General features: G+C 43.8%; 4 protein-coding genes across 4 annotated transcripts; 2 read left to right on the top strand and 2 right to left on the bottom strand.

The window, feature by feature from the left end:
* Positions 1-21,859: 21,859 nt before the first annotated feature.
* DLX3 (distal-less homeobox 3) lies at positions 21,860-29,172 on the bottom strand. Its single transcript, XM_069952196.1, has 3 exons — positions 28,762-29,172; positions 25,154-25,344; positions 21,860-22,804 (listed from the first exon to the last, which is right to left on the bottom strand). The coding sequence occupies exons 1-3, from the start codon at positions 29,087-29,089 to the stop codon at positions 22,505-22,507; spliced, it is 819 nt and encodes a 272-aa protein (XP_069808297.1). The 5' UTR covers positions 29,090-29,172; the 3' UTR covers positions 21,860-22,504.
* A 25,344-nt stretch (positions 29,173-54,516) lies between these two features.
* On the top strand, positions 54,517-97,018 carry ITGA3 (integrin subunit alpha 3). The gene is made up of 26 exons (XM_069951694.1): positions 54,517-55,007; positions 70,939-71,066; positions 73,450-73,529; positions 78,384-78,627; positions 78,714-78,797; positions 81,882-82,086; positions 82,196-82,389; positions 82,470-82,558; positions 83,196-83,326; positions 83,875-83,958; positions 86,450-86,517; positions 86,814-86,950; positions 88,808-88,954; positions 89,755-89,852; positions 90,095-90,260; positions 90,340-90,408; positions 90,486-90,565; positions 93,018-93,095; positions 93,483-93,585; positions 93,671-93,847; positions 94,335-94,430; positions 94,656-94,769; positions 95,247-95,345; positions 95,454-95,579; positions 96,353-96,503; positions 96,910-97,018. The coding sequence occupies exons 1-25, from the start codon at positions 54,838-54,840 to the stop codon at positions 96,461-96,463; spliced, it is 3,078 nt and encodes a 1,025-aa protein (XP_069807795.1). The 5' UTR covers positions 54,517-54,837; the 3' UTR covers positions 96,464-96,503; positions 96,910-97,018.
* Positions 97,019-108,971: 11,953 nt separating this feature from the next.
* On the top strand, positions 108,972-111,858 carry TMEM101 (transmembrane protein 101). The gene is made up of 4 exons (XM_069952724.1): positions 108,972-109,206; positions 109,477-109,657; positions 110,537-110,683; positions 111,195-111,858. Exons 1-4 carry the CDS (start codon positions 109,076-109,078, stop codon positions 111,501-111,503), a joined length of 768 nt encoding a protein of 255 aa, XP_069808825.1. The 5' UTR covers positions 108,972-109,075; the 3' UTR covers positions 111,504-111,858.
* A 1,417-nt stretch (positions 111,859-113,275) lies between these two features.
* On the bottom strand, positions 113,276-125,355 carry LOC138771648 (N-acetylglutamate synthase, mitochondrial-like). Its single transcript, XM_069951507.1, has 8 exons — positions 125,163-125,355; positions 120,531-121,286; positions 116,751-117,013; positions 115,996-116,209; positions 115,534-115,714; positions 114,485-114,656; positions 114,031-114,213; positions 113,276-113,634 (listed from the first exon to the last, which is right to left on the bottom strand). Exons 2-8 carry the CDS (start codon positions 120,837-120,839, stop codon positions 113,490-113,492), a joined length of 1,467 nt encoding a protein of 488 aa, XP_069807608.1. The 5' UTR covers positions 120,840-121,286; positions 125,163-125,355; the 3' UTR covers positions 113,276-113,489.
* Between the last annotated feature and the right edge of the window lie 18,824 nt (positions 125,356-144,179).

The following is a 144,179-nucleotide window of genomic DNA, read 5'->3' as shown; positions in this document are numbered from 1 at the left end:
GTTACTGATGCGCTGGCCTTGTAAGATGATATGAGCAGAAAGGAAATAAAGATAAGCAGCAAAGCAAATAAGGGGGAACACTAAGCATTGCTGCTGCTGAATTGAGAGGGAAGACTTAATTTACCTTGCATGGACAGTCTAGAGTGCCTGGACACTCACAGATGTAAGTTAACAGTCGTTTTCATTTTTTCCTCTCCCCAGCACTATTCAGTAAAAATATTAATACTGAGGAGATAACAGTCCGTGAATTGACATTGCATTCTTTACTATAGCGCCATAGCCTTATTTCTAAGGTCCTATTGTGTATATTAAGAGAAGGAAAAACTGATACACAATGTTATGTATTATGAAAGGCTCCAAGGGGCGGAACATAACACAGGGTAAACCATGAGTTTCTTTCAGTCCACCATCTTAGGGTCCTATTTCACGGGCCGAGCAGGGCCCGATCAACGATGTTTATTGGGCTTATTCCACAGCCTGACAATCGTTAGCGAGGGCTGCAGGGACATTGTTACCAATGTACTTGCAGCCCTTGCAGCATACATTACCTAGCAGGGCTTCTCCTCCGCTCCGTCTTCCTCCCCGGGTCCCTCGGCGCAGCATCAACTCCGGAGCGGCTTGACTGAGCTGTCAGACCGCTCAGCCAATCCCGGTCCCGGCCAGTGATTGGCTGAGCGGTCTGACAGCTCAGTCAGGCCGCTCCGGAGTTGATGCTGCACCCGGGACCCAGGGAGGAAGACGGAGCAGAGGAGAAGCCCCGCTAGGTAATGTATGCTGCTTCTCAAATCATTGGTCGCCCGCCGCACAACGCTATTCCACAAAGCGATGCCAGTGGGTGACCGACGATTTTAGGTTTGGGCCTAAATAAATGATCAGCAGGTGACACGATCATCGGCTGATCGTTTTCTCTATTCCACCAAGCGATAATCGGCCGGGTCGGGCCAATTCGACTGATTTTTGCTCCGTGGAATAGGTCCCTTAGGCTTGAACTTTGCAAAAAGTGATTTGTGTGTCCTGGGTGTCTCTAAATACATACAGGTGTATAAGAAAATCCACATACATGATGATGAGATCCTCATCACCCAGAATTATAATTCTCAGCAGAGTCTTTCTCTAATAAAGTAAAATAAAAAACTATAACAATTTAATTCTATAATAAACTTTTTCCTTGTTTAAGTACGCCTGATTCCATCTTCAGTTCTTCCATATAACCTTTTGTACTCCAAGGCCTAGATTTATCAAAGGGTGTAAAATATAGACTGGTGTAAACTGCCCACAGCAACCAATCACAGCTCAGCTTTCATGTTACCAGAGCTGGTAACACGGGTTAGATAACTAGGTATGTCGTTGTGTGGGTTAGAGGGGTTGGAAAAAAAATTCCCATACATATACAGCAGAGATGACAACATACTAATCCAGCATTGTCATGATATATCATAACGTTACCTGGTGGAGGAAATGTGTTCTTTCAACTTAATGACTATGAAAATCTACTTTGTGGAAGAGAAGGACAGACGGGGAACTGCTGGGGTGATAAATGTCGTCTACATACACAGAGTTAACAGGACACAAGATCTGAGAATAGCAAAGTGAGTGTTCCTCTTAGATGTCAACACTTCAAACGCTTCACATCAGCAGGAAGAGAGGAGAGATGAGTGGCGTCTTGTCTCACATCTGGAGGAGGAATGTCTGACCATGAACATCTCTTATCTGTCATAAAACAAAGTGCACACAACCAGGTGTGGGAGTTCTTAGGCTTCTTTACTTCTCTTTAGGGTACGTGTGTCCTTAGAGGACCATTAACCCACAGGGTGAGCACCTATATGATGGAGGATCACTGACTGACACAATGTATATAAAGAAGATGTCTTATTATTCATTAAGGTTCACTCATAACATAACTGGTACATTGTATGATCACTAAGGTATCCTCACATCTCCTCCTATTACTCCATATACCCCCCCCTATATTTACTCCTATTACTCCATATATCCCTCTATATCTCCTCCAATTACTCCATATAACCTCTCCTATATCTCCTCCAATTACTCCATATAACCTCCCTATATTTCCTCCAATTTCTCCATATAACCCCCCTATATCTCCTCCTATTACTCCATATACCCTCCCCTATATCTCCTCCTATTACTCCATATACCCTCCCCTATATCTTCTCCTATTACTCCATATAACTTCTCTATATCTCCTCCTATTACTCCATATACCTCCCTATATCTCCTCCTATTACTCCATATAACCTCCCTATATCTTCTCCCATTACTCCATATATTCTCCCCTATATCTCCTCCTATTACTCCATATAACCTCCCTATATCTCCTCCTATTACTCCATATAACCTCCCCTATATCTCCTCCTATTACTCCATATATTCTCCCCTATATCTCCTCCTATTACTCCATATAACCTCCCTATATCTCCTCCTATTACTCCATATAACCTCCCCTATATCTCCTCCTATTACTCCATATACCCTCCCCTATATCTCCTGCTATTACTCCATATAACCTCCCCTATATCTCCTCCTATTACTCCATATAACCTCCCTATATCTCCTCCTATTACTCCATATAACCTCCCTATATCTCCTCCTATTACTCCATATAACCCCCTATATCTCCTTCTATTACTCCATATACCTCCTATATCTCCTCCTATTACTCCATATACCCTCCTATATCTCCTCCTATTACTCCATATAACCCCCCCTATATCTCCTCCTATTACACCATATAACCTCCCTATATCTCCTCCTATTACTCCATATAACCCCCCTATATCTCCTCCTATTACTCCATATAACCTCCCTATATCTCGTCCTATTACTCCATATACCCTCCTATATCTCCTCCTATTACTCCATATACCCTCCTATATCTCCTCCTATTACTCCATATACCCTCCTATATCTCCTCCTATTACTCCATATAACCCCCCTATATCTCCTCCTATTACACCATATAACCTCCCTATATCTCCTCCTATTACTCCATATACCCTCCCCTATATCTCTTCCTATTACTCCATATAACCCCCCTATATCTCCTCATATTACTCTATATAACCTCCCCTATATCTCCTCCTATTACTCCATATAACCTCCCCTATATCTCCTGCTATTACTCCATATATCCTCCCTATATCTCCTCCTATTACTCCATATAACCTCCCCTATATCTCCTCCTATTACTCCATATAACCTCCCCTATATCTCATCCTATTACTCCATATAACCTCCCTATATCTCCTCCTATTAATCCATATACCCTCCTATATCTCCTCCTATTACTCCATATAAACCCCCCTATATCTCCTCCTATTACTCCATATACCCTCCCCTATATCTTCTCCTATTACTCCATATATCCTCCCTATATCTCCTCCTATTACTCCATATAACCTCCCTATACCTCCTCATATTTCCCTATATACCTCTTCGCCTAGCTCTCTTCCCCATACCTTATTCCCTGTACATTTGGATGTGGTATACTGTATCTTCCAGCCTCCCATCACATTGTATTGTACATAAGCCAATAACTCTATTGGAGGACTTATAGGGGATTTTTATGGGGGAGTATTTCTGGGTTGTTTCCCAGTCAGGCAAACAAAGAGAGGTGTGTGCGTTCTCGTCACCAACAGCCTAAAAGATGTCAGAAAAGCTCAGGTACCCAGCTAAATACGGTTTTACTAGTGAATGTACTGTCAGCATTGTTAGCCTTTTAGTATAGGGTAGTTAATGGGCATTTTGCCTACATACGTATTGCTCTGCATGTGTACGGTATGTTACATTATAATATTAGAGAGGTTTCCTGGACTAACAGACACAGAATGGACACCAAGTTAATTGGGTCTTACACTTGTATACCCAATGGGAATTTGTGGGGCCCATTATAGTGAAGCTGGGCCCACTGGGAGATCCTATGGGATTGAGCATTTAGCTGAGATGTTAGACTTGGAACATGAGTCCATTATCTTGTTTAGTTCGTCAATATAAAAAAAAATCTGAGACACCCGCTGGGACCCTTAACCACCAGGGTAATGCTGGGAATCTCTCAGAACAATGGCCTACATAGCAGTTGGGAATGCAGTCAGAGTAACCCAGGTGACCACTTTTCAACAGTGTGTGCGTTCCCCCGAGGGCCGGAATGACAGAGGTCGCTCGCAGCAGGTGATCTATAGTTGTCTGTCAATGACAAAAATCTGTCACTAGCTTCAGGTGTAAATGTAGTGTACACAGATACACCCTACGGACCCAGCAAAGAAGGATTCCACTTCTTTCCACTGGCCATAAAATACAAGATTATGGGGCAACCAAGGGTCTAGCTATAGCGGGAGCAGAGGGAGCGATGGACCCATGGTGGTTCCTAAATCCTTTTGACACGTTAGAAGAGACCATGAATGGCACATGATAGGTGGGCTCCTTTAACAGAGCATGTATTAATAAATATGTGAACACTTCCAAATCATCGTTAGATAGAAATGTTAAAGGCTTGCTTCCCTCTAAAAAATATGCAACATTTTCCCATAGATTCCCTTTAACATGGGCTTTTTAATGGCACTATCCTTTATTTTAGGTCTCCAGGTGATCAGCTGTGATCGATGGTTAAACTGGCAGCAAGTGGATAATTACACTACAGCACCACCGCAGGTGAAATGAGGCATTACATGGTGCTTTGTAAACTCAATGGGATAGCTATGTGATAAACAGAAAAACTGAGTCCTCCAGATGGCACTTGTAGTTTCTTTCTAATGTGGCTAATAGACCAGGATGTTCTCTCAAATTAGCCCAATGTTTTTTTTTTTTAACATAGTATATGAAAGTGGGGTCATATTTTCTCCTCATGTTTGTATGGTTTTCTATAAGTACTTAGACAATTATATTGGGTATATTGTACAGCATCTTTTTCATCTTTTTCTTTATTCACTTAAGTGCTGCCCCTCTAACACTGCCGCCCTAGGTACATGCCCTCTGGTGACTGGTGGCAAATACCACCATAGGTGCAGATTTTCACCAAACTTTGCCATTTACTGGATTCAATATTAATAAATCTAAAAGTTTTAGATGCCACCACCTGACCAGCCACTCCAATTTTCCTACTTTTGCCAGGTCCGGCATAAAAAAGTGCAATGTTAATGAAATTTTGGTACACGTGATGATATGCACCTATTTTTGCCATCATTTACACTAAATTAATACGTTTCCTCCCATGAGTCTATTGTAAGGCACCTACTAAGCGGAGCGATAATCTGCAGAATCAGGCCAATTCGGCAGATCATCGCCGATGACAACGATCCTGACCTAAAATCATCAGCCATCGGGTGCTGTAATAGCAATGCACGTCCGAAAGCTGATAAATCTGTAAAGTAGATAATAAACTATAGGGGGGGATATATCAAACTGGTGTAAAGTAGAATTGGCTCAGTTGCCCCTAGCAACCAATCAGATTCCACCTTTCATTCCTCACAGATTCCTTGGAAAATAAAAGGTGGGATCTGATTGGTTGCTAGGGGCAACAGGGCCAATTCTACTTTACACCAGTTTGATAAACCTCCCCCTATATTTCTCTGTGTCTTCCTTTGCTCTCCATGCTCCCCGCAGTCGCTAATACAACTTCAGAGCCGGTCTCTGAAGTAACAGGCTGCTCAGCCAATCACTGGCCGGTACGGGATTGCCATTACTTCAGAGACCTGCTCTGAAGTTGTACCGGCGGCTGCAGGGAGCACGGAGAAGCCCGGAAGACACCGGGGATCGTGGAGAGGCAACGTATATATAGTTTATTATTTACTATACACAGCATGGGCTGCATGGACATCACTAATGATGTCCGTGCACCCATTGCTGCACCATAGTCGAGCCATGTAATAGGCCCAGTTAAGGAGCGCCGATCTAGAAGAGTGATCTGCCTTATGGGAACATTGTGGGTTCAATGGGAGACCCTGTGGGACATTATATAGCCTCCTGAGCACTGTTTTCAGCTATTACAAGTACAACCCAGTAGACTATCTTTCTGTTGTGTATATTATGGGGGAGATTTATCAAACATAGTTTAAAGTGAAACTGGCTCAGTTGCCCCTTGCAACCAATCAGATTCCACCTTTCATTTTCCAGGGACTCTGTGAGGAATGAAAGGTGGACTCTGATTGGTTGCTAGGGGCAACTGAGCCAGTTTCACTTTACACCATGTTTGATAAATCTCCCCCACTATACATAGCTTTCATAAATGCACAAACATGAGAATAAGCAAGAATTTTTAGTATTCCCCAGGAAAAGTGCTATTTGGAGAGAATGTGCTGTGCGGGTGATAGGGTTAATGTGTGGCGTGTCTTGGTGAAGGGTGTTTCCTCCACACACCTATAGCACATTCTATTTATATGCTGGAGCAGGAAAGATTCCAAAAACTTATCCCAAACTCCTCCGTTCAGTTTACATCACACTGTAGAACCAGATCACAGATTAAAAGGATGAGAACAGCTATATCTGGAGGCTGTTTTGGATGAAGCATTTATTTTATATAGGACTGGTGCGACTTGGCGCCATACAAGATTTTTGCAATGTCTCATATTTTATATAGCAATAGTAAGCATCGTCCTGAGAGTTCAGCTTCCTGATGCTATACATCCCTCATACAAGTGCCTTGTATATACGTGTGATCTAACATCCCCTGATGGAACTCGATACTCAACCAAATTACCATGAAAATGCAAAGCTAATAAAAAATGTCGCTATACTGTACTGAACAAGAAGGTGTATAGATGAGTGGTGCTACATCAAAGACGTCTAAGGCCGCACTACTAACCTGCACCCACCATAGAACTATAACATCAGACCAGTCCTGACATCTAGTGTTATGATATATAGCGCTACCTCAATATAGTGTCACTGCAGGGAACTATAATAGGGGTTTTGCTTTACTTTTTATGGAGGTTTTTTTTTTCTTTTTATTAAGCTTTTGTGCCTTTTTTATGGCTTTTTCGGGGATAAATTCACCATAACTTAATTTCATAAATTGTTACCTATTTGATACTGCCCTAAAAGAGAAAGCTGTATGCGCACTATATGGTGGTAATATTTAAGTACTCTATGGTAATATTATACGGCAAGTGTATGATGGTATTATTTATGTACTTTATGGTGATAAAATAAATATTTGTACTTATTATTACTAAGCTTTTTGCACTATTGTTTTGTATTATTTTTGTTATGATGTTGACTATTTAGATACATTCGCTTAACATTTGAACCATTTTTTTGCAACATTTTGCTATGCTCATCTGGGCAAATTCATTACAGTTCAATTTCATAAGCTGTTGCCCATTTAAAACTGTCATAAAAGAGAAAGCACACTATGGTGGTAATATTTTTGTATTTTATGGTAATATTATTTGGGCATTAAAGGGCAGTATTATTTATGTATTTTATAGTAATGGGCCCTTTATGGCGGTATTATGTATTTTATGGTAAAATCATATGGGCACTATATTATTTATGTAATATTATATGGCCCCAATATAGCAGTATTGTTTATGTAGTATATAGAAATGTTATATGGGCCTCTATATGGCGGTATTATTCATGTATTTTATGGTAATATATAAGCATTTTATGCAGTACAAATTTTATGGTAATATTATATGGGCACGATATAGCAGCATTATTTATGTATTTTATAATAATATTATATGGACCCTTTATGGTAGTATTATTTATGTATTTTATGGTAATATTATATGGGCATTATATGGTGGTATTATTTATGTATTTTGTAGTAATATTATATGGGCCGTTTATGGCGGTATTATTTATGTATTTTATGGTAATATTTTATGGGCACTATGCTGCGGTACTATTTATGTATCTTTAGTAATATTATATGGCTCCTATATAGCGGTATTATTTATGTAGTTCATAGAAATATTATATGGGCCCCTGTATGGTGGTATTATTTATGATTTTTTTTTTTACATATTTTATGGTAATAGTATATGGCCACTATATAGTGGTATTATTTATGTAAAGTATGGTTATATTATATGGGCATTATATAGCGGTAATATTTATGTATTTTATGGAAATATTAGCATGATCATTAATCAATCAATAATGAGCATTATATGTTGGTATTATTTATATATTTTATAGTAATATTATATGGGCACTATATGACAGTATTATTTATGTATTTTATAGTAATAATATATGAGCATTATATTGTATTATTTGTGTATTTTAAGATAGCATTATATGAGCACTATATTGCAGTATTATTTATATATATATTTGTGGTATTCTGATATGGGCACTGTATGGCGGGATTATTTATGTATTTTTATGGTGATATTATATAGGCAGGATATGGCAGTATTATTTATGTATTTTATGTTGATATATGGGAACTATGGCAGTATTATTGACTATTGGGCCAGTATAGACATGTTTCCAAAGAAGTTGCATAAATAAATTGCCTACAGATAGTATGTGCAATGCCACAAAGAATGCCGTAAATAGTTTATCTAGAGTAGAACACTCAAAAAGGAGACTTAAAGGAACCAATTTGTCTTGGACAAGAGTAATTATAAGAGCAGAGAAAGCAATGCAGTTGTGAACAGATGTTGTGTCATAAATTGCAGGGTTCTGCATAGAACAGATTGTTCTGAGAATGACCCCGGTATTATCCCCATCAGACATGGATAATAGAGGGTTAGAATCCCAGTGGCGTCAGGTCCAACCTGTAGATAAGTAGGTTATGTACCGCCTGCGCCTGTGACATCACATGGCCGGCAACCACCTGATCGTATAACATGTTTGTCCTGTCCTGCGAGCTTGCGGCATGATCATCACTAGGAAACAACCTGCATTGCTGAACAAGGACATCATTTGTTTAGGAGTCTGTTGATCCCTTTGAGGTATACTGGCTTTCCCACATGAATACCAACGTATAAGCGCTGCTCAGGGTAGACTGGCTACAATGCCAACACAGTTAGCTCCAATGATGCTATCTGCTGGGGGGTTGTTGTTCTAGGTTGGTCCTATTTCAGCACATTACGCAGGATGCCCATAAAAAGAAGGCTTAAAGGGCAACTCCACCCAAAACTGTTGGGAAGTTCAGAACAGTTGTTTTTGTAAATAAGGATCAGGACGAGACGGAGAAGCGAAGGAGAAGAAACCATTATTGGACGCAACCAGTCCGTGGGTGGAGGCCTATCCTCCATCCATGCAGAACATGTGATGTGATGATGGCGTACCATCAATAACATCTATTAGGGTATAACCCCCCACCCCCCAGAGGTTACCTGGGTGCACTTGCACATCTACTTCTTCTTTGACTCTTTTAGTCACACCTCTTTTTTAGCCCATAAAGAATTTTTATAGTCACCAGCCAGTAGGCTGGGCCGGAACATTATGGAACTTTATATATTTTTTATGTTCACTCGTCTGTACACTCTGCATGTTGTTTGTCGTAGGAGTTTTCAGGGTGCGGTGACTTTATGGGTGTTCCTCCTGAGGTCCTAGGGTGGTTGCATGACTTTTAGTTTTATCACCCCTTTGTGCTTTGGCTCCCCCTTGTGTAGGAGCAGGACCTGGATTATAGAGCTTCTGGCCCATGTGTGGATGGCAACCTACAGAAATGCTAGAGAACAGGTGGGCTTTCCCCAAGCTTCGGTAAAGGAAGGGCTCTGGTCCTCAAGCCTTGCAGAAGGGGATCCTTCTCCTTCTAGACAGAACTTGCAGGAAACTATGAGACCCTTGTGAGGAGGAGAGATCATAGTAGGAGGGGATGGGCTCCAAAGTCATCTCTAAATGGGGTTGTCTTCTACCAGATCTTTGTTCACCAAAGAATTTTTTTTTTTTATTTTAAAATCAACTGGTGCCAGAAAGTGCCAGAAATTTGTAATTTACTTTTAATAAAAAGTCTCAAGTCTTCTAGTACTTATCAGCTGCTGTATGTCATCCTGGAAGTGGTGTATTCTCTCCACTCTGGAGAGCAGTAGAGGTTTTCTCTGGGGATTTGCTACTTTTTGGACAGTTCCTGACATGGACAGAGGTGGCAGCAGAGAGTAATGTGCCAGACTGGAGAGAATACACGGCTTCCTGCGGGGCATACAGCAGCTGATAAGTACTGGAAGACTGGAGATTTTTAATAAAAGTAAATTACAAATGTAGGCACTTTCTGGCACCAATTGATTTGAAAGAAAATATTTGTTTGGGCAAACAACCCCTTTAAGGCCTATTATTACATATGAGCCCTCAGGAGGATCCTTTGAGCATATGAAATAAGTCAAGGACTGGATGGAGGGGCAAAAGCAATACTAAATGGGGCATTTGCCATAGACCTTCACCAGTATAGAACCTCCACTATCTGGTCTTATTCATGCACTTTATACAGTACCAATGTTATTTGGGTGCTGTGTGATATTGTAATGCATTTACTGTATGCCTGCACTGTACAGCGGGTGTACACCGACACTGTCACCCTGGCTTTTGGTCACTCCTAAGAGCATTGTCTCAGTGGTCCTATGGTTTTCACCCTTTAACTGTGGACTTCACTGCAGGATTTCACCAGGTCGCCACCTCTAAGGCCCTTAATACAGCGTTAATTGGCCAAATCAGGCTGATTCAGCCAATTATCGCTCCGTGTAATAGAAACAACGATCAGCTGATGAAACAATTATCAGCTGATCATTGGTTTAGGTTTGGACCTAAAATCCGCGGTCACCAACTGCACAACGTTACGTGTAATATCGATGCACGGCCGACACCTAATACTTTACCTCTCCTCGCTCCCTGTCTTCTCTCCTGTGCTCGGCAGCTTCCCGATCCCAGCAGCTGCAGCGTCTGAGCGGCCTATCAGCTGACAGGCCGCTCAGCCAATCACAGGCCAAGTCGGTCCTGTCTTGTGATTGGCTGAGTACCGCTCAGACGCTGCTGCCACCGGGACTGGGAAGCTGCGGAGCACAGGTGAGAAGACCAGGAGCAGGGAGAGGTAAGGTGTCAGGTGTTTGGACAAGGACTGCATGGACATCAGTAACGATGTCCATACAGCCCTAAATGCCCGATTTTAGGGTTGTCTAATAGGTCCAGTAATCGAGCGCCAATCTTGTTTACTAAAATGATCGGGCCATAGTCGGCCCGTGTAATAGGACCCTAATAGTGGTCACAGTATAGGTGGACATCAGTGTAAGATACTAAGGTGTCAGGCAGTAAGGTAGACTGTTTACTAACCAAAGTCTAGATGGCCATAGTTTGTTCTTAGTCAATGGACAGGCAAATGGGGTGTAGGTCAGATACAGGCGATTCAGAGGTATACATGCCCAAGGTCATACACTATAAGGCTATGTTCACACACCGTATATTTTCGTAAAACCATATACGGAAATATACGTGCCATTGCTGCCTTGGAATCTTGGCGCCGCAAACAACTGACATGTCAGTTTTCTGCGGCCACTATTCATTGAATAGCGGCCGCAGAAAACCCTGTCAGTGCACACTGTGGAGCATTGTGTGCAGTGGGGAGAACTCTGCGGCTACAAAGATCATCCGTCCGGTACTGCAGTGGGATGGGATGATCTTTTCAGAGACCGACCAGAATGGCCGGTCTCTTACTGTGAGTGCACATAGCCTAACACAATCACATACAGACAACTAGGAACCATATTGGTAATGTTAGAGCTGACGGATATAGAAAGTGCTTAGTGGTGATTGGTGGGGGATACATTTACATGTGTGCATTGGCACTTAATGAGATGGAGCCAGTGCACTCCTGCACCCTATGGGCTGAGCCAGGAACAGCAAGAGCAGAATGTGCCAGAACATAGCAGAGGCATAGACCGGACCACATGGGCAAAAGACAACCCAACAGATGTGCAGGTTACATTGGCACTAGGCATCATTTAGCATTTTTACATGGGCACAATACATTTAGAAAGTATCTTGCAATTATTTTGTCCCATTAATCAAGATGGCTGCCAAGTGGTTGGAGAAACTTACGAATATAGCGTGTTTATGTCCACCATTATCCCAGCAATTCAAGACAAGTAAATCATCCCTCGTAGCCGCCTTCCAGCTCGATCAGTGTGGCATGCAAGCTGTTTTTACGAGGCACAAGAACATGGCAAAACATGTATGACTCACTGCATTAAAACTCATGGCAGAGATTCCCTTGTAAGATGACCACAACCGATTTACCAAGTGGGGGCCATATAGCATGGGATAAGGTACATTTGCCATTGACATAAATAGTGGCTAAATCCCCAATTATAGTGGCAGGTTTCACCACCTAGGAAGGGTGGGTCTGGTCTTTGTTTGACCCTTTCCATAATCCTTGGTGGTCCAATTTCCCGAATATGTCAGGGCCCTATTACATGGGGCGATAATCTGTCGAATCAGGCCCATTCAGGCAGATATCAGTGTGTATTAAAAACAACGTTCAGCCAATGAGCCAATCATCGGATCATTGTCTTTTAATATGTTTAAAAATGTCTGTCTGCCGTCCATGTATTGCCACCTCGCCTAAGGGATGTGTAAAGTAAAATAATAAACTTTATACTTACCTCTCCACACTCCCCATTGTCCTAGCTTCTCCCTGATCAGCACAGCCACAGTGACAGGAAGCTCAGCCAATCACTGCTGGCCACGCCGCTTGAACAGTGATTGGCTGACTACCATGACTAAGGGTTATACCCGAAACGCGCCGGCGTGATATTTATCACTTTGTTATTTTTTATTTATGTTTCAATAAATTTTCGACATTTTATCGGAGCTGCGGGATCCATTTTCATTTTTTCTACATTACTTTGCCGGGATATGGCCCGAGTATTCTCCACGTGCTCCTTCCTGGGACGCTGATGGTGCAAGAGAGACCAGCATTATGGGGGTGAGCTGACAAACTTGCTCTGTTGTGAATTCTATTTATGAACCAGTATTCGACAGGCGAATATTTTTTAGATGCAACTTTTTTTTTAATCTGCCTGTTTTAAGTATTCACCCAAAAGTTTGTATAATCCAGGATTAACGTCCAATTTATCATTTGCGACTTCTTAAAAAGTCGCACAAACAGGTGCAGGCCCATGTCTGGTCAGTACCAGGTGAATATGCCTGCGCAATTTTTGCATTTTTGCGACATTTTACTTAGATACATTCACTATAGCAGTGCTACATGTTAATAAATCAGTCACAAGATATTGGAACAAAATACACATCAATCCTCATTAGAATAGTTGCACACAGTAGACTCCTTAGTAAATGTCCCTCACTGTGGTTACTTTTAATGTATGCAAAAACGTGGTCAACCACTTTTTTGTGTATGCTAATAAAAAATAAAAAAAAAAACGTTTTGATCCTTGTTTTTATATTGGAAGTCAATGGAAAAACAGATCCAAATGGATACACACAATTCCATCAGTTTTCCCCCCCATTGAACGGATACTTTAAACAGACTACAAAAATCAATAGTGAACCCAGCCTGACTTTCTGGCACCTGTTGTTTTATAAAAAATTTTATTTTTCTCTAGAGTACTCCTTTAACCTTTTTACTCTCCTACACCATCAGGGACAAATAAAATATCCTTTAGGCTATGTTCACACTACGTAAAACTACGTCCGTAGTTCTCGCCGCAGAACTACGGCCGTAGTTTTGCGGGGTGGAACATAACCTTACTTTCAATGGGATCCCGGCCGGAGCGTCCACACATCGTATGCCCTCCGGCTGGGATCCCATGCAGCGCCGCAAATAACTGACAGGTCAGTTTTCTGCGGCCGGAATTCAGTGAATTCCGGACGCAGAAAGACCTGTCAGTTCATACAGTGAAGCGAGCGGCTCCGGCCGCTTGCTTTACTGTGTGCTATGGCAAGCTCTTATGCGGGCGCGCGCTGATGCGCCCGGATCAGAGCTCCGCGCCCGGAAAGATCGCCCGGCCGATACGGGGTCACAGAACGGCCGGATGTTCACGTAATGTAAACATATCCACACTGTGGTAGACCTGGATTCTGTTTAAATAGGGACTCCAGCAAACTTTCATATTAACTGGTGTCAGAAAGTTTTATAGGTTTGTAAATAACTTCTATTTAAAAATCTCCAGTCTTCTCATACTTATCAGCTGCTGTATGTCCTGCAGTATGCAGAATTTGCTATTGCTTTGGACAGTCCCTGTCACAGACAGAGGTGGCAGCAGAAAGCATGAATTGGTGAATTCTCTGTGTCACGCTGGAAAAAATCTACCCCTTCATGCAGGGCATACAGCAGCTGGTAAGTACTGGAAGACTAAATAGAAGTAAATAACAAATCTATATAACTTTATGAAAGCATTAGATTAGAATTTTTTTTTTTTTGCTGGAACACTCCTTTAATACTATTTCTCTGGATAATATACAGACCTGTATGTGAAAGTGTTATAGCTCATTGTTAAGTCACAGTATGGTAATATTTGCTTGATGCAGTTCTGTATTGGAACATTGTTAGCGATATATTTAAACGTTATGGAGGTTATGGCTGGCTATATTGTCTAGACAAGTTGTTTGAGGCGGCCGCGCTAAACTTTTGTGCCCGGGCCTTTAGTTATACCTCTGCACACAGCTACTTAATAACCAATGTCAAAAGGGCTTTGACCATTCAGCGTTGGGCCCTCCATCTTTCCATTGATCCCGTAGTTGTTGGCTTGGCTTAAAGGTACATAGGCCCTTGTTGTTGGCCCTTATTTTACATTTTCATATGATTTATATATTGATTTTTCCTCACATAGTAAAGTAAAAAAAAAAATAACCCTTCAGATGCTGCTTAAAAGTAATGCATGATCAGAAAATGACATATTGTTTGGATGTTTATATTGTGCAGTTTCTATTCTAACCACTAGGCCTAATAATAAGCTGAGACTTCCTGCTCTGTACAGATCTCTTTATAGCAGTGTCTTCCTCATGATAGGCAGGAGCACAGTGAGAAGTGACACCAGTAGGGAAAGAAAACCCACAAACATATATATATATATCAGGGTCAGCTCAGGTAAAAAGACTGCCACTATAATAATGTACAAACAAAATAACATAAAAAATTACAAAGGAAAAAATGTTTCCGTATGTGGTTTTAATCAGTAAGAAAAAAAATCTGAGTGATGTGTTCACCTTAAAGTACATTGACTCCAGTCCCTCATCAACTATCGAGGCTACCCTCCCCGAAGCAGGCCTTCAAGAGCAATTTAAGACTGGGTTCACACTATGTAAAAAACACGGCCGTATTTCATAGCAACGGCATATTTGCACAAATAACAGCCGTTGTTTGTGCAAATACACCCTTGTTATGAAATAGGGCCGTGTTTTTTACGTAGTGTTCAGATAAACTCTTTATTACCGATCCTGTAAATGAAAACGATCCCCATCCCTCTGTGTGAGCCTGGGATGCCAGCTTCTATACAGTTCTTTATGTTTAATTCATACATAGGATTTCTTTTTTTTTTACATATTTGCATTTGCATGAAGTTTGATAAAAATCAATGATTAGGAAAATGCCTGACTCAACCAGAGACAGCGGTGAAGCAATCTCACTCTCTGGGATGCATCCTGACTCATAGGAAGTTTTCCTTATAGTGCAGGCACCAGTAATTTTCCCTTTCTCCATGATATGGTGACCTACATACATCTGTTTTACAATATACCTACAGTAAAGGGGCATTTCAGGAAAAATTAACTTTTCCCCTATCCAAAGGATGGGAAAAAGTAGGAGATTGAGGGGGTCCAACCTCGGTACCCTACACCAATAACCGAGCCGGGTACACTGGACGAGCGCTGTACTTGGTTCTTTCCGTTGGCTTGATAGTCACGCGCTGTACCTGATGCTCTATTCATAACAGAGCCAGCGGGGGCCGATACAGAGATTGGTGGGGCGTACCGAGGTCGGATAATCTCTTACCTTTTGTTCGTTTTTCTTGGAATACCTCTTTAGCTTCATTCATTTTTTGTTGCCATGGTCTTCTAATGAGCTAATTGTCAAGACATTTGCCTAAGGTTTTGGTACCAGTCTTGGCCGGGGTACTAAGATAGAGACCTAGAGTAGGGATGGTCTGAACCGGCCGAGGTTCGAGTTCATATGATTCCCGCTGTCTGCCCGCTCCATGGAGAGGGTGGATACAGCGGGAGGACCGCCTGGAAAACTGGGATACAGCCATAGCCATAGGCTGTATCTCAGTTTTCCAGGCGGTCCTCCCGCTGTATCCACCCGCTGCACGGAGCGGGCAGACAGCAGGAATCTGATGCTAAGCGTTCGGGTTCACACGAACCCGAACCTCGGCAGGTTCAGACCATCCTTAACGCAGAGCATAAAACTAAATTTTAAGGCCGGGTAAAGGAAAGTCTAGCCAGCCAGTTCTTCTCCAAGGTTGGGACCAAAGCTTACTAGCGAACAATCCCTATGGATAATTTAGCAAAAGGCCGTGGTTATGCAAATTTGTGTATAGAGGGGCGTGGTTATGCAAATTTGTGTATAAAAGGATAAATGAGATGAGCTGACAGTGATGTAGGGTATGGAAAAAATTCAAGTACTTTCAATGACCCGGTCATGCTAAGTATCGGAAAAGATGATTGGTCAACACGATGTTCCTTATCAAAAATAGGAAAGATGGTGTATTCTACTCTTTACTTCATTAAAATATAAACCATTTAAAGGACAGAACCTCTCCATGGGCATTGGACTACTGTACACCTAGATACACCCAGATACACAGGTAGCATAGAACGTACCTGGATCAGGATAAAAACAACAGAACAGCAATGTATAGAGTAGAATAGTAGTGACAGGCTCCTGTGGATTGCAAAGTTCATACTTTCCTATAGCCTGGCCTCCGTGACTAAGCACCACACGTATAAGTGTTACGTATAGTGTGGAAATATGTAACTGGAAAAATATCGCAAGTTAAAAACCACATGTCCTAGTATGAGTGCTTAGCCCTGAACTACATGGCAGCAATAACCTTGTGCACCAGTTGTCCTGGTGTTAGTCCCAGCAGGACTGGTAGAAGTCTATTAAGGGGTGGCACAGTCTATGGTTAGCGTGTGCCGAAGCAGCTCTAGTGTTTGAGTATGTTCCAGGTTTATGCAGGCAACATAGTGGAAACCTATGTATACCTAACACCTTTTGACCCTCCACTTCTGCTGAAGCTATATTAGCTACAGTGCTTCCCAACAGTGCCAGTGTGCTGCCAGCTGTGCCCCTTATAATGCCAATGCCAGTGTCCCCAATAGCATCATCCACATTCCCCAACAATGACTCCCTGACCATACTACCTATAGTGCAAACCACAAACCATCCTATAGTGCAGGGGTGGGGAACCTTTTCCATGTCGAGGGCCGGTCGGGCATTTATAAAATCATTTGAGGGCCGCATACCGTGCGCAGCAGGGTAGCGTGGGTTTGCAGCACCCGGGGCAAGGCAAAGTATTGTTCCCCTAATGCCCCTGCTATTGTAGTTAACCCTCTGTGATGCCCCTTGTACCTGATGTGAATCCTTAGTGATACCCTGTAGCCTGAGTTAACCCCCCAGTCATGTCCCTGGTAGCCTAATTACCCCCCCCCCCACACCCAATGATGCCTCTGGTAGGCCTAGTTAATCCCCCCAGTCATGTCCCTGCTAGCCTAGTTAATCCCCCCAGTTATGTCCCTGCTAGCCTAGTTAATACCCCAGTCATGTCCCTGGTAGCCTAGTTAAGCCCCTCTGTGATGTTCGTGGTAGCCTAGTTTAGCCCCTCAGTCATGTCCCTGGTAGCCTAGATAACCCCCCAGTCATGTCCCTGGTAGCCTAGTCAGCCCCCCGTCATGTCCCTGGTAGCCTAGTTAACCCCCCAGTCATGTCCCTGGTGGCCTAGTTAACCCCCCAGTCATGTCCCTGGTAGCCTAGTTAACCCCCCAGTCATGTCCCTGGTAGCCTAGTTAAGCCCCTCAGTCATGTCCCTGGTGGCCTAGTTAACCCCTCAGTCATGTCCCTGGTGGCCTAGTTAACCCCCCAGTCATGTCCCTGGTGGCCTTCTTAACCCCCTCAGTCATGTCACTGGTGGCCTTCTTAACCCCCTCAGTCATGTCCCTGGTGGCCTAGTTAACCCCCCAGTCATGTCCCTGGTGGCCTTCTTAACCCCCTCAGTCATGTCCCTGGTGGCCTAGTTAACCCCCCAGTCAGGTCCCTGGTGGCCTTCTTAACCTCCCAGTCAGGTCCCTGGTGGCCTTCTTAACCTCCCAGTCAGGTCCCTGGTGGCCTTCTTAACCCCCCAGTCAGGTCCCCGGTGGCCTTCTTAACCCCCCAGTCAGGTCCCTGGTGGCCTTCTTAACCCTCCAGTCAGGTCCCTGGTGGCCTTCTTAACCCCCCATCCCCCCCAGTCATGTCCCTGGTGGCCTAGTTAATCCCCAGTGCCTGCCCCAAATAAAAAAAAATAAACATCCCACTCACCTTTCCTCCGCTCCCACGCTATCCAGGTCCTCTTCTCCCTCCTCTCTTCTGTGCCGGTCTTCTCCTGCAGGCGGCGCGCGGTGAAATGACGTCATCGCGCGCGGCCCGCAGGAGTCACAGGACGTGCGCCCCTCTGCTGGGGAAGGAGCCGGCACAGACACAGGAAGATGCTGTGTATGCCGGCTCCTGCCTCACCACCGCGGCGCACATGACAGGAGAGCCGCAAACCACAGAAGACGTGTCCCGCTCTGGAGGAGAAGGAGCCGGCATACACAGCGTCCTCCTGTGTCTGGTAACTGTCACAGACACAGGAGGAAGCTGTGAATGCCGGCTCCTTCTCCTCCAGAGCAGCGCATGTCACAGGGGTGCCGCGGGCCGCATCCGGAGGTGTCAGGGGCCGGATGCGGCCCGCGGGCCGGAGGTTCCCCACCCCTGCTATAGTGTAAGCCTCTTTGCCCTATTGTCCAGTTCTAATATTAATGCCAGCAATATTTTTGTCCCACTATCCAACCTCCTACATAGACCCGAAACAGTGTTCAGGTGCCCCCCACCCCCATAGACTACTGCATGCCAGTGCTTATAGCTACAGACGTTTGTTTCATTGCTGTCTCTGAGATCTGCCCCCACCTGCTGCTTGTCCATTGTCTCACAGCAGTCCCGAGGCCATCCACACCCTACCCAAAACCCAATCCTTTAGAAATAACCTTGGGGCAAAAGCCATTGACTTGTTTTCTGCCCATCCAAGTTAGTGTATCTAACCTGAAAAGGGTGTATCTACATCTAAATGTGTAAATAATAGTATTTGTGACTGTATGAATATCAGTTTAGTTGAGTTTCTCATTGCCAACCGAACTGAAACGGCTGGCAACTCTTCAACTCCGGACTATGGACGATGTAATGTTTTATAGAAAAATAGAGATTTCGATAGCTAGATACCTCTACTTACATTTCTGCTTTGCGTATGATGTGTACTGCTTATCCTGTTCACTTAGAAAGCTTGATGGTATCTAAGTGCAGATTGCAACATGGCGTCGGGGAACCATTATCCTTCTGCACCATGCTGTTAGGTCGGAGACTGGGGGGGCTAGCATAAGAAGCCCTGTAAGAAACTGTAGGCACGGAGTGTTATATTTGCATTTTAGGGGAAGGGGTTGTTACAGTCTACAAGAAATTCAGGGGTTTCCCGACACTGTATTATTGAGCTAATAAGTCGAGGGGCTGAGAAGTTGCTGTGCTAAGATGCCCAACATATAGTCTGTAGGACCCCCTGCTGGGTCATGGACACATGAAGGGCATTGCCTATACCCCAAAACAGGGGTCATGGATGATTAAGAACCAAGAGCTGTGGTGGATGGGCAGTGGAGTGACCTCTTCCTGTGACATATGACCTCCAAAGAAGGCAGCAAAAGTAGATGGGGCTGAAGTACCTCAACCACCAGCCTGTTCAACTACTATTAAAAAAAAATAAAAAAATAGAAATGTAGGCTGAGTCTATCAAATTTAGCTAGACTGGACAACTGTCTGATATGTAGTTGGCCACCCAATTCTCCACTAACAGGTGAAGTCAGAGGAGAGAAGAGATCTCACCCCAATCTTTTTGTTCTCAGAGAGAACCCCTGACCTACTATGTGGCCCACCTTACAGGTCTAGCCCTGAAGTTCTCTGACCTCTAAAATTCCAAACTGGATCTGGTAAGTTGACGTGTTGAGGTTGTGGACACATTCCCTCCTGGATGACTTGTGTCGCCGTTCTTATTTTACACATGTAAATAGGTCTTGTGCTGTGAGTAAGGGCTTGAAGCTGGTGAGTAGGAGGAGGGCTGGTCTGACTATAGTATATCTTGTTATATGGGTGTGGGGAAAGTATAGGGCACAAGCACACGCCTATTTTTATTACCATGTGTGTGTCAGCCCCTGACTGGCAGCAGGACACAGGAATGTGCCTAATACTATATATACTTACATCCACATAAAATATAGATACCAGCCTGGGCTTTATGCCAGTAGACCAATTTAATTGATGACATCATCACATAGGTCAGCCCCATGGTTTGCTGAGTGGCCAAAAACTCAAGGAACATTAGCTGCCCCTTCTATAGTGGATTATAAGAAGAACTTGTTAACTCAATTGTCAACCATTTAGACCACCCAGAACCTACAGATATGTAAAAACACAATCATACACAACGGCATCTGTCACCGATAGGCATAAGGCCACAGAATATTCTATTACCGTGTGAAAATATTCTGATCAATAATGAACAGTCTGAGTGAAAAATTGTGTCAATTCCAAGAGGGTAAATCTTTTCCACTGGTGTGTTTAAAGGGTTTGTTTTGTCCTTTTTAAGTCTGTGTCTCCATGGTTACAGACTACAAACAAGCCCTGTGTAGTCAGATAATTCTGATATTACTTTCTTCCCTCTGCTCCTCTTAAACTTTTTTTTCAGGTTAAAGGGATATACGGGGGACTATTTTATATGTAATTCAGCTGCGATAAGATACGTAACAAAAAAAATTATACTCACCTTCCCCAATCCCCCACTACCACCCCTCTGTCAGTACTTACTCCTTGTATCAGTGTTGGCACAGGGAAGTGCCTGCTCAGCCAATTACTGGCAGAGTAAACATACTGATGTACCAAGTGATTAATGGAGCAGCCCCTTCTCTGGACTGACACAAGGTAGTACTGACCATCATATTGGCCCTTGCAGGGGAGTCATTAGACCTTGCAGGGGAATCATTAGACCTGTAGTAAAGTTTTGTTTGTTGCCATGTAAACACACCACTTAGGGTGTGGGGAATTTTTCTTTTTTAGTTGAGATACATAGAAGCAGACTACTGTTGCAAACACCAATGGAAATTCACAATGTGACATACAATACAAGTGGTGGGAAGGCCTCTCTAATGTTCACTCATATTTCGCAATGTAAAGTACAAAAATAATATTTCACCCAAAAATTTTAAGTAGCCTTGTTGCCTTTCCCAATTACACAATGTTCAGCTTAAGGGCCTGTTCACACTACAGAATCGGCGGAACTCCCCCCCCTGCCTTCTATCTGTTTGAATGGTAGGGCTCGGGCGCCTCTCCGCTCAAAGAGTTGACATGTTTCTCTAGTGTGAAAGGGGCATAAATATTTTAAACTACTACACTCCAAAAAAGTAACAAGGGCTCTGATTGGTTGCTGTGAATGACAAGGTTACCACCCCTGAGGTACATGAGACCTATCGAGTTCTATGGTGTGAAAAAATAACCATTCATCACCACTCAGTTGCATCTTGACCCATAGAAGACATCAGGATTATATCCTATAGGTATCCTATAACAGATTTTACATTGGGGGAACCGGATCATCTACACCTCTGCAGTTGGCCCTACCTACAGAACAACTTAAGATGTAAGCAATAAAGACCTTAACCACGCTTGAAAATCTGCTGCTTATTCAGCAAAATGCAATAGTTTAATTTGCATTCACGCATTAACATCCTCATGCCACCCTCCTTGTAATTCTGACATTTAATCCCCTCCTATTCCATACATTTCCCCCAAAAATATTACAAAAATAAGTTAAAATTGCCTCCTGAATTCTCATTAAATATGACAACGTCGCTTTGTGTGGTGGGACCAGGACCCATCTTGACATACAGGTCCCATCTTGACATACAGTGTCCCATGTGTCTCAAGAGTCTTGAAGATCCTGGAGAAGTTCTCTATCACACTATGGCGACAAAAGTATGATTCGTTCTTGTGTTGGGTTGGCTAGAAAATTATGGATCTCCTGATGATAGACCTTTCTATGTCCGGCTGAGGAATGAGGTCACATAGGAAGTGGTGGACCTGCGTCCATAACAAGTCTTTCCATTTTATGGCAATCCATAGGCCTTTGCTTGGGGGCTTTAGGTGGATATTGGTCCTTCAAAAATATCTTACAAAATTGTTCTTTTTTTACCAATGCCACATAAATAGAGTCTGTAGCCCAAATACAAGACATAATACACTCTCTTAGTCAAAGCTGAAGAGGATGCTATATGTTTACTCCATCTGAACTAACTTCAATGTCTCTGTCACTTAATACACTGTATTAGGTGGAGGTTGGTGTAGAGCGTCGGGGGGCTGTAGATGAGGTCCTGGTTGGTTTTGTTGGTTATACCATTGGTTATAGTTCTCAAGATAGCTTGGGGATGAACAGTGAGGAAGACTTTGTTGCTGAGGGGTTCTGCTTCTACTATGTTCCCACATAGGTGGAGAAGAAGGAGAATTGCAAGCCATCGAATCACTGTTGTTGGGACTGTGCTCCAATCCGGGACCCTCACCGTTCTTGTAAAGTTTCTTGAATTTTGACCTGCGGTTCTGGAACCAAATCTTGACCTGGAGGGCAAAAGTAAAAACAGAATTATTATAAGATCATCCCAGATTGTACAAATTGTGAAAAATGTTTGGATGGAGGCAATTTATTTTGAAATTCTCAAAAATTTTCATGGGGTTTATACATTCTTATGTTTTTGTAGTTTTTTTCCTCCAATTTTCGAGAAAACAATGATATCTGAAATGACTTTCTATGAACTGTACAAGATAGAGTGAAATGCTAGACACGAGGTAGCACAGGAAAAAAAAAAGCAAGATCACTAGAGTGTCCTCGATGTCCTTGGACCTAGCAGGACTCTCTTCTTGTCGGTGATAGATCCTTCAGATGTAATCACTTGATGTTCATGTTTTTCTGGGAAGTGTTTTGCTTTCGCTCTAGATCCTTCCTACCCCCACACTCGCTCTACACCTCTGTCCCGATTTTCCCCCGCCCTGTGACTCATCCCAAGCTCTTCTCCAAAAGGACCAAACCCAGTTTCACAGCAACATTGTGTTTTGTAAATTGGTATGAGGAAGCCTCAGGATACCACCTCCCTGACCATAAACACCCCACCCTGACATCTCCCACCCTTCACTATACCTCAGTTGACTCTTTACAAAAAGGACAAGGACAAAATTCATCATGCATGTTAGTGACGCGTTGACAACATGCACAGATTTCCAGCCATGGAAATGTGTATGTGACCAATAGGCTTTCACTGGCTTTCATAGGTTTAACTGGACAACCTTTAGCAGACTGGGGTCTTCTGACTCCAGCTATTACATTCCAGTATAACGCATCTTTTTAGCTGGACACATCCAGTGCAGTCTACCACTTAATTTTCAAGGTCCTTTGGCATTCAGTAGTGTCTCCTGATAAGGGTCATGGTGCACATGCCTCCTTCTAGCTTCTATATACCTTTTGTTGGCTTTAGACATGAGATTTTTGTTGGCAGATATTACTTATAGGATCCCGTTACTCTAATACTTACCGTACCTGGGCCAAACCCTTTTCCCTATACAAGCCTTTGTTTTCCCCAACACTTTAAAGAACTTTAAAGAACATCCACCTTGAGCAAACCAAATATGCACGTGAATAGGGGAAACTGGCCTAATATTTGTTATAGTGTGGTTTAACTCACTATCGCTCTCTCCTATTAACTCTGTATAGTCAGACCACTTAATGTCTGCTTAATGGTACAGACATCAGTACATGTCATGTTATGTATAGGGGATGGACGTTATACCAAACTTTTTGAGGTGTTGGGTTTGTTACAAAAAAAATAGCATTGAGATTTAAAGGAATTCACCGGGCAAAATTCATACACTGTGCTATGGGAAGTGTAGGGCTTAAGGGGGCAGAGCATGACAAAGGAATTCTAAGAATACAAAAAAGAGAAACTTTGTCATGCTCCACCCCTTCAGGTCTTGTCTTAAGGTACCTATACACCTTCAATAACTGTCGACCAAACAATTGCCGTCTGACAGTTACCTCTCCTGTCCTCCCCACACATGTGGATGTTTGGCCGTGCACCCTATGGGGCTGGGAGGGGTAAGCTGCCAGGCACTGGCTTATCTTTCCAAGTACGGCGGAGCAGTGAAAATTCTCTATACTCGACCCCTATCACCTCTGACATGATCTGTCGGTGGAGACTCAGGAGGCCTCAATAAACTATATAAAGTGTATTGGGCCTTTGGGAATCATACAGTAGATCAGTTTCATCAGATAGTTGCACATGTCTTCTATGTTGTCACCTGTGCGCATATATTATGCAGGAACATTAATCTTCCTTTAGCTTTGCCAGGATTTGGTTTTCTGTTTTTGTTATGCAATGCCCATAAAATACCCGGCGCTGTTTATTCTTGTGCCAAAGCCTATTACTTTGATGTGCAGGATTATTACACAACCAGCCGTGTTATTACATATTTGACCAAAACCAAGGCTCCTCGGAGGTATCTGCATGTCACAGCGCACAGATCCCTATCTCTCTCATTCAGGGGCGTAACTAGAAATGGCTGGGCCCCATAGCAAACTTTTGATTGGGCCCCCCCCCCCCGACTGACCACTAAACGGTCAAGTGAAGTCATAACTACATAACTGCTAGCTGTGGTCAGGAGTTAAAGGGACATTTGCAAAACCCAGGAGCCCAGCAGGACCACCCGATGCTGCAAATGATGACGGCTCAGGGGCCCAGTGTATTGCAGGAGCAGGCCATGGGGCCCCCTGATGCGGCGGGCCCCATAGCAGCCGCTATGGCTGCTATAGTGGTAGTTACGCCCCTGCTCTCATTGTCATGACATTGTTTGCCGGGGCACATCTCTGTTATTGCCATGTAGCACAGTGTGTTATTATATACTGTTGTTTGTTATTACCTGTGTCTGTGTTAGTCCCAGCTGAGCCGCCAGTTCTGCTCTCTCAGGTAGCGCCAAGTACTGGGCCTTCTGAAAGCGTCTCTGCAGTGCTGCAAGCTGATAACTAGAGTAGATAGTCCTCGGTTTTCGGACCTTCTTTGGCTTTCCATTGACCATTCGTACCTCCGTTTCTGGTTCCTCCTTTATGGAAACTGCAAGGAAGATATAGGATGTTTGAGAATTGATTTTTTTGGACTTCAATCCATATGGTTGACCCTGTCGTGACTTAATGATTGTGTATTGGATATTGGTCCTTCAATAATATCTACTTTCCTGCAACAATGTACCTTCATCACTATTCCCCTCCACCCCAAAAAAGTAAAGCATAACTTAAATTTATCCTACAACTGTCTCCTCCTAACATCTACCTCTTACACGTTATTGGGCCTGTCTACAAATGCCGGACATGTCCAGTTTATATTGAGCTTACAAGTTTGGCCTTCTCCTTGATGTTACCTATTCTAATATTTCAATCTCCGATCATCCATTTTTAAAGAATGACCTCCTCCAACCATGACCACCAATGTCTCCATGAAGGCAACAAGAAACCTAAGTTTACAAAGTGATGCACTTTCTTTAAAGTATGTGCACCTCCTATCTATTTATGTCTCTTTAGCCCCTTTGTCTCCTAATTGGCCCTGCCTGTCTTGAATACCTCTCAAGTACTGTGGGTCATTGTCTCAGTATATCTTAGGGGCACATCTGTCTACCATCTTTTTATCTCAGTCCTGAGCTTCAACAGTTTTGCCGAAGGCATGTGCCTCACGAGCCTCAATGGTGAATACAGTGTTGACATCAGTCCAAGAGCCCTGAACCCGGAGTCTCCATAAGGCTTGACCACTGTTCGTTTCTACAAAGTCTATTGTTCATCATCTTTTCCAGGGTCTACTGATCAAAAGACCCTTGAAATGAGGGGGTATGGGCATACCTGAGAATGCAACCCTGAAGGACTTGCCTATAGAATGAGATAGGTAATTACTTTGGTCCATCTTCGACTTTGTGGACTTGGTAGTCTTCTAGAATTCGGCATATCAAAACTATGACCTAGTCTACAATTAACCTTTATAAAGAATAAATATCGTGAAATTCTTAATATTAGTCCCTCATCCAATACAATTTGAAATGACCACCATGGTTTAACCTCATACTAGAACACTGGATCATTTTAAAGCAAAAAAAAAATCTTAATATGAAGATAGTATAACATTGGAGAGACATGATGGCAATGTCCTTGAGAAGATTTCAGCTCACCATCAGTCACGGCCAAATTATAATTTGACATTATATATTAAGTCTATGTGTGTAGGTGGTAGACAATGCCCCTATAGATGCATAGTGGCCCCTTACATTTAGGCATAAAATTTCTTAAAGTTGCCAATGTGAACCCATATTCTTGGTTTAAAGGTATATATACATGGACCCTATTAGCTGATGAAAACACTGAGGACCCAGACATACTAAACCGAGAGACACCTCAGTTTTTAATACTGGTAGAGACAGACGGCTTAGTCATAGACAGCCTGGATATAAGTAGCGACACTCAACCTGCCTAGCTTTAGCCAGAGACAGACAGTCAGGATATAAGAAGATCAAGTCAAACAGCTTGGTTGTCTTCGACGTTTTACACACCTTAGATGTACAGTAGATAGACAGACAGCCTGTATATTGGCAGACAGGTAAACAGGAGCTTGGGATTAGAGAAGAGACAGGAAGGGAGGGACGTGGTACATCAGAGAATATCTGCAGTAAAGGTAGAAATTCACCCTGATTAAAGTGGCAGACAGAAAGGCAGCCAGACCCCCATAAGCCCCTCTCCTTATAAGCGGCTGTCAGTCACGCACAGGTACGGAGCCTTAAAAATGATGAAAGACGTCGTCTATGTAACAAATCCCCTGTCCTTTACAGAACCAACCCAGCGTCTATAATGAACCCCCCCCCCCCCCCCCCCCCCCATACAGCTATAGTTTTATTATGTAAAGACAGTACATAGGGACACATTTTAGGGTCCAGAATTCATATATATATATATATATATATATATATATATATATATATATATATATATATATAAATAAATAAGTGGCTATGAATTGTCCCTTCTTGTGAAGCCACCTTAAAAAAATTACCTCGTATAGAAGATGTTTGCTATCCCTGTCAGTGTGTGTATGAAAGAGTGGTGTAATATCCACTTTATATATCTACATATATTTTAATTATTAATTATATATATTTATATGGTTTTTGTGACTTTAATCATAAAAAATGGCAGTAGAGCTATGTTAGTTTTGTATGGTGGTGACCAATGGTCCCTGCGGCCTGCAGTTGTCAAAGCAGGCTGGGAGTTGTAGTTCCACCACCACTGGAGTTAGGTGATAAAGGCCGGACCGAAGCCGAAATCCCAGTGCTATTGACAGATGTGAACGAGTCCTAATTTTACCTGGGCCAATATGTGGGTTGATGCTATTACACTTATTATTTTCTTGCAGTCCCATATTCATTCCTTATAAAACTATGTATAATAAGAGGTAATAATCCCACATCTCCAGATGTGAACATGGAATTATTAGGGTAAAGGAAGCCTATAGAAAGTAAAGAGTAAAAACTGAGCCGCATCAGGATGTTTTCATCTTGTGTCATCTATTTTGGCTGCCTGTAACTCTCTTTCCTAGAATCCTTTCCTCTATGCTCTCTTTTACTTGCCCCCATCTCCTGCCCCTGCCCCCTCTTAGCATCAGGGACTTTCTTCTAAGTGACTTTTTAGCCCACTTGTTCCTCCCCTAATATTTGCAGATGCCCCTCTTTCCTTTGCCCCTCTTACCCTTATGTTCCCTGTCTAGCCCCTTTGGCTTCTTGCTTGCCCTCCTCTTGTATGATGCTCACATACAGTGTGTCCTCTCTTTTGGTGCCCACACCACCGTCCATCGGCCGCTTTTCCTCTTCTGTTTTCCCATCACCTTCTATCTCCCGGACACTTCCATTCCTTATTCAAACAGCAGAGAGGACTGCAGGTATAGTTTCTTCATTGCTATATGTCACTTTGTGTATTACATAGGACTGCAGGTATACCTTTTGCATAACTATATATCACTTTTTTGTATTACATAGGACTGCAGATATGGTTTCTTCACAATTATGAATTACTTTTGATATTACATAGGACTGCAGGTATACTTTCTTCATAACTATGTGCCACTTTTTATATTACATAGGACTGCAGGCATACTTTCTTCATAATTATGTGCCACTTTTTATATTACATAGGACTGCAAGTATACTTTTTTTTATACATATGTGTTACTTCTGGTATTACATAGGACTGCAGGTATACCTTCTGCGTAACTATGCGTTAACTCTTGTATTAAATAGGACTGCAGGTATACCTTCTGCCTAAGTATGTGTTACTTCTGGTATTACATAGGACTGCAGGTATACCTTCTACATACGTTTGTGTTACTTCTGGAATTACATAGGACTGCAGGTATACAGGTAAGAAAGTAAAACTCTGACTCTGCTTCATTGTAATATTCTCAAGACGAGAGGTATACATGTCAGTTCTCATCTCTACATACCTGACTCTGGAGCTGGGGCTTCCCGGTAATGTCCATAGGAACGGTATCCACCTCCATACTGATAGTCGTCCTTGGGCATAAAGCCCTCCGGTCCCACCAGTCCACTCAGGTTGAACTGAGGATGATGGTGGTAGTTGTACGGATTGAGCGACTGGGAATACGCCTGGCTCTGGTAGTAGTCGTGTTGGCTAGTAGCCATTGGACCACTGTAGTAGCCCATGTCTGTGGCAGTGGACTCGGGTAGGGTGGGCGAGTCCTTGGAGTGGCAACTCAAGGAGGTGCTCAGGTCAGTCAATACGGCCATCTTCTTCTCATAGGTCCCACTCATGTTATGTAAAGAAGACGAGAGATCCCAACAGACCTTCACACACACATCCCTGCTGAGCCCTTATGCACTTCTCCCAGTACAATAAAACCAAACCAAAGCTCCACAGACCAGTTCTACTCCATAATTATAGGGTAGAGAAGGGAGGGTCCCGCATTCCTATTGGCTCCAGGAGGAAAGCCTTCCAGGCAAAACAGATTTCTAAACCAGCTCTATATTTATGGCTCGGCTACTTGTCAGTACAAAAAGAAGAAAAAACACACAAATACACATATAGACACACACACACACACACTATATATACATATATATGTGTATACCGGAGCAAATGTTTATAGAAAGTGCCAACGGGTTAGTGTGTGGGAGCAAGGCAACCAACTATCTAAACATATCACATATCCACAAGACAAATGTAGCAGAACTAAAGTTGTTGTTTAACTGTTCCCTTAACCTGCATGGGGGATAGCAACGTGATTTTACAGAGTTGGCTCTGTTACATCTGTGGCACACACTATCCTATATATAAACGAATGGTATGGATCCTGTGCCCATGTATAAACGTACATACATAAAAACAAGCATACATATAGAAGTGCTATATAAATGAATAAAATAAAGCTATGTTCTTATGTGTTAATTAGGATCGATACATATAGTAATAATAATAATAATAATAATTATTATTATTATTATAATAATATTAATAGTTTTATATATATATATATATATATATATATATATATATATATTACAGCGCTGTACACAGATTCTCATCTAAATTCAGTATATTTGTGGATGGACATCCATGACAGTAGGAAGAACGTACAGAGTTAGAATCAAACCCAGGACCCCAGCGCTGCACTACCGCTAACCCAGGGGTAAGGGACCTTGGTTCTCCAGCTGTTGCAAAACTACAACTCCCATCATGCCTGGACAGCCAAAGCTAAAGCTTTGGCTGTCCAGGCATGATGGGAGTTGTAGTTTTGCAACAGCTGGAGAGCCAAGGTCCCTTACCCCTGCGCTAACCCCTCAGCCAGCATTGCTGCTGCATTCACAATAAGGAAAGTTTCCTCAAAGTGACATCTGATTATCCAGACAGTCTGGTAATCTGGCAATCTGCTGCATTTAGATTACTATATATCCCTATCTACATTTAATTGAAACACCGTGGGGTCCAAGTGTTAACTCAGACCCCAATATGTAGCTGTGACGTTTAGAAGAAATTCTCTTAATATTCCAATAATCCAGCATCTATAATAAATGCTGTTGATGCCGGATTAAAGGGATTTTCACTTTCACACTGTCTCATGTGACTAGATGTAAATGGGGGGGCACATATTTTTGCGGAAGTGACATGCTCACCCACTAGGTCAGGCCAGGCATTGTGTACAGGCATGAAGCTATGTTCGCTTTTGTTGTGTATGTGCGGTATGTACCTGGGCGTATGACATATTGTGCCAGACCTGCAGACTGTAAAAATGGCTGTAGGGCTGTAGACGTTTCCATGGACTCCTCTGACAACATTGTGCGAGTGTTGTGAAATGTAGATTTACCCACATCAATATTCACTATACCACAAGATCTATCCGCACTTAATAAATGTAGCATTGTATGCATAGAAAACCCATCCCATTTAACCCTGAGTCTAATTACCATATTACCATATTACCAAATTACCATATCTTAAAGGGGTTATCCAGGATTAGAAAAAGCACAGCTACTTTCTGAAATAGCGCCACCTCTGTCCTCGGGTTGAGTGTGGTATTACAAGTCACCTCAATCAAACTAACCCTGATCTTGAAATTAGTCTTTTTCTTGTGTAATCTCTTCTATAATCTGTAAGTAACAAGAAGGAGGCAGTCAGATGGCAGGGAGTGACACATGACTACAAGATCCGACTGCACATGGCTATGTTTGTAGTCTGTCACCATGGAGATAGAAATGTCTGTAGACAAAAAAACTATAGATTTGCTAAATATTATATTATATATAATTATAAATATTTTATATTTTTTCACAATAGCAGTCAGTGGCAAACATTAACTTGACAAAGTGAAAAGTCAAAAGTGTTTATTGGTCGGGGTCTAGGAGCTGAGACCCTGACATATCAATAGGACCAGAGGGGAGAAGTAAGTGGCTGAGGGCTGTTTATCCCCCACAGACAGCAAGGGGAAAGGGCACCTAGCACCCATTGCAAGTCCTTTTAAATCTAACGGCCAGTGAGCGGGGGGTTGGAATGGGGGTCTCAGCACCCAGACCACCAACCACAAAAACATTTGATATGTCAAAAATCTTCTGAAATGGCAGGGACACTATAACATGTCTTTGAAAATGTTAAGCTAATCTATCCTACATGTGTAGCCTCTAGGCAAAAGGAGAATGGGAGCCTTCATTTGTTGCTGCTGATTCAAAGCCAGTATGCTACCTTAAAGAAGAACCCTATCAGGACATGGACATGATACCTGAAATGTTCTGCTGCCACTGTACATCTTTACATTATAAAAGGTACTGAAGTCTATACTGTAGTGTCTTCCATCTGAGGATCTGCTGCCCTCTAGTGGTAGATGTCCAGGATAACACATAATATTTTTATATTCTTATTGTAGTAAATGTTTAATTAAAGGGGTAGTTTACCAACTGGTGCCAGAAAGTGCCAAAGATTTGTAATTTACTTCTATTCAAAAAATCTCAAGCCTTCCAGTTCTTATCATCTGCTGTAGGAAGAGGAAGGGGTATTCTTTCCAGTCTGGAGAGCAGGAGAGGTTTTCTACAGGGATTTGCTACTGCTCTGGACAGTTCCTGACATGGGCAGAGGTGGCAGCAGAGAGCACTTTGTCAGATTGAAAAGAATATACAACCTTCTGCAGGACATGCAGCATCTGATAAGTACTGGAAGACTTGAGATTTTGTAATAGAAGTAAATTTCAAATCTCTGGCAAGTATAGTATACATATAGTGTATATATATATATATATATATATATATATATATATATATATATACACACATACATATATATATATACTGTATATCTTTATATGATAAATGGGAAAAGGTGGAAGTTTAGGGTTTTTAATATATGTTTTAAAACTTCAATTTTAAGCTCAGTTTTTTTTTTCTCTTTTAGCCCTCCTATAACTCGAATTACTGCCACTGCATATAGAGAGGGGTCAGCTCCTGCAGACCTACATGTCAAATGCCAAAAAGATTGTATATGTCAAATAATCTGTAAACAGCCCCATCTATTGTTTATCTGAGAGCAATTTATACATGAGCGCCACCTGCTGGAGTATGTAATATTACCTGTAGGCTGGAAACAATTTGATTTGTGTTTGCTGTATAGTTGTAAATCTGTGACATATATTGGTATCATACTCATCTATAGGTATTTTTTACTTTGGCCATGGTCTGTGCTTTTAAGAACTCGTAGATATAAGGATCAGCTTGTCTCGGACTACGTCAGACACTGGCTGCAGGGCCAGGCTCTGGAGAGAACAACCCCAGGATACTATGCTCTGAGTCACTCTATTCTGGAACCAAACTAATCTGGACCTCTCTACCTGGCCTCTCCACCAGACTTATATGCTAAGGCCCGGACTTGTTTCCTGTTGGTGGAGCAGGCACCTTATAGGTTAGAAAAGGAGGGAAACTTTTGCAGGGCTGTGATAGGCCCAGAGGTAGGAAGGCGGCTGGCAAGCTTCCTCTCAAGCACTTACAGTCTGTCACATGTGCAATTAACTCTTTCAGCATCCTTTATCATGGCTCACTATAGAACAGCGCTTCTCAAACTTTTTCTATTGGAGCCTCACCCAACAGACCAAGACAATGCCTGGGCCTAACCAGACTGAACAAGAGGGTGCCTGGGCCTCACTATCTGTAGTGAAAGTCCATTTAAAAGCTAAAATAATGCTAGGGCTATGCGCAGCCCGATGAGCGGAATACAGATAGGGATGAAGCGCTTCGCTTTGTCCTTACTGTATATTCGCTCATCTCTAATTATGATGTTCTGCAGTAGATGAGGTGTGCAGTATGAGGTTCTGCAGCAGCTGAAGTTTAATATAATGTTCTGCAGCCGCTGAGGTGAGTATTATGAGGTTCTGCAGCAGCTGAAGTGTAATATAATGTTCTGCAGCAGCTGAGGTGTGTATTATGAGGTTCTGCAGCAGCTGAAGTGTAATATAATGTTCTGCAGCAGCTGAGGTGTGTATTATGAAGCGCTTCGTCCCTATCTGTATTCCGCTCATCGGGCTGCGGTGCTTTAAAGTGTGCGCTGCTCTGTGCCGCTCCTTCCCAGGTGCTGGAAAAAGATGCATCCCATCCTGGGAATCTTCTCCCAGTTTCTCAGGACGGGATCCATCTTTTTTCCATCACCTGGGAAGGAGCGGCACGGAGCGGAGCACACTTCAAAGCACCGCAGCACGATGAGCAGAATACAGATAGGAATGAAGCGCTTCACTTCTTCCTTACTGTATATTCGCTCATCTCTAATCATAATACACACCTTAGCTGCTGCAGGACATTATATTACACTTCAGCTGCTGCAGAACCTCATAATACACACCTCAGCTGCTGCAGAACCTCATACTACACCTCAGCTGCTGCACAACATCATAATACGCACCTCAGCTGCTGAAGAACCTCATATTACACCTCATCTGCTGCACAACATTATATTACACTTCAGCTGCTGCAGAACATCATAATTTACACCTTAGCTGCTGCAGAACCTCATAATACACACCTCAGCTGCGGCAGAACCTCATACTACACCTCAGCTGCTACAAAATCTCACAATACGCACCTCAGCTGCTGTAGATCATAACACACCTCGGCTGCTGAAGAACCTCATAATACACCACAGCTGCTGCACAACATTATACTACACTTCAGCTGCTGCGGAACATCATAATATACACCTCAGCTGCTGAAGAACCTCATAATACAAACTTCAGCTTCTGCAGAACCTCATCATACACCTCAGCTGCTGCAGAACATCATAATACACACCTCAGCTGCTGCAGACACTCATAATACACACATCAGCTGCTGCAGATCCTCATAATACAAACTTCAGCTGCTGCAGAACCTCATCATACACCTCAGCTGCTGCAGATCATCATAATACACACCTCAGCTGCTGCAGAACATCATAATACACACCTCAGCTGCTGCAGATCATAATACATCTCAGCTGCTGCAGAACCACATAATACACCTTAGCTGCTGCAGAACCTCATCATACACCTCAGCTGCTGCAGATCATCATAATACACCTTAGCTGCTGCAGAACATCATAATACACACCTCAGCTGCTGAAGATCCTCATAATACATCTCAGCTGCTGCAGAACCACATAATACACCTTAGCTGCTGCAGAATCTCATAATACACACCTCAGCCGCTGCAGAACCTTATACACCTCAGCTGCTGCAGAACATCATAATACACCCCAGCTGCTGCAGAACCTCATCATACACCTCAGCTGCTGCAGAACCTCATAATGATGTAAAGTGCTTCATTGGATAATCCCTTGCTCCCGCCAAAAGACAGTTCTGTGAGCTAGCATGCACGGCTGCCATGTTTAGAGACTTTGTGAAATCAAATCTGGCAAATTTGCGAATCGTTACAAAGTGAATTTAATGCCTGATTCTCTGCAAATGGGAATGTCATCTCTAATCCTGATAGCAGATTGTGAGCCCTGATCGGGACTAATGTGCTGATCTCTTCTCAGTGCTATAAAAAATAAACTTGAGTATGTAGAACATTTTTACTAATCACCAGCAGGTGGCAGCACAAAGCCGGCAAACATTGCAGAGCAGTGATCGCCAACTTGTTGCAAAACTACAACTTTTGCAGCAGCTGAAGAGCCACAGGTAATAGGAGGAGAAACAGGAGTAGGAGGTGATGAAGTGCAGAGGAGGCTACAAGTGTTATCAAACAGACATGTGCACCGCCCTCCTCATCACCTCCAGTAGATTTCTATCATATATTTATTCTATATACTGTGGATGTACATAAATATTTGAAGTGATAAAACTCCTTGAACCCTATAAAGACCAGTCAAGTTTTAAAGGGGTTCTCTGGTGATTTTTTTTAACCAACTGGTGTCAGAACATTATACAGGTTTGTAAATGATTTCTATTTAAAGAAAAGTTCAAGTCTTAAAGTACTTATCATCTACTGTATGCTCTGCAGGAAGTGGTGTTTTTTCCCCAGTATGACACAGTGCTCTCTGCTGCCACCTCTGTCCAGGTGGTTTTCTGTGGGGACGTACTACTGCTCTGGACAGTTCCTGACATGGACAGAGGTGGCAGCAGAGGGCACTGTGTCAGAGTGCTACTTTAACCCCTAGGCGACCTAGGACGTACCGGTACGTCCTGTAAGTCTGTCCCCAGAGGCCCCTGGACGTACCGGTACGTCCTGAGCTATGAAGCGCGCTCCGGAGCGGAGCGCGCTTCATAGCAGGTGGGGGCCAGCTGCAATCAGCAGCCGGGACCTCACCGGTAATGACACGCTGCAGCCACGTGTCATTAACCCCTTAAACGCCGCCGCGGCCATCTATGGCATAGCAGTGATCAGTGTGTACAATCACACTATTGTATGTAAAAGTTCCCCAAAGGGACTTCTAATGTGTAAAAAAAAAAAGTTAAAAACACCAACACACAACCCCAAAACCCCTCCCCCAATAAAAGTTTAAATCACCCCCCATTTCCCATTATATAAATAAAACATATAAAAATAAATAAATAAATAAACATATAATATGCCATAGCATGCGTAATTGTCCGATCTATTAAACTATAACAAGCGTCATTGCAAATGGCGTACACGAAAAGAGGGAAAAAAGTGCGCGGATTACTGATTTTATGTTACATTGTATATAAAAAAAAAATAATAAAAGTGATCAAAACGTCCGATCTTCACAAATATGGTATTAATAAGACTAGAGATCATGGCGGAAAAAATGACACCCCATACAGCCTCGTAGGTGAAAAACTAAAACCGTTATAAGCGTCACAATAGGCCCATTTTATTAATATTTAATTGCCAAAAAAAAGGATTTCATTAAAAAAAAATATATAACATTAGAGAATCTGTGTAACCTGCATATGGTTGTGTTCGGACTGACCTATAGAGTAATAGTATCATGTCGCTGTTACCATATAGTGCATTACGTAGACACAGGAATCCCCCAAACGTTACCATATTGCATTCTTTTTTACGATTTCACCAATTTATATCTTCATAAATAATAATTTTGGGGTTCCATCCTACATGATATTGTAAAATGAAAGACGCCATTACACAGTACAACTATTCCTGTAACAAATAAGCACTTACATGGCCTTGTAGATAGAAAACTGAGAGTGCTAGAGCTCTTAGAAGGGGAGGAGGGAAAAACGAAAGCGCAAAGATCAAAATTTGCGCGGTCCACTGGGTCATTTTGGGCCTGGTCCTCAAAGGGTTAAAGGAATTAATTAGCTTTTCTTGTTTATCGTTTATAGTCCTTGTTTATTTTACTACTTTTGCACAATAAAAGTTTTATGAAAAGTATGTTGTCTCATTGCATTCCATTTCCCCATTGATTTTGCTATATGAGGAATTTTGATACCACTTTGGGTTCTACATAAATATTTTTTTCTAACCCACGTGCAGAATGGCGGGTTTATAGGAGTGGTGCAGAGGTAACACACACATACACATCAAGCGTGGATGGTGGGTTGTACCTGGTGAGTTTAGCAGTGGTGAGGTTTCACATACTGTACAGTACTGTATAAGACTGCTGGAGTGCATATACAGTGCAGTAGTAGTACAGGCAGTGCACCACCATCTCACATCCTGTATTGTATAGGACTGCTGGAGTGCGTATACAGTACAGTAGTAGTACAGTCAGTGCACCACCATCTCCCATACATTACAGTGCTGGGAAGGGGGGGGGGGCACTCTATACAGTAAAGGATGAGTGAGGAGTTGGTGACTACTGTCCTATAATTTCTGGTTTTGTTGAATGTTTCTTGTGTATAATGTACTGTACAGTATATAGTCCTGCTCTGTAATGTACTGTAGAGATTAAACTGGGCACTTATCAATGTTATATATGGATACTGTAGGTAATTATTGGTGGCTGCTGGAACCAATTTAACACATTTACATTATTTCCTATGGGAAGACACTGCTCGGTTCTCAGACTGCTTTCCTGAACCAATTAAGTTTGAGAACCGAGGTACCACTGTGTATATATATATATATATATATATATATATATATATATATATATATACATATATATATATATATATATATATATATATATATATATATATATATATATTATATACATATATATATATATATATGTGATATTATAAGTTACTTACAGTATAGCAATCAGCATGTGGTGTATAATGTATAGTAACTGCATAACCCTGAAAATACAGCAGCAGTTTGTAGATAGAGGATGGAACTGCAGATCCCCATAATGGAGAGGATGGGAACACAAGGGCTGACAGAGACTGCAGGGAGTATGAAGGAATGAGCAGGACAGATGTGAGCACAGTATAGCAGCACTCTCTGTCCGGGGAGAGAGGGGTTACAGCTATGAAGAGATTACCTCCACAGTCCTGTCCCCTGATGCAAGCCCCAGCCTGAAGTGGATCTGCTATGATTTGGAAGGTGAGGGAGACTTCCTGGGTCAGAGTACAGTGCTGTAGACCCCGCTGTGCAGACCGTGCCCCACCCATCTCCCGCTCCCACCCAGTACTGTCAGATCTTAAACCAAAACGCTTTTAAACCAAGTTACTCTTAAACCAAGGTACCACTGTATATATATATATATATTTTTTTTTTATTAATATTATTTATTATTTTTTTATTATGATGAATGTAAAAAAAATGACAATTATTTTTTAATAGTTGCAAAGAGACTTTTTTCCCCATAAACCTTTATTTAATGGACCAGTTACTTTTAAAATGCCTCCAATCTGCAGACATGGTCTTATAGAGCAGTAGGAGCTAAGCAGTTCGGCAGGGAAAGTTTCAGGACAAGGCTGGGTTCACACTACGTTTTTGCAATCTTTTTTTGCCCATGAAACGGATGGTAAAACAGATGCATCTGTGCGCATCTGTTTTGATCCGTTTTTCTATTGACTTCCATCATAAAAAAAAAAAAACAGATCAAACCCATCCTTTTTTTTAACATACACAAAAACGTACATTTTTGTGTACATAAAAAAAAGGATGGGTTTCGATTAGTGAAGAGCGAACCCGGTTCGGGTTCAAGTCCATCCAAACCCGATCATTCGGCATTTAATTAGCGGTGGCTGCTGAAGTTGGATAAAGCTCTAAGGTTGTCTGGAAAACATGGATACAGCCAATGACTATATCCATGTTTTCCACATAACCTTAGGGCTTTATCCAACTTCAGCAGCCACCGCTAATCAAATGCCGAAAGTTCGGGTTCGGATGGACTCGAGCATGCTCCAGGTTCACTCATCTCTAGTTTTGATCTTTTTTCTTTTTATATTGGAAGTCAATGGAAAAACGGATCAAAAGGGATGCACACAAATGCATCTGTTTTACCACCGTTTTTACAAAAACGTTGTGTGAACCCAGCCTAACTTGTCATGTAGTCATGAAAATCTCTTCTCACTCTGGGCTTAGGAGCCAAGTGGGCGGTCTTACTGAGTGATTGCCATATCTCTCTACATGCACATTTATACACACAGCTAGCTTTTAACCCCTAGGCAACCTAGGACATACCGGTACACCATGGGTGATTGTCCCCAGACGACCCTGAGCGTACCGGTATGTCCTGTGCTATGAAGCTTCATAGGAGGTGGGGGCCGGCTGCAGTGAGCAGCCAGGCCCTCACCGTTAATGACAGGCTGCAGCGATCGCGCTGCAGCCGGTCATTAACCCCTTAAACACCGCGATCGTGGCGAGACCGTGACTTTAAGTGACAAGGGCAGTCCCCTGCAGTGTGACCGATCGCTGTATCGGCCGGAGGTCTCTTTCCTTCCTCCGTGTGGTCCGATCGGTGTGCAGTGTATGCAATCTAATGATTGCAGGTAAATGTCCCCCAGGGGGACTTAAAATGTATAAAAAAATAAACAAAAAGTAAAAATGTTTTTATAAATACCCCAAAGCCCCTCCACCAATAAAAGTTGAAATCACCCCCCGTTGACATTATATAAATGAAACATTTAAAAATAAATAAATAAACATATAATATACCGTAGAGTGCGTAATTGTCCGATCTTTTAAAATATAACAAGCGTCATTGCTAACGGCGTAGACGAAAAGAGGGATTTTTTGTTACATTATATAGAAAAAAATGTATTAAAAAGCGATCCGAGCTACACAGATATGGTATTATTAAAAACTAGAGATCATGGCGCAAAAAAATGACCCCCCATAAAGCCCCGTAGGTGAAAAACTAAAACCGTTATAAGTGTCACAATAGTCCCATTTTTTAAATAATTAATTGCAAAAAAAAAAAGGATTTATTAAAAAATAATATATCACATTAGAGAATCAGTGTAACCTGCATATGGTTGTGTTCGGACTGACCTATAGAATAATGTTATCATGTCGCTCTTACCATATAGTGCATTACGTAGACACAGGAATCTTACCATATTGCATTCTTTTTTACAATTTCACCTATTTATATCTTCATAAATAATATTTTTGGGATTCCGTCATACATGTTATGGTAGAATGAAAGACGCCATTACAAAGTACAACTACTCCTGTAAAAAACAAGCCTCCACATGGCCCTGTAGATAGAAAACTGAAAGTACTAGAGCTCTTAGAAAGGGGTGGAGGAAAAAGCGAAAACACAAACATGAAAATTTGCGCGGTCCACTGGGTCATTTTGGGCTTGGTCCTCAAAATAATCGTTAACGATTAACGATCTCAAACGACCGCTATTGCGAAAGACCTGAAAACGTTCACTCATTTCCATAGAACGATAATCGTTACTTCTGATCGTAATTGCGATCGTTTTTCTTCGCTATTTATTCGCTATTGCGTTCGTATGTATTGCAAACGACCGAACGATGTCTTATTCAATGTGAACGATTTGCGAACGTTTTTCGAACGAGCAACGATAAAAATAGGTCCAGGTCTTATGGCCCTATTCCACGGAACGATTATCGTTCGTTTTCGGACGATATCGACCGCTACGGACGATAATCGTTCCGTGGAATAGAGTGCAACGATCAGCCGACATCGTTCATGTCGGCTGATCGTTGCAGTCGCTTGTTTTTCAACATGTTGAAAAACAAGCGACTGATATAGCAGCGATCTGCTGCCGTCGCTCCGTTGAATAGGAGCATCGGCAGCAGACGCTGCTATATCCTATTGGCTGCCCGGACGATCAGCGATCCCCCGGGCAGCCCCCCCGCAGCTCCCCGCCGCCCCTCCCGCACTCACCCGCTCGCTGCAGCCGCGTTGAAGAGCGGCGGCAGCGAGCGGGGAACGAGGAGCAATCGAGCGCTAATAGCGCTCGTTTGCTCCTCTAAAACGACCCGTGGAATAGGGGCATTATAAAGCGATCAACGATTTCTCGTTTGGTCGTTAATCGTTTACTACATTTCAACCGAACGATTATCGTTTAGATTCGAACGATTTAACGATAATCTGAACGATAATCGTCCGGTGGAATAAGGCCCTAAGGGCCGCTAGATTAGCGCTCGCTTACAGAGTCTATTACACGGCTCGACGACCGTGCAGCAAGGGCTGTATGTACATCCTGCGATGTCCTTGCTGCGTATATAGAAATTAATTAAGCAATACTTTACCTCTCCACACTTCCCAGCTTCTTTTCAGCTTCTCCCCGCAGCCGCCTCTGGCACTTCAGAGCCATCTCTGAAGTGACAGCCTGAATTTCTCTCTAGTTCTCGAGCCTCCTCTGGCTGTCAATCATTCTTGAGAAGGCGGAGCCTCAAGACACAGCGGCTGGACGGGAGAGCCAGAGAACAAGATCTGATATTTCCCCCATCCTCGGCTGATCACTGTTCAACGGGCCAAATATTGGCTGCAGGAGCATTTCTTGCAACGCACCTCGGTGATAATCGACCCATGTATAAGGCCCATTACTGGCCTGTAAGGGATACAGTGTGCCAGTGATGTTTATGCATTACCTGCTTACTCCCAAAGACTCTTTGCCCAGCTCGATGAGAAATTCATTTCAGCAGTGTACATAACAGAAGCAAGAAATATAGGGTGCCACATAAAGTATGCAGGTTGCAGGACTCCTTTCAAAGACAGGTGTCCCTGCTTATTGCAATGTACACTACACTGATAGCATAGCATGCTTTGCAACAGACATAGTGCTACATCTATAGGCTGTTTCCTTGATGATACGATGCCCTTGTAATGTCACTATCTGCAGCAATTCCGGGCAAGGTATGGGTAAACAGCTAATAATAACTTCCCTCCCTAGAGATACTGTCTGATCCTCTCATTCTCTACTGCTGCGGTTAGGACCTGACCACCAAAAATATTTCTCATATTTCGGCGCCATTCAATCCCCGTGTTAGTGCATCTGTTGGCGGAAAGGTGCCCATTGTTCGTGCCACCCTGCTCTTAGCAAGGGACGAAAAAAGTTATGGCCGAATGCAAACCACACACCGGGAATATCTGAAAATCATAAAGCATCAAAGTCTCCAGCAGAAACATGATCTCCCCTGAGACAGAAGAATGTGTTCTGCCGTCTGTCTGCTGCATAGTAAGGAAGGTGAGGAGGAGACTTTAACCCCTGCATGCTCAGGACATAGCAGTATCCAATGGGGGGGGGATGTCCTTGCCGTCTGTCAATAGTGACATTGAGATGGGATGAAAGTAGAGAAACTACAGGGACACAGCTTCCCCATCTTGTGTTATAGGGTTGTTAGTGGGTTCCCCTTTAAACATGTGATGTCACAAAGTAATGATTAAACAGATGACTTTATTTTCTTCACAACAATGGTGCAACGCTCAACGTTTACAAAACAAAGTGACACTTAACTCTTTTCATTCCTTTGTCGTGGTTGGCAACTAGGCGCAGGGGACTGAGCAAAGAGACTATGACCAAAGGGACTGCTGTCTTTTACCTATCCTTTATTGCCAATGTTAAGACATTTGTCATGGCATCGCACCAGCTACACAGTTTACAAATATTTCTCCCATGTGAGGATGCAGTGTCCTGGTACCCATTCCCTAGCTTAACGTTGTTATCAATAGAGATGAGCGAACCTCGAGTCTATCCGAACCTGAACGTTCGGCATTTGATTAGCGGTGGCTGCTGAAGTTGGATAAAGCCCTAAGGCTATGTGGAAATCATGGATATAGTCATTGGCTGTATCCATGTTTTCCAGACAACCTTAGAGTTTTATCCAAGTTCAGCAGCCACAGCTAATCAAATGCCGAACGTTCAGGTTCGGATGGACTCGAACCCGAACCCGATTCGCTCATCTCTAGTTATCAAATATCTTACTGAGATTATAATGCAAATGGTATCATTTCTATGTAAAAAATAGTTACAAGAGATGAGGGAACCTCGATCACGCTCGCCTTCTTCTGAACACAAGCATCTGGCATATGATTAGCGGTGGCTGAAGAAGTTGGATACAACCCTAGAGATTCCTGGAAAACCTAGATACATCCATGAGCCATGGATACAACCATCCAAATTCTTCAGCCACCGGTAATCAAATGCAGAGAGTTCACTCATCTCATGTTCCCTCCTAGCCAATAGCATCTCACAGAGGCAGGGCCGGCCTTAGGATAAAATTTGCTTTCGGTCTTCCCTGTCTTCTCTGGTTAGAGTAATTCATGTTTCCTTTTTCTCTCCACCCAGCAGGGGCCATGTTAAAGCCTTCTCCTGACCACCAATCCTCTCTCCAGAATCTGCCAGAGAAACTCCTTGTTGACTCCTTGCTAGATCCCCTGTGTCTCTATATAGTAGTTAGGCTCCTCTAAGCAACCATACAGTTTTAAGGCCCCCTGTTCTTCCACATAATAGGTCTGCTCTGTGTCCTATATAGTAGTAGGTCACTATACAGTTAAGGTCCTTCAGTGCAAAACCCATATTGTATAGGCCCCCTGTGACGTCATTATATAGTATTAGGCACCTCTGTGCACCCCAATGTAGTATGAGCCCCCCAAATAGTATAGATCCCCTGTGTAGTCTTTATATAGTATCAGGCTCCCCCATCTGCAGCCCTCATATAGTATCAGGTTCCCTCCTGTGCATCCCCCATATGGTATCAGCCCTTTTACCCTGTGCAGCCCCCACATATGATTTTAACCACCCTTGCAGCCCCTACATAGTATGAGATCTCCTTAACAGCCCCATATAGTATCAGTCTCTCAAATCCTACCTAACAGACCCTATTTAATATCAACCTCCTCCTGCAGCATCGGCTTCCCCCAGCAGCCACCATATAGTATCATTACCCCCCTGCAGCCCCCATATTGTATCAGGACTCCCTCTAGTTCCTCCTACAGGCTCCATATAGTATTAGTGCCCCATTACCTCCTGCAGCCCTCATATAGTAGTATCAGTCACCCCACTTTCCCCTGCAAAGTCTGGGTGTTCAGGACCTGACCAATCACTGAAATGCACTCTAAGAGGTGCACTCTAAGGGCCGACCTGTCTGGTCAGTGCTTGCTTCCCCCTCATTCCCCACTATTACAGAGAGTGAGTGAGTGGAGAGGGGGTTTGGGTAAGGGGGCCGAAAGAGTTACCAGAGGGGCTGCCTGATTGTGGTTTGATGTAACAGGACCTTAGCTGTCAAAGCGGCTTACACGTATGATTATGAGACTATCTCAGTCATATGCAGAAAGGGCAAGGAGAGAAGCGCTCAGCTTGGTGCTTCTCTCCCTTTTCATTATAGAGATGGGGGGGGGGGGGGGTCTGAATTAAAAATCCAACCAATCAAAACTCGTGACATGTCTCCTTAAAAACATTTAAGTAATGAGTAATCTTTAAGGTTTTAGATCAAATATGAGTGTGAGATTGAGAAAATGTTTCTACATGTTCCTGTTGGAGGACCAGGCCTGATGCATATCCGGCTTCTGGCATTCTCCTGGGATGAGATAAGAGTCAGGTGCTATACAATTTATAGTTAAGGTAGCACCACCTATGGTAAAACATTTTAGGGCACATGTATTCGTTCTTCACAGTGTAATACTTTTGACTGCAGCCCAACAGGCATGTGCTTGTCAAGCCGGGATCAGCCTCTTGCCCCAAAGGCAGGATTTGTATTCAGGTTATAGGTAGCCTGGCATTCATCCTAGCTGCATCATGTACAGCTATCTGCCAAGATCACTGACTGGCAGCGGGTACAGAATAAATTAATAATTCCTGGGAGAAGAATGAGTAAAGCTGGGGCCATATAGCACTGTAGTCATACTTATATCCACTAATACACCTAACTCTACCTATACTGGCAGTGGTGAACCTATCATAAAGGGGCAATGGGTGACATTGGAAGAGTTGGATTCTGCATTGTGGTAGGTGCTTCCATGGGATTTCTATGTATTCTACCTGTATAGCAGTCCTGGAAACGCATGCGCTTTAAAGGGGTTGTCCAGCAAAAATCTTTTTTTTTTTTTTCAAATCAACTGATGTCAAAAAGTTATATAGATTTGTAATTTACTTCTATTAAAAAATCTCAAGTCTTTCCATACTTATCAGCTGCTGTATGTCCTGCAGGAAGTGTTGTTTTATTTTCAGCCTGACACAGCGCTCTCTGCTGACATCACTGGCCGAGACAGGAGCTGTCCTGAGCAGGAGAGGTTTTCTATGGGGATTCTTATAGAAAACTGAGACAGAGTTCCTGTCTCGGCCAGAGATGTCAGTAGAGAGCAATAAAAATAATAAAATATTTCCTGCATGACAAACAGCAGCTAATAAGTATGGGAAGACTTGAGATTTTTTTAATAGAAATAAATTACAAATCTATATAACTTTCTGATATCAGTTGAATTGAACGAAAAAGATTTTCGCTGGATAACCCCTTTAAAATGTCTTTGTCACTTAAAACCAGACCCCCACCAGTCATTAGATGCCAGTATAATCTGTATCTTACTGTAGGTCTCCATAGGCTTATAGGGAGCCTGTTTTCCTCAGCAAGACTGGAAAAGACCGACCCCCTCCCCCTTACCTTTTCTATAGCAAATGCATGGACTGATGGATGGTCGGGGTAACTTTTCACACTATCCATATAGATGACATTAGAGACTTACTTAGTCCAGGAAGGTTCATGGTGCTCTCTGCATAAATCTATCCACTGTATGAGGCTCTTCCCATCAGAAAACCTGTCCTTGTGGCAATGGCTGAGTTATTATCTCCGGAGCGTCTTCCTATTTCACATATACCTTCATACACTATACATGAAGATGTCCTGTACTTGTCCTGATGTACAGAGAAGAACTGTTCAGTGGTCGGTTAGATAGCTGTTAATATGCTCATGAATTATTTAATATGCGGATGGACCACTTGTAAGAACAGCTAGAACTATTAGCATAGAATATATAGTGTACTACCAACAGGTATAGGGTGTCCCTTATTCAGACTGGTCGGACTGGTCCATCAGCCTCCGGTGGGCCCAGGCTCTCACATAGTAATGGGCCCCATAGTCAAAGAGAAGACAAGCCCATTTGGAGGCCCATTTGTGAACCCAGCCTAAAAGTGTACTCCAGTGATGAGTTATAGAAAAAAATGATACATTGCTTTAAGTTGTATTACCTTGTAACATAGCTTCCCCAAAATAAATGTACAATTTATATCACTACTATACATTGAGTGGCAGTAGTAGTGACGACACAGGCCTCACTGCCGCCACCGATATTTCTGCAGTAATCACTAGTACAGGCACCAAAAATGTATCCATAATTAAACAGGACAGGATGAGACTGGATTTTATTTTTTAGAAAGAGCTCCACACTTGTCTACAGGCTGTGTCTGGTATTACAGCACAGCTCAATTCAAGTAAACAGCTTTAAGATTACCAATAAGGGTAGCTTCACACGTACCGTATCGCTGCGTATTTAACGCTGCGTATTTATCGCTGCGTTTTTATCGCTACGTGTTTGGTGCGATTTTTACATGCGAGTTTTGATTTTCACATGAAAATCATGAGAAAATCAAAACTCGCTCGTAAAAATCGCACCAAACACGCAGCGATAAAAACGCAGTGATAAATATGCAGCGTTAAATACGCAGCGATACGGTACGTGTGAAGGCACCCTAAGGGTGCGTTCACACCTACAGGATCTGCAGCAGATTTGATGCTGTGTTCAGTTATTTAAATGAAATCTGCTGCAGAAAATCAGCTGCAGATCCTGTAGGTGTGAACGCACCATAAAGGGAGAAAAAAATCACACAAGTTTGCCACAGCTCAGCTCCATTGTGAAAGGAACCAGGTGGTGATAACACACATAACCTGAGGGCAGGTGTGGTACTGTTTTTGAAAGAAGGCAGCTTATTTTATAACCCCTTTAAATGTCTCCAAAGCACAGGGCTTAGAACGTCACTCTGCTGCTCCAAATGAGAAAAAAAACAGACACTGGACGCTTCAGCTAATCTGCATAGTATTTATGTAATAAACAATTTTAGTATAAAAAGCCGTCAATAGGTGGCGCTGTTGCAGTAATGCAGTTTTATTTGCATCAGATGAAGCTTTCACATATTCACAGACAACCAGCTGCATGGCTTTTTTACTTTTTTTTTGGGGGGGGGGGGGCGCTTTGCTGCATCATCCAGCAGAGCGCCCCCTACAGCCAGCACTGTGCAGCTTTATCCCTCCCATTCTTTCAACTCTCTGCTATTTACTGATCCTCCATAATAATAAGTAATAACGAAATGGACTTTATAAACCAATACCCACGCACCCCACCCCTTAAAGAGAATGTGATTGAATTCTTCCTGAACCTTGACCTCCATAACCGAATCCACCGTATAATATATGAACCCTGCTAGCGATGTAATAACATTACCTTGTTATATTGTATTTTCTCAAGGGCTGGCATTTCACTGTGCATAAGATTACCTCTGCCTCCCCATGTATGTACAACTCCAGCCAATATACAATATACTGTGTAACGCTAGGCACACATCAAGCGATAATGGAGTTCCCCTTTAAGAAATGCTGAATTGGGTACAAATAAATAAAGTCCCTGCGGTTCCTTTGTACGCTCTTCCACTATAATAACTCCAACCGTCTCTGCTTTTATATCCATGAAGTCTTCCTGTTTTGTAATTTGGGCGACCACATGTGAGCTGTGAACACGGCATAGATGGAGTCACACATCAGTGACAGGCCACGGCCATCATCTGCCTCCAACATCTGCTGCACTGTGGTCGGGCACGGCCCTTTACTGCTATATATATTTAGCTGCACCGCTAAATGTTTCACTAAAAGGTATATCAATAATAAATGGGGAAAAAAATAGTAAATAAATAATTCTCTAATTATAACCAGATTCACAGAATTCTTTAATATTTCATCAGATACTTCACGCCCCTCATTTACTGACTATAAAGAGCGTCTCCCTTACTGGAGGATAGGCACGGCCATACAGATCATAGGCAGCCCTTTGATTTCAATTAAAAGTGTGTAATACCTCATTTAGCCTGCGGTGGCACTACAGGGGAAGTGAACACTTTCTGCTGGGTGGTACACAAATGATTGCTGGAGGTCATAGCAGATGGACACCTTGTGATCAACTTATTGGTGGTCACAGGGTGTTTTTCCAAAGTGGGCAACCCCTTTAAATGCATTAAAGCAGCAAGCCCGCCATTTTTTTTTTACTCATTATGCTGCTAATCAGCCAGTATATATAATTCAGCTTGTATGATCTCATTTATTTGTTCCTTTCTATCTATAAATTCCTTGTGTCTTTTCATGTCTCGTCATGTAATCTCATTGCGATCCCCAAACTGCAGGACTGTTTCATACAAGCACGGACAGGGGAGGTTCAGGTTAAAATATAGCTTATTTTCATATATAAAGTTGAGGATTATTATACTGTCCTCCTTGCAGACAGGAATTGCCCTGGCTCTAGCTGTGATGCTGTGCTGATGCATTATGGGATCGATATAGCAGATTCGAAAGTGAGAGCGTGAAGTTTGCAATCTAAAAGTCAAGATGGTGACTGATCGGTGGTCCCTGTCTCATATTTAGTAATGGAGTATATACAGCAGAGCTGTGATGAAACAGATGACACAGCGGCAATGGTGGAGGTGAGTGTATTATATGGGGGAAAAAATTTTTTTGCAAGAGTGTTTCATTAAAGGGGTAGCTGAATTCTAGCACACCTTTTTATTCTAAAAGACATCAGGGAGAGACAACTGCCTCTCCCTCCTTCACCCCACAGAAGTAACTTTTACACATGTCTATAGAGTATTCATCATCAGAGAATGACCTATTATTTAAATCAAGCTTTTATAGTAAACATATTTTTGCAGTTTTTTTAAATTAATTTTACATTTCTCTTCCTATTAGTCCCCCCCCCCCCCCAAAATTTTACAGAACTTCCTGTTCTGTCCAGACCAGATTCCCTTCGAGTAATTTCCCATTCATCATCACAGACAGGATTATAGGGACACTAGCGTATAGATAAGAAATATAGATAGAGTATACAATAGGTGACAGTCAGAGCTCACCCCCCCTCCTTATGCACAATACCCAGGTCAAAGAACATGCCTAGAAAGGTCTCCCATAAAAGTCACTAGGGTCCCCTACAGTCTATTGCTGGAAAGCATAACTCACATTGGAACCTGCTCACATACTTAGATACTAACTTGTTCTTGTGGCCTTGCCTTCCAAGAAGCGTCACAGGGTAACATGAGGTGGGCAAATGGGATCCTCACTGGTGGACATTATGTTTTGCTATTGGCAAAGCAGATATTGTTTGCTCTAGGAATATTCTTGTAAAAGAGCCAACAATGAGCTGACAAACCAGCAAATGTGTTGTTTATGTGGCCATATAAAGTATTGCTATTATCCACACATCATCCTACAGTATGTAAAGAGTGGATGTAAGGCTGAATATGATTAATTCAATGACTTGCAGTTTACATGATACTTGGGCAAAGACAGACAGACAGACAGACAGACAGATAGATAGATAGATAGATAGATAGATAGATAGATAGATAGATAGATAGATAGACCTAAGGGTAACAAGTGATTATGTGGTCTCCATAAGCATAACTGAAATGAATCCAGAAAGACGATATGTTCCACTATATACAGTACATTTTATATCGTACTGTCCTTTCTCCAGGCAACAGCTCACGCTTCTCACTTCTTAGAATTTATGAGGTCTACCAGACAGACGCAATGCTTCCTTGCCAGTGCTATAGTGTTTCCTGAGAGATTAGCAATGTCAAAAGTACCTGGCAGCCACTCACATTAAAATGTGTTAGGGATATAAAGTGTACATAAAAAGCCAATAATATACTTATCTTAAAAATAATAATATTAGCAAAGACAATAGTAACAATAAATTAGGACACAGGGATAACAATGGTAATGGTAATAATGAGATATTTTATACAAAAAAATATGTTCTCCTTCTGAAACAAATTGACAAAAATTACTACAGGACTATTGCTTAAAGGGAATCTGTCACTAGGTTTGTGCAGCCTTAAATGAGGGCAGAAAAAAATAGAGACAGAAATACTGAAGCTACTATTACTTCCATCATTCTGTTCAACGGTTCCCCTAATATGCAGGAGAGTAGGATTCTTGACACCATTGTGTATATGACTTTCTGCTTACAACTTGTCTGCCACCTGCTTGTGGAGCCATTCTGTCAGTTTCCACTTCTCTCCCTAGGTCTATCAGGGCCTTACTTGAAGTTTCCTCTCCTACCCAATCATCTGTTGAGTTACCTCAGGCTCCTCTCCACCAATAGGGTGCAAGCCCTCTTAGTGTAAAAGTAGGAGTGGAAAGGGCCATGTGCTCAGTCTAGTATTTTATTTTAGTCCAGTGTAGTTGTGGAGGTGTATGGACTGCTGTCTGGTCCTGTTCTCCGCGTTCTTGTCTACCTAAGCATAGAACAGCTATGCCAAAACACCAGAGGTGCTACTACCACCATAGGGATCCAGCCTGTCCACGATGATAGGATCATCAGTCTTAAGTCTTCAGTCAAGTCCTGCGTTATGCGTGAGGAAGGGAGCCTCGCTCCTGAAACATCCATCAAAGCTGCGTGGTTGCACACCAGACTAGCCTTTGGCGATGCAGATGGAGGATCAAGAACTCCGGCAGGAGTAGAGTGGATCCATTAGCCAGAGATGTACGCCGCATGAGCACTATGGGTGATATACATGTTTTTGTAACATTGTGGAATCGTATTTTGTTAAGAAAAAAAAAATCAGTAAAGCATTGATAAGAAGTTTATTCGTTGGAGTGTAGTGATTTTCTATATAGACTGTATTGCTGGAGATAAGAGCCTCCTACTAATACCCACTGAATACCCAGATGCACTCAGCTAATCATTGTGTTGTGAAGTGTTTAAAGTTAAGCCAAAGGTTGGAGAAGCTGCATCTTGCCGAAGTGCCCCTCTGCTGCCGGGTAGAGGTGATCGAATATCGGGATTTTTCAGGTTTGTTCGAACTCGAACCATGGGTTTTCCATTCACATTGAATGGAAAGCTGATGGCTCAAGTTCGAACAAACCTGAAAAATCCTGATGTTTGAACATCTCTACTGCCGGGTCCATCTCACCGAAGTGCCCCTCTGCTGCTAAATCCCAGGTCAACTCCTATCAACTAACACACTGGTCTCAAGTACTTTTGGATGTGCTGTTCCGCGTACTCATCACAGCAAGTTTGGGTTGAGTACTGGTTGTCTTTTTCTATGTCTTAAAGTAACAGCAACCTAACCAAAGTTGTCAAGACCCTCTCCAGAAGAGTACTGTACGCCTTGGACAGTGCCCCTCTAGGTTCTGGGGACAACATTTTTAGGTGAAAAAAATTTGATTCTTTATTCACATCCTACTATGCGACGATTCTGCTGGTTCAGGTTCCCTTTAAGGTGTAATACTTCCTCTATTTCACTTTATAACAGGAATAACCACCTATGCGTCCACAGTTCCCTTTTCACGTGTTTGTGTTCTGTGAGTGTAATACGGGACATCCTAGCCATGGAGACCACAAGTCACTGACATGATGCTGAAGATTATTATAGCAGACCTATTGACCTTCCAGTTTCAACCCCATTTGACCTTGTCCTTCCTTGTAGCACTGTTATTCTCATACTATATTAGCACTCTGTTTACTGTATATACTGGAAAACTCCTGGCATAGTCAATAAATCTACTCATAAACCACCATGGGAGCCTATGTATGATAATGCCACTCAGTTACATCCAGTGTGATACAGTGTGAAAAGAGCCTGAAGCTGGCTATATACATAAGGTGGTTCTGCTACCTCTCAATCCCCCTATACGCATGAATGACCGGAATGGGAAGAGGGAAGAAAGCCACTGCCAGAAATCACTGATACTGTATTTTCTCCTTAGGAATAAAAGAGTTAGCATTGGAATAAATGTAGAGAAAGGAAAAGTCGCTGCCAGAAACCACTACAGGTGGATTACCTCCCCAAGAACAAAAGGTTCGGAAAGTAAAAATTCAACATGTCCATTCCTTCTCTCCTCCTCATACCTACAGTCAGGGCAGCATCAGATGGCCATTATGCAGTTTGTATGGTCGGCCAGTCGTGCCGAGATTGGCACCAAGTTCACCAATTTTTTTTTCACCAAATTTATTTCTGGAATCAAACTCTCCTGGTCCCATTATAAACTGGGGTCATACGCTGATGGCTTGTTACTCTATGTGAGGAATCTGATCATTTCCTTCCCGGCCATTCTCCACAAATTTGAAATTTTTGGCCAAGTGAGCAACTTTAAAGACAATTATTCTATAACAGAAATTCTCAATGTCTGGCTACCCACCATATTGGTATCACATCTACCGGATTCTTTCTTCTTTCCTTGGCAGACCCCTGCTATTATATACCTGGGGGTGTGGGACCCTACAGATTTATCTACCTTGTTCTCCTTGAATTTCCTTCCATTGCTATCCTGTACCAAATCTGACCTCTCCACATATGATGATCATGGTTGTTTGGGTTTGGGAGAATAAATGCAATAAAATTGGATGTTACCGAGATTTTTATATATTTTTTAGGCATTACCCATATGTATCCCATCATAGACCTAAAGCAATTGAGGACTATGTTGCTTACACTGCTTACGTGGCACAAACTTGATGGAGGTTCATGCTTGCCGGATTTCTCTTCAAAGCTTCGGACCGAGACTTGAGGAATGGTTCCATAAGGTGCCTAACAAGCAGTGGGTAAGGATTATGGGAGAGTTATCGCCTATTGCGCTAAAATCCTTACCTTGGGTCTTCCCCATCCTTCATCCATGGCTTGAAGCTTTTCTGTGACTTAGTATTTTCTCCAGATATGAGACAGATTACTTAATCTCTTGCTCCGCTCGGGTATCCTGAGCCGGCTTTTTGAGAACCCATCTTTGCCTCCCCCTCCAGTGTGTGGAAGAGACTGCTTTCTGGGTTGGTGATCTTCTGAGGGGCCAAATTTTGGGGTCCAGGACTACTCTTTAGCCATTTGCCACTTGGCCTGCCCCGAGAGCAACCTGTCGGGGCTGGAATATGGGCAACTGAGAGCCTCATTCTAATGGAGCCACGTCATACAGGGGAGGGAATTCCCTCCCACTGGGGGCGAGCCGGCCTACCTCCAGTGCTTGAGCACCGGTGCATAGAACAACGCTGTGCACGGAACCGGGCCGTGGTCCTAAAAACGGACCACGGCACCGGCTTCCCCGTGACGGCGCCATTCGATCCGTTGGTTCAGATTAAAGAGGATGTACCTGGTAAATGATAATGTGGTATATATACCCATAATTGCTGCGCCAATGCACCCCTGAGGTGTGAAAGTGATGGGACTGCCCAGTCCTAAAACCTTTTTAGATATTCTGTTTTTGAGATCTATGCCCAGGTCACTGACATAACCACTGCCCATACACCTAGCTTAGCCTTGTCGTCATCCCTTTTTGGGGTCTCCTCCGCTGTCATGAAGGATCTGTTACATCACTTCCTATCAGCTGCCATACGGAGCTATGACTTCCTGCATTGCATGGAGTCTCTGATGGCGGAGGAACATGCACAGGTTAGCATGGACAACCTACAAAGATGGTCCTCTCTCTTTGCTCGCTGGCTGAATGTCTCTGCCTTGGGCTTGGATGAAATTATTTATCTGGTACCCCATGAACATGTTATTTATAAGGTCTATTTGTGACCAACCGAAAAGGAATAGATCCTACGGGTAAATGGTTGGCTATAGGTAGGGTTGTTCTTTGATGGATTCATTAAAGGATCCCCTGGTGGAGTCCGATGATGTTGGCACCCATGATTTACAGAAGAAAGACACGGTAAGTGAAGTCACATAGACAGTCCGAATAAAGACACAACAGGTCCAAGAGAGTCAACCTGGAGGGGAAAATAGAGAGAAAGGAGGACTTGAGGGGAATCCCATGGTCTGGGAAAGGAGAGGTGGGGGACCAACCATAGAAGTTTATGGAAATGTATCCCAGGGCAGATAGAGGAGAGCAGATACCTCTCAATGTTATTTCATTCACACTTCACTGGCTTCCATAGATGCCAATGTTACAGACTACAGGGGATAGGGGCAGCCACAGAGACCTAACAGATCATAGGTGGTCCTAGAAGGTGGTCCCAGACATACACTCAAGGGGATAACTTCAACCCAACTATGTTGGGGGGACGAGAGGGACAGTCAAACTTTACACTGAGGGTCTCACTCAAGGTTAAGACCCCAATGTTTTCTATGGGCCTTATTTGTCTAAGTAGTTATAACTCAGGACCATAATGCTCTGGGGCTGAGCGCTTTATAGAAGGTGCACATTATATCAGTGTATGCGGAGCATCATCCTAGTGACTTCTATGGTCACAATTACTAGTGAATGAAGGGATATACATTCTGATCCCATTCCCATGCTATATGATGAGAATGGGAGTGGTAGTGCCCATGTGGGGAGTAGTCATTGCCTGTCAGACCCCCCTGGGAATGGCTTGTGTGCTCAGATTGTTGGTCAGTACACTAACAGAGTGGTGTGAAGTCTATGACTTTCTTGTGTACATTGCGACTTTTCTGAGACTGGTGTGAGAAAGTTGTAACCCTGCTCCCCCCCTCCCATCCCTCCCAGTTCCCCCACCTCCTTCCCTCCAGTCATTCCCAGTACAGGCAGGTGCAGGGGGGCGGCCCCTTTAAGGGGACCTGCCTGGGATCTGTACCGGGTGTAAGGGAGAAGTTCACCGGAAGATAAGAGGGGGCAGCGGGAAGGGAGAGCCCAGAGAGACTGGGAAGGTGGAAGGGGCAGCAGCAGCAGCCAGTGCAATGGGAGGGCCTGGCACAGGGGGCAAGTGCTGGAGGAGGAGGAGGAGGGTCTGACAGAGGAGGCGGCAGCACTCAGGTCTCTGCAGGAGGTGACACAGGAGCTGCACTAGGAAGCGATCTGCACACATGGGATCTGCAAGATTCCTCAGGGATCAAGTTTAATCAACTGAGGATTCAAACTGCCCAGAGCGCTGGGATCTATGGTGTAGCGGGGGGCTGAGGCGGGATCCGCACAGACTGATCACTGATCCGGGATCAGCACCAGGGACAGAACCGGCACCACATCCCCGGGAGCAGCCGAGTGTCCGCCGGGATGAGGACGGCTCCGGCCCCGCTCTGCCTGCTGCTCGGGCTCTGCCTCACCTGCACCGGCTTCAATGTGGACACTCAGTTCCCGGCCATCAAGCAGGCGGGGGCACCGGGAGGGCTGTTCGGCTTCTCCGTGTCTTTCCACCAGCAGAGAGAGGGGCAACAGCGCTACCTGTGAGTAAGGAGGGGAGGGGCAGGGGCAAGAGGTGGGGGGCAGGAGGGGAGGGGAAAGAGGTGGGGGGCAGGAGAGCAGGGGCAAGAGGTGGGGGGCAACAGGTGGGGGGCAGGAGGGGAGAGGGCAAGAGGTGGGGGGCAGGAGGGGAGGGGGCCGGAGGGGAGGGGGCAAGAGGTGGGGGGCAGGAGAGCAGGGGCAAGAGGTGGGGGGCAAGAGGTGGGGGGCAGGAGGGGAGGGGGCAAGAGGTGGGGGGCAGGAGAGCAGGGGCAAGAGGTGGGGGGCAAGAGGTGGGGGGCAGGAGGGGAGGGGGCAAGAGGTGGGGGGCAGGAGAGCAGGGGCAAGAGGTGGGGGGCAGGAGGGGAGGGGCAACAGGTGGGGGGCAGGAGGGGAGGGGGCAAGAGGTGGGGGGCAGGAGAGCAGGGGCAAGAGGTGGGGGGCAGGAGGGCAGGGGCAAGAGGTGGGGGGCAGGAGGGGAGGGGGCAAGAGGTGGGGGGCAGGAGGGGAGGGGGCAAGAGGTGGGGGGCAGGAGGGGAGGGGGCAAGAGGTGGGGGGCAGGAGAGCAGGGGCAAGAGGAGGGGGCAACAGGTGGGGGGCAGGAGGGCAGTGGCAAGAGGTGGGGGGCAGGAGAGCAGGGGCAAGAGGTGGGGGGCAGGAGGGGAGGGGGCAAGAGGTGGGGGGCAGGAGGGGAGGGGCAACAGGTGGGGGGCAGGAGGGCAGGGGCAAGAGGTGGGGGGCAGGAGAGCAGGGGCAAGAGGTGGGGGGCAGGAGGGGCAGGGGCAAGAGGTGGGGGGCAGGAGGGCAGGGGCAAGAGGTGGGGGGCAGGGGGGCAGGGGCAAGAGGTGGGGGGCAGGAGGGGAGGGGGCAACAGGTGGGGGGCAGGAGGGGCAGAGGCAAGAGGTGGAGGGCAGGAGGGGAGGGGCAACAGGTGGGGGGCAGGGGAGCAGGGGCAAGAGGTGGGGGGCAGGAGGGGAGGGGCAAGAGGTGGGGGGCAGGAGGGGAGGGGCAACAGGTGGGGGGCAAGAGGTGGGGGGCAGGAGAGCAGGGGCAAGAGGTGGGGGGCAGGAGGGGAGGGGGCAGGAGGGGCAGGGGCAAGAGGTGGGGGGCAGGAGGGGAGGGGCAGGGGCAAGAGGTTGGGGGCAGGAGGGGAGGGGCAACAGGTGGGGGGCAGGAGGGCAGGGGCAACAGGTGGGGGGCAGGAGGGGAGGGGCAGGGGCAACAGGTGGGGGGCAGGAGGGGCAGGGGCAACAGGTGGGGGGCAGGGACAACAGGTGGGGGGCAGCAAGAGGGGGGCATCTCATCTCCAATCTCTAGGGTAGTGGTGTGTCTATACAAGTAGCTGGGACTATGGGGGTCGAGGAGGGGGGGGGGGGGTGTATGTGTACATGATGGGGACCCTATGAGTATATGTACAGGTGGGGATCTATCTATCTGTCTGTCTATTCATCCATCCATACTTTAATCAATATATTCTATATAAAATCTATCTGTCTGCCTATTCATCCTTATATTTGTCTATTCTATATCATAGCTGTCTACCTATGCTTCTGTCTGTTTATCTATGTATATGCCCATTTATCGGGTATCTATCTTTCTATCTACTTACCTACCATCCATCCATATATCTGTCAATTATCTATCTATCTACTGAATCTTTCCATCCATGTATTTGTCCATTTATCTCCTATCTATCTGCCTATCTATCTATCTACCTATCTATCTATCTATCTCCTATCTATCTATCTATCTATCTATCTCCTATCTATCTATCTATCTATCTATCTACCTATCTATCTATCTCCTATCTATCTATCTATCTACCTATCTATCTATCTCCTATCTATCTATCTCCTATCTATCTATCTACCTATCTATCTATCTACCTATCTATCTATCTATCTATCTATCTATCTATCTATCTATCTATCTCCTATCTATCTATCTATCTATCTATCTCCTATCTATCTATCTATCTCCTATCTATCTCCTATCTATCTATCTATCTATCTACCTATCTATCTATCCTATCTATCTATCTATCTATCTATCTATCTATCTATCTATCTATCTATCTATCTATCTATCTATCTATCTATACAACATAACCATGTACACTGCAGCTAATGAGAGTTGTAATATATTTGGTACCAGCTTTATTGGATACAATGAGTAGAATCTCCATGCCTCCTGGGTTACATGTCTCCAGCACGTGGCAGTCTGATTATATGTGAAGAATAATATAGTGTTATGTCCTCAGCGTCCTGACCAGGGATATGGTGGGGTCACCTGAGCTAATGATAACCTGGTTGCTATATGGGCTTGGCTGGGACAATCCTTTACTATTATAGAATAATGTATAATGTACATAGTGATGGATGAGTGTATATAAAGGTCATGGCTGTATATGGTGAGTGCAGGATATATTGGTCCTGCTATAACATTGGGGACTATAAACAGATGTTCAATGAGACAACGTCTATGCAGAGCCCTATAACCTGGGGCTCTCCAGCTGTTGCAAAACCACAACCCCCATCATGGCTTCTACTGTCTGGGAGTGATGAGGGTTTTGGTTTTACAACAGCTGGAACGCCACAGGTTGAGAGACTCTCTGCTGAAGTAATATACTAAACCTAGAGGAGGAATCTGCTGGAAATTCCCATAAAGTTGTATTATAAGGAGTCGACCATTGTAAACATGGAAGCAGCGCTGGTCTTTGTTGAACGCCCTGTGTGCTTTTCTCATTGTAAAAAAATTCTTTGGTAGTGGGTGTGAAAGGGTTAACCCTGCAAGAATTCATCACTTTTGGTTACCATGGGGAATAACTTCTGCATTCTTAACCCTGAGGGGGGGGGCTAGCTAGGAAAGAGTTAAGAATAGGTGACTAATACTCTCATGTTGGGGGACGCCGGCGGGAAAGGGGTTAATGGCAAGAGGTAATGTAGCATGCAGTGGCACGGATGGGGTTAATGTGTGCGGCCTTGGCATGGGAGGGGCCCGAGCAGCATGTCCTGCTCAAAGTCTTTACTTTCTTCTTCCTTTGTTCATCTCACCTGCAGATAAGAAAGTTTTATAGCGCCTGCAGGGCGGGGTGTGCAAATAGCTAGGTGCAGACCAATGGCACACACTGACACAGCAGTGCACACACAAATCACAGCCCGGACGCCAAATGACTACAAAAGCAATAAAAAGGATACAAAAAAATTGTGCTTCTAGTAAACTAGCAGACTTAAAGGGGTTGTTCAGCATTTTTTTTTTCCTTTTAAATCAACTAGTGCCAGAAAGTGGCAAAAGATTTGTAATTTACTCCTATTAAAAAATCTCAAGTCTTCCAGTACTTTTCAGCTGCTGTATATCCTACAGGAAGTGGTGTATTCTTTCCAGTCTGGGAAGCAGGAGAGGTTTTCTATGGGGATTTGCTACTGCTCTGGACAGTTCCTGACACGGACAGATTTGGCGGAAGAGAGCAGTGTGCCAAAAAGGAGAGAGTACACCACTTCTTGCAGGACATACAGCAGATGATAAGTACTGGAAGGCTTGAGATTTTAATAGAAATAAATTACAAATCTTTGACGATTTAAAAATGTTTTATTTTGGTGAACTACCCCTTTAAATCACCATGGGGAGTTTGGGGAAGTCGGTAGAAATAGCCGTCAGTCCAACAAGCATTCGTCTCATGATGTAAATTGTATGTCCACCACCTGGGCAAGAAGACATCATGGTGGTCTATAGAGAATCAACATAGTAGCACAATGCCGCTATGAGTTCACATCTATGGATTCTGGCTTGTTGCAGCAATGATACGGACGCCATAAAGCGGTTAGATTATAGCTCTGTTCTCTATTAAATGGGTTATGCAGGATTAGGAAAAAATAAGCTAATTACTTACAAACAGGTTGTGTGTGGTATTATAATTCAGCTCCATTCACTTCAATGGAACTGAGCTGCAAAATCCACATCCAAACTGAGGATAGAAGTGGTGCTGTTTCTGGCCAAATTTTCCTGTGTTCCCTATGGGGAGGGGTAACCCACAGTCAGACTGTTCTGGCAGCGGCTTATCTCCCTAAGGGCCCTATTACGCGGGACAATTATCGGGCGAAAAATCGTTAAATCGTTCGAATTTAAACGATAATCGTTGTGTGTAATTGCAGGCAACGATTGAAAAATCGTTCGTATGTCGATTGTTTATTTAGATCTGAACCTAAAATTATCGTTTATTGTTCGCTGTAGTTCCACATTCGGTCGCTCAAGTTCCGCGTTTTGTCACTAATCGTTCAGTGTAATTGGACATTGTCCATTGTTTTTCTGGGATAAGAAGGAATAAACGATCATAGTAACAATCGCAATAACGATCATAGTAACAATCGTAACTAATGATTATCGTTCTGTGTAATATGGTGAACTGTTTCAGGTTAACGATAAACAATCTAGTTTGCGATCGTTTATCGTTAGTCGTTAATCGTTAGAAATCGCTCAGTGTAATAGGACCTCAGTGTAATAGAGACAATGATCAGCCGATGAAACGATCATTGGCTGATAGTTGCTTTAGGCCGCCGACTGCTCGTCACTACGTGTAATAGCGATGTGCGTCCGACAAACAGTCTACATTACCTATCCACGCTCCAGGGCTCCTCTTGCACTCTGCTTCTTCCCTGCTGCTTCAGAGCGGCCTGTCTGAGCTGACAGGCCACTCACCCAGACTGCAGGAGGAGCCCTGGAGCGTGGACAGGTAATGTATACTGTTTAAGCAAGGGCTGCAAGGACATCAGTAAGGATGTCTGTGCAGCCTTTATCGGCCGTGTAATAGGCCCAGTAAACATTTACGTTTACATTATTGATCAATCAGGCCCCCATCGGCCCCTTAGGGTCCTATTACACAGAGTGATTTTTAACGATTAACGACTAATGCTGCGTTTACACGTAACGATTATTGGCCCGATCATACGATTAGCGATGTTGGATTTACGATTTTTTTTTTTATAACGATCAGCGTTTAGACGGTACGATATATCGTACGAAAATTCGCACTGCGATCGTTTTGCGATCGTTTAAGCCTATCTAACACATTGGTTAAATCGGCGAACGACTGTTCACACGGAACGATTTGCGAATTTTTTGCGTACGATGAACGACGATTTGCTGACCTGATGAAAGATCACGATGTACGATTTATCGTGCGTCGTTCGATCGTTCGCTGCGTTTACACGTACGATTATCGTTCCAATTCGACCGTTATCGCGCAAATTCGCACGATAATCGTTACGTGTAAACGCAGCATAACGATAAATGATTGCAAACCAGATTGTTTATCGTTAACCTGAAGTCATTCACCATAACACACAGAACGATGGTCGTTAGTTACCATCGTTATTGCGATCGTTACTATGATTGTTTACATGAACAATGTGCAATTACACTGAACGATTAGTAAACAAAAGCGGAACATGAGCGAACGAATGTGGAATTACAGTGAACGATTAACGATAATTTTAGGTTCAGATCTAAATCAACGATCGTTGCCTGCAGTTACACAGAACGATTATCGTTTAAGGTCAAACGATATAACGATTTTTCGCACGATAAAGGGCTCTTAGTAATACGAAATGTTTGACTGAGTTTTAGCCAAGATTGGATCATTTTTATTTTTTTCAAAGGAAAATTTTCTTTTTTTATATTATTATACAAAAAAAAATGTCTTTCAAATCTGGTGTCAGAAAGTTATATAGATTTGTAATTTGCTTCTATTTTAAAACTTCTAGTACTTATCAGCTCCTGTATGCCCTGCAGGAAGGGGTGTACTCTTTTGAGTCTGACACAGTGCTCTCTGCTCTCTGGGGATTGGCTGCTGCTCTGGACAGTTCCTGACACAGACAGAGGTGGCAGCAGAGAGCACTGTGTCGGACTGGAAAGAATATACAACTTCCTGCAGGACATACAGCAGCTGATAAGTACTGAAAGACTGGAGATTTTTAAATAGAGGTAAATGACAAATCTATATAACGTTTTGAAACCAGTTGATTTGAAAGAAAACGATTTTTACCGGATAACCCCTTTAACGTTGGTTTTGCCTGGTGTGTCCCTTTAAATATGTCACGACTGGGCACAGTTCAAAGGCCGGATAGGTTTCATTACAGGGGACAGGCAGGTTTGTCATACTTGACCTGACCGAGACGGATTTTGTAATTATTGTGTTAAGTTATTAGATTTTCTGTGTATGTTGTTTTGACTGCTGCGGCTTATTAACAAATTCCTGGTCTCTGACCACAGGCCTTGTGTCTTCCATAGAAGAATGGGTGATGCCCTCCCCTGCTTCCTGAGGAAGCTCTTGTCTGTCTTGCAGTGTGTCCTTTTTGGCCAGGATGCCATCGGAAATGTCGATAAATTGAACATTTAGGTCTGTGGATGTGCGGACCTCAAACAAGACGTTAGGGCTGGGTTCTCCAACCTGCAAAACTACAGCCGGACAGCGAGAGAGCCACAAGTGGAGGAAGAAGGGATTAGAGGATTCATGGGGTGCAAAAGTTAATAGCTATGATCTTTTACTTGAAATTAGGCTACAGAAATTTGTAATTTTACCTATTTCAAATTTCGAATTTGTAATTTTTTCATTGGAAAATTTCTAAGAAATGTTTACATTTTCTGCAGCCCTTCCATTGTACGCTTTAAAGGGGTACTCCAACAATTTTTTTTTATTCTTCAAATCAACTGGTCTCAGAGAGTTATACCGATTTGTAATTTACTTCGTTTTAAAAATCTCCAGCCTTTCAGTACTTTTCAGCTGCTTTATGTCCTGCAGGAAGTGGTGTATTCTTTCCAGTCTGACACAGCGTTCTCTGCTGCCACCTCTGTCTGTGTCAGGAACTGTCAAGAACAGGAGAGGTTTTCTATGGGGATTTGCTACTGTTCTAGACAGTTCCTGTCATGGACAGAGGTGGCAGCAGAGAGCACTGTGTCAAACTGAACAGAATACACCACTTCCAGCAGGACATACAGCAGCTGATAAGTACTGAAAGACTGGAGATTCCTTTTTGAAAAAATAAAAAAATACAAATTTTAAAAACTCAAAAAGGCTTGAAACATTTCTGATCACTAAGGGTTAGGCTGTGTTTACACTGTGCGTTTTTGTTTCATGTTGTTGAATACACAAGTTCCCGCAGGACATACAGCAGCTGATAAGTACTGGAAGACTTGAGATTTTTAAATAGAAATAAATTACAAATCCACATAACTTTCTGACACCAGTTGATCTGAACGTCATTTTTTTCGTTTTTGCCGAAGAACCCTTTTAAGCACATTTCACAAATAACGGCCGTTGTTTACACAATTGCGGCCGTTATTATGAAATACAACTGTGTTTTTTACGTAGTGTGAACATAGCCTTAAAGAGTATTTACAACAATTTACCTGCCCATTAAACAGTACACTCAGGATGACAGGATGTTTTTTATAGCCTAACTGAGCTCAAAGTAAAAGAATTCAGGTGTGACTGTTCTTAAAGGGATGTTCCTATCACAGAAAGTGGGATTACATCTCTACGATATGACATCATTTCCTAATCAATCAGGGTGTGACAACCAGGGCTGCCATTGATCTTGAAAATAAAGGGTTTATAGGGCTAGTTCTCTTGACAGGTATCATTGCCAACCCCACTAATGCCCCCACTCATAAGATAACCCCTTTAAGAGATAATGTTTCAGCAAAGCCATTTTTTTTTTTACAATTTTTGGTATAATTTGAGTATAAAGTATATGTATTTAGATGACAGCACAGCCAGTTGATATTGGTGGTGCAGTACCCTGTTACCTGTAGTGCACCATGTATAGAGTGACTATATAGGTGTGTATGTGTTTAGTCCCCATTTCCTGCCACGCATTCCATAGATTCTTGCAGCGTCCTCTCAGCACCTCCCCGCTTGTACATACCTCATCTCTTAGAGAATCCATGCCCTGTGGGGGCAGAATCTCTCCATTCATTCACCCTTTAGTAAAAGAAAGTAATTCTGCTGGTGCTATAGCAGGGTGTGGATCATACTCCTGGCAGCGTCTGCGGTACCTGGGAACAATGGGGCTGAAATCCCATAAACCTTTAGAAATAATACAGTAACCACATGTCTGAAAACGATTTCCTAAGTCCAGTGGACTGTATGGGCTTAGAAAGCTGATGTGATCTAATAAATGTGGCTAACATTAGAAGAATCCATGTGGGATTGTATTCTAGAGCTTATATGCCTGCCCCTATAGACAGGTAATATACACAGGTGATAGTCCTAGATGAAATTCATAAAGCTATTTTATATGGGGAGAGGATGGGACCTACATACATCTATATGGATGTAGGTCCCATCCTCTCCTCAAATAAAATAGCTTTATGGATTTCATCTAAGACTATGGTTAGGTTAGACAACCAGTGTTAAGATGATTTAGTTGGGTACCCTAGTCTGGACCCTCTTGGTTGCCCATTCATGTGTGGCTGTTCGCACTGGGGTACCATTAAAGTCTATTCATTTCAAGAGGTGCCATGTTCTGTTAATACAAAATTTTGGGATAGGGAGGGATGTTACCATTTTGTGGAGGTACAATCAACACCAACTTTTACTGTACCAGCCAGAGTCGGGGAACGTTGAGTTACCAACATGGTGGGTTCTTGGTTGCCGTCCTATGACAACCATGGGCCTATATGTTGATACTCTATTTTCCAAGTAGACTATGAATCAGGGACTTCCTTAACTTCATCCAGTGCTGCAGTTGGGTTAGACAACCCCTTGCAAGTTAAAACTGATATAGTTAGACACCATAGTACCACCTCTATTAAAGCTAAGGTGTGGTTCTTGACTAGGTGTCCACTGACATTGTGGGGGCCAATGACGGGATAGGGAAGAATACTACCATTTTGTAGAACTACTAACACCCATTTTTACTGAACCAGACGGCATCTGGAAACATTGTGAGTTCTTGGTTGACATCCATTGACAACCCTGGGCCTATCGGCTGATACTTTACTTTCCATAAAAACAGATAAAGCGTGAAACAGGGATTTTATCAAGGACCATGGTTGGGTTGGACAGCCCTTTGTATGGTAGCAGGTATAGTTAGCTACCCCATTGAGGACCTATTCCAGTAGAGCTAAGAGTCCATTCTCTTGACTCTGTGGAACAATCTATGTCCATTGATTTTAGTGAGTGCCATGTATTTTTGAGAGGGAAATCACAGGATAGAGAGGGAGGTTACCCTTTTGTAGAATTACAATCAACACCAGGCTGGGAGTCTGGGAAAGTTGGGTTACCAGTTGGGTTATTGGCTGCCATCCAGTGACAGTCATTGGCCTAAAGGCTAAATAAAAAAAAGCAGAAAAGCAAGCATATCACGGCTGTTAGACAATTCTTTGCATGTTAAGCAGATATAGTTTGGTACACCCATATGGACCCTATTTGCTATGCCGAGATCCTGACTATGGAGGGCCATAGGTATTGATCTGAATCAACACTTAATAGACCCCTTAATCTCAATGCATGGTATGATGGGGGAATGTGGGCTGGGGCTGTCCCGATCCACCACAGTAGGAGTAACCATACTCTGCAGAAACTCCTGCAATGAGTCTTGGTCCGGTGGTTTTAGTTGACTCAAGAATTTCAGTAGACGAGTAAAAACCTGTGCATGTATGAATGTGTACATTGGAATGACAAGTGAATTCCAACTTGTGAATCTCATTCACCTAGTGTAAGGGCTGTTTGTAGACAACCCGCCATCGCTGGACGGTCAATGTGTCTAATTACTTCTATCACAAATAGAGAGTAGGAAGACTAGGGAGTTCGGGAAAAGATGGATACAGCCTATGGCCTATTCAGCCTAATGATCGCCAGTTATTGAAGGTGTATGCCCACATTTTGTTTTTCTTGGCCCAGTACTCACCTACCTGTCCCTTTTGTAGTAATTGTGTGGTTTAGTATGTACGTTCGTTTGCCTGCTCCCATGATGACATATACTTGATCACACAAGGACCTATAAAAAACACCTCAGTTATGGGTTGGGGCCTAGGGAATTTAATTACTCCCATCACTGATAACAAATTGACTTCTCAGTGTAAAGCTCCTTTTACATGGGACAATTATTTGCTAGAAACATTCCTTCGATTGATATTCGTCCTTTTAAAGTGTCAGTGATCCGGGATCGGGAAATCCCCTGATCCTCAGCTAATTAGGACTGCAGTATATATAAATGGTCGCACGAACGATGCAATCATTGTTTGTGTGACCTGGCTAATCATGCCCTCTGAAGGCACTGTAAACTAGCGCAGATCTCGCGTGCGTCCTTGCACGGCAATATATCGGGGCACGTAAAAGGACCCTAACAGAATTTACTAGAAAATAAAATTATTTGGTCCTTTATTAGACTTTTTTTTTTCTTTTTTTCAAGCTTTCTGGTGAGGGCTCATAGCTGATGTTTCCTGCCCTGTTCCAGTTGTAAAGTTATTAAAAAAAAATTGTCTGGTTGCTCATTCTTCTGTATGGTATATCATTGTGACCTTTAACCAGCTTGTGAATGACATATAAAAGGTGACTTCTACTAACAGGCTGTAAAACTTTACGTATGATGAATGATAGCAATACCGCAGTAGTAAGGCAGCCGGATGCTCCTCTAGTAACATGGCCATAAACAAAAATTTTTGGCCTCTTTTCAGATCCCCCCAATACGCATGCATACTTTGCTCAGCTGAGTGTGCATGTATTATAAATAAGGAGAGAAGGGAAAGCTGTTGCCTCTGACAGCAGCTTATCTTCCCGAGAACAAAAATCACAGGAGTTCTCCGGGTATATGGCTTTCCTTAGCAGTTCTGTATAGACGTGTGAGCGTGTTTACTTCTACACCTACTCCATCACTGCCTATGGAGATATATATAGTAAATTGTACAGCAGCCCTTCCTCCTTAGCCCCATGTCTGTAGCCCACAGCTCATGTCTGCAGTCCTCCTGTTGGGACACGCTAAGGGGGAGGCAATGTAAACTTCCCTCACCTCCTTATCTAAGGGGTCAGTGTTAGTTCCCACTGTAGACATGTCTTTTGTGCATTGTGCAGGAGGCTGTAGACTTTCTTCCTAGGACATATCATATTGCAGCTATTAATGTCTGCACTGAGCTGTTATATTAGGTTTATATTCTGTTTTATGTATATATATATATATATATATATATATATTTACTCCACCCAAAACCTGATAAATCACAGCTACAGATCCCTGTAGCCAGACTGATAGGGGCCAAGGTAGCTGAGATATACCATGTTGTTTGCAGGATGTTTGCTAAGGAGATCTATATCATGTGTCTTTTGTGATATGGAGCTTACAGGGAAGGATTTATTTTTCAAAGGTGGCCATATGCTATCAGCCGAACGTATTTCTTCCGATTCCTCTATAGCGTGGAATCTTGTGTGGATAAATAAAGGATCGGCCAGCTGTCTACAGTGGATGGTTGGAAGGCCTCCATTAGCATTAGACCTTATTCACACGTCCCGTGAAATTGTTTGTGATCGCAGATCAGGGGCCACAGACAATTTTAAAAGCCGAATCGAAACAATCCGAGCTGCGATCTGCTCTGTGAAAAAATAGGGCATGTCCTAGTGCGGAGGCGGATTGCAGCATGGATTCCCTAATAGAAGTCTGTGGGATCTGTGTTTTTCACTGGAATCCGTGAAAAAGAGGGATCCCATGTCACATACCTCTACAGGGAGATCACCCCCGCCCCCCCTCCTGGCTGTATGTTACAGAACCGCAGCAGCTTTCCCCCTCTGTTTCTATGCCGCTGTGATCCCACCATCTCACCGGCCACCATCTCCCTCAAACCAACCTCCCCCATTTGCCAGCTTTCCGAGTGGTGGAGAAGGATGCAAACCACGGATTGTTTTCACGGACTAGCTAGCAGACTAAAAATCACCATCCATAAAAACACTGAACATGTGAATGAGGCCTTAGATACTTAGCGGATTATGATATGGTGTAATACAAAGAACAGTGCACCTTCGATCAACGAAGGTCCCCCAAGGTGGTCACCACCCATCACACATGGTTTGGTCTATCCTAAGAAGAGCCTATCCTTAAAGGGGATTATCTCAAGATTAAGGGTATTTAGGGATAGTAAGCTGATTGGTGGGGCCCAACTGCTGAGACCCTCTTGGATCATGGGAATGGAGGCTCCTTATCTCCTGAGTGAATGGAGTGGGAGCACTCTTCCATGACCGCCATTGATTCTTTATGGGACTTCTGAACATTGCTGAGCACTGAACTCGGCTATGGTTGGAAGTCCCATAGTGAGTAAATGAAGCAGTGGTCGAGCATGTGTGCTGCCTCCTGTTCACCTGGGGGGCAGAAGGCCTTAGCTCTTTGGCGGGGGACACAGCGGTTGGACCCGCACAGATCAATTACTTATAATGGGGATAGCAGATACACATTTTAATCTTGTAATAATCTCTTTTAGCCCAAATCAGCTAGTGTCAGAAATGTTCTTCTATTTAAAAGTATTCCAGTACTTATCAGCTGCTGCATGTCCTGCAGGAAGTGGTGTATCTCTCCAGTCTTACCCATGCTCTGTGCTGCCACCTCTGTCCATATCAGGAACTGTCCAGAGCAGTAGCAAATCCCTACAGAAAACCTCTTCTGTTCTTGACAGTTCCTGTCATGGACTGAGGTGGCAGCAGAGAGCACTCTGTCAGACTGGAAAGAATACACCACTTCCTGCAGGGTATTCAGCAGCTGATAAGTATTTGAAAGCTTCAGATTATTAAATCTGTATATTTTTATGACACTGAAACCCCTCTGACATCTGCACAATAGACATGTAGTATTGGTTTATCATTCCTGCCACTCTATGATTCCAACATAGTGTCAACCTACTGTTCAGGGTGGCTTGAGTTCTATGCAGCCTATGTTGCCCATGGTGCCCACCCTAAGTTATGTAATTTTTACATTTATTAGTGGCAATATTAGGTGTGTAAATTGGCTCCTGTGGTCTGCAGACGTTGCTCCATTCATTCTGCCCGTCATAGTAGTGCAGGCAGTATGTGTGTGTTGGCACAACCCCGGCCCGGTCTCTGAGTTAATCTCTCAATGTAGTATTCTATGTCATTGAAGCTTGGCACAGCAGCCATGTGAACTGCCCATGCTCGTCATTCTGCTGCAGAGTGTATGCGTGAATGGAGGCTGGCACTGCCCGCTGTGTGTCACTCAGGGTGTGGTGTGGTAAGTGCTGTCTCCAGCTTCCTCTGATTCATCCTAAGCATGCCAGAAATGCAGGTAGCCTCCGGTTAGTCACCGACAAACCTCTTACCGTTAGCCGCCAGCAGGACCATTCACCCCATTAACCCTTCGTAGAGTTGCTATCATTACTCCCAGGAGATGGGGGATCTTTGCTTTCATACCACCCCCTCCCTCGCCCTGCAGAAAATCCATTGCATAACCCTTACAGGTGCTTTAAGGCAAACAGTGAATAAATTCTGCTACAGAACAAGATATGACAGCACCGCGTCTGTACAGATCTCCAGACGTTACTCCCTAAGGTCTCAAATACATTATGCAAACAGCTATAACTCCCATCATCTGCTATATAGTCACCAAGTGACAGTCCACTACAAAGCTGAGAATGCCCGGTTGTTATCACTGTCTCAAGCAGATTTCTGTAATTCCATACTGTGGGTGATGTTATTCTATAGAGGAGTAGGACTATAACTCCCAGCATGCTTTGGCACTCAGTCCAGCATCCCATAAATGGTGCATGCATCTCCTAGAGCAGGGATAGGGAATCTTGGCTCTCCAGCTGTTGTAAAACTACAACTCCCATCATGCTTGGCTTAGGGTGTCCAGGCATAATGGGAGTTGTAGTTTTGCAACACCTGGAGAGCCAAAGTTACCTACCTCCTGCCCTAAAACATCTCTTGCAGCTGCCATGGGCATGTGCAGATCGTGATGGGAGTTGTAGTAACAGGATATGACAGCCCCAAATCTGCAGATATCACCACCTCCGGTCTCAAGCAAATTATACAGACAACTACAACTCTCATTATGTGGTAGATTGTATATGCTATATTATCACCCCAGCAGTTGTGGCATTACAGATCCCAGTATGCCTGGTTGCATAGATCATCAAATCTTCATTGCAATTCCATACTGTGCATGATGTTATTCTGTAGGGTTGTCGGACTATAAATTCCAGCATGCTTTGGCAGCCGGTCTGTCATCCTATAACTGGCATCACTTGCAACAACTTTAGCATAGCGAAAAACATTCTGGGGGTTGTAGTTCCACTTCAGCTCAGAACAAGATAGGAAAGCCCTGGATCTCCTGTTGTTACGGCCTCATTTACTACATTAAACTACTACTATCATCATATGGCAGTTCTCAGATATAATATAATCACCTTGGGATTTGTAGTTCCACCACCTTAAAGGGGTACTCCAGTGAAGAAAAAAAAATAGTTCAGATCAGCTGGTGTCAAAAAATTATATACATGCGTAATTTACTTCTATTTAAATTTCAAGTCTTCCAGTACTTATGAAGTTCTGTATGTCCTACAGGAAGTGGTGTATTTTTTCCAGTCTGACACAGTGCTCACTGCTGCCACCTCTGTCCATGACAGGAACTGTCCAGAGCAGGAGAGGTTTTCTATGGGGATTTGCTACTGCTCTGGACAGTTCCTGACATGGACAGAGGTGGCAGCAGAGAGCACTGTGTGACACTGGAAAGAATACACCACTTCCTGCAGGACATACATCGGTTGATAAGTACTGGAAGATTGGAGGTTTTTAAATAGTAATACATTACAAATCTGTATAACTTTTTAACACCAGTTGATTTGAAAGAAAATAAAATTTGTCTGAAGTCTCCTTTAAGGATCCACCTCTCCTTATGAAAAGGAGGTGGGTTTATACGAGCACTATGGGGGATATTTATCAAACTGGTGTAAAGTAGAATTGTCTCAGTTGCCCCTAGCAACCAATCAGATTCCACCTTTCATTTTTCAAAGAATCTGTGAGGAATGAAAAGTGGAATCTGATTGGTTGCTAGGGGCAACTAAGACAATTCTACTTTACACCAGTTTGCTCCCCCAATGTGCCTCTCTTCTATAATGATGTTGGGGGGGGGGGGGGAGGGGGGGGGGGCACGGATAGGACATGGTTAATACTTTTCCATTATACTCCCAGTTTGGTGATTTAAAGCAGCCAACCTAGTTTAGTCTAAACACGGTATCTGGAGGGTGATGGCCGAGGATGGAGGGCGGAGGAGGGGGGGGGGCTAAATAGGGGGGAGAGAATAATAAGTTATAGCCCGGAGCAGGATTATCAGCTTGTCCTGTAAGGATCCCATCCATCATTACTACTAGGATATTATTATTGTAGGGCAGGTGTGAGGAGCGAGGCATAGCTGGAATAGTTTGCTGTATATAAGTGCATGGATGACTTGGGTATAAGGGAGAGGTGCAATGTATGTAGAGTCCCTTGGGGGGTTTATACACCGAGGTTAGGGAATAGGGATAGATACTAGAGGAACATCGGCAGGAGATCTTTGGGGGTCTTATAAGGTGTTCACGTATATTAGAGATGGGGAACCTTCCGCCCTTCAACTGTTGCAAAACTACAATTCCCATCATGCCTGGACAGCCAAAGCTTTAGCTTTGGCTGTCCAGGCATGATGGGAATTGTAGTTTTGCAACAGCCGGAGGGCCGAAGGCTCCCCGTCCGTTATGTAGATGATGCTAGGATCTAGTCCTGCAGCAAAGATCTCACCCATTTTACTTATGTCATGTAATACTGTATTATAGGACCATCCTGTATAGTGTGTGTGTGTGTATATATATATATATATATATATATATATATATATATATATCCAATAATAAAACTTTCTCTCTATATGTGTAACATGCTAATACAGTGACCCTATTGTCTACCCACAGAATGCTATCAGGGGCTCCCCAAGACGCAGCGCCCCCCAACGTGAAGGTGAACAGGACAGGAGCCGTCTACGCCTGTCCCATCACAATGACCAAATCCGACTGTTTCAGAGTCCCCATCGATCAGGACTGTAAGTACAGGGTTCAGCTGTCAGTCATGTGATCTGCTATTATATTATAGCTTTATGAGGTTATTTATCCTTAGTGACTTCTTTTTTAACTTCTTTGTTTCCAAGCATGAACTTACTCTTTTATTGCGCAAAAATTGATTAAATTGTTGTACAAAAAATTGTTGTATAAAAAGAATTGTCCATTTTTTTACTGCATTTTTTTCGGTGGTTTGTACACCACCTAATGGTTTGGAGCTATGCAAAAATGTTGCAATTAAAAAAGGTCACATATAACTAATGTGGTGGCCCTTAGCTTTTCACTGAGAAAATAGAGTAACAATTGTAGAACTAATTTGACCTCTGCTGTCCCTCTGTTGTTCCTACTGGAAATATATTAAAAAATTGGCAATTGGGCGTCAGCATTCCTCTTCTCTATAGGCGTGTCCCTACCCCGTCAGCGATGATTAGTCAGTATCACACTGTGACACGCCCCATTCACAAAGGTGGAAGGTAAGGCCTAGTTGTCAGCTGATCCACACATTTCCTGGAGGAGTAACGGAGGAACCGCACAGTTTTCTAAGAAACGATAGCCCAGAATTGTTATATAAAAGATCAAACATGTTCAGAGGCTCTTATATTGCTGAGTTTTGCTCTTGCAAAGCCGGATGTATTTGTCATTCAGGAATCTAGAAAAGTTGGAAAGTTGAGCGGCCGTTTATTCTGAGGTGGTTTATAATGTAGCTGAGTAGTCAGTAGTGTATAGATGTTATTATTGCTCTGCCTGGAATTTCATGTGTCAGGGGTCTACAAGCCTGATGTTTCTCAGCTGCTCTGGTACGACTCCTGCTTGTCTCCAGTCTGGGGGCAGTACGGGATGATGGGGGGCATTGTATGACGGATAGAGAACAGCAGGTTCTCTCCTACGCTGCATTGGTCTCCAACCAGCGGCTGCAAAACTATAACCCTCAGAGTGTCCCGACAGCCCGGGGGGTCAGGATCCACTCTATTAATGTAAACAATGGCTGCGTACCTGAAGCAAGGAATTTCACTTCAAGTGTGTTGTCCAGGATTGTGAAAAAAAATTATATATATGTTTTTTTAATTTCTTAATAATGTGTATAATATAACAGATAGTACAATTCAAATTAGTTTGACCTGACTTGCAATACCAGACACAGCCAGTGGTGAAGGGTTGTGCTGTTTATGGGAAAAAACACCTTTAGGGTAGCTTCACACGTACCGTATCGCTGCGTTTTTATCGCTGCGTTTTTGGGGCGATTTTTATATGCCAGTTTTGATTTTCACATGAAAATCACGTGAAAATCAAAACGCGCATGTAAAAAACACAGCGATAAAAACGCAGCGTTACGGTACGTGTGAAGGCACCCTTAAAGGGAATCATCAATAAATATCTTATTGTTTAAATAAGGTTTTTATTTTAACCATACTTACAAATTTTTGGTAGGTTTTTTTTTCCAAATTTTCCATTTTAGGCAGGGTTCTCACTACATTTGTGCAATCCGTTTTTGTTTTTTTTCCCATCCGTTTTTGCCAGAATCGGATAAAAAAAAACTGATGAAAAAACGTATGCATTTGTGTGCATCCTTTTTGATCCACTTTTCCTTTGACTTTCAAGGATCAAAACTAGAGATGAACGAACCTGGAGCATGCTTGAGTCGATCTGAACCCGAACTTTCGGCATTTGATTAGCGGTGGCTGCTGAACTTGGATAAAGCCCTAAGGCTATGTGGAAAACATGGATATAGTCATTGGCTGTATCCATGTTTTCCAGACAACCTTAGAGCTTTATCTAAGTTCAGCAGCCCCCAGCTAATCAAATGCCGAACGATCGGGTTCGGATCGTCTAGAACCCAAACCCAGTTCGCTCATCTCTAATCAAAACGCATCCTTTTTTTAACATACACAAAAATAAGGTCAGCTACGTTTCTGTGTACATAAAAAAAAATTATGCATTTTGATATATATATATATATATATATATATATATTTTTTTTTTATGGAAAATAATTGAAAAACAGATCAAAACGGATGCACACAAATGCATCTGTTTTTCCATCCGTTTTTTGCATAAACATAGTGTGAATCCAGCTTTAGCTATATTTTAATATAATCCTAAAGTTTCACCGTTTCTGTTCTGACCACTAGGCCTAATAATAAGCTGAGTTTTCCTGTTCTGTACTTACCAGCAGTGCCCCCTTTATGTGAGAGGTGACTCCAGTATATAGATAAGAGAGGTGCAGACAATAGCTGTCGCTCGCAGTTCAGCGCCCCCCTCCCTGTGGCATGACCTCTATAAAAGTCACTGAGCATGCCCAGAAACCCTATATCTCTTTGTTATATCTTATGGAGAAAGTGTTACATTGTATTTTATTAATATTTGCAGATGTGCCTGGCACCAATGCCATTGAGGACATGTGGCTGGGAGTTACACTGGCCTCGCAAGGACCTGGAGGTCGGGTCCTGGTAAGTAGGATAGTGGGTGATGGTCTGGCTTGTGTTAGATGAACCGAGAGACTTGGAAAATATTCTAATATTCTGTATGAATAATTAATCATCGGTTAATGAGTTCTAGGTAGTGTTACATTACGTAAGTCATTTCCAGGATATGGATAAGGGGGGCAGCTATTGGGGGTGCCGTCACATCCAGGCCCCCGAGGTAGTGGTAGGTGGGGGCCCTGTTACCGATTTTGCCTTGGGACCCAGGAGCCACAAGCGACGCATCTGCTCTGGATGCTAATTAAAATATTGACTTCAATAATTCCCTCTAATTCACTTTATACTGTGCAGACACCATTTCCGTTCACCGTGGCTTCGTCTCAAACATGACCGGGCACACCAGGATATCGGAGACGGCCTCTCATCTGCAATGCATCATATTTGTCACAGCCTGTTAGTGCAGCAGGACGTCTGATACAATTATCCTAGTGCAATGTCATCTGTAAGAACGGGGATGCTAGATCTGCGCTGGTGCTTCTGTGTAGGGCATATGGTCTTAAAGGAACAGGACGCCTAAATTACAGTATTGTTTATTCCAATTTCAAAGACCTCCTCCTCCTCCTCCTTTACAAATCAAAACATAAAAAGAACATTATTGTCGTGATCTCATCCTAAGGAAGTAGGGTGACCACCAATATGGTGACCATTGCAGTTGTGTATGAAGAAGACAAGTCAGGTTGTCTGCTATATACACGGTTTATGTAGAGTCGTGATTGATCTACGCTCGATCGATACGACTGAGTGGAGAGACCCGTGCGGCTGTCTTAATGTTTGTTGAATTGATTATTCTAAGTGAATTAAGAATAAAGATCATTAAAAAAATCCTCCTTGCTACTTGCTTAACCCCTTATACTTATTCCCTATCCACAGTATAGTGATATGTAGATGATCAGTGGGGGTCTGACTGCTGGGACTACTACTAATCACAAAAATTGTGCCCCTTGTCCTCTTAGGGTCCTATCCACGGGCCGAGCAGGGCCCGATCAACGATGTAAACGAGCGCCGATCTGCTAGATCGACGCTCGTTTACTGGGCCTATTCCACGGCCCGATGATCGTTGAGCGAGGGCTGCAAGGACATCATTACCGATGTATTTGCAGCCCTTGCAGCATCATACATTACCTGTCCAGGCTTCTTCTCCGCGCTGTCTTCCTCCCCGACTCCCGCGCGCTCTAGCTTCAGAATGGCCTGTCAGCTGACAGTTTACTCAGCCAATCACAGGCTGCGGCGGTCCCGGCCTGTGATTGGCTGAACACTCCGTCAGCTGACAGGCCATTCTGAAGCTAGAGCGCGCGGGACCCGGGGAGGAAGACAGAGCGGAGGAGAAGCCCTGCAGGTAATGTATGCTGCGCTTCTCAAATCGTCGGTCACCCGCCGCGCACCGCTATTCGACCGTATCGATGTGCGGTGGGGGAACAATCATTTTAGGTCTGGCCCTAAATGAACGATCAGCCGATGACACGATCATCGGCTGATCGTTCTCTCTATTCCACCGAGCGATAATCGTCCGAATCGGGCCGAATGGGGCCGATTCGGCTGATTATCGTTCCTGTGAAATAGGGCCCTTAGTGGACATGCATTACCTCTGCTCCATTTACCTTCTACATGCTAACTGTGTGATGTATGAGACCCCTATTCTCTGTCTTAGGGCCCGATAATCGGCCGAATCGGCCCCATTCGTCCCAATGCGGCCGATTATAACTCGATGGAATAGAGAGAATGATCAGCCGATGATCGTGTCATCGGCTGATCGTTCATTTAGGGCCAGACCTAAAATCATCGTTCCCCCACCGCGCATCGCTACGGTGGAATAGCGGTGCGCGCCGGGCGACCGACGATTTAAGAAGCAGCAGCAGCATACATTACCTGTCCAGGCTTCTCCTCCGCTCTGTCTTCGCTCAGCCAATCACAGGCCGGGACCGCCACGGCCTGTGATTGGCTGAGTGGCCTGTCAGCTGACCGGCCATTCTGAAGCTAGAGCGTGCGGGACCCGGGGAGGAAGACAGAGCGGAGGAGAAGACCTGACAGGTAATGTATGCTGCAAGGGCTGCAAGGACATCGGTAACAATGTCCCTGCAGCCCTCGCTCAGCGATCATCGGGCCGTGGAATAGGCCCAGTAAACCAGCGGCGATCTAGCAGATCGGTGCTCGTTTACATCGTTGATCGGGCCCTGCTCGGCCCGTGGAATAGGACCCTTAGGAGCTTCAGTAAGGATGAATAGGCAGTAACTCTGAGTAAGGGTATTATTCCACAAATCGATTTTCCGACGATTAACGATAAACTATCTCAAACCACCTGAAATCGTTTACTCAATTACACGGAATGATGATTGTTACTCATGATCGTTCTTGCAGTTGTCCTGTAGCCGCTACTGCGTTCGTTGCTACTGTGGACGACTGAACGGCGTTTTATTACATGCGAACGATTTGCAAACGATCAACGATAAAAATAGGTCCAAATTCCATCAAACAACCAATGATTTCTCGTTGGTCATTTTATTGTTCGTTTAATCGAACGATCTAACAATTTTTCGAACGATAATGGTCCTGTGTAATACCACCCTAAGGGTGGTTAACCTTGTAGGAGATTGAAAAAAATGACAGTATACTGCAATGCAATTAGTATTGCAGTGTACAGTATTAGCGGTTGAGCAAACAAAGGTAACAAAAACCACATATTAGAATTAGGGATGGTCCGAACCGAGTTCGGTTCGGGTTCGTACAAACCCGAACTCTCGGTAATCATTCCCGCTGTCTGCCCGCTCCGTGTAGCGGGCGGATCCAGCGGGAGGCCCGCCTGGAAAACTGGGATACAGCCATAGCCATAGGCTATCCACCCGCTGCACGGAGCGGGCAGACAGCAAGAATCTGATGCCGAGCGTTCGGCTTCATACGAACCCGAACCTCGGAGAGTTCGGACCATCCCTAATTAGAATGTCAAAACAACCTTCTTTCCCCCATTTATCATCTAAAAAAATATATAATAAACATAATGTGCTCTATTCATTTCCTTTGGGGCCGCCAAGTTCAGCACTTTTGGCAGACCCATAGAGGATGAATAGAGTGGTGGCCGTGATGGCTCTACAGGTACGTCAAGAGCTCAATTTACTGCAGGGACTATTGTATTCCTGTTCTTGGGATTGGCGGGGTTAGGGTGAGGCCACACAAGCAGCCGGCAGCTGATCACTCATTTGGCCTGACCCCTTGAAATTTCATAGGTGTCTGGAAGATGTGGTCACAAACGTGGTCTCTAGTTTGAATATTTTTGAAGGGCACCTTAAAGGGGTTATCCAGCACTACAAAAACATGGCCACTTTCCCCCTACTGTTGTCTCCAGTTTGGGTGGAGTTTTAAAACTCAGTTCCATTGAAGTAAATGGAGCTTAATTGCAAACTGCACCTGAACTGGAGACAACAGTAAGGGGAAAAGTGGCCATGTTTTTGTAGCACTGGATAACCCCTTTAAAGGCACCTCACAGCTCTTTCTATCATAGTTCGCAACTGTAGAGGCCTAAGTAGCAAGATGGATATTTTCTGCCTACTAAACCACTTTTCAAAGAAACAATTAAAGGGGTTTATCCAGGATTTGAAAAACATGGCTGCTTACTTTCAGAAACAGCACAACTCTTGTCTCTAGTTCAGGTGTGGTTTGCAATTAAGATCTATTCACTTCCTTAGAAATGAGTTGCAAAACCCCATCCAAACTAGAGACAAGAGTAGTGCTGTTTCTGGAAGAAAGCCACCATGTTTTTTGATTCTGGATAACCCCCTTTAGGGTACGTTCACACTTACCGGATCCGCAGCGTATTTTCCGCTGCGGATCCGCTGCGGATCTGCAGCAGATCCGCAGCAGATTTCATTTAAATAACTGAACACAGCAACAAATCTGCACGATCAAATCTGCTGCGGATCTGCTGCAGATCTGCTGCGGATCCTGTAGGTGTGAACGCACCCTGAAGGGACTAGAAGAGCCAATATACCATAGATTTTACTCTAAGGAATCTCTTGTGCCTCCAGTGGCCAGTTTTGGATTAAGCATGCATTAGGTTTGACAAAAGCTGCAGTAATCAAAAACCAGTCAACAAAACAGCTGCAACATAGAATTACCCGCGGTTATATCAGCAAAAAAGTCATTTTCCAGACAAAACACGCATCATGCCTTATATTAACACTGGAATCAAAATTGCGGATGTCGGCAATACCCACTGTGTAATTTACATTCTGCACATTCAGTGGTTTTCTCCTCTATTATATTTATAAAACTGGACTTAATTAATAAAATGGATTATACACTGGCATACGAAGCTTGTTTTGGCACTATCCCCTACAATAAAGTTCTGTAGAGAATTGGACTTTTTATAAATGCTTTGTTAAAGGGGTTGTATTATATAAGGAAAACAGCGCCACTCTTATCCATAGGCTGTGTCTAGTACTGCAACTCAAATGAATGGGTTGTATTTAGAGATGAGCGAACCGGGTTCGGGTTCGAGTCGATCTGAACCCTGAACGTTCGGCATTTGATTAGCGTGGCTGCTGAACTTGGATAAAGCTCTAAGGTTGTCTGGAAAACATGGATACAGCCAATGACTATATCCATGTTTTCCACATAGCCTTAGGGCTTTATCCAACTTCAGCAGCCACCGCTAATCAAATGCCGAAAGTTCGGGTTCGGATGGACTCAAGCATGCTCCAGGTTCGCTCATCTCTAGTTGTATTGCAATACCTGGTGCAGCCTATGAACAGAAGTGGCGCTATTTCTATTACGTTATATGAGAATGGAGATATATAGCATGTATTCCTCTCTGTCTTGTCTCTTTACTAGATGTGCGCCCATAGGTACTCTGTGGCCCTAAAGTCTGGCGAACAGCTCAAGATGATAGGCAAGTGTTACGTACGGGGAAACGACTTAGGATACAGTGATATTGATGACTGGCAGACCTACCATTATGAGATGTGTGACGCCAGCAGTGACCATCAGAATACTGGCATGTGCCAACTGGGCATCAGTGGTGGCATCACTGAAGACATGTTGTACTTCGGAGCTCCCGGCGCCTACAACTGGCAAGGTACATTTACAAAGCTTAGCAAAGAATTGCTTGTTTGTATGGGAAAAAGGTCTTAACGTGTTTTTGTTGTGTGTCTTGTGTTTTAGGTACAGACTATGTCCTGCAGAGGGATAACTGGGATTTAATGGAAACTTCCTTCCCGAAGGATGGACCCTCTAACATCTACTTGGGTAAATAATCCATCATTGACCATTGTTGAGACGCCATCTTGGATGCTTTTGCGCTCATTGTAGACAGGGATGGATGGGAATGGAGGTGGAACATCTACTGAATATGGGGGTATAGGTTGCGTTTGGTAACATTCAAGGTCTTGGTTCATTAGACAAGTTTAGCCATCGATGACCAAGATTAAATTGCTAGATGGGGAGATGGAATAAGGAGTCAGGTTATCATAGTACCTTAAAGGGGTTATTCAGGATTAGAAAAATCATAGCTGCTTTCTTCCAAAACAGCGCCACTCTTGTCCTCAGTTTGAGTGTGGTATTACAACTCTGCGCAAGAGGGTTGGCACTGTTTTTGGGGAAAAAAAGCTATGTTTTTTTTTCTATTCCTGTATATCCCCTTTAATTTGATTAGAGAAGATATTTTAGTCCTACAATCTCATATCCGATAATTTCCATGTAGAGATACAGATATATGAACCCATGCGGTCCTATAATTTTAAAGGGGTTGTCCAGCGAAAATCTTTTTCTTTCAAATCAACTGGTTTTAAAAAGTTGTTTAGATTTGTAATTTTTTTCTATTTAAAAAGCTCTACTCTTCCAGTACTTATCAGCCGCTGTATGTCCTGCAGTAAATGTTGTTTTCTTTTCAGCCTGACACAGTGCTCTCTGCTGACATCTCAGACCGAGACAGGAACTGTCCAGAGTAGTAGCAAATCCCATAGAAATCTTTCTTGGTCTAGACAGTTCCTGTCTCTGACAGAGATGTCAGCAGAGAGCACTGTGTCAGACTGAAAAGAAAACAACATTTCCTGCAGAACATACAGCAGCTGATAAGTAGGGAAGACAAGATTTTTAAATAGAAGTAAATGACAAATCTAGATAACTTTCTGAAACCACTTGATTTGAAAGATTTTCGCTGGATAACCCCTTTAATCCCACCATACAAATGAATGGCAATCTATGTAATGTTCTACTCTGGAACATAGAGACAAGTATCAGGCTAGGAACCCTTCTCAGTGACATCCATATAATCCAATAAGGCGTATAGATAGATGTTGTCTCTTTAACAATCCATATTCATTAGTCGTGTACCTCATCCTCATCACTACACCCTATAGCCAGGCATTAAGTCATCTTACCTGACATTGTGGTTTAAGTTTATATCATTTCGGAGGAAGAATCACACTAAGCTGTATGGAATGCCAGAGACTCAGTCAGGACTTGTTATATATAGAGCTTCCCTGCTCCACTTGTCAACGTGACTCATTGGATTTGTACAGAACTGTTTGTTTTTACACTCACTCACTTTTATAGGTGTGTTTTCTTAAAGAGGCCCCATAGCATAGTCCAGAGGGTCACCCTATACTACAGCACAGTCCAGAGGGTCACCCTATACTACAGCACAGTCCAGAGGGTCACCCTATACTACAGCACAGTCCAGAGGGTCACCCTATACTACAGCACAGTCCAGAGGGTCACCCTATACTACAGCATAGTCCAGAGGGTCACCCTATACTACAGCACAGTCCAGAGTGTCACCCTATACTACAGCACAGTCCAGAGGGTCACCCTATACTACAGCACAGTCCAGAGGGTCACCCTATACTACAGCACAGTCCAGAGGGTCACCCTATACTACAGCACAGTCCAGAGGGTCACCCTATACTACAGCACAGTCCAGAGGGTCACTCTATACTACAGCATAGTCCAGAGGGTCACCCTATACCACAGCACAGTCCAGAGGGTCACCCTATACTACAGCATAGTCCAGAGGGTCACCCTATACTACAGCATAGTCCAGAGGGTCACCCTATACTACAGCATAGTCCAGAGGGTCACCCTATACTACAGCATAGTCCAGAGGGTCACCCTATACTACAGCATAGTCCAGAGGGTCACCCTATACCACAGCACAGTCCAGAGGGTCACCCTATACTACAGCATAGTCCAGAGGGTCACCCTATACTACAGCATAGTCCAGAGGGTCACCCTATACTACAGCATAGTCCAGAGGGTCACCCTATACTACAGCACAGTCCAGAGTGTCTCCCTATACTACAGCATAGTCCAGAGGGTCACCCTATACTACAGCATAGTCCAGAGGGTCACCCTATACTACAGCACAGTCCAGAGTGTCTCCCTATACTACAGCACAGTCCAGAGGGTCACCCTATACTACAGCACAGTCCAGAGGGTCACCCTATACTACAGCACAGTCCAGAGTGTCTCCCTATACTACAGCACAGTCCAGAGGGTCACCCTATACTACAGCACAGTCCAGAGGGTCACCCTATACTACAGCATAGTCCAGAGGGTCACCCTATACTACAGCACAGTCCAGAGGGTCACCCTATACTACAGCACAGTCCAGAGTGTCTCCCTATACTACAGCACAGTCCAGAGGGTCACCCTATACGACAGCATAGTCCAGTGGGTCACCCTATACTACAGCACAGTCCAGAGGGTCACCCTATACTACAGCACAGTCCAGAGTTTCACCCTACACTACAGCATAGTCCAGAGGGTCACCCTATACTACAGCACAGTCCAGAGGGTCACCCTATACTGCAGCACAGTCCAGAGGGTCACCCTATACTAAAGCACAGTCCAGAGGGTCACCCTATACTACAGCACAGTCCAGAGGGTCACCCTATACTACAGCACAGTCCAGAGGGTCACCCTATACTACAGCACAGTCCAGAGGGTCACCCTATACTACAGCACAGTCCAGAGGGTCACCCTATACTAAAGCACAGTCCAGAGGGTCACCCTATACTACAGCACAGTCCAGAGGGTCACCCTATACTACAGCACAGTCCAGAGGGTCACCCTATACTGCAGCACAGTCCAGAGGGTCACCCTATACTACAGCACAGTCCAGAGGGTCACCCTATACTACAGCATAGTCCCATCCACCAAGCCCTTTTACAGGTTGCCATCTAAGACCTGAAACATGTGCGGTAATCATATTGTGAATGGAACCTTAAAGGCACAAAGAGGGAGTAGATATCTTTTAATGGAGAAGCTCTCCTGATCATTGCTCCTCAGATGTCTCCTCAGATAGTCTTATAATATTCTCCTCTTCCGCAGGATACTCGGTACAGGTTGGTAAAGATATATTACTGAAAGACAAGGTCACCGTTGTCTCTGGGGCTCCTCGATGGAACCATAAGGGTGCTGTGTATCTGATGGAAATGGAAGAAAAAACCTTGAAGCTGAAACAAGTGTTGAGTGGGGACCAGGTGGGCTCCTACTTTGGCAACATAATTGCCCTGGCTGATTTTAACAATGATGGGTAAGTAGTTGAAGGGGAGCCAAGACCAAGGCCCTTCTGTATATCCATGCATTTGGTAAAATATCATTTGTATTGCCTAAACCTCCTCAATAATGTTATTTACCCCCAGGTGGCAGGACATTGCGGTTGGTGCCCCCTATTATTTTGACCAGAGGAAGGAAGTCGGGGGAGCAGTATACATTTATACCAATGAAGTCGGGAGTTTTGCAGATCAGCCGTCTTTAGTGTTACATGGTCCCGCATACTCTGGTTTTGGTTTTGCTGTGGCGAACATTGGTGATATCAACCAGGATGGGTTCACAGGTGAGTAGCATCTGCAATATATATTATAACCTACTATAGTCTTAGTAGATATCATATAATGCTAATTCTCTTCTGTCCAGACCTGGCCGTGGGGGCTCCATTTGAAGAAATGGGCAAATTGTACATCTACCTCAGCAAATCTAATGGTCTACAGTCCAAACCCAGCCAGGTAATACATTGACAAGTCCGCAATAAGCCATTTAGGTTGCGTTTACACAGAGAGATTTATCTGACAGATTTTTTAAGCCAAAGCCAGGAACAGACTATAAACAGAAGTCATAAAGGAAAGACTTAGATCTATCCTGTTTTCAAATCCATTCCTGGCTTTGGCTTCAAAAATCTGTCAGATCAATGTCTCTGTGTAAACGCACCATTAAATATCATGCCATAAAACATAAGGGTATGTTCACACTGAGCAAATACGGCCGGAATCAGTGTTCCGCTGTGAGTGAATGAGAGGGCGCACACTCCTCTGCTGCTGCCGCTCTCCGTTCAAAGAAATTACATGTAACTGCAGAGGAGTGCGCGCTCTCCCATAGACGGGCAATGGCACACTGAGACAGGCGGGATTCCGCCTGTTTTACTCAGTGTGAACATACCCTTAAAGTGAAAGTCACAACCAAATTTTTATGACATCTAAAATGAAAAGTTAAGTAAACTAAGTTCAGTTAGGCCTATGTGTCTCCATGGCAACAGGCTACAAATAAAGCTTGTGTAGTCTGAAGCTGATTGGAAATATGTCAGAAAACTTTAACATAAAAAAATTGGTTAAAGAAAAAATGTGAATGTCTTTTGTGCCCTTGTAGATTATCGATGGATCTCAGATTGGCGGTATACAAATGTTTGGATATTCACTGAATGGGGGGATAGATGTTGATGAAAATTCCTATCCGGATCTGCTGGTCGGCAGCCTATCTGATAAGATTGCTCTGCTCAGGTACTACTTCAATCTGTGGGAAATATAAAGTAAACCAACAATACAATAGGTTTGACTACGATTAGGGCTATGATACTGTGAACTAAAGATGCCAATACACCTTCACTAACTGATGGCTGAACAATCCCATTCTCCCCATAGACACGAACATTCAGCACACTCTTGTGTTTGTTATAGGGAGGGGTAAGCTATAGCCAGACAGCTCTGGTGGTGGCTTATCTGTCTCAGAACCAAGGGACAGGTTCATCTGACATCAGTATAAAGTGCATGGGGACAGTAAGGCTATATAGCAATAGACCCAGGCTATGATACTGTAATCTATAGCTATGATACAATAAACCAGGGTCCTGATACTAGATAGATTAGTGCTATGATAGGATAGACTGGGTCATGATACTGTAGACTAAGGCTAATGTAGGATAGACTAGAGCTATAGTACAATAGTCTAGGACAATTATACAATAGTCTAGGGCTATTATGCAGGAGGGATGGACTATATGTATCTTGTATCTTTGACCGATTTTTTTTCTTTTTTATTGTTTTTTTAGATCTCGACCTGTTATCAATATCTCAAAGGACTTCTCTGTAACGCCAGCGCTTTTGGACCCTAATAAATGTTCATCTACTTCCTGGTGAGAGTCCCCTTCATCTGTATAAGCAACACTTCTCCAACTTTCTGTGACCTTAAGGGGGTACTCCGGAGACTATTTTAAAAAATGTATCTTTTTTAAATTTCTATATGCTATGTGTTCTTCCGGTTTCTGGCAGCAGTAAGGGGCGACACAGCCCCTCTGCTGCCACCACCATTTGTGTCGATTTTGCTCTAAGCCCTGCAGTACTTCATCTACTGCTCTGTTCTAACAGCGATATGCAGTGAAGGATAGCGCCCTCTAGGATCAGGTCGGGCAGCCTCTTCTTCCTGTGTACTGTACATAAGAGATTAAAAAAGAAATATATATATATGTATATATATATATATATATATATATATATATATATATATTACTTGGAAATTTTCAGCACTATCCCAAAGATACTTTGAACAGCTTTTATAGGAATGAGGCTATTTATTGCACAAGTAACGCGTTTTGGGAGATCAACTCCCTTCATCAGACAGAGTTGCAGTCTGTCTGATAAAGGGAGTTGGTCTCTCAAAACGCATTACTTGTGCAATAAATAGACTTATTCCTATACAAGCTGTTCAAAGTATCTTTAGGATAGTGCTGAAATTTTCAAAGTACCATTTTACCATTTTTAAAGTACCCCCCGTGGAATAGTAGAAGGGTGATATGAACAAATCCTAAGGGGCTAATAGATGAGCAGTTGTACCTATTTTCTATATTTTCTCTTTCTCTGAGGTATTACAGAAGCGCCTGGGCCTGCTCTCTTCTTTTCCCTTTTCATTTAGCATACTTTATATAAGTATATACAGTACATGGAGAGGATACCCTTCACTGCATAGCCCTGTTCGGCAGCGCTAGAACAGAGCAGGAGAGTGGGAGCTGAAGGGCTTACTGTCATGCAGTTCCTGACACAAATGATGGTTGCAGCAGAGGGGCCATGTCACCCATGTCACCCCTGTCACCCACAGAGCAATAATTGGCCGAATCGGCCCAATTCGTAATAGAACAATCAGCCGATGAAACGATCATTTCTTAAAGCCCTGACCGAAAAGCATTGGCCATCTACCGCGCATCGCTGTGTGTAATATTGATGTGCGGCCGATAGCTGACAATTCAACAAACAGTTTATATTACCTGACCACGTTCCCGGTGTCCTCCTGTGCTCTGCTTCCTCCCCAATCCCACATGCTGTAGCTTCAGCGCAGCCCTTCTGAGCTGACAGGCTGCTCATCCAATCACTGGCCACAGCGCTCCTGGCCAGTGGTCGGCTGAGCGGTCTGTCAGCCCAGAACTGCTGCTCTGAAGCTGCATCGTATGGTGCCGGGACGCATACAGAGCACAGGAGGCGATCGAGAGTGTGGAAATTGCTAACGATGTCCGTGCAGCCCTTGCTAAATGATTATCGGGCCGTGTAAGGGTCCATTTACACAGAAAGATTATCTGACAGATTATCTGCCAAAGATTTGAAGCCAAAGCCAGAAACAGACTATAAACAGAGATCAGGTCATAAAGGAAAGCCTGAGATCTCTCCTCTTTTCAAATCAATTCCTGGTTTTGACTTCAAATCTTTGGCAGATAAGCTGTCAGATAATCTTTCTGTGTAAATAGACCCTAACAGGCCCAGTAAACGAGCGCTGACCTAGCAGATCAGCGCTCATTTACAGTATTGATCTGTTAACGTTCCAATTCCTCTCTACTTTTAATACCTCTGCTTGTTGTCAATACATGTAAATATCAAGATTTTAACATGAGGGGTTGCCACAGCTGGATCCATCTAAATAGCTTTGACTTCAAACGGAACTGTTTTACCATAAGAAGTGTCAGGCCTGGACAGTATTTGGTGCCTCTCAAAGTAACTAAAATATTTACATTCGCTGATAGAAAACAGAGATGTTGAAAATAGAAAACTCCTTTAAATAGTCACTTTTGTTTCCAACAACGTCCATCCATGTTATAGTCTATGTGATTCCTATCACATTTGTATATCACTTCATCTACCAAAAATACCCTAGAAGACAGCTGCTTTAATGGCCACTAGGTGTCTCCCTTCTCTGCAATTTGCTGTGTAATGCCTGCTGCTATGGGTATTCTGTCTCAAGTAACAGCAAACACTGGAGAGAGGGGGCAGGGCTTAGCATGTGTTGTGTGCAGGGGAAAGAGGGAGAAAGCCTAGGCTATACACCTGCAATCTAAACTTTTATTTGCCTACTGAAGATGATCCACACTGTTCCCGAAAGGTAAATCAAGGCTTCCTACTCAACTTGCAACGCAGCTGCTGTTTCTTCCATTTCTGCTTAAATAGCTTGCTACAAAACCAGTCCATCATTAACCCCTTCTCCCTCCACATGCCAGCTAAAGGAGTGTACCCCCAGCTCAATGCAGCCTTATAAGGAAGGAATAAGTTAATAAGAAATTAGAACATATATAACACTTATATATTGTAGCATCCAGTCCAATAGCGCTGACCTTTCACCTTTGTATGTACTCTCTTGTGTTACAGTATGGATGTTCGTCTCTGCTTCTCGTATGTGCTGAGTACAGGAGACGCCAGTAACAAACAGAACATCAGTGAGTATTTGGCTGTATAAATCCTAGTAGAATATGGTGTGAGTGTTATACTGCAGATGTGTCCAGTCCAGACCCCCACCGCTTTACTCTCCCCCTTGCTGCTGGAAATGGTCTCTTGAAGGATTTACAACTGATTGACAGCCATCCCTCTATGGACATGCATACAGAGATAGCTGTCCATCACAAAATAGGCCCACCTATCGGGCTGTTAAAGAGAATAAAGATTTACGTAAAAAAAATCCCTAGTATATGAAAGAAAGACAATAACTATTTTATAACTATTCCCCCAATTGCAGCTCTCCAGTACACAGTGGAAGCCGACTTTGATAGACGTCCTTCTCGAGTGCGGTTCCTTGGGGCTGCCGGAAGTGTTTACAAAGGATTCTTCTCAATGCCAGATACCAAATGCCAAAATCTAAAGCTGTTGTTACTGGTGAGGAGCTCATATAGCCTTATACTCTGTGCACCGATAAATATCTATAAGCACGTGTTCCATGACTGATATCATTGTAGAAGATGATGATCTTTTTAATGTGGTTGTGTCTTAAAGAGGTACTCTGGTGATTTTTTTTTTCTTTCAAATGAACTGATGCCAGAATGTTATATAGATTTCTAATTGACTTCTTTTTAAAAATCTCAAGTATTCCCATACTTATCAGCTGCTGTATGTCATGCAGGAAGTGGTGTATTCTTTCCAGTCTGACACAGTGCTCTCTGCTGCCACCTCTGTCAGTGTCAGGAACTGTCCAGAGTAGGAGAGGTTTTCTATGAGGATTTGCTACTGCTCTTGACAGAGGTGACAGCAGAGAATACTTTGTCAGACTGAAGAAGATACACCACTTCCTGCAGGATATACAGCAACTGAAAAGTACTGAAAGTCTTAAAAAAATGTCAACCAGTTGATTTTGTTTTATGCCAGAGTACTCCCTTAAGGTAACCATGCACCTTCAATAGTAGACAATTATTTGCCAAGCATTTATGTGTTCTTAATGGGCTGGAGGGGGGAGAGCCACTTTAAGGCTCCCTTGTTTTCCCTAAGAACAGAAGGATCAGGCAGTTGGTGGTGAATATGGACAAGATATAAGTGTTTGGTGAGATACCTGCATATACCTGCAAAAGTTTCTTAAAGTGACAGTGACTCTTTAAAGAGCTGTCAACCAGTTCAAGCTGGAGCTGTTTACATCCATATGCAGCAAGTTCCTCCTGTATCCCACCACTACCATCACTAGGGGGTCCTAGTGATGGTAGTGGTGGGATACAGGAGGAACTTGCTGCATATGGATGTAAACAGCTCCAGCTTGAACTGGTTGACAGCTCTTTAAAGAGTCACTGTCACTTTAAGAAACTTTTGAGCTATCACACAGCAACAATAATGGGGTTGTCCAGCGAAAATCTTTTTCTTTCATATCAACAGATGTCAGAAAGTTATATAGATTTGTACTTTACTTCTATTAAAAAATCTCAAGTCTTCCCATACTCATCAGCTACTAAATGTCATGCCGCAAATGTTGTTTTATTTTCAGTCTGACACAGTGCTCTCTGCTGACATCTCTGGCCGAGACAGGAACTGTACAGAGCAGGAGAGGTTTTTTATGGGGATTCATATAAAACCGAGACAGAGTTCCTGTCTCGGCCAGAGATGTCAGCAGAGAGCACTGTGTCAGACTGAAAATAAAACCACATTACCTGCATGACGTAGGAGCTAATAAGTACTTGGGAAGACTTGAGATTTTTTAATAGAAGTAAATTACAAATCTATATTACTTTCTGATATGAGTTGATTTAAAGGGGTTGTCCAGCGAAAATCTTTTTCTTTCAAAAGTTGTTTTCCGGTGGGGGGAGGGCCCAGGTGTTTTTATTGCTAAATAAAGCCAGGAGAAGCACAAGGCTAAGCGCTTTCTCCCCCGCTTGCTGCCTTTTTTATTTGCAGGAAACAGGCTTCATTGTAAGTCTGTAGATCTCCTGCATCAAGTCAAGGAGCAAAGTACTAAGCTGTTTGCTTCTCCTGGCTATATCTAGCAATTGTTAGGGGTTTGAACACCAAAACCCAAACAGATTAGAAATTTTGACATGTCTGCGTCAGATACAGGAACACTTTGATCTATATGCAGAGAGCGCCACCTAGGGGTGGGTGTAGGTAAGCACAATGTCATTCTGAAGGGAAACAGTTCGGTATGGGCCCCCTCCTACTTCTACATCCAGGGTCACTTAGAGTTTCCCTTCTTATATGTCATCCACCCTACTACTAGTTCTATATCTAATCTTATGTATTTTTTTTTATTTACCCCAGGAAAATATCCGAGATAAGCTTCACCCAATACATGTGTCACTGAAGTATAATATTCTGGAGCGGGAGCAGAAAAATGACAACGGACTTGTGAACCTGGAGAACTTCCCTATTCTTAACCAGGATCAGAGCACAGAGCAGACGCTGGAGGTAAGGGCGGTGGACAGGGTGGATAAGAATACTTTAATGCAAAGAATAATGGGCAAATATAAACATAGAATTAGGATATGTAGAAATGTAACATTGTATGGGGTGTCTGCCAAAGCTCTATTAAGGTATATGTATGTGATAGAGGGGGGTCAGTACTTCATTCCATGAGAATAGATCCACTAAAAAAAGTAGGCCTGACATGTCTTTCTATATTTATATTTATTTGAATGGTCATGTGTAATACTACATTTCTCCTGTAGGGGCCACTATAGGGTAAATCCACAGTGTGACAGGGATATAAAAAGGGGGGATTATTGGCGATCAACTGATCACAGCTGTGGGGTTTGTCTGCAATGGATTGACACCCCTTTAATTTATCTACCCCCAGAGCATTCATAGTATTCTAACCACACCACTAGTGCAGATGGTTGTCTGATGTGCTTAAAGCGCCATCTTGTGGATATTATATTATCATAAACTTCTCTCTCCTGTGGATAGGTAACAGCTGATGTTAGTTGGATAACCCAAGAAATGTCAGAGTACAATACTTTATTTATTAAGAGGATTATTTTTTTTTAAATTGTTCCATGATTTATGCAAATATCCCAAATTCTCCTCAGTTGCCATGTGAATATGTAGGCCTGAGGAACACAATAATAGCCTTTTCATAATGTAAGTGTTGTAGACTGGGTGCTTACTATCTCACTCAACCCACACAAACAAAGCTTATACACAACACACGCATTATAACAGGGAAGATCCTAACACATCCTGACAATCTGTATATTACTGCATTGCAGATCCACTTCCAGAAAGAATGTGGAGCCGATAATGTGTGTAGGAGCAACTTACAGATGCAGTATGAATACCTGCTGGAGAGCTCCGAGCCACTGCCGAGGTACCCGCGAGTGTGACCAATGTGCCAGAGCATCCATATATCTCCTCCTATTACTCCATATACCCTCTCCTATATCTCCCCCTATTACTCCATATAACCTCCCTATATCTCCTCCTATTACTCCACATATCCTCTCCTATATCTCCCCCTATTACTCCATATAACCTCCCTATATCTCTCCTATACTTCCTTGTAACCTCTCTATGTAACCTATATATAACGCTCTCTATTCTTCTCCACAGAGTGAATGGTACTCAGGTTCTCTACTATGACCGCAATGTAAACAAGTTGCACCTCCGAATAGTTGTGACCAATTCCCCTACCGCCACGTCCTCGGCTGATGATGCTCATCAAGCCATGTTAAATGTCACTTTACCAGATGAACTTGTATACTCCACAGTGCGTCCGGTAAGTGTCAGGACAGACAGTTTAATATACCGCTGTACCAGATCACTGGACTCCCATAATTGTAATGTTGTTTGGATAGGTTGGAGCCTGTGACTTTCAAGGTACTGTCTTGTGTCTGCTGGGGAACCCTTTCCGAAGGAACCAAAGAGTAAGTAGTGTAAATGTCATCTGTTTGTGTACAGGCCGTTCTGCCATATTTTTTACCTATATCATTGAATTCTATAGGCTGAAATTGACATCCTACTGGAAACAAAAGGAATTGTATTGAAAACCAGAGAGGTGATGACTGCACTCCAGCTGTCCACGTAAGGAATGGCCATAGTCATGCGGAGAAATCAATGGGATAAACATGAATAGGAGAGCAAGTTTCTTTAAGGGTATGTTCACACTAGGAAAATGTGGCAGAATTCTGCGCCTGAGCTGTCCGCCACAGAATCCCGCCTGCCTCAGTGTGACAATGCTTCTCTATGGGAGGGCTCGCGTGCATCCCCTCCTACTGCTCTCTACTCCTGCCACTCTCCACTCTCTCGCAAGCCCTCCCATAGAGAAACAGTGTCACACTGAGGCAGGCGGGATTCTGTGGCGCTCTCTGCCGCGGAATTCCGCTACATTTGCTCAGTGTGAACATACCCTAGCAATTGAATTAACCCTAGAATGCAAGACATTACAAATCTACACCTTTACATAATGGGGGCCTTTTAGGATATGACAAATGTACAACATATTAATTATAATTTTTTTTCCAAATTTCAGATAGGAAAACACATAAAGGTATATAAATGTAGAGTAAACTAGCTGCAGCTACTTTTCTCTTCTAACTTTTTCTCTTCAATTTTATTGGTCTTCCAAACAATTTTCACATGTTATCTTTTCTAATATACAACAAGAGATCGGTCAGCACTAACCCTTTCGTACCCACGGAGTCGGGCACCGTGCGGAGAAGCAAAGATGGGGTGCCAAACCACTTAAAAAAAACAGTCTTTCCATAAATGTCATCACAGAGAAGCGAAGGAGGGTGGCACTCGCCATCTGATGAAATCCAAAACTTTTATTTCAGGACATACAAGATGCAGACATCTACGTTAGCAGACGCAGGGTTACCGGTCCGTAAAAGCGGTAACCCGCAAAACAGACTGTTACCACCTACCTGCTGGCGTCTGCTAACGTTGATGTCTGCATCTTGTATGTCCTGAAATAAAAGTTTTGGACTTCATGTTATCTTTTCTAAAGAATGTTCCCCACAAGTGGTACAATATCGCTCAGTTTTCCCCTCTAAGTTTCTTGGACAACGCTTTCTCGTTTTCATAATCTCAGACCTTAGATCTTTCTGTACTGGTGCATCACCTTCTTTGCCACTGTAGATAAGCCCATTTATGCCACAATAATTTGCAGAGTCACACTTCCGGAAGATTTTTATTCCATACTTGGCTGGTTTACTGGGCATGTATTGTATGAATCTGCAACGTCCTCTGAAAGGTACAAGTTGCTCATCTACTGTAACATTAGTACTAGGAATGTAAAGTTTGGAGCAATTTTTGATAAATATGTTCCAGATATAACTAATAGGAGCTAATTTGTCTGTTTTGTCTGTAGAAACAAAGAGACTGAAAATGAGTCAGACTTTCTCCCAATATCAAATCATCACAGGTCCTTCAGCAATTAGCTCACAGTGTATACTGTCCTCATAAGGACCTGCGATGATGTCATGGCCTTATAACTCCCTCCATATGACATATGACATCCTGGTCCCTCCACCAGCAGCCCTAACTACAAATAAAGTAACTTAAAGCGTAACTGTCATTTTTTTTTTTTTTTTATTGCAGAAATCAGTAGTATAAGCGATTTTAAGAAACTCTATAATAGGTTTTATCAGCCAAAAAAGCCTCCTTCTGTACTCAAGAAGCAATCTCCCAGCCTCCCCCCCCCTGACTTCTTATCTGTGCATTATCAGCCAAACACGTCTTCATTACAGAGAAGCCAGTGAAGACGGGCTCTGCTCTCTTTATTATATCCTTATGGAGGGGGGAGGGGCCGGGGGAGATGAGGGAGCAGGAAGAGGTGACATGAAGGTCAGATGATTGTAGACTCTCTGGGCACCTAAATCGCAGGATTCTGGGGTCAGAAAGGTCAGTGCTTATCTATGACCTTACTGAGAGAAGATTGCAGGGTGTTGTGCTGTGCAGGACTGCTCCGTCACTCCTAACAGCCGCTCCCCTCTCCCTAGCCACATAATGGGCACAGAAATCCTGCTTCTTCTGAAGTAAGGGGGGAGGCTGGGAGATTGCTTATTCAGTCCAGAAGGAAAATCTTTTGGTTTATAAAACCTATTACAGAGTTTCTTAAAATCGCTTGTACTGTTGATATTTAATGTTTTCAAAAAAATGACCCTAAAATGACAGTTACGCTTTAAAACACAAAAGTGCTAAGTGCATGACAAAAAATAGCAGGGGCCTGTACAGATGTGGTTTTCGCAAAAAAAGCATTTTTATAGCAAAGTGCCTATAAAAAAAATTATATAAACAACTGGATATTACCAACAACAACATACTTGAGGAATACCTGGAGTTTAAAAATTCTAACTAAAGTAATTTTGCAGATCATAGCAAAAAAGTAAGCATGGGGGCCTAAAAGGCCCCCAATCCGCATTCTAGGGTTAAAGTGGGGGTCCATAGGCTATGAGAAATATCATAGATGAAAATTCTTCATAAAGTCCATCCTTGTGGGATGCATTGAAAGTTCCCCTGTGTTTTCCTTTAGATTGAGCAAACAGTCGGGTCTGGAGGAGGAATATGCTGACTTCTTGGTAGACTACACATTAGAGACTTCTTTATCTGTGTAAGTACTCTCTGAAATAAAAGGAAATTAGATAAGTAGGCCAGCAGCAGGGGTCTGCCATATTAAATGTGGTACAGGATGCATGTGCTTTACGGCTGCTGCAATAGCACCTGTATTCCTATACAGCATCAACCAGATGGGATATCCACAGAATATGCTATATCATGCTTATCAAGTCACCAGTAGTAAATCAGATGCAGGATTCAGTAATTTTAAAGAGATTGGCCAGCATTAAAAAAAAAACAACAATTAGTACTCACCTGCAGCAATTCCCTGCTGCTGCCATTCCTATGCTGCTAGGTCCCTTCTGCTTACCCCTTTAAATTACAAATACAAGTACTAAAAAAACAAATTCTCCTTCTTTACTCTTCATGATGGGCTATACAGGTCCCCTCAGAACCTACAGACCTATTTCAGCGGAGAAGTGATGGGGGAATCAGCCATGAAGACCGAGGATGATGTGGGAAGCCCTGTGGACTTCGTATTTACGGTGAGAAATGGTTGAGGGGAGGACAGAGTATCGATCAGCTATTGGGAGAGAGATTGAGCTAACATGTATGAGCTTTGTGTTGTAGGTTAAAAATCAGGGGGACTCCCTCAACAATCTGGTGTCCCTGATCCTAGCTGTAGAATGGCCATACGAAGTGACCAACGGGAAATGGCTTCTATACCTTACAGAAGTATCGGTGAAGATCAGGAACGTGACACAGTGCCGGCCCCCTGGAGACATCGTTGACCCATTAGGCCTCATGGTAAGCCTGTATTCTGGGAATATCTTTAGGATTTCGATATATAGACAAAAGTGTTTTGCTATTTTAGTCGTGTGTGTGTCTGATTGTGTTATTTTCCACTATTTCACTCCCGCTATACAAATGCACACATCTCTAGGCTGAGCCTGCATGTATTTTCTATGGAAAACGGGGGAAACTAATGCAAGAAATCACTTGAAGACATTGAAATCCAGCTGCTCAATCCCCAACATCTCTCGGGAGAGTCAAGAAGAAACCATACACATTAGATTCTCTTGTCGACATTAATCTAACATGTATGAGCAGTGCACAGCAGAATCCCCTAGCCTGTCACACCAGTAAGGGTCCTGCAGTGCCTCCACAGGGGAAATGGAGTATTACATATTTTCCTCCAAAATCAATAGGCTGTCCATGTAAAATTTCAAACATTCCAGGGGTGACAGGCACAGTCTTGCTTTATCTTAGTAGCATGTTTTTTTCTTTCCTTTAGCATTCTGGGAGCAGAAGAAGGAAGAGAGAGGCTGTAAAGTTGGATTTGCCAGATGTTCAGGTTTTGCCAGCTGTTAAAAGACCAAATACTGTACTGGTAAGAATCAGAACCTTAAAACCTCACATAAAACTTTTGGTCATTAGGTATACTCTATATTTATCCTCTTGAACATAAGCGTCTCTTCTTGGTGGGAATGTCTGGAATCTGTACTCTTTTTAACTTTGCAGGGAAAGGCCACTTACCTGTTGTAAGAACTCCTTTGTATTGTATGCTTCATGTCTGCTTTTACCTTTATACTAATCAATTGCATCGTATTTCCAGAGATGTGGAGGTGGAGGTGCCAACTGTGTGCGATTCGAATGCCCTTTGACTGGCATGGAGAAGGAAGCCACTATTACTGTCCGTGCAAGAGTCTGGAACAGCACATTCTTAGAGGTGAGAAATATCTGGAATTGGGTTTAAATCATACTCGATCAGTATTTTTTAGGCCTAAACTAGGAGTAGGTCACACACATGCAAATTTTTCAATTATAATTTTTCTCTATGTGGGTTCCACTCCTGGTTTTGGATTAAAATACTGACCAAAGAGAGCTTCAAGATGAGGCCCAAATATTGGCCAAAACTTATGTGTGAACAAAGCCTTAGACTGTTGCAAGGTACAATTCCCATCATGCCTGGACAGCAAAATTTTTGGCTGTCCAGGTATGATGAGAATTGTAGTTTACCAACAGCTGGAGGGCCGAAGGCTCCCCATCCTTGCCATAGGCCATGTTAGGTGGTCAGATCAAAAGAACAGCACATGGGGAAAAATATTCTAAGGGCATTTGGATTGAGAACTACATGACATTCTTATACCTGAAACAACATGTTTTCCTCCCGTACATGAACCCCTTTCTTCCATTGTTCCCCCAGGATTATAGATACGCTGACCGAGTCTGGGTGGAAGGAGCAGCAGAACTTTATCTAAAAACTGATATTGAATCCATAAAAATGAAAAAACACCAAGTATCAGTAGGTGTCGATCTACATATACACATTTATATTAGATCACCAGCTGGTAAAGATGTATTTACCATGTGGATTAATCGGACTTTATTTCTGCTCTTCCTCATTGTTTAGTTTTCGGTCACCATAGACTCTGAACTGGTAGAACCACCTCCGGCTGAACTTCCGCTCTGGGTGATAATTGTGTCAGTGGTATCTGGAGTTTTACTACTAGGACTTATCATTATCATCCTATGGAAGGTAAGAGATGAGAACCCATTAGACGTGACCTCCTATGTATAGTGTCTATATGATTCTGAGGAGTGTTGGAATGGAAAGATAAGCCATTGGCCGCCAGTTGGGACCTCTTTTGTCCATATACTGTAAAAGACTTTGGTGTTTAATAAAATGATGACTTGTGATGCGCAGACTTGCCAAACTGTTTGGATTCTGCAATGTTCTTCAAGCCTTAACACTCAGGATTTGATTACACATGGTTGGAGAAGTTGGAAGCAGTTTTAGGGAGTCCTGGAAAACAGGGCTACCTAGGCAGCCCTAGGGCAGCATCTAACTTCTTCAGCCACAGGGAGTCAAATGCCGAGCGTTAGGGTTCAGAGAACTTTGCCGAATCCAAACAGTTCGGTATATCCGCTCAACACTAATGATGACGTGTTGTTTCCAACCCCCTTTCATTCAACTTTCATAGTTGTAGAACAATATCCGATAAGGTCCTCTAATACTCTTGCTCGCCAGTCCGATCCTAGATGTAGCTTTATATAACCTTAAAAATGTCAAGTGTATCCATTGACCCTAAAGGTTTTGATCCCTGCTTGACCTATTATTCCTTGCTTGCTTATCTATTGAGCCAGTTAGTCATGTCCCTCAACCTGTACATACACCTTCAAAGATTTTACACTCTTTTTAAGTTATAACTAAGAGGGTGTCCAATCACTTCCATTGTTGTTTTGTGATAACCTGTGATACTGCCCTATGACTTTCTGGCTCGGGCACCTCACCAATCTCCTGCCTTGTAGTGTGGATTCTTCCGGAGGGCCAACACCCGTGCCAAGTATGAGGTCAGAGGTCAGAAGGCTGAAATGAAGGTGCAACCATCGGAGACTGAGAGATTAACACAGGATTCCTGAGTACGACCTCTGACCACTGACCCCCAACCCTGACCCCCGGGTAACCAGACAATCTCAGACACGCTTTGCAAACTTTTCCCACCTCCTCCCACTACTTGTGTCTTTATCTGCTAGTCTCTATGGTGTCTAATAATGTACAAGCGCTTGTTGTAAAGTTTATGGGTCTATCCTCTATTTTATAAAAATTCTTATATTTTTCTATTTTCTACCTTTGTGTCTTCACACCTAATCATGTCTGACTTAAACTCACAATATCTCACTTCTCCATTTGCCATCACCACCATCTTAACCCATTGGCTATGGGTCTATCCGATCAACACCTTTCTTATTGTATCTTCCTTCCTCCACCGTCAACGTTCTCATATGATGGCATTTCCATATCGACATATTCTAACCGCAACATCCATGTTGTCCCTCATTCCATTTCTCGCCAATGGTTTTTGCAGGTTGGATTTTTCCATCGTGTCAGACATTACAGACTAGGCCAAACTCACCATGCTGTGTGTGTCCGACAAGAAGAAAGACAGAAGCTGTGCGGCAGGCAACCCAACAGCCAGAGACACTGGGTCACCACCTGGAAAGAGACGGCCAGATACTACTGACAGCAATCTACTGCCAAGACTCATCGGGAGCTGGACTATCTCCTTCTATGATATTGGCTTCTCAATGACAATGGGGACATTGCAAAAAAAAAAGTTTGGGGGGGAGGGCAGCTATAGATTATTTTATGAATGACTTTATATAGGAATCTTATTATTTTACTATGCTGGAATAGAAAAAACCAAATGACACTGGAACACCGGCAGCAGATTTCCATTTGACTTTGGTGCCTTGAGATGGGGGGAAGGGGGGGGGGGGGCATGACACTGGAATAAAGAACAGACTATCTTGTAGCACTGGAATTATGGAGACACTGGAGCAACGTATGTGAATTGTCCAGTGGGACAAGGGTACGGTGACCTGAACTATGCTTTTTTTATTACTATGGATAAAAGACACTGGAAAAAACACCACTATAAATCAAGTTTTATTGTATATTTGAGCAAGAACATTCAGATCTGAAGCTCTGGAGAAAGCACTGGAAAACTTTTGGGTGACACTGGATGAACCAATTCCCTCATATATATTGCACATAGTAAACCTGTATATTTTCCTATGGACCATAGAAATATGGTGAACATATATGGACCCGACAAATCCTGGATAGTAACATTTTACATAATGCAATGCTCCGTATCTTATGGCCCGGTATATATGGTATATGGAGGTGTCACATACTCCATTCTTACCATGTTCACCTTGTTTTCTATGTTCATTCCACCCTGAGATGTTGTAAATAAAATGAAAATCGTGAAAATAAATTTCTGGATGTGTAAACCTTCGTTTTATAGACTGCTCTAAATTTGAAGGGATTATCTACTTTGGGCAATCTTTTTCTCATAGAAGGTTTCCTAGATCATAAGTTGATTATAAGAAGTCGCACAGCTGGGATTTCCAGTGATCAGCTGGAATCCTTTGTAGGAACTTGTCCGTAAGACTGTAGTTTTTTTTTTTTTTTTTTTAAAGTGCCACCACATTTTTTGTGCCAAAACCAGAAGAGGATCTAAAAGAAAAGAGAAGCACAAGCCTTCCCTTTATATTTTCCATCCCATTTGAATCTACTTCTGGTTTTGGCACAAAAACTGCCATGTATGAAACCAGCCTAAACATGGGCAGCTAATCTAACAGATTGGTGTTCCATTAAGGGTGCGTTCACACGCACAGGATCTGCAGCAGATTTGATGGAAAGCAAATCAATTCTGGGCCATCAAATCTGCTGCAGATCCTGTACGTGGGAACACACCCTCACGCACGAAATCCGCAGCTAATCCGCAATACACGTATTATTCTTATTATTATTAATACGTGTATTGCGGATTTCGTGCGTCAGACTCCCGGTGGATCCGCCCGTGTGAATTTATCCTAAGGGTTTTTTTTTTCTTTCAAATCAACTTGTGTCAGAATGTTTTACAGATTTTTTATTTGCTCCTATTTAAAAATCTACAGTGTTCCAGTTCTTATCAGCTGCTGTATGACCTGCAGGAAGTAGTGTATATTTTCCAGTCTGACACAGTGCTCTCTGCTGCCACCTCTGTTCATGATAGGAACTGTCCAGAGTAGGAGCAAATCCCCATAGAAAAACTTTCCTCTTTGGACAGAGGTGACAGCTGAAAGCACTGTGTTAGACTGGAAAGAATACACCTCTTCCTGCAGGACATACAGCAGCTGATAAGTACTGGAAGGCCTGAGATTTTAAAATAGGAGTAAATTACAAATCTAAATAACTTTCTGACTCCAGTTGATTTGCAAATTAAATAAATAATAATAATAATCATAATAATAACAACACAGAACAACGGATTTGAAAATTGTCGCCTAAATTCTGTATTACTGATTAGATCCAGATACTAAAACATGCTCTTTCTCTTAGGCTACGTTCACACAGAGCAAAAGGAGCGGATTACGCAAGGAAATATTTCCGCCTGAAATCAACTGACACTGAATTCCGAGCAGAATATAAGCAGAATGCAAGCAGAATCCCTGCGTATTCTGCTAGGAAAGTGTTCAGCTCGTAATCAGCTCTTGACAAATTCAGCGCGGAATACTCGAGGAATCCGCGCTGAATCCGCATGCATTCAGCGCTGAAATTCAGCGAGTATTTGGTGAGTAAACTAGACTATACCAGAACATATACTAGAATCCTCCTCCCCCCCCTTTTCCCCATTTCCGCGCTGATTCAGCGAGTAATTTCCGCTTGTATTCCGCTTGTATTCCGCGCTGAATCCGCGCTGAATCAGAAAATCAGAGCCCCATTGATTTGTATAGGCTTCCGCTAGCGGAAGAATGAACATGTTCATTCTTCTGGCGGAAAGCGGATTAGTTCAGTGCGGAAATTCCACTGTGTGAACTGCAGAGCAGAATTTCCATTCAACACAATGGAAATTAGCTCTGCACCTATTTTAACGGCTGAAATTTCAGCGCTGATTCAGCGCAGAAATTCAGCTGCTTTTGCTCAGTGGGAACGAGCCCTTAATGTTTCTATTTTCTGATTGTAATTTTTTCTGTTTATTTTTTGTATAATATTATGGGGGCAGCAATCTTTCCTGAGCTGCTTTTAACAGCACTTAGTAAAATACTTTACAGCAAACAGAGGGAGGCTGAGCTAAGATAACCTTAAATTGTTTTCTTTATCAACTTTTTTTTTATCACTTCCAGTTGCCTCCTCCTTATCAGCTCAAAATGAACAGGATTTCTCAGCTTAGTTTTAGGCCCAGTGGTGGGATTAAAAGCTGCAAGATTTTACAATTATTTTATATAATGGATAGTGAAGTGGAAAATTGTAAATGGATTGGTCGACAAAATTTCTTTAAAATCAGCTGGGGCCAGAAAGTGCCAGAGATTTGTAATTTACTTCTATTATAATCTATTAAATCTTCAGTCTTTCAGTATTTATCAGCTGCTGTGTGCCCTGCAGGAAGTGGTGTATTCTCTCCAGTCTGACCCAGTGCTCTCTGCTGCCACCTCTGTCCATATCAGGAACTTCCAGAGCAGAATCAAATCCCCATATAAAACCTTTCCTGCTCTCCAGACTGGAAAGAATACCACTTCCAGCAGAACATACAGCAGCTGATAAGTACTTGAAGACTTGAGGTAAATTACAATTCTCAGGCACTTTCTGGCACCAATTGATTTAAAAGAATTTTTTGGGGGTAAACTACCCCTAAACACTAGGTCATTTGGTGAACTACCCCTAACCAATAGGTCATTTCTGATGACACATTCCCTTTAAGTGGCTTTTAACACAGATCGTTCAGGGAAAGGTCACCTAATCAATCCTTGGATCATTAGTGCAGCTCTCCACTAAGGACCCTATTACAACAACAGATATTTGACAGATTTTTACGGCCAAAACCAGGAACAGACTATAAACAGAGAACAGGTCATAGGAAAGACTAAGATTTCTTCTCTTTTTAAATCTATTCCTGGCTTTGGCTGCAAAAATCTGTCAAATATCTGTTGGTGTAATAGGGGCCTCAGGCAATGTGAATGCATCATTTCATTGCTGTAATGAATCATTTAACCCCTTAAGGACCACGGGCGTAAATTTATGCCCCCGCTGCCTGGGCCTTAAGGCATAAGGACTTAAATGTACGGTCCCGGGTTATGGAGCGGGCTGACGAGCTGAGCTCGCCCCATAGCGGGTGAGGACCCGCATGCGTATGCGTAATCATCCGATCTATTAAAATAAAACAATATTGTTCTTAAATGCTGAATGGCGTGAACAAAAAGTGGTAAGAAAACGCAGGGATTGCTTTTTTAAAATCAATACGCCTGAACTGGTCTGAGAAGCTACTGATGGAAATCTTAAAAATCTAAACACAAAGAGGGAGATTTATCAAACATGGTGTAAAGTGAAAGTGGCTCAGTTGCCCCTAGCAACCAATCAGATTCCACTTTTCATTCCTCATTCCTTTTCATTCTTCATTCCTGGAAGGTGGAATCTGATTGGTTGCTAGGGGTAACTAAGCCAGTTTCACTTTACATCATGTTTGATAAATCTCCCCCATAGGGGACATTCATCATTGAGTTTGCACATTTTTTTATTTTAAAAAGGAGATTTTGTGCACTTCATAAATATCTGTGCAAGACTTATTAAGGGTTTTGTGCTAGTTTACATCTGTTTCCAATGCCTGCACCTTTTTTAATGTTTGCTAGGGGGGGGGTTCTATTAACAAATCTTAATTTTTTGCACAAAATCCTACCCTAGCGTAGCTTTGTAGCCAAGCTGTTTTAGGCTGGGTTCATGCTGTTTTTGCGGTCTGTTTTTTTTCCCCCATACGTCTTTTGCAAAATGGATGCAAAAAAGGAAGCGTTTGTGTGCCTCCGTTTTGATCTGTTTTTCCTTTAACTTCTATAATAAAAAACAGATAAAAATGCATCGTTTTTTTTTTTAGTGTACACCAAAAACAAGGTTTTGGTGTCAGCTTATAAAAAGATGTGTTTTCATCCGTTTTTCAATCCGTTTTTTGTTTGCAAAAAAGGATGAAAAAAAAAACGGATGTATCAAGGCTCCGTACTGTATTTTCCAACAAGAGGAAGCAGCTGTGTGTCCGAGCATGATAAAAAAAAAAAAAAAAAACTGCACACTTTTCAACAAATTAGAGATAAAGTGAGAAAACCAGTGAAGTGATAACATTATGACCTGGAGGGATATATTCTGGCCTAGACTGTTTTACATCCTCAAATATAGAGTTTATCCTCCAGGTATATTGTGGCCAGGGTTAGACTATACCCAGGTTTATAGTATGGCCTAGGCTATATTCCACCCCTGTGTATGAAAATATATCCCCTGGGGTATACAGTGGCCTGGGCTAGGGGTGAGAAAACCAGTGAGGTGATTACATTATGGCCCAGAGGGATATAGCATGGCCTAGGCTGTTTTACACCCCTAGGTATATAGTTTATCCCTCTGGGTATACTGTGGCCTAGTTTGACATTAGGTGAATATATTCTGGCCTGGATAGGTATAGTTTAGCCTAGGCTATGTTACACCCTGGGGTATAGCTTGGTCTAGGCTATTTTATACCCTGTGGTATAATTTGGCCTAGGTTATTTTATACCCCGGGGTATACTCTGATCTAGGATATTTTATACCCCGGGGTATATTCTGGCCTGGAGGGGTATAGTTTGGCCTAGGCTATTTTATACCCCGGGGTATACTCTGGCCTAGGCTATTTTATACCCCGGAGTATACTCTGGCCTAGGCCAAACTATACCCGGGTATAATCTGGACAGGGGGTCATCTGGCCTGTTACACCGGCAGCCTAGTAGTACCAGGGTAGAAAGGGACCATTTTTTTGGCTTCTTTAGTCTAATAATACAAGCCTGCTGCCGCCCTGTCCGGGAGGGCCAAATTTTACGCTCTGGGACTACTGGTACCCGGCTCTTCCCAGTACCCCTGGTGGCATTGGGTACTGGGGTAATATTGGGGGGGGGGGGGTTAGTGTTAGCCATTTTACACCTTCTAACACTAGGTTCCGACTTAATAATGGATGCTATCAGACAGCTTTCACTAATTACTCTGAATGTAAAGGAAGGTAAAACACAAAACAATAGAAAAAATTATTTTATTTAAAAAAGAACACCCCCTTAGCCCTCATTGACCATTTTATTAAATAAAAAACAATGCTGATCATCGACATAGTCCAACAAATCTGACGTATTCCACAGGATACCAATATCTGAAAAACAAAAGGGGAAAAGACCAAAAAAAGGGCAGGAGCAGAACACCCATTATTGTGACAGGTGTTTTGCACCTTACAGTAGGCAGCATTTTGGCAGATGCATGGCATCCTCAATTCACGCCCCATTGTGGCAGGTATAGGTTTGCTTTCAGAACGAATTTGTAAATGGACAGACAGATACTTGCAACCTTTGGCTAAACGCACTACAAGTTTCATAAGGGATAGTAAAAGTCTCTTGGCAGCCCTGCAACATCTCCCCTGTTTTGAGGGGGGAGCATGGCTTTCATGCGACGTGGCTGCCCTATACCCTAGTATACCTCATGGATTAGCCTTAGTTGCTTTAAGGTATCATCTACATAAGTATAGCAACTATGATGAGGTTCTTTGTGACTATCTGTGTATGGTGGTAGAATTTTTGCTCACCAATAACTTTTTTTCTTTTGGGAATCAGTTTTTTCTTCAGACCAACGGATGCCCGATGGGGGCTTGTTTTTCGCCTTCATTAGCCAATATTTTTATGGCTTACTGGGAGGAGGTCGTCTTGTTTAACAACAATAACCCGTACAGAGAATGTATTCTCTGATACGGGAGATTTATAGACGACCTCCTCCTGGTATGGAAGGGAAATAGGTCTGATGCGGAAAATTTTGTAAAATATATTAATGGGAATACGTTAAATTTAAAATTCACTTATCAATTTGAAAAAGAATCCATTTCATTTTTGGATCTAAAACTGTCCATAAAAGATGGTTACATTACTACCAGTTTATTTAGAAAACCGACCGCCGGTAATGGCGTATTGCAGGCTAACAGTAGTCACCCTAGCCATGTTACCAGAAATCTTCCTGTGGGTGAGTGGGAGAGAAATTGCTCTGAAGATGCCTCTTATTTGAAAGCGGCCGAAGAACTCACAGGAAGATTAAGGGTTAGAGGTTATAGTACTACAGTGATAGAAAGAGCACGTAAAAGAGCAGAAATTCAGGATAGAGCGTACCATTTGATGGACAGACAGACCCTTAATAATGTGGAAAATAATAGAAAGAGAAATAAAAAGGAGAACCAACTTACTTTCTCTACCATGTATAGTCCCCAATATAGAGAAATTACTAATATAATAACAAAATATGTCCCTATATTATTACAAGATTCCAAATGTGAGAAAGTCTTATCATCTGGTATACGTTGTGTTGCTAGAAGGGGTAAAACCTTGGGCAACATTTTGTCCCCTAGCAACATTAACGCCTGTAACATAAAAGATAAAAACACCACTAACTGGCTTATTACTGTAGGCTTTTTTAAATGTGGAAGTCCCAGATGCACATTATGTAAATATGCCACTAAACAAACATCTATTACATCGTACAAAACAGGACGTAACTTTGCAATTAAATCATTTATTAATTGTAAAAGCACATATATTATTTATTTAGCGGAATGTAATCTATGTAGTTTACAATATGTGGGTTCAACGAAAAGAATGTTGAAAACTCGCATTAGCGAACGCTTGACAGATATCCATTCACACAATGCGGTTCATAGAAAATCTGTCTCTGGTCTTTCCAGACACTTCATTGATTACCATGGGGGAGATACCAGTAGCCTCTCAGTGTTAACAAACCCACACGGGGAGGAGACGAGGAGACTGGGTCCAGTTATTAAGGAAACGAGAAGCTTTTTGGATTTTGTATTTAGATACTCGCTATCCTAATGGTCTGAATCTTAAAAATGATTTATATTATATTTATTGAAGTTTTCACATTGTTTGTATTTATGTATATTACTAATCCATTCTTCGTTTTCCTATGTACCTTGGTTTGTAAGTAAGTAATGTGGTTTCCACGTCAGACTAGTTACGCCCCAAGGGGTGGTGTGTATGTGGAGACATGCATCTTACCGTTATAAAAATGTATCAGTATCAAGCATAATCTGCCATGATTAAGAGGTTACACCTCGCAACGCGTCGGCGCTGCTATGCTTTTATTTGTTTGTTATTTTAAGATGCATTCGTAATAAAGATACAAGTTTTTACGGAGCTGGGAGCATCTACCTTCTTTCTGATCCTCAATTCACCCCATGGGGGCCACACTGATGTCACAATGTACCAATCCCAGCAAGTAAAGGGTTAATTGCTCCTGCCTTCCTTGCTGGGATGGGTACAGTGCTAGGGTGAGAAGGGGGGCCCTATTGATTCTTACCACCGACAGCTTGGATCTTCAGCAGAGCCTGGCACACTGAGATACAAGTGTGCCATGGTCTGCCTCTTCAAAGATGGAGCCACAGCAGCTGCAGCCAGGACACTGACGATGCTCAGCCAATCAATCTTTGAAGAGGCAGAACCTGGCACATTGGTGTTCAAACGCCTCCCCCTGTGCACAGCTACGGTTCAGGTAGGAAGGTTTTGCTAATTTACACTCTCTCAGACACTTCCTGCGTAGGTCTGTCAGTATTACTTTTGGCTAGAAAAGAGACAACACCTGTTTTTCAATGCCAGAGACTACAACAGTCATGCACTGCTGAACTTAACCCTTGGGTAACCAGAGTTACAGGAGTAACAGCCTTGCCTATGTCATGGATTCCTTACTCCAGGACAGTCAACCTCCTTGAGGGGGGAAAAAAAGGCTGATCTACAGTAGAGCACAGATGTAATTTAACCGCTCTCTACTGACTACGCTAAGTAGAAGCAAGTAAAAGCAAGTTTGCAATTTACATTCATAATGTTGTTGTTGTTGTTATCATGCTGTAAAACAAATCTGAACTTACCAGAAATCCAGGTCCAGTCTCCAGAAGGCAGATTTTCTGACTTGTGCTGGTTGAAAAAAACAGACTAAACATAGGAGATCCGGCCAGTACAGAGAGTCACAGCTCAAAGTGTCCATTAATCACATGCCTGTCTTCTCCCTGTGAGCGCTCAGATGGCCTGGGATACACAGGACTTCCTGTTTTTTTTACTGTTTCCTGTTTTTTGAGTCAGAAAACAGGAAGTGCCGTGTTCTCCATGATAATTAAAAAAAAAGATAATGAATGTAAATTGCAAACTTGCTTTATATCACATCTACTGTTGATTTAGATTTTGAAAGTTATAACGACAATGACACTCTAAGTGCGACTTGGTCATCTCTGTCACCGTACCCTGCACCTCACATTAGTTCAACCAAAGGTCCGGTCACCTGTGTGTCTAGGGGTGGGTGTTACCATTCCATGCCACAGTGACAAGTCGCCTCAAAACACCAAAGCCCACCGGCTGGTTCAACACCAGGATACAGCACCCCAAGCCATTGCAGGTGCACTACTGTACTGTAATTAGGGCTATTGTTGTGAGGGGGTGGCGTTGTGTGGTTCCTGTGGGTCAGATTTAGGAACAGATGGCAGCAGCCTGCACCATCCAGACTGAGCCCTGCTATAGCTAATTGCTGATAGCACAGGCTTACCTCAGAAGCTGCAGAGCTTCTAGAGCCAACACAAGTTCCCTGCCCCTTCTTCTTGTGGTCCTATACACAGAGAGTCTTCTGTCCTGCTGCTGCTGGTGTAATATTACACTGCTCAACAGTAGGGATAAGAGGAGCTCACAGTTTTTCAAAATGTTGACTTGGTTTAAGAGCTCCCTATATTGGGTAGGAGGGTGAGTGGGGGAGGTGCATGATCTGCATAGCTTGGTCTACAGTACTATACTTTGACCCAGGAAGTCTCCATCACCTTCCAAATCATGGCAGATCTACTTCAGGCTGGGGCTTGCATCAGGGGACAGGACCGTGGAGGTAATCTCTTCATAGCTGTAACCCCTCTCTCCCCAGAGAGTGCTGCTATACTGTGCCCACATATGCCCTGCTCATTCCTCCCTGCAGTCTGTCAGTCCTTGTGTTTCCCATCCTCTCCATTCCTGTGCCTGCACTCACACTCAGCTGTACACACTGCTGCTATAATGTGCCTGCACTTACACTCAGCTATACACACTGCTGCTATAATGTGCATGCACTTACACTCAGCCACTCACACTGCTGTATAGGAACGTTTCTGCCACTGTCCTCCTGCATAGCTCTGTGATTCTCACTTTCTGATTGTTTTCAGGTTTATGCACTTACTATACATGATACTCCACATGCTGACTGCTATACTGTACAGTAACTTTTAATATGACATATTCAGCTGTTTCTCATTGTTTGTTTCAACTGTTCTACATGTTATTCAGAATATAAAATCATTATTTTTGGGGTGTGGAACCAATTGTCTGCATTTCAATGATTTCTTTTGGGAAATTTTGCTTTGGTTTAAAAGTGGATTTGGATTATAAACACAGTCCTTATATGCTCATAATCCAAGGCATCACTGTATATGAGTGTAACATATATAACTGTATATGCTATGTTATATTTTATTTATAATGCATGGAGGTATTAAGGAGGTTCTCTCATTTGTCTAAAGGAGTGACATGTCATTCAGTGACCAGTATAAGTGGGTGATGTGCACAGTTGCATTTTCTAGTCTAGTCTAGTCTAGTCTAGTCATTTTCCAGCTGCAAAGTCTGATTTCTTTGCTCTATTACAGTCTGTGGAGTGAATGAATCAGACAGGGAGTGAAATCTGTTACTATGTGCACCGCCTCCAGGCAGGGTCGGCTTTAGGGTAAATGGCGCCCTGCGCATAACCTTTTTTAACGCCCCCCCCCCCCCTTTTAAGGTAACATAAAGCTCCTTCAGCCTCACATGCCTCCAGACAACCATCACCCCCCCCCCCCAGCCATTAACACAACTACCACCCCCAGCTCCCCACACAACTACAGCTCCCCAAACAACTACCAACCCCCGCCCCCCCCCCCCCACGACTACAGCTCCCCAAACAACTACCAACCCCAGCCCCCCAAACAACTAACACCCCCAGCTCCCCACCCAACTACAGCCCCCCAAACCAGGTTCATGCGAGCATAACACGGCTGTAATATCTGTCAGTACTGCAGATACCAGGACTCATCTGCAAGATAATATTACATAGAAGAACCTTTGCCTAAAGTGAGCACTGATCTAGAAGATCATGGATCGCTGGGTTGGTCATGCAGCCCCTTTAATTCCATCATTGTCAGATGTACATCCCCAATTACACAGGGAAATGTCCCGGCAACAGCTGTTTGAAACATACGATACAATTCACACTACGACACATTACGGTGCAGAGGAATAGGTGCAGAGACTTCAAGCGGAATCCATGTCAATTGTTTGGGTGGACGGCGAGAATCCGGCTGCAAATATCATTGAGTCTATGTGACGGCGGTACTTTAAGTGGAGGCTGTACAGTGGGAACATACCGTAGGAGATCCAACAGGTCAGAAGAACAGAACCTTATAAGAGCCACAGTGGAAGAGCTGCCTTATCATGCTACAGTTGTTTGAATCATGTCTTGAAAGTAAGGCTAAGCATGTGTTCACACCAGGTTATTTCTATATGTCGGAGATATACACTGACAGCTTTGTGATACATATCTCCAACCCATACCCCTAGTAACGTATGCTGTTTTTTTTTTTTTTGCAGGATGTCCTATTTATTCAATAAAAGGGGAGCCAAAAGGGCACTCTCTTGATTCAAGGGGGTCTACGCCTACACTATGTATACACAGCTATGTTAAAAGGGTTATTCAGACTTAGAAAAACATGGCCTCTTTATTACAGAAACAGCGCCACCCCTGTCCCTAGTGTGGGTTCCATTGAAGTGAATGGAGCTGAACTGCAATACCACAAACAACCTGAGTACAGGGGTGGCGCTGTTTGAGCAAGGAAGTAGCTGCGTTTTATCAAACCCCTTTAACATGGCCTAAGAGCAATAGCATACCCCCATGTTCTGCGTCAAACTTCTGCCATTGAGCTATATGGCTTCATCCTTAGGTAAAACGGTGATAATGCTACAACTCACTAGTGAACAAGTAAGAAATTACATACGACTTGCCATAGTCATGTGAATTACAATCCTGTTGGGATTCTTCTCACTTTTTTTACGTTTTTGCTCTGTTGTGACCATTATGAAAAGTCATACATCCTACAGCAATTATAATGTGGCTGGCATTGTCATAGGGGGACACTGTGGGAAGATAAACTCCAGCAAGTGTCCCTTTAAGTAAACCGGAAGTCCGCGCTACTACTGGTTGGCAAAAGCGTCTACTGCTGGTTGGCAACAGCCGGAAATGCGGCAACTGATTCATCGACGACCCGGCAGTAAAGTCTGGATGGCGGATGTGACGTCACGTTACTGGTTGGTTGGCAGAAAGATGAATGATTTTGTTGGAAGGAATGAGTTGTCTGGCTGCTGGGCGGAAGTGAGGTGCGGCGCTGCCTGTCAGCAGGGAGAATGGCTTTAAGTGGTCGTAAGAAGCTGCTGCAGCTGGTGACCCGGTTTGGGGTGCTGCTTCTCACCCGGTGTCCCTTCTGGTTTTGCTTCAGTCAGCTTATGTTATATGCAGAGAGAGCAGAGGCCAATAGGTACAGTGTCATTACATACAAATATATATCTATTCAGCTTTTCACAATGCATTAGTGCTTTGCACTTTTTGGCTCACTAACTGTTGCAAAATCTACAACTCCCATCATGCCCTGGGAGCCAGTAGCTATCCGTACATGATGGGAGTTGCAGTTTTGCGTCAGACTTCTTCGTTGCTGTCAGTCATGCATTGTTGCGTCAGTGACAACTTTGTAGCGTTTTGCCTTGTTTATTGTGTCATTTATTAACCCTTGCCATGTTTTATTCTCTAGGAAGCCGGACATCCCGGTGCCCTTCCTGTACTTTGACCTGGGCGTGGCCGTGCTTTGCGCCAGTTTCATGTCCTTTGGGGTAAAGCGGCGTTGGTTTGCGCTGGGTACTGCCCTGCAGCTTGCCCTCAGCACCTACGCAGCACACGTCGGTGGGCATGTCCACTATGGTGACTGGCTGAAGGTGAGTTCCTACTGCGTTAAGGAGGTATCCCCTATCTACAGGAAAGGGCATAACTAAGTGATTGACAGGTCCGACTGATGGGACTCCCACAAATCCTAAGAATGGAAGTCAAATATCCCCTCAAATGAATGGTGCGCACTACACATGTACAGCAGGTGTGTCATTCATTCTCTATGGGGCCTCTAAGTGTTACTGAACGTAGAGCTGGCTGCTCATGTGCAATGCATTATACTCATTCAAGGCATCAATGAGAGTCCGACTGCTGGGAATATTCCTTGGAATAAATGCAGCTCTGGCTGCAGATACATGCTACACTTCATTTATTCTGGCACAACTTTATACCCGGATCTGTGGCGGTCCTAGCTGTCAGATTCCCACTGATCAGCTTGATATGTATCCAGTGCATAGAAGATAACTTCATGATATAGGAATACCTCTTTAAAGGGAATGTGCCATCAGGCCTGGGCTGAAGCACTGGAGGCGGGCCGACCCACCCCCAGTGGGAGGAAACGCCCACCCCTCTATGATTCGGCTCCATTAATACTAATGGAGTAGTGTCATAGAGGGGCAGAGGTTTCCTCCCATTGGGGGTGGATCTGCCCATCTCCAGTGCTTCAGCCCAGACCTGATGGTACATTCCCTTTAAAGGGGTAGTTTAGCGATTTAATAATGTTTTTTTCTTTCTTTCTTCCAGAGTTTTGTCATTTACTTCTATTAAACAATCTAAAGTCTTACAGTACTTATAAGCTGCTGTATAAAGTAATGTTAAAAGTTTTGATTGGTGGGACTCTGAACACCTAGACCCCAACCAGTGGGTAGACAGAGCCAGGAGAAGTCTAACAATGAATTGTATTAATATGACTTGTCTGTGTTCCTCAGGTCCGCATGTATTCTCGTACCATCGCAGTCATAGGAGGTTTCCTAATCGTGGCCAGCGGTGCCGGGGAGATCTACAGGCAGAAGCCTCGCAGCCGCTCACTGCAATCTACTGGTCAGGTCTTTCTGGGCATTTACCTCATCTGTCTGGTAAGTCATAAAGGCAGCCTGTTGTCTCTTGGGCTCCAGAGAGAGAGTCTCTACTCTTTACTAGTGACATATAGAAGTCAGGCAGAATCAGTTCTGCAATAATTCCATGTCTGGTCTATAAACATTGCACCATGCTCCAGCTGGAATGGTAGCCACATACAGTTATAACTAATATCTGTAGTGTGGTGATGCTTATAGGGTCTCTGAAACATTTTGTTCACTGGAGTATCTTAGTAAGCGGAGACCCCCTGGCTGCTTCCTGGTCTGAGTGGGGACCCAGATCGAGGGGTGCTGACACGTCACAACCTGGGTCCCCGCTCAGACCAGGAAGTGGCTGGGGACTTGGCAACGGGAGTGACCAACAGCAGCCTCCCTCCTTATTTAATTCTGTTTTCTTTGGTCACGGCAAAGTGACTTTTGAGTGTTCTTTCAGCTGTTGTGATATAAGATTTATTATGTCTGATAGACTAGGCTCCATTATGAAGCATCTCTTTCCTTGTAACCCTCACAGGCCTACACCCTACAGCACAGTAAGGAGGACCGTCAGTCACACTTGGACTTCCTTCCAGGAGGAGAACCGGCCCTTCAGATCCTATTTGTCCTGTATGGCGTGTTAGCGTTGTCTTTCCTATCTGGCTACTATGTCCGCTCCTCAGCCCAAGTCCTTGCCGTCCTTCTCCCCTTATCCTTACTCCTTGTCGATGGTAACCTAGGCTACTGGCACAAGAATCGGAGGGTGGAGTTCTGGAATCAGATGCGAATGATCGGACAGAACGTTGGCATTTTTGGGGCAGCGGTGGTACTAGCCACCGATGGCTGATCTAGACCACTTTATACTAATGGAGCTCGAGTCTTTATCACTTTCAAGGAATGACAGTTCTCGGACTTATAGGTTACCCTCCTAATTGTTATGATTTACAGCAAACGCCCAGCATGGCTTCATGGACACTACGTCATGCCTGTGCACCACACTCCATACAGGAAGTCTATGCAGGCAAGGAGGACAATCCAGAGGCAGCTGCTAATACTTTACATGTATCTTCCATCAAAGAAACCTATCCTTCATAGAAGCCTGTGGACACTAAGGAGCAGAGATGTTATTGTAGCAGCAACCGGTTTGGTGCTATAGATAGTCACATGGGGCTCCCACATTTGTAATAAAGAATGCTATCTTATATATGTGTATATGTATGTATCACTGTTCATGCTTACAAGCCATGCCCACTATACCTTGAAAGGTAAATCCTCTTCCCTCCAGCTGCAGCAACACTACAAAAAGCAATTTAAAGGAAAAGGTTGGATCCTTGGGTGCATGTTGCCCTTCTTAGCTGGAACAGGTTGTTTTTTGTGTGTACATCCTGTATATACTCAACAGCTGCATTAGCTATTCTGCTGGTGGGGTCACTGTGTACATACATGACATTACTTATCCTGTACTGATCCTGAGTTACATCTTGGATTATACTCCAGAGCTGTACTTACTATTCTGCTGGTTGCTAATTAATCAGTGAGGGTATTTTCACACTGAGGAATCTGGGCAGATCGCCCACCACGGATTCCGCAGCTCGCCCCCGCTCAAGGCCGCGCACATCTCCGCCTGTGCCATAGACTCCACTCTATGGTTGGGCGGATTCTGCTGTCTGTCCAAAGAATGAACTGGTTCATTCTCTGGATGGACGTCGGAATCCGCCCAACTATAGAACGGGAGTCTATGGCACAGGCAGAGATGTGCGGGGGTGAGCTGCGGAATGCGTTATGGGTAATCCTTGGTGTGAACATACCCTCAGGTTGTTGTCTGACATGTATAGCTGCATAGTTGAGTCCATGTCCAGTCAAGTTTGCAGAATTGTGAATGCTGCTCTGGACTATAATATACTCAGCGAGTGTACTCTGTGTAGTATACAGTTGTCAGTGGAGGACACCCGAGGTTAGTGTTTGTCATTGCATGCCTCCTGTACTCTGTGCCTTCAGTCAGACACTATAGATATCCATTTGACCTCAAGGCATCAGAGGAATACGGAATAAATTATTTATAATTTATCCCGGCCCAATGCATTTAAATGGTTCACGAGAACAGAGAAGGTAAAAGGAGCGTTGGTCGCACATACGCACTTTTGTTCCACTAGTTTATGTGGCCTCAATTCTCAGGATTGCCGCAGGTTTTAGCGGTCGGGCCCCCACCGATCAGCTACTTATCCCCTATCCTGTGGATGATGTGTATACCCTGCTTATCTTATATGGTTGCTGTCACCTGCTCTTTTCTACAGCAGCGGCCTCTACAGGTAAAATGCAGGAATTGCAGCAAAATTAAATGTCAAACCTTTATTATATAAATGGCAAGCACATCATCTGAAGTGCCTGTTGTTAGATTCCACCCCACCCCCCCTTTTGGAACCATTAAACACCCTCTGAGCTTGGAGAGTTACATATGGTAACCTTGTATGTGGACTGACCAAGTCCGCTATAGTTGCTGCTTGTTTAACGCAGCCCACTCCAGAGCAGGGGACCCCGTCTATGATAACTACTTTCTCTATCATGACAACCAAAAGTGACCAGCTGTATAAAGCAAATGATAACATACACTGCAGCCTCTTGTAGTGATAAGGGACATGGGACAGTTTATTGAAACACTGTATCAGTCTGTGGAGTACTTAGGCTTATGACATATATAGGAGTACATGGAAATACTAATTATATATATATATATATATATAAAAAACATTGAGTCAGAGAGGTCTTGGGTGTACAATAGTGTGTGGTACTGTTGCAGTACTGGTGATTGTCCATCAGGTGGCATCAGTCTCTGTCATGAGACGGGACTTTTGCAGAATGAATCCGGCAGACTCTTTGCATGGTTCACCAGCTCATAGGAATCCCTTATATCGGCCAGACCCAACCAGAAAAATATCCACTGCTTGTTTGAAAAGCTGCCGTCGCTGTTCTTAAAATACCTGTATCAATAAAAGAACAAGTTTAAGCAATAAGTCATAGGGATGATAGGGGTTATAGGTGGATACTAAAATATGGTGCTTAGTTTTGCCTGCATCAGATTACTCTAAGTGCCTGGTGAAAATCTCCAGTATAAGCTATGAACAGGCCAAGCCACCAAGCAATATTGTATTTTAGCCTGCAGAATTGTGAACGCCACTCTGGAGGATAAAAAAAAAGACTAAAATGCATTGAAAATAATGTTTCAAAGGTGTTGAAAAACATGGCTTTATATAAAAAATCAACGCCACCCTTGTCCATAGGTTGTGTTTGGTACTGCAGTTTTACTCCACTAATTTAATTGACTACAGGACAGGAGTGAGGCTGTTTTTGTAAGAAAGCGATTGGTCTTTGCTTACCAGGAATTGATAGGATTAGTGGCTCGTGATCTCCAGAATAGAGTTTTCAGGTCTTGTCGTACACACTCCCATAGCATTTGGCCAGATCCATAGCCTTGCCTTCCAGAACTGACTACAAACTTATCCAGGTAGGGGGTCCCTTCCAGCACCGGCTCTGTGGTTATGATGGCCGCTGCATTATACCTGTAGGATCATTTGTTAGGTTACTGTAACATTCTGCACAGAACTGAACATTTTCTGCAGAACAGCGCCCCCCTTGTCCAAGGCTGTGTTTAGTATTACAACTTGTCCTCATCTAGTAACGGTAGAGTAGTGATCCTCTGACTCCGTAGCTGTTGCAAGACTACTACTGCCAGCATGCACAAACAACCTTCAGCTGACAGGGCATGCTGGGAGTTGTAGTTTTACAACAGCTAGAAAGCTACAGGTTGGGGAACTATTATATGGCACTTACCCCTCAGACAGATACACAGAGTGCAGCCGCTTTGCCACAGTGCTGATGTAATTGTCTTTCAGCTTTTTCTGAAAAGATGTGTTCACCAGAGAGATGAGGCGATCAGTGTCAACCTCTTGGAAAGAATCAAACCTCAACATTCGTTCTGCGTTCTTAAAAAGTGTCCCAGAACCTACAGAAGACACAAGGTTGTTTAGGTAGAAGAAGCCAGAAGTTCATCCAATGATGTAGCAGAGGTAACTTTGTCATTTGTTATCCCCCCCCATTTTTAAACTGAGGAGCAGCAGTATGGATAACACGTCAGGAACAGCAGGGCTGCTCAAGCACAGTTACATATCACTACCACTGCAGCATACTAAGGCTTCCCTGATGGTTATTCTAATACATACATACATTAGGATATACATCACACTTGGGAAAGGTGTGTGTCAGGAGCGCTGCAGGCATGGCACAATGTAGCAGAGCGAGCAGGGGTAACTGTCAATTATTGCTCTGTCTGCTACAGTGTTGCACAGCTGCAGTACTGACTGACACAGACAGCTTCCCCAAGTCTAATGTCTATTTTAATGCTAATATACATTAGAATAGACATCAGGGGAGGCTCAGTATGCAATCGTGATATGTAACTGTGCTTGAGCAGCCCTGCTGTTCCCAATATGAGGGAGAGGATGGGATAGCATTTTAATGTAGTTATATTACAAAGTAATATAATTTTCCTAAAGCAATAGATAGATAGATGCATGATATCCATGTTTCACAGTACAGGAGACAAGTCTATTATTACAGGGGGTCTGACTGGTGTGAGAACTGTGAGAAACTTGTCAAAAACTTTGATCAGTCTGAATGTTTTGACGTTAACCAATCTCTAGGAAAAAAAAACAATGTAAGTCAACGGGATGATCTCAGTTGCGGATCTTTCCCCGCTAATTCTAGAGACCTGGTGGGGTCTGAACACTCAGACCCTTATTAATCCAAACTATCGCCACATCTCTAGGTCATGACAAAAGTTTTTTTTAAAGTGACAGTAAAAATGTTATAAATCCATTCACCTTTGTTGCTGAAGAGCTCGCTGAGCAGGGTCCGGGCTGATGTGATGACGGCAGAAGATGAATGAGGCAGACGATTAAGGAGATCCACGATGACCGTCACCTGCTGACGTTGCCTCTCGCTCATCCATACGGCGTTCCTCATCAGTTCCAAGTCTGCGGGAAGATTCACATGTCCCACAACCTGTAGGTTATAGAGAGGTTACAGTAGTGGCGGTGAGACAGGTTAGACAGCGCCTGGGATGCCAATTACTGCTGAGACTGGCAGCCAAAAGATAGATGGTTTTGTAGACTGTAGTACATTGTTTGAATGTAGCAGAGCTGCAGTACCACACTCAGCCTGAGTGGACATGTGTGGCACTGTTTCTGGTAGAGAGTAGAATGTAACCTCTATCTGGTCACCTTGGAATTGCTCCATTGCTAGATTACTAACCCCCTTCTATATAAGATTACAGTATGTCTTACATTTTCACTCAGATCCTTCAGGCCGCCCGCCGTATTGAGGAAGATGATCTTAAGTGGATTCAAGACCCGGGAGATGCTGGTGGTCACTTCTAAGGAGTCTATAAGAACGGATCGGCCAGAAGGTGTCTCTCCAATGGGGCAGATGATGGGAATGTTACCAGAGTTGAGGCACCAGGTGAGCAGCTCCATGTCCACGGCTGATACTGTTCCATAGCTGGGAAAGAAGATTATGCCTTAGATAGTCTTATCGTACCGAAAACTCTGGGGTAAGGCGGTAATAAAACATCATGCCTGACATCATCTGTAGGGAGAGAGTCAGGAGCCCCCTATACACCTCATATTGGGTTTGGCCTTCTTTAGTATAAGGTGTATGGGCACCTGTAGAGACATCCACCCCCTGGTGTCATTGATCATGAATAGGCAGGTTGAAAAACTGCAATGGCCAATAAGGACTAAAGGTGGTGTTAACTGAATGAATATATGTGTATAGGGCAGTATGCTAGGAATAAATGTTGGCTAAGTGAGTGCTCAGTTGATGAGTATTGAAATTGTATGGCCAGCTTCACAGGTAGAGCCATCAAACTAATATGGGGATACAAGGCTCCTCATAGGGGGTCACTTACTTATTCTCTATAATAGTATGGAATGTATTATTAGTAGGAATAGTGGTTCTGCCAATGTGCAGAGTAGTTTAGTGGTTTAGTAACTTTTGACTGATTTAGGGGAAAGACAATGAAGCAGAATGTAGACAGTACCAGCCATCCAGTTCACGGGCGGTCAGCACAGATCCTCCATTGAAAAAGGGCAATGCAGTGCCAGAGTTGGTATGGATGGCGTCCACCAAAGTTTGGCAGTTGTGGACAAGCAAAGACTTGGCATCGTGAACTGAAGGTCGGGCACAGTATGTGCTGGGCAGCCCCATCACCACCAGTGGCTTCATATCCATCCTCTGGAGAAAAGACAGGCCGAATGCAAGGCTGGTCAAGGACCTCTTGCAGCTGAACACGTTTTCATCCACCTAAGAGAAATCATACAGGCTTATGAGTGACCATCCCCCATTGCTGAGCTGCAGTACCAAAACCAGCCTATGACCAAAAGCGGCGATGTTTCAAAGTCTATACTATGACCCAGGCCTATTAGATCACAGGATACAAGAGGCATTGTGATGGATGGTTTATCATATATCCATAAAAAATTTAAGCAGAATTGGACATGAAGTGGCTTAGAGTGAGTGGGCTCAGAAGGTAAAGTAGTCAGACATTGTCAGGGGTCAGGCATGGAGAAAGTTGCGGTGCACTATTGTTGTGGGACATGGGATTAAAGCTTATAAACTTAAAGAACATTCACAATCTTTGCCAACAAAATCCAGCAATGTGGCATTAGACAATAATGAAGGGGAGCACCCCTGGGGTAATACTGTAAAAAACTGGAGTCTCTCTCTTTCTGGCTTTGGTTAATTCTTAGGTGTCCACTGCTGTAGTGGAACTAGTTGAGAGAGTTCAGAGTTCAGTTGAAATATTCTTCCAGGCCCTGGCCTGAGGTCCGGACCCTGTTTTGAGCCTTTTTCTTTTTATCGGATAACACCCTAGCCATGTCTGACTAGAGAAGGAGGGACTATGGTGAAAACTGGGACTAACCCTGTTAACGCTGGTAAGCTGTATCTTCTAACTCTTAAGGCTATACAAGTATATTGAGGTACCGTAGTAGCCAGTAGTCAAGCTAAGTGAAAAGGCCGAGTCTCTATTGCCAACCCGCTAGGTTCCTATGGGGTACCTCCAACGGCTAGCTCAACCCACTAGGTGGGTCTATAATCCCTGATCTTGTGTCACTCTATTCCCACAGGTTAGCGTAGGGGGATGTTATTTCCTGTGGACTCTTCTCTTACAGTCCCAGCTGCTAGACCCTGGGTCGCTGCAGTAACAGAAATGGTCCAGAGTCTCTGCAATGCCCAATTTGAGGGATGCAGATGACTTAAGGTGTAGCTCAGATAGACACTTACTTAACTAGGCCTGGCCTGAAACCCAGTAGGTCCTAGACTTGCAGTAAGCCCCCGTTCAGCTTATCCCTAATGGCTACACAACTGTTCCTTTCCTTTCTCTCCTCTTTGATTTATCTTTCATTATGACTACAGGATGATTTGGGTATTCCTAATAAGTTGAGGGTCAAAACATACCCAGTGCTTCTAAAGTGGAGACCACAACGTTGCTTGGTCTCAGATACAGAGGCCGTACTGACGCTGGTTCCTTTCCTGGACAGGGTGGCTGCAGTGACTTTGGACCTTTTCTGTATGAAGGCCACAATAAAGACTGAGCACATCTCACTGCTCCTTCACTTTCTATCGATTGTAACTAGACCCTTACGTCAGGTCTAAGGAAGGCCAGACCCAAGCAAAGGATCTTCCTTACTCTAGGGTCTTCCCGGTGTATGCCTATGGGCTAATGTACTGTACGTGCATAGAACCTGCCTGCTCATAGTCATAGCACAGTACAATTAGTAGATGGCAGTATCACCCAAGCACATAAAGACATCAATAACACACCAAGCCCCAACACCAGGAACATAGTACAGAGTGTATCTTCCAATGCCATTATATCAGACAACCAAAGCACAACAGGAATAACACGCGATGGGACACTGCAAGGAGGCAGAGAAAGTGAGAGAGGAAGGAAGGGTGGGAGAGAAAAAGAAGAAAGAGGATAGACATAGGGAGCGAGCAAAAGTATAGAAGATACATCCATTATTATATTTTCTCTTTACAGTAGTTGACTGGGTGCATGCAGAAGCCTCACGTTTGTATAAGGAAATGTCATGAAATATTCCCAGCTGTCAGACCTATTCACAGTACAAGGTCCCTCTTATACATGCTTTCTAATCCTACATCCATTGTGTCACTGGGTGACTGGGTGAATAGCATCTGGATCTGGTATCACTTTTTTGGGGTCATTTTTTTCTATTATAAATACTTATATCATATATAATATAATATAGTTATTTCTTTTATATGCAAGATGAAGTATTAGGATCTTATTAATTTAAATTTTAATTGAAATTTAAGGAATAATCTTTCCATGTATATGCAGGCACCAAGCAAACAACTAACGAAAATCTGTTCGTGTGTCATTGATCGTACCATTTGAACTGACCATAAATTCATCACTAATCGTTCACAAATGTTTACAGTGTGTGTGGAGACATTGTTTGTTTGTAATTACCATGATAATTGCAATTGTGTAACAGCTATCATTCTGTGTATTATGGTGTCGTTTAATATATATATATATATATATATATATATATATATATATATATATATATGTGTGTGTGTGTGTGTGAGACTACTACTGCATACAGCAAAGTGCAGGGATTTCCTGTATTTAATTATTTTATATATATAGGATGTGGCTATTCTTTCTGGCACTTTGAACTGCACCAAGTTAAAGGTTGAATGAAAAGTATATTCACAAAAGTAGCTGTAAAGTGGTGACCAGTATGGGAGAGGTTAAAGAACCAGAGGGCAAAGTTGTAGAGCGAGCACGTTCCTGGAGCGTGAGAGACTGCTGGTGACTTTTTATAGTAACACAGGGTTATATAGTCCATAGGGGCAATAAGGTCTGTGTAAACTTTTCTTCTATGTTTTATTAATATTTATTCCGATTTTCTTATTGTTTCTTAGGTTTAGCTATCATCTGTGCGGCTACTGCTATGGAAGGCAGCAGTCAACCTAGTAGACGTTCATGCCCATGTTCTTGGATGGTTATAGTCCAACAGCACTCCACAACCTGTGGCTCTCCAGCTGTTGTAAAACTACAACCCCCATCATACCATGACGGCCTTCAGTTGTTAGTGCATAATGCCAATTTTAGTTTTTTAACATCTAAAAAGCCATAGGTTGTGGCTAGAGATGAGCAAACCTGGAGCATGCTCAAGTCCATCCGAACCCGAACTTTCGGCATTTGATTAGTGGTGGCTGCTGAAGTTGGATAAAGCCCTAAGGCTATGTGGAAATCATGGATATAGTCATTGGCTGTATCCATGCTTTCCAGACAACCTTAGAGCTTTATCCAAGTTCAGCAGCCACCGCTAATCAAATGCCGATCGTTCGGGTTCGGATGGACTTGAACCCGAACCCGGTTTGCTCATCTCTAGTTGTGGCATATTACAGTAGATTGACTACAACCACTGAAGAACATGAAAAAGCAGGCATATCTATCTATATTATCTATCTATCTATCTATCTATCTATCTATCTATCTATCTATCTATCTATCTATAGTATGAATAGTATTTTCCAATATGAATTAAAATAAAAACAGCGATGGATTTAATATGAAGAAATCCCATGGACTTATAGTATCTCTATCAGTAAGGTACTGTGCAGAAGACTATGTTCTCCAGACTATCAAATAGCATTTGAAGTCTGATGGAATGAATCCTTACACCAGGGTGAACCAGAATATTACCAGAACCAATACCAACAGGTGGGGGGCTGTTTTCTAATCTTGGAAACCTCATTTAATTCCCCTTGGTCGACTTACCTCAACCACGGCAAAGGCCTTTTGATAAGCGGAATGTAGCTCCTGGAACTGTGCGAGCCAATGACGTGCCTCACTGGGTGTCCCACCACACTCTCTTAAGAAAGCTCGAATGTCCCTCCGCACCAAGAAGCGGTCAACCATGGAAGACATGCCACCCGGCTCCTTGGAGTCTTTCTGCTGATTAGATGCATTTTTTACTTCCTCGTGGGCTGGATCATCCCTAGTTCTAATCCGTTGGTGGAGCACGCCACCACTCAAGAAGCGGGAATGACGGAGGGACAGCGAGGAAATTCCCTGTACGGGTGTCATGGAGACTCGGGTATGTGCCAGACTTTTATTGGTATCCAGGTCTTACTGTGCACTAGTTTACACTTTGTTCTTCGACAAACGTTTGACTGATTCACGCTCAATGCTTATGTAGTCAAGGCTGTGTGATGTCAGCAGAGGTGGGGCTTGGCTTCGGCTTGAAAAGCTGTGGGCTTCCATAGCTTTTATAGAGGAGGAAGAACAGCCCTTTTGTCCATGTAAACAGTCCGCAGTGGGTTTGGTTAGAAAGATGCAATAAATGTAGGCACTGCTAGATGACCAACCAGATTAACCATGTCCAAGTCATATCATCAAGAATGAGGTCAAGGAGTCTTTTTAGTCTTCATCACTGGACATACTGATAGAAGGTCTTTATGAGCATTGCTAAGGATAGTCGAGCATACCTGAGCTTCTTGTTGTAGAACCAGATTCACACCTTAATCCCAACTTCTGAAGAAAAATTATAGAACAAGTAAGCTTGCAATGTCAATTATGCCCCTATATAATTGGATATACAAGAGTTCAATGCATATATTTGCCTTGCAATGGAATATTAGAGGATGCAGATCCTAAAACAACCATCTGTGTGAGCCTGAGCAGAATATAGCCTTTTTTTTCTTATCAGTATAAACTGATAATGATTTACTGCCGACAGAGATAAAATTTTGCAAGGTTTCAGAAGGGAGGGGTAAAGGGCACTCAGATTTCCGCAGGTTTGGGAATTGAACCTTGAATTTCAAGCATCGGAATGAAAGGTTTGGCCTCCATTTTGTGACTAGCAATCAATGCTGCTAGACGTAAGTCATCTGTGGGGCAAACTACTGCATAGCAGAATACTATCACTCCCATCATCCCTACAGCATGCACAGTTCTGTACTGAATGTATGCTCTAAATGGGCACTGTCAGTCTTAACAACCTTCCTCCATGTGATAGTCCTTTTAATTTCTAGGTAAATCAAGTCTTCCCTCTTATCTGTGACCATCCATAAAGCTGTCCCTGTATAAATGCCAGTGTAATTACTGCTGCGTGTCCACCATGCACAGTGATTGTATATTCTTAATGGGCACTGTCAGTCTTAACAACCTTCCTCCATGTGATAGTCCTTTTAATTTCTAACATATTTGTAATTCTATTCATTCACTAAAAATGGCTCCTTTCCCCAGAAATCTAACTCTATAGTTTTTGCCACTAGATGTCTCCCTTCCCTGCAATCTATTATTCACTGCCTGTTGTCAGGGAAAATCTGTCTGATAAAGATGATTGATATTGTTACCCAAAGGTAAATCAAATCTTCCCTCTTATCTGTGACCATCCATAAAGCTGCTGCTGTATAAATGCCAGTGTAATTTCTGCTGTATGTCCACAGTGCTGCAATTTAATCTCCCCCTGCCACTTCCCTAGCTTGCTAGCAGCAGAAAAAGGGGTAGCTCAATGCTTAGTTTAACTCTGTGATACGGCTGCAGCTTCAATCCATTATTGCTCACCTATACACTCAGTTCAAACCCAGTGCATCAGTTACCCCTTTCTAATACTACAGAAGTAAGATGTCAACATGGGGAAATCTACCTACTGGGGGGATTACTGGGAAGCTAACTACTTCAGGATGCCCCAATACTGCCTTCTTGGGGGTTTACCTACGGAGAGGATGCCTACTACTGGAGGCTAGCTACTGGGGGATGCCTTCATGGAGGATTCTATGTACTGGGGGTGTGACAACCTACATTTGGGATTCTACCTGATGGTGGGTATAAATGCCTGAGAGGGACTACTTCCTACAAGGGATTGCATACATGGGGGATGCCACCAGCTTGTAGGTATAACTACCTGGCGGACTATCTACAGGGGGATGCCTACATAGGGGAAACTACCCTACCCTAATGGGATAACTACAGGTGCATTAGCTATAGGGGGACTCCTACATAGAGCATACCACCTACTAGGGGTCTACCTGCACAGAGAGGCCTAACTACTGCATGGGGCATAAAGGGTCTTAATATTATATGTGGGTTGCATAAAGGTGCCTAACTACTATTTGAGGGTCCAGAATGGTGTATATTTTGTAGGAACCTAACTAATATATGGGCACAGGGGGTATTTACTATTTGGAGGCCCAGATGGGCCTTTATACTATATGTGGGCACAGAGGGAACCTACTTACTATGTATGGTGGAGAAAAGATCCTAAAATGTTTATCTGGCTGATTCTGTAGAGTTGTGGCCCTCGATACCGAGTATACTCACCAGTGACGATCAGTGTCCCACAGCTTTGTTTCCGCGCTGCGGCGCCGTTCAAATCCTGTGCACTTTCATGTCACTGCTCTTCTGTCTCCATATTGATTGACGGCCTGAAGTCATGCTCTCCAATGCGTTCTCTATGGGTGAGTATAACTTCCAGCCTTTATTCCACATTGAGACAGAGGGGTTAGAAGAGCGTGACGTGAATGTGCGTGAGATTTGAACGGCACCATAGGACCGGAACAAAGCCGTGCCACAGGACACTGATAATCGCGCAGCCTGGGGGACAGAAAAAAAAAAAACCGGAATGCCTCTTTAAGGGAAAGGAATATGGCTTCTTGTGAGAAGTCTCCTTGGCCAGTCATCAGGCTGAGTTAGTAGAGGTATGGGGGAAAATCAGTGGCTAAGATGGTACTCGAGACAAGCTAGAGAGGTGGAATGGTAAGGAAGATGTACTATGCAAAGACATGTAAAATTTGGGGCTGGGCATAATATAATTGGCAGGTGACAGGCTCAGCAGAGGGCTTATGAGTTTTTGATTCGACTTCACTGTGTGACAAAAAAACAGCACTTCACCCAATGGCAGCTTAGTATTATGGGGCCATGATATTTAGGGCACTGCTGTTTGGCGGCACATCTTTCAGAGTGGAGAACGTGGCTGTTCTGTCCTAATTGTTATCGAGAGATAGCCAGGAAGTTTTGCCATCCGGTCAGTGACAGTCCATGAGGTTGGACAGATGCAGTCTGAGGTCGGCCTGGTTAGATGTGGATGTGTAAACCAGCCAGGGTGTCAGGCAGACAACAACCAATTGGATGTTACCAATTGGGTATGCCCCTACACAGTTTGACACCATCCAATCGGAGCTGAGCCTACCAAACCATGTAGGGACACGCCTCCAGCCGGTAACACCTGTTTGGTTATTTAGTCATAGATTTCTAGTAAGAACAACAGAGAAACAGTATCTCACCGTTCATGGGCATTACATGTATTTGCTAAAATAGACAAGTCTGGAGTAGAGACAGGTCCTCTTAAAGACCCCATACACTTTATACTAATGTTGGTCATGTGAATGTAAATTTCCCCAAATATTTTTTGTCAGTACTGTGGTGATTTGCAATAAAATAACTAATTATTGACGTTCTATATCTAAATAATGTCATATCTCTTAGGTAGGTTCCGTGTCCTGTATATAGCAGGGGTACCTAGCTAGTTTCAGTCCACTTACTTGGCTCTTGTGTCAGGTGACTGTCCAAACAGTGAAAGTTAAATAGCAGCCAATACAGCTTGCAGCTCAAGCTAACATAAACACTGCATGTCAGTGAAGCCACAGCATCATCTGGGATGCTAATGTTGTTTGTGAGCCTAACTGGGGTTAAATCAAGGCATATGAAGTTAAAGACAGGCACTGGGAGTGATTACAGTGCAGTTACATCCAGTGACTTATAGGTGACAACTTCTCTAATGGCAGTCATTTACTTTTTTCTCTATCTAGGTCAAGATCACCAAGATAATTTCTTCTCATCTCTGTAGAACCTGACAGACAAATATGTTAGACTTTACTCCTCCCCTGGACCTTCCCTACATTTCTCCTACTCATAGTGCCTCAATTAGTAAAAATGCCCCTCTAGTAGGTAGGTACCTCCTGTTGGTAGATAGTAGGTTGGTATGTGTCCCTATTAGGTAGACAGGTGTAGAAAGGTCTTCTAATTAGATAGGCATTCACTAGACAGGTGCCCCTAATAGGCAGGTGGATCCCTCAGTGGTTAGACTGATGCAGTCAGTAGGTAGGTGCCTCCAGTGAGTAGGTAGGAAAGCCCAATAGATGGCTAGGTACTCTCGTAGCTATTGTACATGTCAAAATAGGTATATCATTGCTCCATAAGTAGCTAGGTCTCCCCCAGTATGTATTTAGGTGCCCGCTCGTAGGTAGGTTGTAAGTAGATGTGCCCTGTGGTAGGTTTCCCAGTAAGTAGAGTAAATCGATAGGTTCCCCCTGATACATAGGTCCTTCTGTAGGTAGAGTACCTGCTGTCTGGTAGGTAGGTGCCCCCCCCCCTCCATCCCTGTAAAAAAATAAAAGTAAAACTCACCTTTGCTTCACTTCCTAACTGAAAGAATGACAGGCAAATTGAAGATATGTATAACGGATAAGAGTCCTAGAGGAGCCTCCAGGGAGTGATGGGTATGCATGATGCTGACGGAGGCCAAGGGCTATGACATGAAGTAAAGGAGACACAACATCTGTAACCTATCGCATGCCACTTCATAATATTCTTGCCCCCATTCCAATATCACAGATCTTGTCTTGTTTTGACCCCTGTAACTTTATGGGGAAATGTTTTGGATTGTTTTTTGGATTCGCATTAAAGAGACAGTACATCAATGATGACATTGATATCGGATGCCTCCGTAGCTCCTCTCTGTTGCTAAATTATATATTTGTCCTCTTGGCATGGTACATTTGTCCTCACCCCTGTGCCACCCTTATGTTTGCCCCCTTTGTATTTGCTGATACAACACTATATGATTACGCAGTCACGCGCTCCCGCTCTAGTCACACAGAAATACTATCCAAGTTGCATATGAACAAATAAATCTTGGATGGATATCAAGTTATTTGCGAAGTACAAAACGTGACAGGACATTTGGAGGGCCAGCCCATGAGACAGAACGTTATATTACTGTCCTTACCTGACATTCCTGGGTCACAATCACTAGTAAATCTTACACCATTATTATAGTTCTAGCTTAACTCTACATGACTATGCCCCTCAGCTTCACACTGTTGGGGAGGATTTCTCCTTTTTGGAAAGAAGGTTCCTCCAAAAATGTATGTGGTAATCGGGGGTTGGTAGGTGGACCTTGCAAGGGTGGGTGTTGGTGTACCACTACAGCACATGTCACAGGGCCTATGTATGTAGTTTTAGAGTGCAGGGGTCACTAAGTTTTTTACCACCTGTTAGAAGGTAACTCTCTCAGGTGCCACACCAAGTGCTGGCAGTTGTGATTTCCTCTCCAGCCACTAGGTGTTTTATGACTTGTCCAATCACAAATACTTACACCCTGTACACCTCCCTCTCACTCTCACTTCCTGTCACACAACCCTATCTAAAATAGGGGTTTCCTGGTTCAAGTTCACTCAAGGGGAGTATTAGTCAGTTCAGTCTAGTGAGAGACAAACAGCCAGTATGCAGTGTTAAACCCTAGAGATGGGGTAACCGGGCACTAAGAACAACCTTTGTCTACATGAGTATTCTACAGTCGGGTGGTTACCCGCTAAGGAATGGCAGAGCGACTAATCCGCTGTAAGGCAAAAATGCAACGGGCCAAGGCACCTTACCGACTGACGCTCAACCACTTGGGGATAACTTCAGTGGGCGCACAACCCAGAGATAGAGACCTGGAACTCATAGCACCTCACTTGGTGGTCTCCAAACTAGACAGAAGGCAATAAGATATCTACAGTGTTTAATTCTTCTGTAGCGCCACTGCTGGGGAAATAAAGCATTACATGGTGGTGACCAATTAAATCAATTAGCAGTGCATATAATGCTTGACTCAATTGGTCTTCCAGAGAGAGGGGTGCTGTTTACGGCATAGAAGTCAATGAGTCATCTCCAGACTACAGGTTCCTATGTAATTTCTGCAGAGCATCTCTGGCAAGATGGCTGCCCCCATAATCATGTACAAGAACTAGATTAATCTACAAAAAAACTGCATTTAAAAAATAAAAACCGACAAGAAAAAGAACATTTATAAAAATCTGGTTTTAATTAGATAAAAAAACATGAGTGACGCACTATGGAATCCGTGTGGATCTCCCGTGGCGGATTCTGCAGCTCACCCCTGCTCATGGGCGCTTGCATTTCCACCTGTACCATAGACTCCATTCTATGGTTGGCAGACTGGCCGTTGGTCCAAAGAATGAACCTGTTAATTCTTTGGACGGATGGTGGAATCCGTGAGAGGGGGTGAGCTGTGGAATCCACAGGGGGTGATACGTGTGGATTCCATAGTGTGAATATACCCTTGAAGTAAATAGAGCTGTTTGGCAATACATAACCTGGGGACATGGGTGGAACTGTTTGTTGGAAGAAAGTAACTGTGCTTTCCCTAATCCTTGATAACCCCTTTAACCCCTTAAGGACAGAGCCAATTTCGATTTTTGCGTTTTAGTTTTTTCCTCCTTGTGCTTAAAAGGCCATACCCACATGAGCCCTTATTTTTTGCATCACTAATTGTACTTTGCAATGACAGGCTGAATTTTTACATAAAGTACACTGCAAAACCAGAAAAAAATTCAAAGTGTGGTGAAATTGAAAAAAAAAAAGCATTTTGTTTATTTGGGGGAAATGTGTTTTTACGCCATTCGCCCTGGGGTAAAACTGACTTGTTAAATATGTTCCTCAAGTCGTTATGATTAAAACGATATGTAACATGTATAACTTATATTGTATCTGATGGCCTGTAAAAAATTTAAACCATTGTCAACAAATATACGTCACTTAAAATCGCTCCATTCCCAGGCTTATAGCGCTTTTATCCTTTGGTCTATGGGGCTGTGTGAGGTGTAATTTTTTGCGCCATGATGTGTTCTTTCTATCGGTACCTTGATTGCGCATATATGACTTTTTGATCGCTTTTTATTACAATTTTTCTGGATTTGATGCGACCAAAAATGCGCAATTTTGCGCTTTGGGATTTTTTGCGCTGATGCCGTTTACCGTGCGAGATCAGGAATGTGATTAATTAATAGTTTGGGCGATTACGCACGCGGCGATAGCAAACATGTTTGTTTATTTATTTACTTTTATTTATAACCTGGGAAAAGGGGGGTGATTCAGACTTTTATTAGGGGAGGGGGCTTTTTACTATTAACAACACTTTTTTTTTTACTTTAACACTTATACTAGAAGCCCCCCCTGGGGTTAGGGTTATTCCCCCTGGGGGACTTCTAGTATAAGTGCTTTGATCTCTCATAGAGATCTCTGCAGCATAGATATGCTGCAGAGATCCATGAGATAGGCACTCGTTTACTTCCGGCTGCTGCAGCTTGAAGTAAACGAGTGCCGAGCCGGGGACGGCGCCATCTTGGAGCGGTCCCCGGCCGGCTTCAGAAACGGAGATCGCTCCTCCGGGATAACATCCCGGGGGAGCGATCTCCGCCACTAGACACCAGGGAACGGCTGAATCCGGTAATCGGATGCAGCTGTCATGTTTGACAGCTGCATCTGATTACTGTATTAGCGGGCACGGCGATCGGACCGTGCCCGCTAATACCTACGGTCCCGGGCTACAAGCGGCACCCGGGACCGCCGCGGCGACCCCGCTCTGAACGTCCTTACCGGCATCAGGGCGTAAATTTACGCCCGATGTCGTTAAGGGGTTAAGGGTCACAATTTTTGGGCTGTAGTTGTTGTTTATTGCCATGTGTTCTTATCCAAGGCCACCAGTTAAGAACAACATTGATTTCCCTTTCATGTGTTGTATGTTTGTTTGTAGACTTGCCAGGAACTTGACCACAACATGAGAAGAGAAACCAGAAGTGAGTTTTTTGGGGGTTTTGTGATATTTTTTTCATTTGTGGAGGCAGACAGCTGTACGTGCTTTCTATGGCATTGTCTGTATGCCTAGATGGCTATAAAAGGGGGGCATGTCTTGTAGATACTAATAGAGAGAAGCGAATACTATTCGATCAAACAGCTATTCAATCGAATAGTACGCTATTCGAGGTATTCAACCACGGTCGAATAGTCGTGCTAAAACACAGTAAAAATTCAATTCACCCTCCCACATTCCCTGGTGTTTTTTTTCAAGCCAATAAACATGCAGGGGTAGGGACAGGCACTAGGAATAGGCAGGACTTTAAAAAAATACCTCTAACTGTGATTGGCTGGCTAAACCATGTGACCTCTTGAATAAAAAAAATAGTGATTTGAGATGTCACTTGCTGGTTGGAGCTGGAGAGGGACAGTCTGTAAAGCAGGGAGAGGAAGGTTTTAGGTGAAGTTAGGTAGGAAGGGACCCCGAAAAGGCTTTGTTAGGGCTGAAACTATAGAAAAACAGACATTTACAAGCTGTTGTGACACAGGCAGTGTGTATACACAGTGTGGAAGATTTATCAAACAGGTGTAACGTAGAATTGTCTTAGTTGCCCCTAGCAACCAATCAGATTCCACCTTTCATTTTCCAAAGAGTCTGTGAGTAATGACAGGTGGGATCTGATTGGGTGCTAGGGGCAACAAAGACAATTCTACTTTACACCTGTTTGATAAATTTCCTTCAGTGTGTATACCCACTGATAGTGTATACAGCTGTATACAGTGTGTGTGGGATATTAGCTGTTATCTTGCTACTACAGTTTTGTGTAGTCTGCTTCTAGTGAAGGCGTTTTTAGGTGAAGTTAGGTAGGAAGGGACCCACAAAAGCCCTTGTTAGGGCTAAAACTATAGAAAATCAGACATTTACAAGCTGTTGTGACACAGGCAGTGTGTATACACAGTGGGGAAGATTTATCAAACAGGTGTAACGTAGAATTGTCTTAGTTGCCCCTAGCAACCAATCAGATTCCACCTTTCATTTTCCAAAGAGTCTGTGAGTAATGACAGGTGGGATCTGATTGGGTGCTAGGGGCAACAAAGACAATTCTACTTTACACTGCTACTTTACACTGCTACTTTACACTTTAGTCTGCTTCTAGTGAAGGCGTTTTTAGGTGAAGTTAGGTAGGAAGGGACCCACAAAAGCCCTTGTTAGGGCTAAAACTATAGAAAAACAGACATTTACAAGCTGTTGTGACATAGGCAGTGTGTATACACAGTAAAAACAATTCTATATCCGGTATACGGCTGTATACAATGTGTGGGATAATATAGCTGTTATGTCGCCTCTACTGATTTGCGCAGTGTGCGTCCAGGGAAGGCATATTTTTTCCATTATACAAAGCGGTTATATTGTGTTTGAAGTCTATAGTTGATCATCACTTGGCATCATTTCCTGAGGTTTCATGGTGCACTCCTGATGGTTGAATCTTGATTTCCAGGTCCCAAGGATTTTTCTCCCATAGACGTTAATGGGTTTCGATATTCATTCGAAAAGTTGAATATCGGGAGCTATTCAAATCGAATCCAATCGAATCGAATATTACACTATTCGCTCATCTCTAGATACTAACGATTGTTGTCTGAGCTGTAATATAAAACTCCTTCTGGGCTCCAATGCTAAATATGTAAAGCTGGCCATATGCCTTAGACCAGGGGTCCTCAACTGGCGGACCGCGGTCCGAACCTGGACCGCGGAGGCCAGCTGTCCGGACCCCTGGCCAGACTCGACGACCACCCGGATCTGGCGGCCCCCCTGTGTCCCGCTCCCCCACCGCACTGCCTCCCGTCCCATAGGCGTACTGTCCTTAGATTTCAGTACGCCTGTGGAGCTGGGGGCAGTGTCGGTCCGTCCCCCGGCTGATACGCGCTCTCTGGGCATGTCCCGGGGATTTCCCAGCAGAGCGAGCACCAGTGACCTCAGTGTACGCCGCCATCCTGTACTTCCGGTAGAGCAGACCTGGGGCGTACACTGAGGTCACTGGTGCGAGCTCTGCTTGGGAATCCCCAAGACGTCCCCAAAGAGTGCGTATCAGCCGGGGGCGGTCCGACAAGAGAAAAGAAGAAGACAGGCGAGAGGTGCTAGGTAGGTTGTGTTTTTTTTTTTGTCTGGACGACATGTACAGGGGGGCTATATGGGAGGGGGAGAGTGCAAAGGGGGGCTATCTACTACAGGGGAGAGTGCACAGAGGGGCTATATGGGAGGGGGAGAGCGCACAGGGGGGCTATATGGGAGGGGGAGAGCGCACAGGGAGGCTATATGGGAGAGCGCACAGGGGGGCTATATTGGAGGGGGAGAGCGCACAGAGGGGCTATATGGGAGGGGGAGAGCGCACAGGGGGCTATATACTACAGGGGAGAGTGCACAGAGGGGCTATATGGGAGGGGGAGAGCGCACAGGGGGCTATATGGGAGGGGAGAGCGCACAGGGGGGCTATATGGGAGGGGGAGAGAGCGCACAGGGGGGCTATATGGGAGGGGGAAAGCGTACAGGGGGGCTATATGAGAGGGGGAGAGCGCACAGGGGGCTATATACTACAGGGGAGAGTGCACAGAGGGGCTATATGGGAGCGGGAGAGCGCACAGGGGGGCTATATGGGAGGGTGAGAGCACACAGGGGGGCTATTTGGGAGGGGGAGAGTGCACAGGGGGGCTATATGGGAGGGGGAGAGCGCACAGAGGGGCTATATGGGAGGGGGAGAGCGCACAGGGGGCTATATACTACTGGGGAGAGCTCACAGCGGGGCTATATGGGAGGGGGTGTCTCAGTGTGCAGTGTTCTTTTGCATATTTGATTTCCCAGGGGGCAATGTTCTAGAATACACTGACGTTGAGAAACGTGATGGTGTCTCTGCGGTGTTTTGGTTGATCTCCCTGAGGGAGAGCACACAGGGGGGCTATATGGAAGGGTGAGAGCACACAGGGGGGCTATATGGGAGGGGGAGAGTGCACAGGGGGGCTATATGGGAGGGGGAGAGCGCACAGAGGGGCTATATGGGAGGGGGAGAGCGCACAGAGGGGCTATATGGGAGGGGGAGAGCGCACAGGGGGCTATATACTACAGGGGAGAGCGCACAGAGGGGCTATATGGGAGGGGGTGTCTCTGCAGTGTTCTTTTGCATATTTGATTTCCCAGGGGGCAACGTTCTAGAATACACTGACGTTGAGACACGTGATGGTGTCTCTGCAGTGTTTTGGTTGAGCTCCCTGATGTCAACCAGCGTCCTTTTGCATGCACTTACTAGTCATTGCTCCCACTAGCCAGAAACCTACTCCACACTGATGAGGGGCAAAAACCCCGAAACAGCTGTCTGTGGATGGATACCTTGCTGAGGTGGTTTCCTTAACTGGAGAACGCCTTTGGCTTGGTTGTTCCTTCCCGGAGGGAAGGTCTGGCTAGTTCACTGACGTCGAGACATGTGATGGTGTCTCTGCAGTGATCTTTTGCATATGGGAGGGGGAGAGCGCACAGGGAGCTATATGGGAGGGGGAGAGCGCACAGGGGGGCTATATGGGAGGGGGAGAGTGCACAGGGGGGCTATATGGGAGGGGGAAAGCGCACAGGGGGCTATATACTACAGGGGAGAGTGCACAGAGGGGCTATATGGGAGGGGGAGAGCGCACAGGGGGGCTATATGGGAGGGGGAGAGCACACAGGGGGGCTATATGGGAGGGGGAGAGCACACAGGGGGACTATATGGGAGGGGGAGAGTGCACAGGGGGCTATATGGGAGGGGGAGAGCGCACAGGGGGGCTATATGGGAGGGGGAGAGCGCACAGGTGGGCTAAATGGGTGGGGGAGAGCGCACATGGGGGCTATATAGGAGGGGGAGAGCGCACAGGGGGGCTATATACTACTGGGGGAGAACGCACAGAGGGGCTAAATATTACAGGGGAGAGCACACAGGGGGCTATATACTACTGGGGGAGAGCGCACAGAGGGGCTAAATATTACAGGGGAGAGCACACAGGGGGGCTATATGGGAGCGGGAGAGCGCACAGGGGGGCTATATGGGAGGGTGAGAGCACACAGGGGGGCTATTTGGGAGGGGGAGAGTGCACAGGGGGGCTATATGGGAGGGGGAGAGCGCACAGAGGGGCTATATGGGAGGGGGAGAGCGCACAGGGGGCTATATACTACTGGGGAGAGCTCACAGAGGGGCTATATGGGAGGGGGTGTCTCAGTGTGCAGTGTTCTTTTGCATATTTTATTTCCCAGGGGGCAATGTTCTAGAATACACTGACGTTGAGAAACGTGATGGTGTCTCTGCTGTGTTTTGGTTGATCTCCCTGAGGGAGAGCACACAGGGGGGCTAGATGGAAGGGTGAGAGCACACAGGGGGGCTATATGGGAGGGGGAGAGTGCACAGGGGGGCTATATGGGAGGGGGAGAGCGCACAGAGGGGCTATATGGGAGGGGGAGAGCGCACAGAGGGGCTATATGGGAGGGGGAGAGCGCACAGGGGGCTATATACTACAGGGGAGAGCGCACAGAGGGGCTATATGGGAGGGGGCGTCTCTGCAGTGTTCTTTTGCATATTTGATTTCCCAGGGGGCAACGTTCTAGAATACACTGACATTGAGACACGTGATGGTGTCTCTGCGGTGTTTTGGTTGAGCTCCCTGAGGTCAACCAGCGTCCTTTTGCATGCACTTACTAGTCATTGCTCCCACTAGCCAGAAACCTACTCCACACTGATGAGGGGCAAAAACCCCGAAACAGCTGTCTGTGGATGGATCCCTTGCTGAGGTGGTTTCCTTAACTGGAGAACGCCTTTGGCTTGGTTGTTTCTTCCCGGAGGGATGGTCTGGCTAGTTCACTGACGTCGAGACATGTGATGGTGTCTCTGCAGTGTTCTTTTGCATATTTGATTTCCCAGGGGGCAATGTTCTAGAATACACTGACGTTGAGACACGTGATGGTGTCTCTGCGGTGTTTTGGTTGATCTCCCTGAGGTCAACCAGCATCCTTTTGCATGCACTTACTAGTCATTGCTCCCACTAGCCAGAAACCTACTCCACACTGATGAGGGGCAAAACCCCCGAAACAGCTGTCTGTGGATGGATACCTTGCTGAGGTGGTTTCCTTAACTGGAGAATGCCTTTGGCTTGGTTGTTCCTTCCCGGAGGGAAGGTCTGGCTAGTTCACTGACGTCGAGACATGTGATGGTGTCTCTGCAGTGATCTTTTGCATATGGGAGGGGGAGAGCGCACAGGGGGCTATATGGGAGGGGGAGAGCGCACAGGGGGGCTATATGGGAGGGGGAGAGTGCACAGGGGGGCTATATGGGAGGGGGAGAGCGCACAGGGGGGCTATATACTACAGGGGAGAGTGCACAGAGGGGCTATATGGGAGGGGGAGAGCGCACAGGGGGGCTATATGGGAGGGGGAGAGCGCACAGGGGGGCTATATGGGAGGGGGAGAGCACACAGGGGGACTATATGGGAGGGGGAGAGTGCACAGGGGGCTATATGGGAGGGGGAGAGCGCACAGGGGGGCTATATGGGAGGGGGAGAGCGCACAGGGGGGCTAAATGGGTGGGGGAGAGCGCACATGGGGGCTATATAGGAGGGGGAGAGCGCACAGGGGGGCTATATACTACTGGGGAGAACGCACAGAGGGGCTAAATATTACAGGGGAGAGCACACAGGGGGCTATATACTACTGGGGGAGAGCGCACAGAGGGGCTAAATATTACAGGGGAGAGCACACAGGGGGCTATATACTACTGGGGGAGAGTGCACAGGGGGCTATATATTACTGTGGGAGCACACAGGGGGGGCTATATACTACTGGGGAAGAGCGCACAGGGGGACTTTATACTACTGGGGAGAGCACACAGGGGGGCTATATACTACTGTGGGAGCAACAGGGGGGCTATATACTACAGGGGGAGCTCACAGGGGGGCTATATACTACAGGGGGAAAGTGCACAGGGGGCTATATACTACTGGGGGAGAGAGCACAGGGGGGCTATATACTACAGGTGGAGGGTGCACAGAGGGGCTATATACTACAGGGGGAAAGTGCACAGGGGGCTATATACTACTGGGAGAGAGCACAGGGGGGCTATATACTACAGGGGGGAGCTCAAAGGGGGGCTATATACTACTGGGGGAGAGAGCACAGGGGGGCTATATACTACAGGGGGAGCTCAAAGGGGGGCTATATACTACTGGGGGAGAATGCACAGGGGGCTATATACTACTGGGGGAGAGCTCACAGGGGGGGGGGCTATATACTACTAGGGCAGTCACCCGCTTTGTACCTAATTTCAAAGAGCTGGTGAGAGAGAAAAAATGTCAGTTTTCCCGCTAATAAGCAGCAATTCTGTATGTAAATAGTTGAACAACGTTTGTGAAAAGTAACAAAATACGTTTCCTACTGATGTTCAGCTCGGACCTTTACCTGACAATAGACCCCAGAAAGTGGACCTTCACTAAAAGTTGTTGAGTACCCCTGCCTTAGACTAATGTGGGCCAAACTTGTTCATGTTGGCAGTATTCGCAATCTAATGTGTAGAGGACCTCCTGGTCAATGGTCGATTTTACCCTCCTGATCCTTCTGTATTCCGATAAGTAGGCCTTTGCCAGGGGTGCCTGACAGCAAATTACACTTCCTTTCTCCATGCATACTAAGAGAAATTGTTTACTAGGATCAACTATGACTTCTACCTTTGCATCCCATCTGAAATACTACAGTTACACCTCTGTCACCCACTTAGACATTTTCCTGTTGCTGAAACCTACACTAAAAATATTACTGAGCAGCAGGGACCAGGGCTTGGACAGCCCTGCAGTTCTTGACAGGAACATTGGTGGCAACAGAGAGGTTTGTGTTGTCCCTTAAGATGGCCATGCACCTATCTCTCCTGTCCAGGGTCTATTCTAGCTTTTCTGCTGCCTGAGGCGAGAACTGAAACAGCGCCCCTCCCCCACACCCTCCAAAAATCAAAAATAAGCAGAAAATCATGTTACATATTACCTTCATACTGTTCCTGAACAGCCCACTATACTGAGAGCAATGTCATATAAACACCAAATAATACCATTACACAATGACCAGATATCACCACCCCATAGTGACTAAATATTATCACCAATATTACCACTACACAAGAGAAAAATAATACCTCCACATCTTGAACACTCTACTGTTGCTTAATGACTGAATAATACCACCAGAACTGAATAAAAAGCACTGTACAACATTACCCCCACATAGTGACAGTATAGTGATCGGGGTGCAGTTACATCCAGTGATTCACAGGTGACATCTTCTCTCATCAGAGTTTTTCACGTACTCTTTTTTTTCTCTGTTCGGTCTGTGCCATCATGAAGACTTCTGTTAGCCATCTGCATCTATCGGACAAACATTTTAGGCTCCACACTTTTCCAGCACCCTCCTCGCCCCTATATAATACCTCATTCATAGTGCCCCAAAATGAACAGTTCCCCCTATTTGACACCCACACAGTAATAAGCCCCTACTCTTCCTCCAAGCTGTAAATATCCCCCTTCTGCCCTGACACTTAATGAGATCCCTTCTGTACCTTCACACTATTATAATCCTCCCCTCCTGTCTCCTTATGTCCTCATGTGCTCATAATCCCCCGCCTGTTTCCTTATATTGTCATAATTCCCCCTCCTTGGCTCTCATGTTGTTATCCACCCTTGTGTCCTCATGTTATAATTCACACTATCTTGTGCCCCCATGTAGTCACAACCCCCCTGTCTTCTCATATAGTATAAACTGTATAGGGACCTTTACTGCTGCCACTTAACATAAAATGATGTATACATTAAAAAAAAAAATCATCAGGGCCCTGGGCAATAAGGTCAAAAAATTATGACCCCCAACTTCCAGTAAGTAAAGAATCTGTAAGCCGTATGCATATGTTACTTTTTGCAGCATTTGAACCCATACCAATCACTGGGCTCCCCATTTATTACTTTGTTTGCAATAGGGTTTCCTGGAAAGTTCAATTCCATGGACAATTTTACTTTTAAAGGGGTTGTCCGGCGAAAAAAAATTATTCACAGAATAACACACATTACAAAGTTATACAACTTTGTAATGTATGTTATGTCTGTGAATGGCCCCCTTCCCCGTGTTTCCCCCCACCCACGCTAGACCCGGAAGTGTGGTGCATTATACTCACCGCATGTCGTGTCGTCCACGGTCTCCGATCGTCAGCAGTGACGTCTTCTTCGGGAGCTTGGCGGATCTTCCCGAGTGCCGGCCGCCCTCTGCAGCGTCATCCGAAGCTCAGCCGCGATTGGCTGAGCATAACTGTGCTCAGCCAATCGCGGCTGAGCGGCTGATGACGCGGCCACGTCATCAGCTGCTCAGCCGCGATTGGCTGAGCACAGTTATGCTCAGCCAATCGCGGCTGAGCTTCGGATGACGCTGCAGAGGGCGGCCGGCACTCGGGAAGATCCGCCAAGCTCCCGAAGAAGACGTCACTGCTGACGATCGGAGACCGTGGTCGGCACGCGACAGGTAATGTATAGCGCACCACACTTCCGGGTACACGGGTGGGGGTGGTGGGACACGGGGAAGGGGGCCATTCACAGACATAACATACATTACAAAGTTGTATAACTTTGTAATGTGTGTTATTCTGTGAATAATTTTTTTTCGCCGGACAACCCCTTTAACAGAACATGAATTCCCCAGTCTACCACTAGAGGTCACTAGAGGTTTACAACTTTTAATGACAATCGCTAATTGCAAATCTGCATTAGCGAAGCTCTGATAACTTTATGCATCCTATGCTTTGGAGCTAATGGTCCTTGAATCTAATCTACTCTTACCTGTTTTATGTTCTAAATAAAGAGACACAACAGTTTGGAAACAAGTGAGTCAGTCCACAGGGACTTACAGCTTACAATTACTTGAATTGCAGCAGCTTGGCTCTTCATTTTTTTACCATATTTTTGCTTAAAGAATTCCTGCTCAGCTAACGTTTCAGGATCAGCTGTCACATGTTTGAAACATTTTCAGTTGCCCCTGAGCTAGTGTGTAGAGCCTTAGCTGTATGATGTCTCCCATACACTGCACACACATAGAAGAGAGGATCCTACTCCTCTGTATCTTTATAGCACACCATAAGAAGCAGCATAGAGGATATTATAGAGCAATACTGAACAGTGTAGGCTGTGAACTAAGCCCTAATGGAGCGCATCGTACTGATTGGGATTATAAGGAACAAACCAAAAATCTACTGTAGAGTGTTGGTTTGTTCCTTATACTCCCAATCTGCACAATGCGCTCCATTGGGGAACACATCGGGTACATCATTGTGTGCACAATACAAGAGTACAGACCAGATCTCCATTCTTTACATCATGTGCAGTACGGTGCGTTCCACTGTTGGAACACAGAGGTTGCGTTTTTTCCGCATTGGACGCAAGAGCTTCAATCTATAGCTTGGGCTCAGGAAGACAGACCCCAACCACTATGCCTATTAATTTCCTGAGAGGGATGAGCTAGAGTATGCAGGAAGCTGGGACTGGCACCATGCGGTATACATGCCAGATCTAAGTTATCTGTATGTCACTCTCTCAGATTTTGCCCTACATTGTGTTGTGCTTTTCTTTTCTTGGTGTTTGATAGTTTCACTAGGATTTTCCCTAACAATACCATGCATTTATATATTTTATTAGGATTTGCCGGACTACATTGCATCATATCATTAACCCTTTAAGGACGGGGCCAATTTTCGTTTTTGCGTTTTCGTTTTTTCCTCCTTGTGTATATAAGGCCATAGCACTTGCATTTTTCCACCTAGAAACCCACATTAGCCCTTATTTTTTGCGTCACTAATTGTACTTTGCAATGACAGGCTGAATTTTTGCATAAAGTACACTGCGAAACCAGAAAAAAATTCAAAGTGTGGTGAAATTGGAAAAAAAAAACACATTTCTTTTATTTGGGGGGAATGTGTTTTTCTGCCATTCGCCCTGGGGTAAAACTGACTTGTTATGCATGTTCCTCAAGTCGTTCGATTAAAATGATATATAACATGTATAACTTTTCTTTTATCTGATGGCCGGTAAAAAATCCTTTGGTCTATGGGGCTGAATGAGGTGCCATTTTTTGCGCCATGATGTGATCTTTCTATCGGTACCTTGATCGCGCATATACGACTTTTTGATCGCTTTTTATTACATTTTTTCTGGATTTGATGCGAACAAAAATGTGCAATTTTGCACTTTGGGATTTTTTTGCGCTGACGCCGTTTACCGTGCGAGATCAGGAATGTGATTAATAGTTTGGGCGATTACACACGCGGCGATAGCAAACATGTTTATTTATTTACTTTTATTTAAAATCTGGGAAAGGGGGGTGATTCAGACTTTTATTAGGGGAGGGGGCTTTTTACTAATAACAATACTTTTTTTTTTTTTTTTACACATGTACTAGAAGCCCCCCTGGGGTTAGGGTTATTCCCCCTGGGGACTTCTAGTATATGCACACTGATCTCTCATTGAGATCTTTGCTGTATAATTATACAGCAAAGATCAATGAGATCGTCACTCATTTGCTTTCGGCTGATGCAGCCGAAAACAAACGAGTGCCGAGCCGGGGACGGCGCCATCTTGGAGCGGTCCCCGGCCGGCAGCTGTAACGGAGATCGTAACGGACAACGTCCCGGAGGAGCGATCTCCGCCACTAGACACCAGGGAAGTGCTGCATCCGGTACTGCATGATGTACCTGTACCGCAGTTTCCGGGTGCCCCTTGCAGCCCGGGACCGCGGGTATTAGCGAGCACGGTCCAATCGCTGTGCCCGCTAATACCCACGGTCCCGGGCTACAAGGGGCACCCGGAACTGCGGTACGGGTACGTCATGCGTCCTTAAGAGGTTAAAGGGGTAGTGCGGCGGTAAACAATTATTCACAGAATAACACACATTACAAAGTTATACAACTTTGTAATGTATGTTATGTCTGTGAATCGCCTCCTTCCCATGTCCCACCACCCCTGCACGTGTACCCGGAAGTGTGGTGCATTATACATACCTGATCTGTGTCGCGCATGTCCGCCATCTTGTGCCAGGACGTCATCTTCGGACAACCGGCCGAACCGCTCCGACTGTCCCTAGTGCCGCCCGCCTTCTGCAGCGTCATCAGATGCTCAGCCGCGATTGGCTGAGCATAACGTATCTGATACGTCATGGTGCCGCGTGGGGTGTTCAGAGAGGGGTCACGCCGGGACCCCCGCTCTCAACGACGCTGATCCCGGCTGACATGTGCAGCCGGGCAGTGCCTCTATTAGCCGGCTAATTAGGCCTCTAAATGCAGCTGTCAAACCTGACAGCTGCATTTAGAGGCTTTACGCCGCAAGTCCCTGGTGCCTAGTGGGAGGATCTACCCCCACAATGCGATCGCGGGGAGGAGATCCATTCTTCTGCCCATGCCGGGCCTTAGCGTCGCAATGACGCTGATCCCCACTCGGCAATAGATTGCTGTGGCCTGCAGCAGGCCATAGCAATTTATGACCGAATGTAATCGATCTTTGCTGTGTATATATACAGCATTGATCTCTATGAGAGATCAATGCTGTGTATATACAAGTCCCCCAGGGGGACTTCTAGTTACAGTAAAAATAAAAGTAAAAATGTAAAAAATCCCCTCCCCTAATAAAAGTCCAAATCACCCCCCTTTTCCCATTTTACAAATATAAATAAATAAACAAACATATTTGGTATCGCCGTGCGTAATTGCCCGAACTATTAATTAATCACATTCCCGATCTCGCACGGTAAACGGCGTCAGCGCAAAAAATACCAAAGTGCAAAATTGCGCATTTTTAGTCGCATCAAATCCAGAAAAAATGTAATAAAAAGCGATCAAAAAGTCGCATATGCGCAATCAAGGTACAGATAGAAAGTACATATCATGGCACAAAAAATGACACCTCACACAGCCCCATAGACCAAAGGATAAAAGCGCTATAAGCATGGGAATGGAGCGATTTTAAGGAACATATATTTGTTAACAACGGTTTGAATTTTTTACAAGCCATCACATAATATAAAAGTTATACATGTTATATATCGTTGCAATCGTAACAACTTGAGGAACATGCATAACAAGTCAGTTTTACCCCAGGGTGAATAGCGTAAATGCAAAACTTCCCGAAATCAAAACAAATTCCTTTTTTTTTTCAATTTGACAGCGAAAATTATTTTTTTCCGGTTTCGCAGCATATTTTATGGAAAAATAATGCCTGTCATTGCAAAGTACAATTGGTTTCTCAAAAAATAAGGGCTCATGTGGGTCTCTAGGTGAAAAAATGCAAGTGCTATGGCCTTTTAAACATAAAGTGGAAAAAGCAAAAGTGCAAAAACGAAAATTGGCTTTGACCTTAAGGGGTTAAAGGGGTTGTCCAGCAAAAAAATATTTTTCTTTCAAATCAACTGGTGTCAGAAAGTTATATAGATTTGTAATTTACTTCTATTAAAAAATCTCAAGTTTTCCCATACATATCAGCTGCTGTATGTCATGCAGAAAATGTTGTTTTATTTTCAGTCTGACACAGTGCTCTCTGCTGACATCTCTGGCCGAGACAGGAACTGTCCAGAGCAGGAGAGGTTTTCTATGGGGATTCATATAAAAGACCTGTCCTGTCCAGACCAGTTCCTGTCTCGGCCAGAGATGTCAGCAGAGAGCACTGTGTCAGACTGAAAATAAAACATTTCCTGCATGACATATATTAGCTAATAAATATGGTAAGACTTCAGATTTTTAATAGAAGTAAATTACAAATCTATATAACTTTCTAATATCAGTTTGTTGAAAAAAAAAAGATTTTCGCTGGATAACCCCTTTAAGATTTCTCTAACGGTATTATAGACATTGGAATACAAATCCAATTTACTATAGAGACCACAGAACAATAATTGCACTGTTTGTAGGGGGACATACCACTTAGTTCCAATTTTGAAGATGAGCATATGGTCTTTGAAATTACGTATAATATAATGGATTGTCAAAATAACATCCTAGGCATCTCTACTTTCCTCCTCTTGATTTTAAAGAGGTTTTAAAGGGAAACTCCACATAAAGAAAACTTGTTTTTCTATTAAAAGTACATTAAAAGTTATATAGATGTGTCTATACAATGTATTACTGTATCTGTACGGTTCTGCCACACTGGTAGCTGATTGAAATCCAGGAAGTGAAGATAACTGGCCTCTGTGCAAATTCACATTGTCTCCTGTCCCACTGCTCTCCCCCTTAGGAGACAAATCTTCCATGCCTCTGTCTCACATTGTGTGTGTTTGCTGAGCACAGGCTGATGATGCAGGACAGGGGGCAGGGCGTGATGTCACAGGAGGCTTGTCTAGGATCTCCTGAGGGTGCGTTTACACAGAAAGATTTATCTGACAGATTTTGGAAGCCAAAGCCAGGAATGCATTTGAGAAGAGGATAGATCCCAGTCTTTCCTTTATGACCTGATCCCTGTTTATAGTCTGTTCCTTGTTTTGGCTTCAAAGATCTGTCAGATAAATCTGTCTGTGTAAACGCACCATAATCCCCTAAGTGATTCACCATCTCTGACCGGCCGGAAGCAGCTGCTGCAACTTCACTGTGCAATACTCTTCAGTGAAATTAGGGCTATGTTCACACATGTTGGAGTGTCATTGCAGTACTGCAGCATATTCACAAAAATGATGCAGTAACACAATTAAATTATGCTAAACGGCAGAGAGGATCAGAGCTGGCACTGCCAATCTAACCTGGAGAAAAAACATGGTATAAACAGTATATCCCATGTAAGACAGACAGTATGGGATAAAGTCCTTATTGTGGGGCTCAACTTCAAAGATAACAGATGCTTGATCGTTATATGTGCATGGAGATGAAAAGAAAGAAAATTTAAAATTAAATTCAAAAAGTTCTTTACTTTATTCCAACATCAGCGTTACAGGCAGAGAATACAGGGTGCTGTGTGGTGTTACAGGTAGAGAATACAGTGTGCTGTGTGGTGTTACAGGTAGAGAATACAGTGTGCTTTGTGGTGTTTACAGGTAGAGAATATAGCGTGCTGTGTGGTGTTAAAGGTAGAGAATACAGTGTGCTGTGTGGTGTTACAGGTAGAGAATACAGTGTGCTGTGTGTTGTTACAGGTAGAGAATACAGTGTGCTGTGTGGTGTTACAGGTAGAGAATACAGCGTGCTGTGTGGTGTTACAGGTAGAGAATGCAGCGTGCTATGTCGTGTTACAGGTAGAGAATACAGCGTGCTGTGTGGTGTTACAGGTAGAGAATACAGTGTGCTGTGTGATGTTACAGGTAGAGAATACAGTGTGCTGTGTGGTGTTACAGGTAGAGAATACATCGTGCTGTGTGGTGTTTACAGGTAGAGAATACAGCATGCTGTGTGGTGTTACAGGTAGAGAATACAGTGTGCTGTGTGGTGTTACAGGTAGAGAATACAGTGTGCTGTGTGGTGTTACAGGTAAGAGAATACAGGGTGCTGTGTGGTGTTACAGGTAGAGAATACAGCACACTGTGTGTGGTGTTACAGGTAGAGAATACATCGTGTTGTGTGGTGTTACAGGTAGAGAATACATTAGTGTTGTGTGGTGTTACAGGTAGAGAATACAGCGTGCTGTGTGGTGTTACAGGTAGAGAATACAGCGTGCTGTGTGGTGTTACAGGAAGAGAATACAGCGTGCTGTGTGGTGTTACAGGTAGAGAATACATCGTGTTGTGTGGTGTTACAGGTAGAGAATACAGAGTGCTGTGTGGTGTTACAGGTAGAGAATACAGTGTGGTGTTACAGGTAGAGAATACAGCGTGCTGTGTGGTGTTACAGGTAGAGAATACAGCGTGCTGTGTGGTGTTACAGGTAGAGAATAGAACGTGCTGTGTGGTGTTACAGGTAGAGAATACAGCGTGCTGTGTGGTGTTACAGGTAGAGAATACAGTGTGCTGTGTGGTGTTACAGGTAGAGAATACAGCGTGCTGTGTGGTGTTCCAGGTAGAGAATACAGCGTGCTGTGTGGTGTTACAGGTAGAGAATACAGTGCTGTGTGGTGTTCCAGGTAGAGAATACAGCGTGCTGTGTGGTGTTACAGGAAGAGAATACAGCGTGCTGTGTGGGTGGAACCACACTGAAATGATAAAGTGCTGCAAATAATTCAGTAGTACAATGAAACTGCAATATGTGAACACAGCCTAGATGTTCTGCAACAAATTTGGGTGGGGAATGGGCAGGGTGGAGGACTGTGATGAACAGTGAGGGAAAGCTTTGCACTCTGCAACCTGTAGTACTGTGTACAACTGCTCAACAGGGAAGCACAGAAACAGAATACAGAACAAACCCCCCAAAACAAATGGATTTTTGATAGTTTTAAAACTGGGATAGATGGGTAAGTAATGTTATTTGCTTCCACAGAAGGTTCTTTTTTTTTTTTTTTTTTTAAACCTCTACCTAGAGTTCCCCTTTAACCCTCATCACATGTGATGTCAGCAACTTTTTGTGTGTAAAT

This window comes from Dendropsophus ebraccatus, chromosome 14 (genome assembly GCF_027789765.1).
Source record: "Dendropsophus ebraccatus isolate aDenEbr1 chromosome 14, aDenEbr1.pat, whole genome shotgun sequence".
In the NCBI taxonomy this organism is placed as follows: Eukaryota; Metazoa; Chordata; class Amphibia; order Anura; family Hylidae; genus Dendropsophus; species Dendropsophus ebraccatus.
Note: the sequence above shows the minus strand (reverse complement) of the source record. Positions and strands in the feature narration are given on the sequence as shown.

Bases quoted from the DNA above. Each gene is read 5' to 3' on its own strand.
- LOC138771648 (XM_069951507.1), bottom strand. From the start codon at position 120,839: ATGACACCCGTACAGGGAATTTCCTCGCTGTCCCTCCGTCATTCCCGC. The intron at 117,014-120,530 runs GTAAGTCGACCA...GATTTCTCTTAG, and splicing joins AGGCCTTTGCCGTGGTTGAG to GTGGATGAAAACGTGTTCAG. The intron at 114,214-114,484 runs GTAAGTGCCATA...ATGATCCTACAG, and splicing joins TCTGTGTATCTGTCTGAGGG to GTATAATGCAGCGGCCATCA.
- ITGA3 (XM_069951694.1), top strand. From the start codon at position 54,838: ATGAGGACGGCTCCGGCCCCGCTCTGCCTGCTGCTCGGGCTCTGCCTC. The intron at 82,390-82,469 runs GTGAGTAGCATC...TCTTCTGTCCAG, and splicing joins CAACCAGGATGGGTTCACAG to ACCTGGCCGTGGGGGCTCCA. The intron at 83,327-83,874 runs GTACTACTTCAA...TTGTTTTTTTAG, and splicing joins GATAAGATTGCTCTGCTCAG to ATCTCGACCTGTTATCAATA.
- TMEM101 (XM_069952724.1), top strand. From the start codon at position 109,076: ATGGCTTTAAGTGGTCGTAAGAAGCTGCTGCAGCTGGTGACCCGGTTT. The intron at 109,207-109,476 runs GTACAGTGTCAT...TTTATTCTCTAG, and splicing joins GAGAGAGCAGAGGCCAATAG to GAAGCCGGACATCCCGGTGC. The intron at 110,684-111,194 runs GTAAGTCATAAA...TAACCCTCACAG, and splicing joins GCATTTACCTCATCTGTCTG to GCCTACACCCTACAGCACAG.
- DLX3 (XM_069952196.1), bottom strand. From the start codon at position 29,089: ATGAGTGGGACCTATGAGAAGAAGATGGCCGTATTGACTGACCTGAGC. The intron at 25,345-28,761 runs GTATGTAGAGAT...TCTTCCTTGCAG, and splicing joins AGCCCCAGCTCCAGAGTCAG to TTTCCATAAAGGAGGAACCA. The intron at 22,805-25,153 runs GTAATAACAAAC...TTTGCCCTCCAG, and splicing joins TGGGACTAACACAGACACAG to GTCAAGATTTGGTTCCAGAA.